Source organism: Lampetra fluviatilis, chromosome 1 (assembly GCF_964198595.1).
Source record: "Lampetra fluviatilis chromosome 1, kcLamFluv1.1, whole genome shotgun sequence".
NCBI classification, from domain to species: Eukaryota; Metazoa; Chordata; class Hyperoartia; order Petromyzontiformes; family Petromyzontidae; genus Lampetra; species Lampetra fluviatilis.
Window position 1 is genome coordinate 14091588 of NC_136275.1, and position 121896 is coordinate 14213483.

Here is a 121896-nt window from a genome sequence, read left to right on the forward strand (position 1 = left end):
CCCTCCGATTAGCACGGTTGGCTACGTACGGTGCGAAAGAAGCCCTCAGCAGTCTTACACGATTATCGGGTAATCTTTCATTTTCCTCTCTTGCAGACGTCAACGCACATACACGAACATGCACAAACACTGCCCCGAAGAGAGCGTTGTCAGGAGGAGTACAATGCTGTTAGCGAGAGCCTATTAAGGTCGGCACGGGCCACGAGAAGGGCGGTGTGGCCAGGAACCACGCCTGGCCGCGTCTTTATCTTACCACAACCTCATCGTGATCGTATTTAAGGTTGTCCGGGGCAATTTCAGAGACAGTACTACCCCCGGTTTTGCGTCGGGGATGCATTCCTGAACGGTGCGACGAAAATCGAAACGACGTAAAGTAAAGCAATTGACAGGGGAAGTTTGAGGCGAAGGCTCGAGGCGGACAATGCTGTCAGCGACGCAAATCAGGTAGCGGTATTAATAACGTGACGACGTATTTGCGAAACGACGTAAATTACTGTACTACCGACTTGTCACTGATGTGTTCCGTGGACACGATTAGAGTTCAGACGGCCGGGCTCGTAGCGCAGTGCGCCAACCGCTGCGCCACCGCTCTCCCCAACAACACAGACGACGCACGCGTGCTGCTCTTTGTGATGTTCGCGCAATGAGCCGCCCTGATTCAACCCCTAAATTAAGCCCTGTATTTCGTTGTCTCAACATACTGTTCGCTGCCTTTCACGTGTGATCTCGGTCAAATGTGCATATTCTCCATTTAGCGGTAAATAGCCTCATGAGTTTAATCCTCTTTTTGGCGACCCTCGTTTGAAATTTGAATAATCTTCGGCTATCCTTTGTTGGATTATAAAGACGCAGTGTAAGTCGTGTTGCTGCATACAAAACATAACTTATCACGGTATTGGATAAACATCCTAACGCAGCACCCTGCTGAGAAACCTTAATTATTGATTCACTGAGGATTTCCATGGGCTTAAAATATACTTGCTTTACTACCCGGCTTCGCCCGGGACTTGTATTATTGTCTTGGATTACCGTACTTTCCCGCATATAGCCCGCATACGCATATAACCCGCAGACGCATATACCCCGCAAATATAGCCTTTTGTGTAAAACAAATTTCAGATAGCCCGCACCTCCATATACCCCGCATGCATTCATACCTTTAACGTCGTTACCGCAGCTTAATTTCATCATATTAATGCAAACTTTACATTTGTAATACATTCCACTATCAATTGTTTACGTTAAAATCATAACGTGCACAAAGAAAACAAACTAACCGGAAACGAGTGAACTTAAAACAGTAAATAAGTAACAAAAGTAAATATCCAATAAATAAGTAACACATAACTGGTAGATAAGTAAGTAAGTGTACTGGTAGGCTTACCAGCATTCGACCTCATCATATTACAGCTACTGGACCGGTAGTTACCTCTGTATAATTTTAGCACTGGTAGATTGCGCACTGCGCAGACAATAGTGGCACTACGGTAACGCCATTGCCTCCTGGCAACAAAGCCATTGGAAGTTTGAAACAAAGCTCATGGTCGCGACTGTATAGTGCTCAGCCAATAGCAGCGGCCCTTCCCATTGTGCAATCCATAGCCTCAGCTGAAACTGTCGCACCCCCCTACAGCCACTGAAAGTATTACGGTAAAGAAAGTGCGCCCACTTCAAACATTGTCTTTTCATTGTACAAACAATTCAAATAATTTTATACGTGATATCACGTGCAATTTTAGTGTGAGTGGTTTATTCAGCAGTGCTTTAGTCAAAGGTAAGTGTTGCATAGTGGATAGTACTTTCCATGAAAAAATTTAACGAGTTATGACATGTCACACGTGTAAAATATTTTTGGGATAGCCCGCACCTCCATATACCCCGCAGGGTCTTGTTTTGTTTGTAAAAAGTGGTATACCCCGCGGGTTATATGCAGGAAAATACGGTAATACACGGCCTACGCCAGCGGTCGGGAAACTATGGCTCGAGAGCCATATATGGCTCTTCCGGTGACGGCATATGGCTCCCAGACAATTTTGAGTAAAACAATAAAATAAAAAAAATCAGTTTGGAACTGATTTTAAAATACTTGTGATATTGCTTAATAAAACTGTGTCATTTTAAAGTAAACAGAAATTAGTTTTGAAGATAAATTTCACGGGTCACGGATCCCGTGACCCGTGGGTCGGGTCGGGAACCAATGGCTCGCGAGCATGTCACGGGTCATTGTAAAGGTGAAGAAATCCATTTGATCAGATAGCCAACTAGTTTATCCGCTTCAACCCTTGTAACGGAAAAGATGGCGAAAAGAAAAAAAGACGATGATTACCGTGCATTCCAGGCTGCGTGGACAGAGGAATTTGCATTTGTGGAGAGAGCAGGATCTGCGGTATGTCTAATATGCAATGATAAAATTGCATCGATGAAACGGTCAAATATAAATCGGCACTTCGATACGCACCATGCTTCATTTGCATCGAAATATCCAGCGGGGGACAGCAGGAAAAAGGCATGCGAAGAGCTACAGCGGAGAGTGCAGACGAGACAGCAGCAACTACGTGTGTGGACCAAGCAAGGTGACGGGAATTCCGCTAGCTTTGCGGGTGCTTTGGCAATAGTAAGGAATGGAAAGCCATTCACAGATGGCGAGTATGCCAAAACATTCATGCTTGATGTGGCCAATTAACTGTTTGATGACTTCCCAAATAAAGACAAGATAATCAAATGAATAAAAGACATGCCTCTGTCAGCAAGAACTGTTCACGATCGTAGCATCATGATGGCAAATCAAGTCGAGGAAACACAAATTAAGGACATAAACGCCGGGACATACTTTTCTCTCGCGTTAGATGAGTCAACAGACGTTAGCCATCTCTCTCAGTTCAGTATAATTGCCAGGTATGCTGCAGGTGACACACTGCATGAGGAAAGCTTGGCTGTTTTGCCAATGAAAGGGACAACAAGAGGAGAGGATGTATTCACGTCTTTCAGGGAGTTTGCTAAAGAAAAGAAACTACCGATGGATAAACGTATTTCTGTCTGTACTGATGGTGCACCCTGTATGTTGGGGAAGAACAAAGGATTTGTAGCGCTTCTCCGTGAACATGAAAAGAGAGCCATCCTAAGTTTCCATTGCATCCTGCACCAGGAGGCACTTTGCGCTCAGACGTGTGGCCAGGAGCTTGGTGAGGTGATGTCGCTGGTCATTCGAGTGGTCAACTTTATTGTTGCCCGAGCTTTAAATGATCGCCAGTTTAAAGCTCTGTTAGAAGAAGTTGGGAATCATTATCCCGGTCTGCTTTTACACAGCAACGTGCGTTGGTTGTCAAGGGGGAAGGTGCTCAGCCGTTTTGCAGCTTGCCTGAGTGAAATCCGGACTTTTCTTGAAATGAAAGGCGTCAAGCATCCTGAACTAGACAACATTGACTGGCTCCTGCAGTTTCACTATCTCGTGGACATAACTGGCCATCTGAACCAGCTCAATGTGAAAATGCAAGGTATTGGAAATACAATGTCATCCCTTCAACCAGCAGTGTTTGCATTTGAAAGCAAGCTGGAAGTCTTTCTCAGGGACATTGAAACAGTTCGTCTTCTGCACTTTGAAAGACTGCGACAATTTAGAGATGCATGCTTAGCAAGTGACTCCACTCAACATTTGGATCTCCAGCAGCTAGCTGGCTTTACGTCCAATCTCCTGCAGTCATTCAAAGCACATTTTGGAGAATTTCGTGCGCGCACTGGTCTTTTCAAGTTCATCACTCATCTACATCAGTGTGCAGTGGACAAAGTCGACCTGACATGCATCCCCGGGGTCTCTATCGGAGACTTTGAGCTGGAAGTTGCTGACCTGAAGGCATCAGACATGTGGATGAGTAAGTTCAAGTCACTTAATCGAGAGTTGGAAAGTCTTGCGCGACAGCGAGCAGAGCTGGCGAGGGAACCCAAGTGGACAGAAATGAAAAATCTTCAACCTGAAGACCAGCTGATTCTTAAAACTTGGAACGAGCTTCCTGTGACATACCACACAATGCAGCGTGTGAGTATTGCCGTATTGACCATGTTTGGCTCTACATATGCATGTGAGCAGTCATTCTCGCATATTAGGAACATTAAGACCAACCTACGCTCACGTTTAACTGATGGAAGTCTCAACGCCTGCATGAAGCTCAACCTCACTACGTATGAACCAGACTACAAGGCCATCAGCAAAACCATGCAGCACCAGAAGTCGCATTAAAAGTAAGACATATTTAATTTATTATACGTTTAAAATACTATATGGCTCTCAATGAAATATATTTAGAAATATTTGGCTTTTATGGCTCTCCCAGTCAAAAAGGTTCCCGACCCCTGGCCTACGCTGAGTGTGGGGGGGGATGCATGACGTCGGCAGGCACACTGCGTGACGCTGCCGCGTGCGGGTAACATCACAGATGTGACGTCACCGCTCACTTGCTGTGCAAAATATATCCATTATTGCGCCCCCCCCCCTCCCCCCAAAAATACAAAAGTCTATTTTTATACTTTTTGCATTGTGTACAGTCTGGAAGCTACCCACATGCCAAATTTCAAGTTTGTTGCATGTTGGGAAGTATGCTAAACATTTCGAACAGACACACATTCACGAATTTCCATTTTATATACAAAGATCCATCCGCGTTTTAACTCGCTGATAGAGGCCTTCCTCCCCAAGCCGTGTCGGTCAAGGCCGTCCGTTTGACGATACTTTAACGCACTGGTCAATACGGGTTTGTGAAGGATATGTATTGACCAAGACAGGACCGGTTTCATAGCGCAGTGATGACTCAGTGCGCTACAGCTCCACAAATCATCCTATCGTTATTATCACTATTATTGTTGACTGCATTGTCACTATACTCCCGGCGGTTCTAATTATGAGAATAACACCGCTGCCATTATACTTTAAATCGTGAATGGGGTGGTGTGATTGGGTTCTCGCACACGCATACACACACACGTCATGCACGCAAACATAAACACAAATCAATATACGATTTGCCAAACGTGTCAATGCAGAACCCTCCAGAAATATAGTTGAGACGCTATCCTCGATATGAATTTGCATCAACGTGTACACAACGAGTAAAAAAAGAGGCTACATACACCTATCGACTCCCCCTCCACCCCACATCTGTGCTGTCCGCTCAATTGAAGAATAACCTCCACGTGCTGCAAGAATGTTGGTGATGAGGCGTGCCCCCCAGGTACAATGCGTGAATCGCATTGTGCTCAGAGCGTTGCATACATCGCGCTTAATAGACCACGATTTCACAGATGAATCAATCACCGCCTCTCCCCCCACCTCCTCCTCCCCCGCAACGGCTGCTTTCCTGACGCGCCTCGCAACACGACCACAGATCGCGGGTATGCAAACATAGAACAGATATAATACATAAGGGAATATGAGTTTGTTTAATATGCCCGGAAGGGTCGTGCCGTTCGATGTTCCTATATCGTGGACAGCACCGTGTGGGTGGCTGTATGTAACACCAGCCCTAGCAGGGCTTGGCGAGCACTGGGATAGTGCGGGCACCACGCACAGCGTGTGGTGGGGGCTCTCCCGAGGGGGTATCAGCCCAGGGGCAGGGTTGCCCCGGGCCGTGGCACTCTGGTTGACCCCGTAGACACGTGATCCGGAATGTCCACACAGGGGGACCCAGGTGGGGGGTTTGGGGGTGATCACGTATCCGGAGAGAGCTCTTGAGAAGGATCGAGGGAACGAGAATGTTCGGCAAGGCGGGCGGGGCCGAGGGCGGAGCGGCCCCGACCGGAGAGGGATATAAGGCAGGTCCCTGACAGAAAAGGGGTCGCTGCATTCTACAAGCTGGAAGCTCAACATCTACAAGCGGGAAGCCCTCCGTCTTACGAGGCAACCACGTGGTCAGAGACCTGAGTGAGGGATCGACCCTTCGTAGCAGTAACTCGCTGTAGTATGGCAAAGGGGCAGTTACCCCTTCGTGTTACGGTGTTACAGTGTTACAAATAAAAGTGTTGCCTCTAAGAGGAACAACGTCTGCGACTCAGTTGGACCCACTACACGTGTACCATGCACTATATAACGACAGTACAGTTGTTATCAATGCAAGTCCTCGGAATCGGTTTAACAAAAATAACAAATGTATTTATTGTGCGAAATTAAAGGAGTAGTTGCTAGCTGGGCAAAGTTTGCGGGGGTGGCGGGGCAATGCCCCCTGTCAAAACTAAGCACCTTTATTATTTTTATCAGCAATTTCCAATTACAGTGGTACCTCGGTATACGTCATTAATTCGTTCCAGAAGGTAGGACTTATACCGAAAATGACGTATACCAAACGAATTTTTCCCATAAGAAATAAAGTGAAAGGAAACAATCCGTTCCAGAGAATAAGAAATTATATTTATATGGGATATTATATATTAATGGGGTTGTATTAAATAATTTAGACACTACGTATTACTAAAATGCATACATACATTTAAATAAATGCATACATAAATTAAAATAAATTGAAATAAACATCTAATTTAACGTCACTTTACCTTGCTGAGAGGAGTTGATAGCCTACGAGGATGGTGGTGAGGAAGGGGAGGAGGAGATGTTATTTTTTGGAAGGAGTCCCCTTCCATTAAAACTTCAGGAAGCTGAAATTCTGGGTTTTTTTCTTTCTCTTTTCTGTTTTTTTTCTTGACTTGGACCTGGTTGAGGCTCACCAGGTTTGAGTTTTACTAAAAAGCTGTCCATTGAAGTTTGTTTTTGCCTTCTTCCAAATGTTCCTAAAGTGTGACATTGTCTGGTCATTCCTCACAATACTGTTACGGCTTGTTAGAGCCGTAACGCGGGTACTGTATGCGGTGCCTCATCCCAACCAATACAAGTTCTAGCAAGCGCGTCGTATCCCAAGCAAGAAGTCGCATCCCAAGACATTTTTTTCTCATCAAAACACGACGTATACCAAATTCTACGTATTCCAAAGCGGTCGTATACCGAGGTATGACTGTAATATGTAAAGAATAAAGTAATTATGTGCACCCGTGATTCCTGTTAGGGAAAAAGCAAACCACTGCTCCCCCCCAAATATAGAAAACTCCACCTATGTATAACATTCATGTGATTATTTTTCACCCTTCGTTATTTTGTTGGTATGTCATACGTTCCGTTTATTTCTCACCGGTATGCATACCGGACCGAACAAAACATTTTAACTTTAACCACAAACTACTACTACTACTACCGCTGCAACTACTACACATTCTCAGAATGATCGTCACCCTCATGAGCTCCTCTTCCATCTTGTCAGCCTTCCCTCCCTCCGTCGCACATATCAGCACATCTTGCACGGGTTATTAAAAAACACACACACACGTAGCAAGAGCCCATGTTAATAAGATGAAGATACCCGCGCCGGGTTGTAACAGTAATACGCCTGTGGCCGTGGAGGTGTGGACGGACGAGTATGCGAGATGAAACTCACATGGCCAAGTTTATACACAAACACACGGACACACGTACCCACAGTCACGCTCTCACATATACAGTATTTACTAATGCAAAGATCCTTCCCCCTATAACCTTAAACTGACTGAAGGGGCACGGCACACGCGGGGGTGGATGGGCCAACACCACGCCCGGCCGCTTTTGTTTCCCCAGTGCTGATGTTTACACACCGCACTAATACTGAAGATACTTAAAGTACGATGTACTTTAAGGCTGAGTTAATCTAAGGGAGGTCCAGGACCGGTATCTCGGCCTCGCTGTGCGCTGCATTGCACCGCTAGTCGAGTAGATAACCTTGCGTTCAATAAACCCTCGGAGCCAGGATGAAGTCCAACTCCAATCATCATTTATTGATTGTAACAAGGTAAAACTGGTGAGAAAACACAGATACAGAATCTGTTATAATCCGGAAACACCAACACAATGAACACCACAGCATCAGAACATTGTCTTAGATAACAATAGACCCTGGACGGACCAGGCCCCTACATTACCACTGAACAACTAGACAAAAGCACAAGCCGGTGCGTTGCATACAGGCCCATCGTGTATTCATCCCACTGCACCCCAAATGTACAGCATTACACATAAAACTAAACTGTGGATGAGATACTTCGTCATCTTTACTCTCAGGATCGCAACATAGGCACAAGTCTGACTCGACCTACTAAATCACAAGTAACATCCACAATAAGGAAAGTCGCAGGCTTCGTTACTAACTAGGCCTCGTATTTACTACATCAACTTAACGGCACCATAAAGGCATTTACATCACTATAACTGTCATTCCAACATTACAACAGCATTGCCAATATTATAGGAATATAAACAAACTTACAGACAATGCTTCTTAAGCTCCCACAATGGACAAGTGCGGCTGTGGTCTCACTAAGATGCGATGCGTGTCGCCATCTTGAATTATGAGTAAGATGGCCCATGCCCGCATGGTTCACTGAAATCTAACATCGTGACTTCCTGGTCACGTGACCAAAATTAGCATAAAAACAGGAACTTCCTGTGAACGTACGCTCCACATCTGCCGTGAGGCAAGACACTCCCCGTCTGGTATCTAGGAGATACCACCATTTATTTCCTATCTCATAAACAAGTGTATAACAACTTCAATGGGTCAACTTATTTGTCCATATCTTTGCGAGAGAGAAGTAGTACTATCTCGACTATGGGCCTGATGAAAGTTCTTGTGACACCTTGCTTCATAATCATAACCTCGTCCTTTCGAACTTTTCCATCGGCACTTGGAATCGACTTGAGGATGCGGCCCATTGGCCACTCATTTCGTTTGGCTTGGTTGTCCTTCAGTAGGACGAGATCACCTTATTGGATGTCTGGTGTGTTAGACTGCCACTTGTTGCGCACTTGGAGTGTCGCAAGGTACTCGTTTTTCCAGCGATGCCAGAACGTGTTGGCAAAGCTCTGCACTTGTCTCCATTGACGTCTGTAGAGGTCTGCAGTGCTGGCCTCCTCGGTAGGTGCTGTGAGCACATCTGTCTTCTGGGTAAGAAGTGTAGCAGGAGTCAAGATGAATGGTGACTCTGGGTCGGTTGAGACGGGGATCAGGGGTCTTGAGTTAATTATGGCTGAGACCTCGGCTATGAGAGTGGTTAAGACCTCGTGAGAGAGCCGTGTGGACCCGACATCACATAGCATGGAGTCGAGAATGCGTCGAGCAATCCCGATCATGCGTTCCCAAGCTCCACCCATATGCGAAGAGTGGGGAGGATTGAAGATCCATGTGCAGCCTTGATCACTAAGGTATTTCCTGACAGAATCATCTTCGATATTCTCCGTTTTGATCTTAAGCTCTTTACATGCTCCTATGAAATTGGTTCCACAATCAGAACGGAGTTGCTTGGCTGGCCCTCTGATGGCGAAGACTCTCCGGAGTGCATTTATAAAGCTCGAAGAGTCCATGGACTCGATGACTTCGATGTGCACTGCTCGTGTACTCATACAGGTGAACAGCACTGCCCAACGTTTGCTGTTCGCGAGCCCTCCTCTGGTGTGGCGGGAGATGACTGTCCATGGTCCGAACACGTCGATCCCTACAGAGGTGAAGGGAGGTTCCACACTGAGTCGATCGGCTGGGAGGTCTGCCATTTTCTGTTCTTCCTGTTTTCCACGTAGCTTACGACACCGGATACACTTGTGGATTGTGCTGGCGATGCACCTCTTTGCTCCAACGATCCACAGCCCTGCAGATCGGATTGCTCCTTCTGTGAAGTGCCGACCTTGGTGCTTGACCTTCTCGTGGTAGTGGCGCACAAGTAAGATTGTGATGTGGCTCTGACTTGGGATTATGAGGGGGTTTCGTTTATTCTCATCTAATTTTGCATTCCCTAGCCGACCACCGATCAGGAGCAAGTCATCTTTATCCATCCTGGGGTTTAGCTTCCTGAGGGTGCTGACCCTAGGAAGGTCTTCTCCCTTGTTGATGGCCTTGATCTCACTTGCATAAGCTGCCTGTTGCACACGGCGGAAGATTGATTTCCTTGCTCTGGAAAGCTCGTCTTCAGTGCGTGGCACTGTGCAGTGATGCCATCCATTGCAGCGACCAGTGGTGCCTCTCATCGGGCGATGGAAGCAGTCTGCGATATGCGTTAAATGTGCTATCGCTCGCACGAGCGTCGTCCATTTCGAGAAATGTTCAAAAATGGTGTGGACTCGGTGGACTTTTTGGTCGCACATTTGTTACGAAAGTTGTCACTTGAGGACGAATCTCCTTGTCTGACTCGGGCTCTATGAGTCCAAAGGTCTCTTTGGTAGTACATGGGCCACCGTCACGTCGTAAAAGGAATGCTGGACCCGTCAGCCAGATGGTTTGCTTCAGCAGAGATGCAGGGACAGACCTAGTTGCGAAATCTGCTGGATTCTGGTCAGTTGCACCGTAATTTCATTACTCCGACTGCGTCGATCTCCTGATGCGTTCCACCCGGTTGCTGATGTAGGTGTATAACCTTCTGGTTTGGTTGTTTATGTAGCCTAGTACGACCTTACTGTCCGTGTAGAATTTGACTGCATTCAGTTTGATGTCCAATTCGTCGAAGATCAGTTCCACCATTTCTGTAGCTAGAACGGTTCCGCACAGCTCGAGCCTTGGGATGGTATGTTCTGGTTGTGGGGCCTTGCCGACAGCTCCGAATTGAGGAACGGAGAGGCCACGGCCGCAGCAACCACTGCCACGACCACCAGCAGAGCGACGAGCAGCGGCTTCGTCTTTGGCTTCCTCTTGTCAGTGAGGACTGGATTGGAGAAACGTGGAGGAACAAAATCCAGCGAAGATGGTGAATGTACGTGCGAAGTTGTGGTCAGCATGGTGGTTTCTTTGTAGGTCTGCACGGTACAGCCTTCACTTCTGTCTCCGAGCTTCTCTTTCAGCGTGAAGTGGTTGGGGCACGGTTTGAAGAGCGACGTGTGTCCATTCACGAGCACACTCGTTCTGAATGTGCTAATGTGGTCTGGTTTGTGTGTTCCATCGAGACAAATGTCACCTACGTTGACCCATCCTAGGTCAAGTCTCTGGGCGTAGGGAGCGTCGTGAGGTCCATTGCGTTGATTGCGAACCTTGTGGACTCTCAGCATGTCCCTGCCGAGCAGAAGTAAAATCTGTGCCGTGTGATCCAATGGCGGGATGAACTCTGCTATGGGTTTCAGGTGTGGGTGGTGACGTGCAACTTCGGGCATGGGAATCTCACTCCTGTCGTCCGGTATCTCGTTGCACTCTGTCACCGTAGGAAGGGCTAGCTTCATGGTGCTATCTATGGCTTCCACCATGAGGCCGCTCGCTCTTCTTCCCGCTGTCTCCATCAGTCCTGAGCATGTTCTGAGCGTGTATGGAAAGGAATTCCCACCTACACTTAGCTGATCAAAGAACTCTGACCTTGCCAAAGACCTGTTGCTCTGGTCGTCCATTATGGCGTACATCCTTACTGCCCTTTCAGGATGTCCTTTGGGATAGACTCGGACGAGGCATATCTTTGAGCAAGATCTTCCTTTGAAGCCTTCTCCACAGACTTCTGTGCATTTGGTTGTGATTGACGAAGTGAGTGCGGCGGTCTCGCCTTGCTCCCCGCCGTGCTCTGCTTCGGGATCGGAAGCCTTAGTGCCACTGGGTTTGGAGTAAAATGTGTGCAGAGCAGTTGCGTGTTTGTCGCTGCCACATTCCTCGCACTTGATATCTGCCTTGCAATTCCTTGCAAGGTGGTTTGTAGAAGCACAGCATTTGAAGCACACTCCAAATTCTTTCAGCATGTTCTTCCGCTCTTCCAATGGCTTCCTCCTGAACTCACGGGATTTCTGGAGGGAGTGAGGTTTATCATGCAATGGGCATTGCTTCTCTGGATCCTCTATCTTTTTCTTTGTGGTGGTTGCCTGGACGGAGTTTGCGAATGTCGCAGGAGAGACCTCAGTCTTGTGTACGGAAATTGGCACTCTCGCTGTTCCTCGTTTCGCCATCGTTCTTTCCATTTTTGGGAGATCTGGACTGGAAATCCCCGTGGTGCCAAACATGAAACTCGGGTCATTTCTAGTCTTAGCCAGGTTGCGGATAAACATTGAGAAAAAAGAGAATGGGGGGAATGCAACCTGATGCTCTGACTTGTAACTTGAACCCGCTGTTCTACATTTTCCTGCACATCAAATGGCAATTTTTCTACGATGGGGTTCACGCCATGGTAAGTATTCAAGAAAATGAGACCTGGTAAGTAGGGATCAGCCTGGGCTGATTCAAGCTCCATCAAAAGATCTCCAAGCTCTCGTAAACCTTTTATTGTCCCTACCAGAGATTTTTGGAAAGTTCTGCAACTTCTTGAAGAGAGCCTTCTCAATAGTTTCTGGGCTACCATAGCACTCCTCGAGCCTCTCCCACACCGCATGCAGGCTTGAGGTGGGGTCGTCAATGTTTGCTGACCGGATCCTCTTTGCGTACTCTGCAGATTCATGTCCTAACCATTTCACCAACAGGTCCAGTTCTTCACTTGCAGAGATGTCTGCATTTCGGATTGCATTCCTGAAGGTAGATCTCCAGGCTCGATAGTTCTCAGAGTGGTCATCAAACTTAACGAGTCCTGTGTTGATTAGTTCGCGGTGAGCCAGGTACCTAGCAAAGTCCCCTAGTCCTGCTGATCCAGGGTGTGTCCATACTGGCGCTTGTGAGGTGGCATTATTGGCTGTATTGCCTTGCATGCCGTCATTCGCGATGGCGTTGGACTGTGGGCCCAAAGGGTTTCGATCACGTTGGTTGGATCCCCTTATGTGACTGTCTGGAATGTGGGTCTGACTTGGTGCATCCACGTCTGACCCCACGTGCGCGACGCTGAGTCGGCGACTAACTCTCAGGGCAGGATATGCATTTCCACCATTCCCGTAGCCAGCATTCATGTTTATTCGGTGTGGAGATGGCGAAGCCTGAACGTCCACCCTTTGTTCAGTATGGTTTGGTGGAGGAACATTGATGCATTGTTCAGACCAGTCCAAAATATTTTTTCTGGTGAGTTGATCACGGTCCTTGACAGGTATCTGCGTGCCAAACTCACTCCAATTCTCTTCCTTATCCAGGTTGGCTACTGCTTCGAGCACCTATGCCTGGGCCCTTGCAGCAGCTGCTTCCCTTTTGAGTTGTAGGGTGCTTAACTTAGCATCCAGCTCAATTTTCTTCCGTGTGTCAGTAGCCACTAATATATTCTCTTGCTCTTCAAGCTCTGCTTTCTTCCGTGCGGCAGTAGCCACTAATTTACTCTCCTGCTCTCGTGCGGCAGCAGTTGCTAATATACTTTCTTGCTCTGCTTTCTTCCGTGTTGCAGCAGTTGCTATGCTTGCTTCTTCTTGTATGCGAGCCTTTTTAACTAGCATGGCTTCCTCTTCAGCCATGTAGGCAATACGGGTGTTTGCTGCTTCTGCTGCTGCACGTGCCTGAGCTGCTGCCATACTAGTAGATGATGTCTTTGAGTGTGCTGAGGCTTTAGATCTTGTGGTGGACCTGGATGAGACAGAGTGCTGAGATCGTGTCTCTCTTAAGCCCTCCACACGGTCCATTGCATCTTGTATCACTGCCTGCACATTATCATCGAGCAGTTCGAGAAAGTGTTCTTGCGTGCGCACTCCCTCAATGCCCTCATCTGTTTTCACCTTCATCAGGAGGGAGATGTATTTATTTGCCAGGAGCTTGTAGCTTGAGCTGCTCACCTTTACACGCTGGATGGCCCGCTGAATTGAGGCCACTGTGTCTGAGGCGTTTGAAGCTTCAGATATATCTACTTCAACCCGTTCCCATGCCCTTTGTATCCTGGCATCAAGGTCCTGCTTCTCAGCATCATAGCTTTCCAAAGCCCGCTGTGTCAGCTTGACCTCTCTTTGGGGCCTTGAACTCCCTTGGTCCTCTTGAGGCAGGATGGGAGGTCTTGGATTGCTTGAATCACCTTCTTCAGCATCTCTCCCTGCTGAACTGTGGCTTTCCATGCTGTGATGCTTGCAACACGATTTTAAGGTAGACTTGCTGCAGAACTGGCTGCAGAGCTGGCTGCAGGGCTGGCTGCAGGGCTGGTTGCAGGGCTGGCTGCAGGGCTGGCTGCAGAGCTGGTTGCAGGGCTGGCTGCAGAGCTGGCTGCAGAGCTGGTTGCAGGGCTGGCTGCAGAGCTGGCTGCAGAGCTGGCTGCAGGGCTGGCTGCAGGGCTGGCTGCAGAGCTAGCTGCAGGGCTAGCTGCAGGGCTGGCTGCAGAGCTGGCTGCAGGGCTGGCTGCAGAGCTGGCTGCAGGGCTGGCTGCAGGGCTGGCTGCAGAGCTGGCTGCAGGGCTGGCTGCAGGGCTGGCTGCAGAGCTGGCTGCAGGGCTGGCTGCAGAGCTGGCTGCAGGGCTAGCTGCAGGGCTGGCTGCAGGGCTGGCTGCAGGGCTGGCTGCAGGGCTGGCTGCAGAGCTGGCTGCAGGGCTGGCTGCAGGGCTGGCTGAAGAGCTGGCTGCAGAGCTGGCTGCAGGGCTGGCTGCAGGGCTGGCTGCAGGGCTGGCTGCAGGGCTGGCTGCAGGGCTGGCTGCAGAGCTGGCTGCAGAGCTGGCTGCAGAGCTGGCTGCAGGGCAGGCTGCAGGGCTGGCTGCAGAGCTAGCTGCAGGGCTGGCTGCAGGGCTGGCTGCAGGGCTGGCTGCAGAGCTAGCTGCAGGGCTGGCTGCAGAGCTGGTTGGAAGCTTCAAGAAGAGTGTATTTTTACTTGCTGCAGGGCTGGCTGCAGCACTGGTTGGGAGCTTCAAGAAGAGTGTCTTTTTACTTGCTGCAGGGCTGGCTGCAGCACTGATTGGGAGCTTCAAGAAGAGTGTCTTTTTACTCGCTGCAGGGCTGGCTGCAGGGCTGGCTGCAGGACTGGCTGCAGGGCTGGTTGGAAGCTTCAAGAAGACTGTCTTTTTACTATCTGCAAGGCTGGCTGCAGCACTGGTTGGGAGCTTTGAGAAGAATGTCTTTTTACTATCTCGGCCTCGCTGTGCGCTGCGTTGCACCGCTAGTCGAGTAGATAACCTTGCGTTCAATAAACCCTCAGAGCCAGGATGAACGTCCAACTCCAATCGTCATTTATTGATTGTAACAAGGTTAAACTGGTGAGAAAACACAGATACAGCATCTGTTATAATCCGGAAACACCAACACAATGAACACCACAGCATCAGAACATTGTCTTAGATAACAATAGATCCTGGACGGACCAGGCCCCTACATTATCACTGAACAACTAGACAAAAGCACAAGCCGGTGCATTGCATACAGGCACATCGTGTATTCATCCCACTGCACCCCAAATGTACAGCATTACACATAACACTAAACTGTGGATGAGATACTTCGTCATCTTTACTCTCAGGATCGCAACATAGGCACAAGTCTGACTCGACCTACTAAATCACAAGTAACATCCACAATAAGGAAAGTCGCAGGCTTCGTTACTAACTAGGCCTCGTATTTACTACAACAACTTAACGGCACCATAAAGGCATTTACATCACTATAACGGTCATTCCAACATTACAACAGCATTGCCAATATTATAGGAATATAAACAAACTTATAGACAATGCTTCTTAAGCTCCCACAATGGACAAGTGCGGCTGTGGTCTCACTAAGATGCGATGCGTGCCGCCATCTTGAATTATGAGTAAGATGGCCCATGCCCGCGTGGTTCACTGAAATCTAACATCGTGACTTCCTGGTCACGTGACCAAAATTAGCATAAAAAAACAGGAACTTCCTGTGAACGTACGCTCCACATCTGCCGTGAGGCAAGACAACCGGTTCAGATACACTTTCGTCGCCGATGTTGGCCGCGATCAGGTATACAATTCTGGCGCCAGGTTCAAAACGCAGCGCCATCACCACTGCACTGCCGTATGTTTGTGACAAAGACAGACACACATTCACACAGACACAATAATGAATCCCCCTTATAACGTTTAAGAGGCCACTGGGGTAAGTGCTGTTTGCGAGCATCTGCTAAAGCCGTCACGGCGCACGAGGTGGTGGTGTGGACAGCATCGCTCCCGGCTGAGCTCGACTCCCTTCAGCTGATGTTTACACACCGAACCAGTTACTCACTTAAGGCTGAGTCAACCTAGAGGAGGCACAAACCGGTTCAGCCATCACTCGTAACTGATGTTAGTTGTGATCGGGAATTGAATTCGGGACGCACACGATGCCAGGCACTAAATGACAAACAGATATACAATTACATCATGGGACCTCCTTTGCCAGTACCAAAACATGAGAATATGTTTTTCCATTTTTTATCCAGCAGTGGATTGGAGCAATGACTGACAGTGGTGACATACATCGTCGATATAGGCATGTAATCCTACAATTAGTCAAATTCATACGAAAAACAGACTTACCGCACCAAAGCAGTTGGTAAGTGTGTCCATATCCACACCCAACTAAAGGAGTCATTATAAAAGCATGTGTGTGTGTGGGAACGGATCAGTGCAAAGATAAATTGTGGGTTGGGTCGAAGCTGCGCACTACTTCAGAGCTGGCTTTCAAATTTTGAGCAGCAGGTGCGTGACGAGAACAGATAATTTCTAAGTATAGGTTGTATAATAACACGTCAGGCAAACGCGCACCCTTCAATTACCTACCGTGTACATGCCTGCCGCGCAGAGCTGGTAAATGTAGAACGAGCATTTCGTAAATCATCTAATGGGCAGGAGACACGGTGGTGGCGTAATGGTTCACACACTGAGCTCTGAACCCGACAACCTGAGTTCAAGTCCCGTCCACGGCTAACATCAGCGGCGAGCGATATCTGAAACTATCCTACTATCCCTCCTCCACCCCCACCACCACCCTCTTAACCAAACTGCATCAGCGTGGTGGTGTGGTAAAAATGCCTCTGACCGACAGTGCACGAAGAGCCGCTCATCCAGAAGTGGACTGACGAAGGACTATGACTTGTGATTTTGCTTGCAGGATCGCCCGTGCAACATCGGATTCGGGCTTCAAGTTTTTTTTTTTGCACGTGCGCAAATAGACACGAACAAATAGCGAATTCTCATCAGACACGTACATTGAAAATAACTTTACCATTATTCTGTGGCCGTAGATATGACGTTATAGCCCACAGACTACTGGAATCGTGATGATATTTTTTTTTTACCCTTCTATCTGGCAACAAAACTGACACCTTTTTTTACAAGGAGTCATGTTTGCATAGACCACAATACCTGCAGCCATAATGCAAACAAAAAACATAACTCTGATAATATATGCACTGTCCTTGAAGTTGATTGGTCCACACCCGAGACAGCTTTCCTTAGAGCCTAGTCTCACATGGGTTGGACCAGATGACGCCAAAAGGCGCACAACTCAAAGACAATGCACCATCAGAGTATGAGAGCTCGGGACAAGCATCTACACTATGGGAACCTCATTTGCCAGTAAAAATATGATAATTGGTTTTTTACCCTTCTATCTGGCAACAAAACTGACACCTTTTTACAAGGAGTCATGTTTGCATAGACCGCAATACCTGCAGTCATAATACAAACAAAAGAACATAACTCTGATAATGTGCACTGTCCTTGAAGTTGATTGGTCCACACCCGAGACAGCTTTCCTTAGAGCCTAGTCTCACATGGGTTGGACCAGATGACGCCAAAAGGCGCACAACTCAAAGACAATGCACAGTATTTGCACTATGGCTGCAGGTATTGTGGTCTATGCAAACATGACTCCTTGTAAAAAAGGTGTCAGTTTTGTTGCCAGATAGAAGGGTAAAAAACCAATTATCATATTTTTTACTGGCAAATGAGGTTCCAATGGTGGAATCGTGATGTTCGGGACATCGTATCATGATAAACCAGGCGTTGGTCTCGCCGTAAAGTGTACGAGCCTAGATTGTATAGTATAGGAACATGTGTGGTGTGCAGGCGGGCAATGTCGGCTCATAAAATGCGACTGATAAGGTGGTCGGGTGCATGGCTCGAGGGACCAATATCGTGTTAGAGTAATTGAGCCGGTACCGATGAGACTGGGTTTTAATCCAAGTTTCAGCCGCCCGTAATTAACCCGGATTCTCAAGCGTATCGACAATGGCGTAGCCATAGAGTTTTCAGGGGGCACAACTGTACTCGGGCCTATGGGCCAAAGGGGCCCAGGTGCCGAGCTTCGAAGACTGGGAGGACATTGGACAGGAGGCCCCATTTCCTACGTTACTCCAGGGGCCCATGCCAACCTCGCTACGCAAAATGACCCCAGGCCATCACCAATGACTGCACAATAAAAGGCTCATTAAATTGGCATTTTCACTTGATTCAGCTTATCCGTTCTCCGAGGATGAAACGAGTCAATATGATTATATTAGGATGCTCAACGCTACAACACGGAATGTGGGATTGTGCAGCTATTTGCCTGTGTGGAAAAAGAGACAACTAAAGGTGTCTCAGAAGTAGCTCTGTGACGTCGTCGCTCTCGAACGCACGGGGGTCAGGTTACTCCTCCCGCTGCCAGAGTTGAGAATGGAACTCCTTCGTCTCGTGCCAATGAAAACCTGACGGCAATACAATTTGAATATAACTGCGACGGGGGCAGCATATATAAGCAAAAGCATTTAAACCAAATAAAACTGGAGAGACAAACGTGAGTACATAAAGCGCGCGTAGCCTATTGTATAGGAACAGCCACACCACGAGGCACTCCTGGCCGCCCCTTATCAGTGCTTCCGCGGCGCCCTTTTAACAATATATTACAATTATTGTTCAGTGCCCAGTAGTTCTAGGGCCGGATGCTTTTACAGCAAAACACGTTAGGGGGGAGGGGGGGGTGTCCAAGTGGCCTTTAGCATTACATTCCTTCAGTCAAGGTTTTGCAGACCCCAGTCCCTCGCTCCCCACCTCTTCTCCACCATAACCAACAGCGCGAGGCGCCCTTGCCATGTCGTTTATTGATGGTCGCGGTTTAAATACAAATTAAGTGGTTATCCGCCGCGAGGTGCAACTTGCACGCACGGTTTGTTTCCATAGGGAGTGCTGGCGCGAGTGCAATGACAGTGCGCCTCTGAAGCGGGGTCCACGCGCGAGCGATCAATGTCACATCTTGGTTGCCTACAACGAATCCGCTTGGCTCATTGCGTGGACGCCTCTGCAACCAAGCTGTGTGGCTTCGTGATTTGTAGCGACGTATTTCTCTCGTTATGGGTTGTTCCGATGCCGAATGCGCTTGTATTATTTACTCGTGCGCAACTTATCTCTCAGATGTGGACAAATACGTTGCAGGTGATTAAGTTGTGGGAGAGTGATTTGGTCGAGCAACTGATAGTTGAGATGTGGACGCAGCTTCATGATGAAGGTCACGAGAGGCTGAGGGGTCAGCACCGCTCCCTCTACCGAGGGTGGAAGTTTATCTCTCTGATATCTGAGATGTAGAGGAATACATGATGCGTCTGTGATGATAGCACGGTGAGCCAACACGCAACGGTAAACACAGTTGCACTGCACGCACACGTATATAGCCACAGGGCCCCACTACCAGGTTAAGCACAATGACACGAATCCCAACATAACGCACACATGCTTATACACACACGGTCACACATACCACGCACATATACACACAATCACACAATTACCCCCCATATAGCACTGTTAGGGCAAGTGCCGCTAGTGACCACCTATGAAGACCGATAAGGCACACGAGGGTTGGTGGCCAGAACCACACCTGGTTGCCTTTGTCTCCCCAATGGTGATATTGAGTCGACTTATAGAAAGGCCACACATTCCTCACCAATGTTGGACGTGAGAGGGAATCGAACTCGGGGCGCCGTGTTCGTAGCACAGTGCACTAACTAATCACTGCACCACTGCTCCCCACACAAACACATAGACCACACACATCACCCACAGATCCTGTGAGCGATAGCGAATCCACATGGGACCCGCTCTGTGCGAAATGGATATGCACGAGGGAGGGAGTGAGGAAGATGCTGAGAGTTTGAGAAAAGTGATAGAGCAGTTCCATTTAAATATACAGTACACAGAATTCCGTTCTGTCTCCACATATACATTTATATGTTAGACTATCAGCCCATTAGCTTTCCCAACCGATATGTTTAAGTAACATTTATTGAAGCAAGCAAACTTTGGACCACTTTCGACCTTCCGAAATTCATCAGCAGTCAGGCATTCGTGTTAAACAAATGCTGCTTGATTACTAGATGTTATTGGCAAAATTCATTCATGTAAACTTTTAGACCACGTTCAAAGCAAAAATAATAAAATCCTACACAAACACGTTATGCGTTGCAACGTGGGACGTGTTTAACAACCATCAAGCGCGTGCAGAGTGCAACGACTAATTGTGCATAGGTAAACTCGGAAACACTTGTATCACGAGGAATGGGTTGGAAATCCCGATATAGACTCATTATTTAGTGATACTGCGTTGGCAGAATAATATACAATAGGCGAAATTTCGGGAAATAACCCTTCTTCATGAAGAATGTATAAAGGTGACGTTTCAGGCAATGGTGCTTCCTTATAGCATATAAAGAATGGTCGAATTTGAAATTAATTAATGTTTCAAGTATGCTGTTACAGACTACAAGGTGCATGAATAAATAGCAACTGCAATATTAACTCTAAAATTTTCTAAGTTTTCCTATATTATTTGATATAAGCTAAAATCGTATAACTAAGCATATGCCAGTATGCATAAACACTAGGCTAATGACGCAGGAAGTAAGTTTTACTTTCAATGCATATGGTAATGTCATTGTCAAATCAATGCAGGCAATGAAAACCCACCGACAAGTGTCACATCTCCCGAAGAGAGAATAGGCGTGTCATCCCTGTTCACGTTTTTGATGGCTTCATCCATGAATAGAATAAAAAAAAGCAGTTTGACTTTTCACTAAAATACAAACTGTGTTATGAATTACCGCAGGGCCCTCTTACATATGTAATGAGCGACTTCCACGACACGTCGTATTGAGGGTACTTTTTTATTTCCCACACTGGACACAACACAGGCCAACACTGGTTCTTCCTGTCACTGAATATAACTCTAGGCAATAACACCTTTACTGGCTACACGCACGGCCGATCACTTGGCATGGTCCCCTCGCCCTCACTCATCTCCGCCGCTGGCTGGCGGCGTGACGATAACGGCGATGGAACCCACGCAAGAGATCTTCCACGTGGCCATACCATGGAGAGAGATGTCGGTGAACAGCGACACAGCCAGGACCCAGGACTCCACTCGAGCCCCGAGCTCCAGGTCCGCTCCCCCTTATATCCCCCCAGGCATGGCTAGGCCTCGCCTCCGGCCACGCCCTCTCGTGGAACCTTCGAGCAGGTTCCCGGAGCATCTTGGCTGACCCCACCTGTTACCTTTGCCCCAGATACGCCTCCTTCCCTGATTGGCTGTTACCTCTGTGCCTGTACCCGTGAATCCCTTCCCAGGCCAGCAGGTGTCACTGTCATGTCAGCAGGTGTAAACATGTCATTACACATATATATAAAAAGTCAAAGTGATGTTCTGCTCAAATTAAGATTTATATGGTGATTATAATAATCAATTATAAAACATGATAATAGGTTTTCCCCTTTTTTCTGGCAACAAAACGGGTGTTAAGTTGTTAAAACACCAAACTGAAACCTTTTACAAGGAATCATGCCTGCATTAACCACAATACTTGTGGTCAGAATGCAAAAAAAACATACTCTGATAATATATGCATTGTCTTTGAAACTGATTGGTCCACACCAGAGACAGCTTTCTTTTGAGCCTCGTCTCAAACGGTGTTCGACCAGAGGATGCCAAAAGGCGTCCTCTGGTCTAACACCATACAATTGTACAATAAGCAACGCAGTGGAATGAAGCACCATGCAGAATTTTAATAACGCCTCACATAAATTAATATTGTATCCATACGCGAGCTAATGATCGCACGCATGTGATTTTCATGCAGGGACAACACAGGGATAGTTTGCATTAATCATACAAACGCCTTCCAACAATTTACTCATTAAACTGGCTAAGGCCAACACGCCAAGCAGACGGCGTATGAAGCCAAAGTGGCCACCATCTCTAGGCCAGTGCAGTAGCTACCGAGTGTGCGGGTGGTGCAACTGCACTGAGGCCAACGGGTCGATGGGGGTCCACGTTGGAGCCAGGTTCAGTCCCTCCAGAAAAACGCGATTATGCGATCGCATGATTCCATGCAAAATCAGCCAAAGTCCGCATATTTATGCGGGGGGCGCGTTTTTTCAAATACGCCGCACTTTCGCCGCATAAATTGCAGATTTCCGCGCGCAAAATATGCGGGCTTGCATGATTTCATAATCCCCGCATTTTCGTTGCAAAAAGTCACATATATCTTAGCAGAAAGTTGAAAAATGTTGCGTTTACTTCACACAAGCGCAGCCATTTCCCCTGTTGCCATTGGAACGTTATGAAGTGACGTCACTCATTACGCGACATCATTGAAAAGCTGCAAACCCCGCGATGCCAATGAAACCATGATGAAGCCCGCAAATCTTTCTCATTTGCCAACAAACATAAGCGCAAAAGACCGCGCAAAGCAGTTTCCCAGTGTGTTACATGACAGTGGGGGCAAATTATTTTGCACTCCGTGCAACTGCGTGTTGGACCACAGGCGGAAGTCGACGCTGGACAGTCACTTTGCAACCGACAAACATTCGAGGATGGTTAAAGCAGCAGCGGAATCAGCCAAGATGAAGCAGCTCACCTACACCGAGGCGTCAACTTCCAAAACAGTTGCTAGGGCTGAAAGAATCAAGGTCAGTAGCCTATTAGATTAAACCTTGTAAAATTATGAAAAGGCTGATAGTTAAATTGAAACAGAGAGAGGTGTGTGTGAATGAGATTTCCAAGTATGTTGTGTGTGGATGTAAGTTAACGTTAGGGTTAGATAGACTAACAGTAGTGTAATTTCCCATGCAAGATGATTGATTTTGGCATGAAAGAATTATGTTTTATTTGCAGAAACACTACTGTTCTGTGAAAGGCTTACTGTAAATGATTCAGTTTTATACAGCAGTTTTCTGTAGGTTACACTGGACTTTGTGTGTGTGTGTAATACAGCCCAATGATACAAAAGTATTTTCTGTTTGTAGATTTGTGAAACCTGGGTTGCCACCTGCACTGCCATCAACATCCCACTGTCTAAGACTGACCACCCTGCACTGAGGAAATTTCTGAATGAGAAAGTCATCAATGGCGGCGCCATTCCAGGGTTTCACCAGCTTCAAGAGATGTACTTGGGAGCAGTATATGAGAAGGAAAGAGAGGAGCTGAAGACACTTCTTGCCAGAAAACCTCTTGCTGTGATATTTGATGAGACTCCAGATGTCGAGGGGAGATGTGTCCTGAATATCCTCCTTGCACCACTTGAGAAGGATCATTCTGGGAGGATCTTGGCCTACCTTGCAGATACTGTTTTCCTTGAGCAATGCAATCATTCCACTGTATCCATGTCTGACGTAAGGTGCCTTCAAGAATACAGCATTAACAACGAGGATGTGATTGTGTTCGACACTGATAATGCAGCCTACATGAAGAACGCATTCACAGCAGCTCTGCAGTCGTTGTTCCCCAACTCGATACACATCACATGCATGGCACACATAATGAATCTCATTGGCAATGCCTTCCGCAAACCTTTTGTTCAGTTGAACAGCGTCATGCTAAGTTTCTCCCAGATGTTCTTCAATGCTGGATCACGCAAGAGAAGATACCTCTGCTTCTTGTCAAACAAGCTGCCTAGAAAAAAGGCGGTCATGCCTCCAAACCCCTGTTCAACACGCTGGAACTCCTGGTTCTCTGCAGTGCAGTACCACGCACAGCACTTTGGACTGTACAAGGAGTTCATAGAGATGGAAATCGAGGTAAAAACTTCCTTCACATAATTCCTCAATACAATTAACACTTCCTTTTCTTCATCAGTTAACCCCCTTTGCACATACAAACATGAATAGTTTAGTAAGATCAAAGTAAAAAAAATAATTGCATTGAACATATTGTATGTTTGACCTAATTCCTTTCTTTCTATTTGTGTTTTTATAGGTGTGTAGCAGAAGTGCTCTACAGTCTGTGGAGAGACTCCACGAGATGCTTCAAGACCAAGACCTAGCTCAGTCCCTGAATGTCCAGATCAACATCATGGCTCACAAGTGCAAACGCTTCCTAAGTCTTCTCGATATCTTCCAGAGCAGACGTCCTGTGACCACAAAGATCTTCACTTATCTGGAGGATCTGCAGGTGGTCTTTGCTGCCAACAAAGAGCTGCAGTATGAGGCGTGTGCCGAATACTTTGAAGGGTTTAACTTACCTTACACCACAAAGACACAGATCCTCTGCACAGTTGGTCAGGCATATGAAAACGCTGAAGAAAAGCTCACCAAGTACATGTCACATGGGCAGCCGGCCATTGAGTTTCTCCAGGAGGTTAGGGTGTTTGACCCTCGCCACATTGCATTCCTAATTTCCTAGATGACTCCGTAGCAAGCTACAAGGCCATTCCAGGTTTCACTGAAGTGCAGGGTGATGAATTTGATTCTTACTTCAAGACTCTTGGTCCAGCAGCACTCAGAGCTGCACCATTCGGCGTGGTGGATTTGGATGTGTTTTGGGATGGCCTACAGGAGAGACTTCCTGTGCTGAGTTCCTTGGCCAAGCGGTACAAAGATGCTGTCTCAAACTCAGCTGATGCTGAACGCAGCAACATCATCTACAAACTAGTGTTGTCTAACCGAAGAAGATCAACTACCAACCAAAACCTCAAAGCCTTGGTCTTCCTTTACCATAACCAACGAGTCCGCAGTGGAGCATTTGAGAGGGAGGAGATGGTGGAGGGGGAGGAGATGGACACTGAGGGAGAGGGGATGGAGGATGGTGAATGATTGGCCAGTGTTAGAGGCTACGTAGTTAGTTTTATTCAGGAGTATGTGCAACTTTACAGTTGTAAGATTGCACTTTTTTGTTAGTAGTATGTAAATTTACATTACTGTAAGACTGTACTGTTACTGTATTGCTTACGTTACTGTGCACTGAAAACACTTATTTTAACAGAAGATGTCTGTTTTGTATAGCTACCTCTGTAAAACAGGAAGCACACATTTTATTTTTTAATATTTTATTTATTCATTTTTACAGAAGTTGTAGCATATTCATTTTGTAAAGCTACAGAACTTGTTCGACTCAATGTTTTGTAAGTTTGAGCCATCTGTTTGTTAAGGTCTGAAATAAAACAAGATGAGAACTTAAATATTCCCAGCACTTTATGTGATGTAGTATGCTTGCTTATCATAGGAAGTAATAAGAAATGACTCTTTACATTAAAGTAGTAGCCTAGTGAATAGGGTGTTGGGGGAATCACTTTTTTTTCTCTTTTTCATCAAACCGCAGTTTTTGCAAGTTCCCGCAATTTTTGCAAGTTCCCGCAATTTAATCGCATAAAATTGCATAAATATCCCGCATATTCCATCGCATTTTTTAAGAAAACGTGCCGCATAATCAACGATTTTTGCCCGCAACAATCACCAAAAAACTCCGCGTTTTTCTGGAGGGACTGCAGGTTACAAACAAAGAGGGGAGGGGAAATTGGACAGGAGGCACTCCCACCAGAGCTCAGGCCAGCCACGCCACGTCACCGTGGAAGCAAAGAAACAGCGCACACTCTTGCACAAGCTGAACACTATTCATGTTCAACGCGTGAACTATCAACGTGTAATGCGGGCGTAAGCGACCTTCCGGATGTGACGTCACGGGGAGGCGGAGCCAGGTGACGTGGGTGAAAAGGTTGGGGTCCTTAAGTGGGTAAACCGGAAGGAGAAGAGAGTCGGGGTGTGAATGGAAAAGAGTGGGGCCGCGCGGGCGAACGTGAGGAGGGGGCACCGTTGGCCAGCGGGAGCCAACCCCGGAGAATAGCAGGGAGCTAAAGGGTGGTGAGAAGCTGCGGAAAGTACAGCCAGGAAGGCTGTGTGTTAGAGGCAGCGGTGTGGCTGCAGAGAGTCGCAGGAGCAGGAAGGCTGTGTGTTAGAGGCAGCGGTGTGGCTGCAGAGAGTCGCAGGAGCAGGAAGGCTGTGTGTCGGAGGCAGCGGTGTGGCTGCAGAGAGTCGCAGGAGCGACGAAGAGAGAGAGAGAGAGACAGCACGAGGCTGTCAGCGCTGCGGAGTAAGCAAGAGGGAGAAGAGCAGCAGCGATTACAGCCAGGGGGGCTGAGAGTGAGTAACAGCAGCGGAGCTGCTGTGGGGGCTACAGGAGCGACAGAGGCCAACAGAGGGGCTGCTGGTGGAGAAGAGAGAGACATCGGAGTCAGCACTGTGGGGACTGAGCAAAGAGGAGACAGCCGTGTGGGTAATACAGTACGGACCAAATAAAGGACACTGAGCCAGAGATCGTGGTCAAGTCTTTTATTACACTGGTGCCAGAAGTGAAACGGCATGTCGAAGCAAGTGAGGAAGAAGATTACTCCGCCGCCAGCATCAGCTTCATCGTCCGACGACGACGAATTCCTTCCGACCATGGATCCTGCTGGGGTGGTGGAGGAGAGCTCTGCTGAAGCGAGCATGGGGACGGGTGTGGAAGATGTCGGCGCGATGGCGGGGCCGTCAACATCATCGGACGCTGATCAGAGATGGCAACAGATGGCGGTGCAACTGGAGGCACTCAAGGACGTCCTGGCGCAGCTATGTCAACTCGTCACGCCGAGGACGACGGAGGAAGCTGAAGGTGCTCCACGGGCCGCCACGTTGCCTGCCCTGCCGCCGCCATTAGCCACGCGGCAAGAAGCCGCCATCTTGCGCGTCCCGCGGCGCCAAACCGCCATCTTGGACACGCCGCGGGCCGACGCCTTTTTGAATTTGCCTCCAGAACAACCAACAATTGAAGAGAACGTGAAGAGGAGTCGGAGTCGCCACCTCACCACAGTTAAGGAATTCTCCATCGGGGGCGATTGGAGCGCTTTCGCCTGCCGATTCTTGGCGGCGGTACGTTCCGCAAGATGGACCGATGCTGAGGCCTTGGAAGTGTTGCCGACTCTACTGGACGATGAATCTGTTCGATTTTTCCGTTCCATAACGGCCGACAAAAAGAAGACCTTATGCGGAGTTATTGAAGAAATGGCCGACGCTTATGAGCCACCTGACGATGCGCATCGCCGATTCGCTCAACGACTGCGAGCACCCGAGGAATCGCCCGTGGCGTTCAGAGGTGCGGTGCTGGAGCTGGCCATGGCAGCTTATCCGGAGACGCCACAGGACCTGCTCGAGCCTCTCATATTAGGCAAAATGCTGGAGCTGTCTCGGGATCTGGGGATCCCCATGCCTGTGTGTGGGCATGAGAAGCTCACTTCCCGAGCGGCAGCAAAGTGTCTGGATGCGCAGTTTAATCTCCGTCGCTGGAAGCAAGTGGCGGCATGGACGGGTGGGCCCGTCAAGGAAGGAGGCGCGATGGGGTGGGACCCCACAAAGGCGGTCTATGTGCCGGATGAGCGGGGTCCTCGGGAGCTGACGGCCGCTTCCTCTCCATGGTCGGGACGCGGAGGCCCTGGTCCGCGCGCTACGCCATCGGAACGGGGCCGCCGGGATGCAAGACCTGCGCTTCGGCGCAACGATGCCGACTGCTTCCGCTGCGGCCGTAGGGGCCATTACGCCAAGGATTGCTGGGCCCGCTTCCCGGGTCCGCCGCAGCAGGAGGTTTCTGTACCGGACAAGACGCCCAAAGACCCTCCGAAACAGGCATGTCGGCACACACCAGATGCCCGGCAAGGCTTTGCACCTCACCCATCACCTTCGTTGCGCGACCCTATTGTTGTTATTCATGATAGGCCATCGACGGGGCCTTGTCGCTCGGTGACGCAGTGGCGCAAATTGGCGCGGAGAGTCGTCGCGGCCGCTACGGGTTCGTCCACTGTACCGGGGTCTATACAAGGGGTGGACGTGCGCATTTTGGTCGACTCTGGAGCGTCTGCGACTATTATATCGGATGTCATTTTCCATCTGTTGGGCATCCCGCCGGGGGCTGTGCGCCCGGTTTATGGGTCGTGCGTCGCTGCGAACGGGGGTAGTATGGGTATCGTGGGCCAGGTGGATGCTAAGATATCTATTGGGGATGTGTCGGCTTCGGGTGTTGTGTTAATATCAAGATCTTTGGCGGTTCCTTGCTTATTAGGCACCGATTTTTTGGCTAGAATGCCCATTTTGATCAAAATCAATGAGAATTGTATTGAATTGCCGGGTGGCCGTCAAATATCGTTTCTGCCGTCGCCCTGGGGGCGACCTGCTTCGGCCGTACAGGTGCAGGCGCTGTCCGTCGCATCTGTGGACATCCCACCTGGTTCACAGATGCTTATACCCTTGCGGTATCGGAAGCCCCTGCCTAATCGTCTGGGAGCAGTAGGGGTCTTGTTGTCGCCATCCGCCACGATAACAACAGGATTGGCGTTAGTTGGGGCACAGACCATTGTCCGGCCGGATCAATTACCGTTTTTACAGGTGCTTAACGCGGGGGTGGAAAACATCCGTGTTCCGGCCGGTACGGTTGTGGCACATGCCACTACGGCGTTTGCGACGCACGATTGTCCGCATAGCCGGGGAGTGGTCGCTGGTGTTTCCGAGCCGAGGGGTTCGGATAATCGTTGGATTGCTAACTTATGTGACGAAAATTCTTCCCTGTCCGTGGAGCAACGTGATGCGCTGCGTAAATTGTTGTTGACATATTCGGATGTGTTCAGCTCCGATGATTTGGATCTGGGCCGCACATCGTTGCTTTCCCATCACATTGAGACGGGCGACGCTGCCCCTATTCGATTAAATTCGCATCGGATGAGTCCTGCGGAGCGAGAACACATTCGGGGGGCAGTAGAAGGCATGTTGGCTGCGGACATCATATCGCCATCTAACAGCCCATGGGGCGCCTGTGGTCTTGGTTAAGAAAAAGGATGGCAACTTGCGATTTTGTGTTGATTTCCGGAAATTGAATAAGATATCGGTGGCAGATGCGTACCCCCTGCCGCGTATGGACGACTCCCTTGACGCATTGTCGGGGGCTAAGTTTTTTTCCACACTGGACCTCTCTTCGGGATTTTGGCAGCTCCCCCTTGACGAGTCCTCACGGGAGAAAACCGCTTTCCGTACGCCGCAGGGGTTATTTCAATTTAACTGCCTCCCGATGGGATTGAATGCGGCCCCTGCCACATTTCAAAGATTGATGGAGCTCGTTTTGACGGGGTTGCAGTGGGAGATGTGTCTTATATATTTGGACGATATCATTGTCTTCAGCCGCACATTTGAGGAACATTTAACACGGCTGGAGACAGTGTTCACGAGGATGCGCTCTGCGAATTTAAAATTTAAACCAAAGAAATGCCACCTACTGCAACGGTCCGTCCGTTATCTGGGGCACATTGTGAGTGCTGAGGGGGTGTCCACGGATCCGGAAAAGACGGCGTGCGTCCGGGATTGGCCGACTCCGGCCACCGTGGGGGATGTTCGGCGGTTTTTGGGATTTGCCTCGTATTATCGAAGATTTGTGCCGGGGTTTGCGACGATTGCGAGGCCCTTGCATCTCCTTACGGGTAAAGGACGGAAGTTTGTTTGGGGACAGCCGGAAGAGGCGGCCTTTCGGAGTCTGCGTGATCTATTGGCAACGGCCCCAACATTGGATTATCCCGATTTTGATCGCCCATTCATTCTTGATACGGACGCGAGTGACACAGGTATTGGGGCGGTGTTATCACAGTCTAAAGGGGGTGTAGAGCGCGTCGTGGCGTATGGTAGCCGAGTCTTGTCTCCTGCGGAAACTCGCTACTGTGTCACTCGTAGAGAACTTTTGGCGGTTGTTTTTTTCCTACGGCAATTTTGACCGTACCTTTACGGTCGTTCCTTTCTTGTGCGAACGGATCATGCGGCCTTGCAATATGCACTTAAAATGGACCAGCCATCCGGACAGTGGGCACGTTGGTTGGACACGCTACAGGAATTTTCCTTCCAAATTCAACATCGGAAGGGGGTGCGCCATGCGAACGCTGACGCACTTTCCAGATTACCGCGGCGAGCCCCTTGCAAATGTGAGTCGGGGACGCATAGGTGTTCGCCGATTCTGAACCCCCCTCAGCCGCTTACGTTGGCCGTCGAGAAGTCGGATACTCCGATGGAACCGGGACCGACTGACGGGGTTTTGAATCTGCCGCGGTCTGTCTGGATTCGGGAACAGATGATGGATGAGTCGTTGTTGTCCATGCGGAAGCGGTCTACGAGGGACAATGGGAGTCCGAGTTCGGCTGTGGGGCCGCGAACCGCTCTCCGAGATGGTCTGCTTATGTGGCGAGAAGGGGTCCAGGAAAGCTGGCGTGTGGTGGTACCGACGTCTTTGCGATTCGAGTTGATTAGGACTCTCCATTGTGAGACACTCTTACATTTAGGGGTGCAGAAGACTTTGTTGACGTTGCAACATCATTATTTTTGGCACGGCATGGCGACAGATGTCGTAGGGCACGTGCGCGCGTGCCCTGAGTGCGCCCGACGTAAGCCGCCTAAACATCCTTACGTGCCGCCTCTCCAGTCGATTCAGGTGTCTCGAGTCAATGAATTGGTGGCACTGGACATATTGGGACCCTTCCCACCATCGGCGAGGGGAAATAAATATTTGCTGGTAGGGGTTGAGTATCTCTCCCGTTGGCCGATGGCCTGGCCGTTGCCCGATCAGTCGGCCGCAGCCATCACCGACGCCTTTTTGTTTGGGTACATTATGGATAAGGGGGCGCCTGAGAGACTCCTCACGGACCAGGGCCGAAATTTCTCTTCTAAATTATTGGCGGAAGTGTGCGCGGGCCTTGGGACTAAGAAAATACGGACATCCCCATACCATCCGCAGACGGATGGTATGGTCGAGCGGCTGAACAGGACATTGTCTGCCATGCTTTGCCATACTGTGAGTGAACAGCAATCAGATTGGGATCTGCACATCCCCGGAGTGCTTTCGGCGTACAGGATGACGCCTCATGCGGCTACAGGGTATTCGCCGTTTTACCTTATGTATGGTCGGGAAAACGTGCCTCCGGTGGATGTGCAATTGGGTACTGGGGTGAAGGGACCTCGTAAACCACTTCCTGAATACATTCAGGACACGGTTCGCCGGGTCACGGAGGCGCGGGAAAATGCCCGCGTAGCTACGGCCAAAGCCCAGGCCCGGAACGAGCGGTATGCTCGGCGGTCCGAGGGGGAGTGCCCCTGGAAGGTTGGAGACCTGGCCTGGCTCCATTGCCCGCAGGTGCGGCCGGGGACCTCTCCTAAATTGCACAAACCTTGGCATGGTCCTGTGCGCCTCATTGAGGTTCCCAATCCACAGTCGGCGCGCGTTCAGATTGGTTCTCGCCGATGGTTTGTTCATACGTCGCGGTTGAAACCATATGTTGCTCCCCTACGTGATGCGTCATCTCCCAATGTTGCCTTGCCGGGGTCTGTTGCCGCCGACTCTCCCCTGCCTGCGTCCACTGATCTTGCTAGAGCGCCTGTCGTACCTGTTCCAGACAGGGCGGCCGTGACACCGAGGGGGACGAGGTGCCCTGCTCGGAGGGAGCCCTGCAGCCCTTCTGACCCCGCCGCAGGCACATTCGAAGGACACGGCCAAGACTGATTCTTCAGGAACACGGGACGTTGGTGGACTTCCAACCGCGACAGGAGAATTACCCCCTGTCATTCATTGAGTTCCATCGCGTTCCCGTTCTGCGAGCGGGCCGCCGACCGTCCGGGACGGTCCGGCGACCCGCACACGCTCTAAATCACTTACGTTTCGTTGATTGTATGTTGTGTTGTTGTTCTTGTTCTTACCCTTGTATTTATTGCATGCTTTCTGTACGTCCGTTGATGTTACTTGTTGTTATTGTTCTGTTGTTATATTGCATGCTTGGTGTCCTTTAGCGCGGAAGGTCGGTTCACCGCATTACGCTTTGGTATTGTTCAGCCGAGGTCGGCTGGGTTTTTTCTACGGGGGAGGGTGGTGTAATGCGGGCGTAAGCGACCTTCCGGATGTGACGTCACGGGGAGGCGGAGCCAGGTGACGTGGGTGAAAAGTTTGGGGTCCTTAAGTGGGTAAACCGGAAGGAGAAGAGAGTCGGGGTGTGAATGGAAAAGAGTGGGGCCGCGCGGGCGAACGTGAGGAGGGGGCACCGTTGGCCAGCGGGAGCCAACCCTGGAGAATAGCAGGGAGCTAAAGGGTGGTGAGAAGCTGCGGAGAGTACAGCCAGGAAGGCTGTGTGTTAGAGGCAGCGGTGTGGCTGCAGAGAGTCGCAGGAGCAGGAAGGCTGTGTGTTAGAGGCAGCGGTGTGGCTGCAGAGAGTCGCAGGAGCAGGAAGGCTGTGTGTCGGAGGCAGCGGTGTGGCTGCAGAGAGTCGCAGGAGCGACGAAGAGAGAGAGAGAGAGAGACAGCACGAGGCTGTCAGCGCTGCGGAGTAAGCAAGAGGGAGAAGAGCAGCAGCGATTACAGCCAGGGGGGCTGAGAGTGAGTAACAGCAGCGGAGCTGCTGTGGGGGCTACAGGAGCGACAGAGGCCAACAGAGGGGCTGCTGGTGGAGAAGAGAGAGACATCGGAGTCAGCACTGTGGGGACTGAGCAAAGAGGAGACAGCCGTGTGGGTAATACAGAACGGACCAAATAAAGGACACTGAGCCAGAGATCGTGGTCAAGTCTTTTATTACAAACGCATTGATCAATCTCCACTTCGTGCGTCAATATCTCTGTGACCTTAAAAAGGAAATATATATACAGTATATAAAATAGGCGACAATTCATATATCACACGCCACTGGAAAACAAAGTGATATTAGCCGTAGCTGGAAATAAAACTCAGATTGCTGGGTTAATGTCGGAGTGAGCTACCAACTTGGCCAATTTGTAACTTCTTGCTCACGCCACTGCTGCCGGGCGGTGCTCCACCAGAGAGAGCTCTTGAGAGGTATGTATGCGAAGCTGTGGTTCGCGGTCCACAAGGTCATGGGAATTAGACGGTGGAATTGTTGCAGACATTACAATTGCAGGAGTTTCCACTTTGATGGTTGACAGTGGTACGCGGGTCGAGAAAGGCTGGGAAATCATTGCTCTTTGGTGGAGGGTATTTTGTCACTCTTCTACGCTGGTCAGACGTCTTGGAAGAGGGATTTGATTTACACTGTACTATATATGTGTAGTGACATCGTTGCATGTCGCCGCGCGATGTACTGCCAGAATGCAGTACCAGCCCCAGGGTAAATGGGGCAAGAAGGGGGACCCACCCGATGACCTCCAGTGGGGGTGCCGAGGGGACCCCGGCCTGGGGGAGGAGCCGATGCGTGGCTCCGTAAAGGAGGCATGGTTGAGGGCGGAGCAAGCCCTGCAGAGGGGGATAAAAAGCCGGTCCCCGGTGGGGATCGGCAGTGAGAATTGCGGTGAAGACGCTACGCCAAAGCCTGAAGAGGAGCGACACATGGGAACTCGGACTCGAGTAGGAGAATAGGGTGGTTACGTCACGGCGTGTGTTCGGTTAGCTAGTTCGGTGGGTTACCACCGTAGCTAACCGGGTAAAGGGGCCGTTACCCCTTTCTTCGTTAATGTTAATAAACGTGTTGCCTCCAGAGCTTGACTGAGTCTCCATTTTACCCACCACATTAGTATCATCATTAACAGCCGCAGTGTAGTGAGCAACTGAAAGAGGCTGCTTATAAACAAAAGCAGGCCCGGCGGGCGGATTTCAAAGGGGGCTTGAAAGTAGAGCCGAGCCCACGGGAGGATCCAGTACAAAGCCGCAGTCGATGTATGCGCCCCTCGCTTGTTCCATCCCAGCTGTTCGTGATTTAAGCTTCGCACTTTTGGCATTCGCTTTCAATGAACACGCGCGCATGCGGGAACGCACAAGAAACAACAAAAGTGCCCAGTATAGCCTTAACAGACTTTTTGGGGCAAGTGCTGTTAGCGAGCACCTATGAAGGCCGGAACGGCAGACGAGGCGGGTGGGTGGCCAGAACCACGCCGGACCGCCTTTGTCTCACCAATGATGTTTACACACGGCACCAGGTAGTCATTGAAGGGTAATATGGAACTCGGGTTACCGCTGTCGTAGCCAGTGCGCTAAGCAATAAGCCACCGCTCCACCGCTTTTACCACACGCAAATACAAAGACCCAGGTATAGCCTTAACAAACACACGATAACTATGAAGTGTACATTAAATAAATATACACTGAAATGCACATTATTTACAGAACATATACGCCACGCATTCATTCAAACTCAATTCGACACCACCCCCACAGCTGACAAACGCGTGGCTTCTACGAGTGGTTCCACTTGTTCAGGTGGTTGTCAACCACGGGAACAGCACAGGTTATAAACTTGCTTACCTCAAGACATTCCTTTTATGCTCAGCCCTTGACGACTGTAGTTCATAAAACATCGTAATCAACCATGATCTATCAAATGCTGGAAGAATGCCTCACCAAGCCGTCGCCAATCCCTCAGAGACTTGCAATGCAACAATACATTTAATCGGGCCAGGAATTATAACTCCACAGTTGCAGTGCAAGCGTTAACCATTTCGCCACAGCCCCAACCCTGGTTGCCTTCATAGTTAATACATTAATATTCCACAAAACGCACTAAAGTATATGTTCTGCCTCGCGGCAGGTATGGGGGTGTGCGTACACAGGAATTTCCTAATATGGTGTTGAGTTTTGTCACGTGACCAGGAAGTTACAATTCTCTAAGCCATGAGGCAGGGTGTCAACCATTACACAGTACAAAATGGAGGCACAAATCGCGTCTCATTGAAGACAGGTGCATCTGTTCATTGTGGGACTTTAAGAAGCATTGCCTTTTTACCTTGTTCAATTCATTAAATACGTTGGAGGCGGATGTTCACCCTGGCTCTGAAAGTTTATTGAACGCTAGGTTAACTACTCGGATAGTGGTGCAATGCAGTGCACAGCGAAGCCGAGACAGTAAAAAATTAACCCGTAAAAACAAAGTTTTTCACTATAAATCCTTTATATGTAAGATCACCTCTTGACATGCCCCGTATATTCCCGAGGGCACTAGCGTTGACCCGTTTTACCACTTTCAAGAACATGGCGGCTTCAATTTAACTGCTCTATGAATAGTCTCCACTGTACAGTGTGGGGGCAGGGATTTCATGCCATGTGGTTAGTCAACATTTGCGTCATCATGAAACGGGTGGCTAGAGTCCTCTCGTCCTCTGGCTTGAGATGGCTGCCACCTATGGGTCAGATGATTTTCTGCCACCATTAAGCAATTGGTAATTAAAAATGATTTTTTTCCCCTAAACAGTGTAAAATTTAGGAAAAAATTTTTTACGAAAATTAATTGTCACGCACAACGAGTCTGTGTGCAAAATGTCAGCTCGATTGGATCATGGGAAGTGGGTTAAAAAACGACCGAAAGATTTGCACGGTCGTAAGCAAGCAAGCACGCAAGCATGCAAGCAAGCAAGCAAGTGAACTTAATATAAAGGATTTAAAAATACATTCTTCTTTGAGCTCTCAACCAAGTAAAATACACTCTTCTTGGAGCTCTCAACCAAGTAAAAAGACTCTTCTTGGAGCTCTCAAGCAGCCAGCTCCTCACACTTGGAGCTCTCAAGCAGGCAGCTCCTCAGGCTTGGAGCTCTCAAGCAGCCAGTTCTGCAGCGAATCTACATTAAACTTGTGTTGCAAGCATCGCAGCATGGAAAGCCACAGTTCAGCAGGGAGAGATGCTGAAGCAAGTGATTTAAGCAATCCAGGACCTCCCATCTTGCCTCAAGAGCATCAAGGGAGTTCAAGGCCCCAAAGAGAGGTCAGGCTGACACAGCAGGACTTGGAAAGCTATGACGCTGAGAAGCAAGACTTTGATGCCATGATACAAAGGGCATGGGACCGGGTTGAAGCAGATATATCTGAAGCTCAAAACGCCTCAGACACAGCGGCCTCAATTCAGTGGGCCATACATCGAGTGAAGGTGAGCAGTTCAAGTTACAAGCTGCTGGAAAATAAAAAGGTTAAAACAGACGAGGGCATCGAGGGAGTGCGCATGCAAGAGCACTTCCTTGAACTGCTCGATGATAATGTGAAGGCAGTGATACAAGATGCAACGGACCGTGTGAGACACGATCTCAGCACTGTCTCATCCAAGTCCACCACAAGATCTAAGGCTCAGCACACTCACAGATATCATCTACCAGTATGGCAGCAGCTCAGTGTGGCACATTAGGAATGGATCACTCTTTTAATTATATCCTTGTGCAGCAAGGGAGTAAAGTGTGGTTCTGTGAAAGTCCTGATGTGCTGTGCAGTGCATCAATGCATGAGTGTACAGCAGCATGTGGTGACTGAGTTGGGCCTGTAGGTGGCTGGCAGGGTTATTGAATAACCGCACTTGGACACCAGCCACATGGTTAATGGCGACTCGGAATAATTGCTGTGTTTGACACACGTGCTGTTGCATTTTACAGGTAAAGGACCCAAAGGTTGTTTTTGATCGTTATATAAATGTTCTAGACTTGTTCTAGACTTGTTCTAGACTTGTTCTAGCCTTGTTCTAGACTTGTTCTAGACTTGTTCTAGACTTGTTCTAGACTTTAAGCTTGGATTTAAATTGTTCGTTTGTTATATGTGCAATTAGAGGGGGTTTAGCACTGTGCATTGTAAAGGATGACACACTGTAATTACCTACTGTCATTGTAATTCTCTAACCCTAATACTGTTTAGTCTATAACCATGCCCATGCTCCCAGAGTATGACTACTTGCAATGCTATTGAGAATATAACACATGTAAAGTAGTAAGTTGTACAATGTTGACAAATACATTACATATACTGTACACATACAGTACAGATAATGGGTGTAAGATATCGAGATTAGTGGATGGTATAGATAGACATACAGCTTGGGATTAAAGGAATATTCGAATAGTGATGCGCAAATATTATTGTCAAAGACAAAGATGGTTTATCAGTAGTAGAATTGGGTATAAGAGAAAACTGTTATTGAATAACCGCACTTGGACACCAGCCACATGGTTAATGGCGACTCGGAAGAATTGCTGTGTGTGACACACGTGCTGTTGCATTTTACAGAGTGACAGTGCTGTTCTTCACAAGATTGCTATTAACCACAATAAATGTGTCTGCCCTCGATTTGGAGCACCTTCCCACGTCCTTCTTTTCGAGTGTACAACATCAGGCACGTGCAGCAGCAGAAGCAGCAAATGCTCGTGTCTCCTACATGGCTGAAGAGGAAGACATACTGATTGAAAAGGCCCGCATACAAGAAGAAGCAAGCATAGCAACTGCTGCCGCACAGAAGAAAGCAGAGCAAGAGAGTATATTAGCAACTGCTGCCGCACGGGAGCAAGAGAGTATACTAGTGGCTACTGCCACACGGAAGAAATTTGAGCTGGATGCTAAGTTAAACACCCTATAAGTAAAAAAAGAAGCAGCTGCTGAAAAAGCCCAGGCAGAGGTGCTCCAATCAGCAGCCAATCTGGATAAGGAAGAGAATTGGAGTGAGTTTGGTACTCAGATGCGTGTCAAGGACCGTGATCAACTTACCAGAAAAAATATTTTGTACTGGTCTCCATGCCGAGTGAACACGAATGCTGTCTATGGAAATGGTGAAAATGCATCCCCTGCCCTGGCAGTCAATCGCCGACTCAGAGCCGCACACGTGGGGTCAGACAAGGATGCATCAAGTCAGACCCACATTGTAGACCGTTACATAAAGGGATCAGACCAACGTGATCGAAACCTTTTGGGCCCACAATCCAACGCCATCGCGAGTGACGGCATGCAAGGCAATATTGCCAATAATGGCACCTCACAAGCGCCAGTATGGACACACCCTGGATCAGCAGGCATAGGGGACTTTGCTAGGTACCTGGCTCACCGCGAACTAATCAACACAGGACTCGTAAAGTTTGATGACCACTCCGAGAACTATTGAGCCTGGAGATCTACCTTCAGGAATGCAATCAGAAAATCAGGCATCTCTACAAGTGAAGAACTCGACTTTTTGGTGAAATGGTTAGGAAACGAATCTGCAGAGTACGCAAAGAGGATCCGGTTGGCAAACATAGACGACCCTGCCTCAAGCCTGCATGCGATGAGAGCTTATTGGTATACACTATTCTCAGGTTTTTTCGGTAAAGTCACGTAGGTAAAAACATTAAAATTAATGAAAGTAAAATAAAACAAAACAAAATAAAATTCACGAAGTTTCGGAGGCAACACAAGTCTCCGTCATCAGGTGGGACCGTCACAGCCGAATTAGCTGCATCAAGTGAAGCAATGATTCAAGATGTAATCCCTTATAAGCAAGTTGAAGGGAGGTGGAGAGGGGGGGAAGGGAGAGCTTATCAGGCTGTGGTAGCCAATGAATGGAAACGTATCGGGAGGGAGGAGGAGCGGTGATCAAAGACTGCACGCAGTGCTCAACACAATGAATGGAGACGTGTCGGGACGGAGGGCGAGCGGCGATCAAAGACTGCACGCAGTGCTCAACACAATGAATGGAGACGCGCCGGGACGGAGGGCGAGCGGTGATCAAAGACATCACGTAGTGCTCAACACAATGAATGGAAACGTGGCGAGCGGTGATCAAAGAACAATGAAGAGATTACTGTTAAACACTGTGGATGTTAACACTCGGTGAAGTAAATTAAAATAGTGCCTGTCAGATAAGATGGTCCAAAAAGTGTAATTAAGTCTTTTTTGCGTGGTTAATAACATCTTTCCAGTGATTACTGAGTTTGTACCCATCATCACGGTTGAAATTATGTCTGTGTTTGTATATTTGTATGGCTTCGTGTACAAACCTTTGATGGTAGCCCGGAGGTTTGCAGAGAACCTTGGTCTCGGAAAAGACAATTTCATGAGAGCCCGCCGAGTTGTAGCAATGATCGGCAACGGCCGAAGAATCAGTTCTGCCGTGTTTCAGATCTGACTTGTGCTCGCGGACACGATCAGCAACATGACGTTTTGTTTCTCCAATGTAGCAATCACCACAAATGCAACTCAATTTGTAGACTCCAGGATACTGTAAGTCAGGAACGACATCCTTCACAGATGGAATCAGATCACGGATTTTATGCACTGTACTGAATCGGACTTGGATCTTATGTTTGTTTAGAATTTTGGAGATCTTTTTGGTCACGCCTGCTATGTATGGTAACGTGATAGTTTTGGTCAGAGTTTCATGTGGTTGTTTCTGTGTGGTGGGAGAGACAACGATTGTGCACCAAGACACGGCTACACGTGCACACACAAACGCCAACGCACACATGCACGTGTGCACACAAACACACGTGCACGATCACACACCAACGCAAGGATACACAAACACTCGTGGGGAGATGGGGAGTGAAGAATAAAAACTCCACAAATTCTGAGACAAAAAAGGCTTCGTTTAATATGTGAGGCTCTGGCCACAACACAGGCAAAAACACTCCGATTCAACATCAATCTTTCAAACAATCTAATTAACACACAACTTTGGCAACATTACATCAAGGCTCTGCGAACTCTGTGAACACCAAACCCGAAAGTGAACTAAAAATGAAAAGGACATCTTAGGAAGTGCTGGAGGTAGGGTCTGGGGATTCGATAGTGGGAGGACTCGTACTAGTGGCTGGTTGGCTGGTCAATCAGGGTCAGTGTGAGGATGAGTCCTTGTGGCTGGTTGGCTACTTGGTTACGTTAGGTCTAGAATTTGATTGGCTAGTGGGCTCCACTTGCAGACTGCTTGGTACTCCTCCACATTTCAACGTGTGACCCTTTTCAGTTCTTTGCCACTTTTTGACGCTGGTGTTCACAGCTCAGCAGTGTGTGGTGCTGAAAGGAGGCATTTGGAGTGGTCAGGGTTGAATGGAACAGAGAGGGGTTACATCACACTCAATTAGGATTAATAGAGAATCATGAGGATCATAGACAGCCAGCTGAAAAATCACACGCATCGACACTGCTACCCTGTGTATTGTCACATGAACGCTTAACCACGATCACCAATACACGGCTAAACGTGCACACACAGCCAAAGCACACACGCACGTGTGTACACAAACACACGTGCACGTTCACACACACAAATACACGTGCACGTTCACACACAAACGCACGGATACACAAACACTCGTGGGGAGATGGGGAATGAATAAACATAAACTATACAAACTCTGAGATAAAGTTGGCTTCGTTCAATACAGGGTGCTTCAAAACAATGCTAAAACTTATATGGGACTATCGTTTTTAATGGAAAAAGAATGGATAATGCACTGTAACATGACAACAAATGTATGTTAATAGCTTCAAAAGTCAAAGAGTCTACACTTGTTCGCCATCGTTGTCAACCCATGCCTGGAATCTTCTCAAGGTGGTCTCGAGAGGCTGAAGGCACATTTCTCGTGGTTTTGTTGCAAATTCTCAGAAGTGTTAAAACATTTTTAAGCACCCTGTATATAAGGCTCTGGCCACAACACAGGCAAAAACACTCCGATTCAATATCAAAAAATCTAATTAACACAACATTTGTTTAATATGTGAGGCTCTGGCCACAACACAGGCAAAAACACTCCGATTCAACATCAAAAAATCGAATTAACACACAACATTCGTTTAATATGTGAGGCTCTGGCCACAACACAGGCAAAAACACTCCGATTCAACATCAATCTTTAAAACAATCTAATTAACACACAACTTTGGCAACATTACATCAAGGCTCTGCGAACTCTGTGAACACCAAACCCGAAAGTGAACTAAAAATGAAAAGGACATCTTAGGAAGTTCTGGGGGTAGGGTTTGGGGATTCGATAGTGGGAGGACTCGTACTAGTGGCTGGTTGGCTGGTCAGTCAGGGTCGGTGTGAGGATGAGTCCTCGTGGCTGGTTGGCTACTTGGTTACGTTAGGTCTAGAATTTGATTGGTTAGTGGGCTCCACTTGCAGACTGCTTGGTACTCCTCCACAATTCAACGTGTGAACCTTTTCAGTTATTTGCCACTTTTGTACGCTGGTGTACACAGCCCAGCAGTGTGTGGTGCTGAAAGGAGGCATTTGGAGTGGTCAGGGTTGAATTAGGATTAACAGAGAATCATAGGGACCATAGACGGCCAGCTGAAATCACACACATCGACACTGCTACCCAGTGTATTGTCACATGAACGCTTAACCACGATCAACTCCACGTCTCGAGTTGCCCGCATAAACGGACACCGGAATTGGCACCGTATGTGAATATAATAGCCCACAACTCCCTAGGTTAAACTTACCTGCTCACCCACTGCCCGTATAAGCCATTGTTGCACTTACCACCTTCCCACTCGGCTCACTAATACACCTGTTTAAACAGTCACCACGATATTAGTGCACGCAGTGTGGAGCAAGTATTGCGACTCCACTGCCTAATCATATCGAGTGTCGCCTCATGCATTCCTGTCCTAGAGGGATATGTGTGTGATCGTATTTTGGAGCTCCCGCCGTCGAACTAAGTGGGGTTTCGAGTGACGTCCTGGGCTGAGACGTTGAACGTTAGGGACTGGGTTTGGGGGGGTGTAAGCACATCACACGTGCAGATAATTAATGACGAGCGGTATCTCAGATGCATGCAGAATGTACACGCATCACCTACGCATAGCAGCTAAAGACGAACACAAACACTAAGAGACACGAGAGACGTTTCAGGAAAATTGTTGGCAGTAATTTTCCACTGAAAATAGTTGCTGCGCCATTTTATATCGCGAACAAAAAAAATGTCGAGTTGACCAGAGCTGGGACAACGTTGATCGCTGCTCTTCTTAGTCGGAACTCGGTGGGCAAATTCCAATCAGATCACAGAGAGAGGTCACATGGCAACCTGAGGTTGTGCGCTCTGCCGACCAATAACAAAACGCACTACACCATAGTTTATCGTCGTAAAAGCTTTGCCAGTGACAGTTGCCCTCAACTAGCCTGAGTGTATCATGACCTTTGCAGTGTGTGTGGCGACATGACTCAAACAAACGGCCTAGCTGACACAACGATGTTTCCAATCGTTTCAGTTGCGACCTCCAAACGCAATTGACTTTGCGCCGCGACATTCGATACATTTTGTGCAAAATATTCCAACTACTGTACTTGGCAATTTGCATTGTTAATGGTACTTTTTTAATTATGTTTTTATTTATGCAAGAAACGTTTAATTATACATCGGCCTGCTTCGCATGAGAGGAGCAGGCTTTCTCCAATTTACTACCACATATAGCCATGCAGACCACGGGAGGCAAACCACTTCACTGAGTCACGGGGACCGTACACGTTTAAGCATTGAGCACGACATATGATACAACCTAGAACTCATCCTGTCCTACGAGTAAGACCAATAAACTTCCGGGCCACTATATTTGTGACAACTTTCAGATTTGTAAGGCTTCTAGAACACCATTAGAATTGAAAACTAGTTGATTTAGGACTGCTTTTTGTGGTTGATTAGCATGGTTGACAACGTACGGTGCGAAATAAATTCAACATACAGACAACTTGTTCCACGATTACCTACGTGTATTACATACGGAAGTTCAGTCATGTCTTGATAAGTTGCTGTTTGACATTCGTAATTACGACCTCACTGGCAGATGTACTCTACATAAATTATTATGACTAATGTCCATTATCGTTAAACTGCCCAAAGACTTCGATAAAAGGACAATAAGTTGCTTTCCTAAATCTATTTTTGCAGTTTAAGTCAACACGATATTAGCCGTGTACAACAGAAGGAAACCCATCCCTAATATTGATCAACCGCAGCGCTACCCAAATACCACAGCCGTGACCTTAAACCCCCTCCCCCCGTTCGTGTTTGATTGAAGCGCAATAATTATTGATGTAAAAAATTCAGTGCGTGGTAGTAGTAATAGAATAATTGATAGCAATTGAGTTGAGAAAGCGAATGTCTAATGAGACCTCGGCAAGCATCACCAGCGGGCGCGGTATTGAGTTCTGAGGCTGGCGGTCAGCGCAAGAGAGTGAAGAGAGTGCAAACAATATACCCCCTCATGCATATACAAGATGGATGAATTGATTCAATGGGCCACTTTTATGTCAGTGTGTGATATTAACTGAACAACATCTCTCGGGGGGGCGGTCTCTTCAACCCACTTTCTTGATGCGTGCCGAGTAAACTATACAAATTAGACATTGCCGCATTTACCATTATGAGACTCTAACTGGGCGTATTCTGGTCAGGCAAACAAAGGGTCTAAATATGAGTGTTGATTGACAATCGCCCGCAGAAAACATTTGCCAACAGCTAAATCTAGCAGCAAGATTTTATCCTGTACGGGAGATCAGATCATCAACCTCCACGTTCCTTCCCTCAACCCTTAACCTCCCTCCTTAGTCCTTCGGATACTGCGCAGCACTAGCCACGAGGGTACAGATGACCATTACGCCTCAGATTATATTTTTTAAAAGCCGGTTTAAGCTGAGTGCCAGATGTCCGAGAGAAAGGCGAGGTGGGTGGGTTGGCGAGGGGGGGGGGTAAATCAGCACTTGGAATCTCAGCACAGCAGCTCTCAATTACAGAACGGACCACCCGTATGACGGACGGGTCGTGTCACTCGGCTGACTCGTGAACACAATGCATTGGGTGTGCGTACTAGAAAGATAATGGACAATAATGATTCACCAAAACAGCCGCCAGCGATTATTGTTTAGCTCCTTTTTACCGTCTCCGTTTGTGCTGTATTATTTATTTGTAGTTTCATACTAAAACGTAACATTGGCACACTCTTTGCACAGATCAAAGAACGGACCTTTACACGCACAATTCGATGCATATTGCGAGTGAAACAATACATTTCAATGAATGCATCGATACATCATGAGACATATCACCGTAACTGCTGTTAGCGATATCTACTGCGTCATAGAATAAAACGTTTGGAATTTACAGTAATTGTTGCTTGGATTCTAATTTCTGACGATTGCGCAATGTTTAATTACATTGGTGTTGCATTTCCGAGTTTTGGTTAAGTTTTAGTTATTGATTTTGCGGCTAAATGCTGTCCCCGTTAATGTTCCACCTTTGTGTTTTATTTTAGCTCTCGTTTTTATAAAAGTATTTCCTTTGTTTAAAGCTGTGCGACAGCCCATTGAGACTAAGAGTATCTTTGTCCGGGGAGAACTGGGTTTAAAATAACTAAATAAATTATCCGCCGATTATTATTTTTATTAAAAACAATTACAGTACAGCAGACATAAGCGTAATAAATAAGATACAAAGTATTTTTTTCTTCCAAAAATTATGCTAAATTAAAAATAATCTAACTCAACTTTAAAAATCAGTAACTGAAACGTTAAACGCCAGAATTAAATTAGTCCAGAATTTGATTATTGTAACTTTTTGTCGACTTTTCTCTCGGTGGGCTTCGTGCCCACTCCTGGGTTGCTTCTTGCTGATTAACTGATATGGTTCAGATTTTCATACTCGCCAATCAATAGTATATGTAGGCCGTGCCATTATCCTGATTTACATACAAATGTGGAATACCTGCATTGGCAATCATGAGAAAGATGAACCGTCGCGAGGTATTGAGTTCCTGCAGCAGAGCTGAATAACCAGGTCAGCCGCTGCAAGCTACTTCAATTAACCTTTAATAATGCCATTATGTGAGCAAGCAGGGCATCACCCACACTTGTGAATGCTAATCTGCTGGTCGGGAGGAGAGGCATATGGCTCCCGAGAGGCATATAGATTGGGGGGGGCGTCAGTAGTGGAGTTTGAGAAACACTGAGTTAAACTATTTCAATTTAAAATAAATAATACATATTTTTAAACCATGATGTGTTTCAAACATTAACATGGCCAGGCTGTCACACATCCACGTTGACCGAGGACATCATCACTGGTTCTGGGGTCACGATTGGTTGTAGGTGCTTGATTGGTTCTAGTGTCGACGTAGCTATAAGCACGTGCAGCATTAGTCAGTGAGGCAGCCTAGGGGCCAGAGATCCTATGGGATCTGTTTCGGCCTAGTACGGCATTGAGCCAGTGTGGTTTCCCCAAGCTGTGGAAACGCGGCAGGGAACTCCGTACCTTTGGATCGGTCTCGTTGATGGAAGAGGACGCTGCCCCCGCGACCTGCTGCATCCGCTCAACGTAAATGTTTTACGCGAGTCGGGGGGGTACAAAACCGGCACGCGGTTCCTGCTGCGTTCACCAGACGCACGTCGGCAGGTGCAGTGCTTCTGATGAGGGGAGGTGCGGGGCTGGGTGGGGAGGGCTGTGGGTGAGAGTAACGGGATAGGAGGGCTTGCCGGCGAAAGTGTGGGCCGTTGAAACATGCACTCTGTTCAAACCAGGATGAGCAAAAGCACCAATGTCCGAGAATTCACGATTACATCAGTGTACATCAGGAACGTAACAATTAACAACCGTAATGATTTGATGAATTTTCACGACTTTGGGGTCGCGATTAGTTTCGAGGCATCGATACATTTGTGTCTCATTTTGACTGTCATGTTTGTAGCCTGTAGTTGTTTTTCCTCTTTTTTAAGGTTTGTTGGCCATGAGCCTAAACATGAACATATCATCGGAATGTAATTACCATAATTTATCAATTTATTTACGTACAATGGAATACATATATCATTACTGTAGAAAACGATTTGCATCGATAAAACAATGCATCGTCACGTGCCTCATCTACACATGCTGACCCACTAAGTGGCTGTTCCAGTAAAAACTAAATTCGTTTAACATGCAAATCTGCACACGCTGATATCCGTGCATTACGGTATTTCTTCACAGCACACTTAAGCACATTTTGGTCAATGGTTTATTGTTTGAAAATGGGTACTGCTCCATAGAAGTCATGGCGAAATTAAATAGAAAAATTCAATGGCTTTCGATTTAAAGCTTTCGTGACTGCAGGGATTCATATTCTTGGATCTTTCGGTAAAGTCCCATAGAAGGGAAATAATAAAATAATAAAAGTTAAACATTAGAAAATTCTCACGACGTTTCGGCCACAACACAAGCAGCCGTCCTCAGGTGAAGAACAGAGCTGTCTGAAAGACAGCGTCCTAATGAACACTGCTAAGCTTGGCAGCGTATTATAAGCTGGGTGGGAGGAGCAGAGTGCCTTGACAAAGGTGTTTACATATCAACAGAGGAATGTAGCATATTGACGCTAAATAACTGCTTCTACCCTACTACCATACAATAAACCGATGTGAAAAAACTAGGCATAAACTACATCAATATAATCAATGTACTCAATATACTCTCCAATAAGCTGAGCTATTAACACTAAGTAACTGGGTATACACTACACTATATAATGACTATCATATAGTGAACTCAGCTTATTGTGTAAACATATCAATATGTAAACTCGGCTTATTGTGTAAACTATATGTAAACTCAGCTTATTGGAGAGTATATTGAGTATATTGATTATATTGATGTAGTTTATATATTAGTTTTTGATCGGTTCACTATATGGTAGTCATTATATAGTGTAGTGTATACCCAGTTACTTAATGTTAATAGCTCAGCTTATTGGAGAGTATATTGAGTACATTGATTATATTGATGTAGTATATATCTAGTTTTTTCACATCCGTTTATTGTATGGTAGTAGGGTAGAAGCAGTTCTTTAGCGTCAATATGCTAAATTCCTCTGTTGATATGTAAACTCCTTTGTCGAGGCGCTCTGCTCCTCCCACCCAGCTTAAAATACGCTGCCAAGCTTAGCAGTGTTCATTAGGATGCTGTCTTTCCGACAGCTCTGTTCTTCACCTGAGGACGGCTGCTTGTGTTGTGGCCGAAACGTCGTGAGAATTTTATGTTTTATGTTTATTATTTTATTATTTCCCTTCTATGGGACTTTACCGAAAGATCCAAGAATATAATTCAATGGCTATACGTAAATCGTGTATAAATAGGACTTCAAATTTCTCACTTGTGTATACTTATAAGAAATATTGGTGGACAACTTCATGGCATTAAACCCCACGATAATGTTGGAAAATGCAATTTATCGGGTACTTTAATGGCATGGTACAGTCAAAGGTTTCATTAGGACACACGTCAAGATTAATAGTGGCTTTTGGTGTAGGTTTGATATGATTATTAATTCACAATATTGCTTTTTACTGGAAAAGTAAGCATTTGCAACATTGGAGATTTTTCTAAAAAAAGCACCCATCTGCTCCTTCCTCAACTATCCCACATGGCACAAAGTGCTGCTTACAAGAAGAATAAACCATTATTGACATCACCAGCCAGCACCACGTTTTGTACCCAACATCCACTCCTCTCAATCTTCTCCCAATCTCGAGCCGAGGCACAAAACCTCAACCCAACTGCATGACAGAGATCTTAGGCCTCTTTCCCAACGTTCCCTGCAATCTAAATCAGAACCATTTGTTAAACATTCAAAAGTGCATCGTAATCACACACACAAGAAAAAAAGGCAATAATTTTTTCATAAATACTAGGCATTAAATTACGAAAAGTCGTCATTTGATCAGTAAGGCAAGCTGTGAGCTCAATTTTGATTAGAAATTTTCGTGACTCCTCAAAGTTCTAGAGGGAAATTTTGTGTTAGGACATTGGTGCAATGCAGACGGAGTTTATCCGCATCACCAGGAAACCATGCGCAAGAAACTCAGTCACAGCACAGTTTATTCTTGCTGTAAAAATATTCTCAATGGAGAATAAAAAATTAAAATAATGAAAATAAAGCCGCCCAATATGTGGCTAGAGTTCCTTTGGTCCAAGGCCGCAAAAGTCCATAAGGAATTCAGCAAGTCCATTCACGTGCCACGACATTCCTCGATTGTTTTCATTTCGTTTCCTTTCTTCGCAAGAGTTTTTCCCCTCCCAAGAGGACAGTATGTCCGGCACAAAGCCCGGCGGCCCGTAACACTACTCCATGCGTCCTAACGAAGCCTCGCGCGTGCGTCCATGATTGCGTGTGTGAAGTGGTCACTCAGAACAAAACAACAGGTGGTGCGGGATACCGTAGGTGATATAAGTTTACTCCCACAATGCACTAAATCAAACTACGTTTTGACTGTTTAAGAACAACCCAACAATTCACGTCATTTTTTTTTTATTGTTTGGCAGTCTAAATGGCTACTGCCTGAATTTTCAGAGCATCTATATAATACGTTTTTGGCTATATTCACAGAATATTAAAGCTGTCACAAAATATTTCAACTGTCCCAAAATTGCCTGAAGAATTTCCGGTGATTTGGCAGATTTTTGTTTATTTATTTCAGAGCATATGGCTTTGGCCTCTCGCCAATTTTCTGGAAACAGAATTCTAGAGAGACTCTTCTCAACATGTATGGCGCTCCGGGCAGTGAAGGCCTTGGGGATCAAGAAGACTAGCGAAGAAAATACGACGTTTTCAAAGTGTGACCGTTTATAAAATGGTCGAATTTCAAGTTAACATTCGGTGCTTGGCAACTTGAATAGGGAATGTGGGGCAACGTGTTTTCTCGGGAATGGCTTGTGTCCAAGAATGCCAGTGACTCTACAAAGCGTCAGGCTAGCTATCGGTGCAAAGCTATAGCAAATATTCTTCGCAACCAGATCGGGAGCGAGATGAGATTTAAACCGAGCCAAAAGTTACCTCTGCTGGGGCATTGCCAGTTGACTTCAAAACAAAGCTGTTCACTACGAGGGAAGTGGGGCCAGGGTGGACAAATCTAAACAGTTTGTTCCACGCTTGAGACACTTTTGCAAGCGTTTGTGAACTAATGGATTTAATATTACAATCGTTTACATATGACCAACAGTTATGATGTCACAACAAGTTATAATTTGGAAAGGTTACACTTTTAATTACTCAGTGAGTCACGAGGTAGAGTAACTTAAAGTGGAAAAAGTGTTTTTTTATTCCCAAAATGACATACTGTGTCCTCATAAAGCTGGGCATCTTTATAGTTCTGAATATGAATGATCCTTACGAAGATGTGTGCGCATGTACGCATGTCCTTATGTTTAATTGTGCACAACCCTAGGCACGCGCAACCACGCGCACAGAAAACTATTTACACGTGTCTATTATGTGCGCCTGCTTTTTACAAATTTTTTATTATATTAAGAATTAAATAACGCTTAGATTTTATTAAAACTTGATTGCTATTTCAGTTCTTATTTGCACACATCCCATCAGGGTCACAATTTTTTGTACTTGAATTTTTTTTATTAATTAAGGCTGCAGTGCAATTAAATTAGAATTGTCTCCTTAACGCGACCACCGTGACTTTCTTCTCAAAGTCACACAAGGTCACGAGAGGTTATGCAAAGGTCATTTGTCTCCACAGTAGGAGCATTTTGGCGGTGGGCGTCACATGGTACACCCGTGGTCAGGCGAGCGAGGAGTCCTTCCGAGAGATGAACTTCTCCATGTATGGGTTTCCGCCACCTCCCACTCTGTTGACATTGCTGTGGGTCATGGTGGCGGCCCCTGTGGTGGCAGTGCCTGTGGTGGCGGCTGTGTCCCGCGCGTGCCGCATCTCGTGCGCCTCCAGCACGGCCGAGAGGCTCGGGTGGTGGTGCATGCCGGGGATGGACAGGCCCAGGCGCGAGCACGTGCAGTAGAGCAGCAGCCCCGCGCACGCGGTGCCCAGCAGCACGCCGAGCGTGCTCAGTGTGATCACGGTGATCAGGAATGGGTCGAGGCTCTGCAGGACGTCGTCCGCTTTGTCGTCGCCAGCAGCCCAGGGGTCCGTCGGGGGTGGCGTGGCAGAGTTAAAGGCGGAGGGGTTGGCGGTTTCGGCTCCTCGTCTCCCGACAACCCAGCCGCTCTGGGTCACCTTGCCCGGATTACCTGGGAGGAGCACAGTGCAGCGGACACTGGAATTGGACACTGGATGCTGAAAACTGGACACCTCAACCGCTCGTCATTGTCATCGTTATTATCATTGCTATTGGCTTGTGTAAAATAGGCATCAGCCAGTGAATTAACAACTTGGTGGAATGTCAATGTCTTCCCCTCCAATCTATGCTGTCAACTACCCTTTCCTTGTTCAAATCGAGGCTCAGGATCTTCTGTCGTTCCTCTGCCTAGGACTATGCAGTAACTATGCCCACTGAGATCCAGTCACATTCAGATCATACGGGAACAAAAATTGCACTGTAATGTATTATCACACAGAGACCTTTGGAGCATGGAATTTCCACCACCAGTTTAAGATCCAGATTAACACTGCCCTCCTCTCGTATGATCAAGATAAACGAGTTCACGCTAACCGGACGAACAGTGCGCAAACATTTTCGAGCAATGCTCTACAAGTGGCGTGTGTGACGTGGTGGAACATGCAAGGGTGCTCAATCGGGAGTGCACGATGGATCTCACTCGTGATAGAAGATGGACTTTGCTGCTCCTCATCATCATCACCATTGCCTCTCAAATCTTTTGCGCCTGCCGTGTCACGCGAAGGAGAAAGACCTTATGTTAGCAGTGGGCAGCATGCAATTAACCATTCATGACTTGATTAAATTCGATTCTCACGTGCACTATGTATGCATCGAATAATACATGCGATAATTGAGTTCTTTGTAATTCGAGCAAAATATATGTAAATGATATGCCAATGGTACATATAAACACATTAGGAGTGAACGAAACTGTACGACGAAGACAAACAAGAATACAAATGAAATTGGAAAAACTAGACAAAAAAAAGTATCGATTATTAAATTGAATTATGGTCCTGCATTGTGACTCCCACATCTTGACCTTTCTCATCTCTCAAATCCAAATTCTAAGCCAAATATAACCCAAGGTGTCAACAACGTTTGAATCTCGAAGGTCACTATCAAAGTATTTTGCCAAAGTCCACTCTCTCTGGTAATTCTGAGGTCACAGAGTGTCTTAGACAGACCCTCATTTGTCGAACGTTCACAGGAAAATGACATTGTGTGCCAGTGCTTGTACTTCCCTGAGAACCAAACAAAATGATCTCTAGTTTATAATTTATTTCTACTTGAAAATTACGCCGGGCATGAAATCACAGACTGCACGAATAAACCGAATAGTGGGAATTGGACACTTTTTTCTCCCATGTAGGCATCAGCATGCGTGACCTCCGCGACCCCTCCACCCACCCATCCTCCACTCCCCCCCCGCCCCCCTCCGACCACCCTGACCCAGTTCCACTGCAGCATCAGCAGCTGACTTATGCGCGCGGCAATTCAATTGTGCTGCTTAATTTGATGGAAAAATTGTACGTTTAGTTAGCTGATTTAATAAACCTCGTTATCTTAGAGAATCGGCCACCTGCTGTCCGCTTTGGGATTATGGGGCAGCGAGCGCTGGCGTTGAGAGTGTCTGCCAACTGGGATCAGCGGTTTGGACGGACTCCGCTTGGACGTGCTCGCTCTGAACCAGCCACGGGGGGGGGGGGGGGGGGAGCGGGGGACAGCTGGTTCTGTTGCGGCTGGCTGGTGGCACACGGCCATTGCAGCACCAACGTTTTGGAACAACGTTGTTTCTTCCCTTAAGATCGTAAATCTTCCTTCCAAAAAAATATCCTGAAGTGGAAGATTCGTGCTGGATATGCAGCTGCATTTGTAAATGTCATTGTAACTTTCATCTACGACTCATGTATCGATAGTTAAATTTTAATGTGCAATTTTATTGAGGGACTGTGTATTGTCTTGGTGTGGTCTGTGACTGTTTTTTTTCTGGGGAATTTATGTACTTATGCAATTTGAGCTTATATACTTAATCTATTTTATGTATTTATTTTCAGTGATTTTCTTACCTTTCCTATACGTTGCACTCCTATCGTTGTTTGTACTGCTTGTTGTTGTAACTTTATGACCTGCCCCTACTGACATCTGTGAAAAAGAGCTTCATAGCTCATCAGAATTCTCCAGGATAAATAATAATTATAATTCTGATATCTCATTAGTCACTTGGTCGGTCCCTTTCCCATCTGTTGACTGATTGATGTTACTTGCTTATGCCGGTAAAAAACAATCAGCTTCAAGCTGATTTGCAAGAATGACTCACGGAGGACCTTGTGAACAAAAAGGAAGCTACAGCAATGTATAAACATTGCAGACACTGAGTAGCAAACACATTGGAGGAAAACAACATTCAAGTTATGCACCATTCAAGTAACACTAGCAGGTAAGAAAGATACATTTTGTCAAAGCATGCGCAGTTCGCTTACCGCACGTGCAGGAAAAGGGATTTCTTAATTTAAGGAAGGACTTTTAAAACGCCAGGGAAGGGAGGAGGAGGGATTAAGCCAAAACCACAGTGGGAGCTCATTCCAAAAGTGAGGGGCGGAAATGCTAAATCTCATCCTCATGTTCACATTTCTCCTCCTCTTTCTATTATTTATGTTGTTTTTCACTCGAAATGTTGGGCTATCACGCAAAAATGTAATGCACCGGCCATCCCTTGCCCAACCAGATAGCGACTGCAAAAGAGACCCGCCATCCTCATGGGTTCTCACCAAGTAAAATATGTTTACTACTACTACTGGACGATCGCCATGCACAAGCAGGTTGTTATAGGATGCTGCGGGATTATTTGTTTTGCAGCAGAGGACAATGAAGCAACGTCCATTGTGGCACACTATTAAACGCTCCCATATCTAAATTGGCGGCCTTCACCACACCACACTGACCAGCATGGTGAAGTATGGTCAAATATAACTTCCACGACCTGCATGGGATGGGGAGGGTCCTCATCCAGCAGTGGATTTACCAAGGTCTGCACAAATTACACCCGTAACTTAATCAAACGTCCCAGGGGAGCAATTATTTTTGTCGTAGAGACATGTGTGACTGCCATTGGGAGGGTGGACAGCTGTAGCTACCTGTATGGCTGGAGCTGTTGCCGAGAGAGGGTCTCTTTGTGGGGCAATCTGAAACGGAAGACACGGCAGGGGTTCAGCAAGCACACTCTCCCAAGTGGACAGCAGCCAGCGGCGTACGCAGTCTCGTTTGTGCGAGCAGCCTACTTACAAACCAACAACACTGTAACAGGCCAAAGTGCGGGTCAGCTAAAAACAGAAAACCGCCTGTGGAGGCGTAGTAGCGTAAAAGGCATTGCCTCAGATCTTGGCTTACGATTAGAAATTGATTCTTGTTTTTTTTCTTCCAAGTTGCACTTATTCATTTTCCCAACTAAAGTGTATTCCGGTTGTGATTATCGACATCATTCCACGCTGCGATGAGGAGATATCCACTCGGATCTCTCGTAGAAAGCAGCGTTACATCATCCGGTGTGAAGAGAACAGCTCCTGGAAGGTGACATCACACAACTAGTTCTGAAATGACTTAAATTGCTTCTTAACCACACTTTGTGGTGGAACACTTTCACCCACTGCTGGATGAAGTCTTCTCCATGCGAGTTGTTGACCATGCTTCACCACGCTGGCCAGTGCAGGTCAGTGAAGGGGTTCTGCACATGACCGGTTTAAATATCACGCGCCACTGACATGAGCTTTGGCCAGGAATCGAGTTCAGTTCGCTCGCACCATAACTCAGAGCGCTAACCACTGCACAATTTATTTGTTTGCTGTTAAAGCTCCTAGTGATGAGGAGGGGTGGGGGGTTACCGGGACAGGGTGAGGAGTGCAGGCTGGGATCCTGGGCTGCAGAGACTGGGCTCACTCCTTGAACGTGGCCTTGAAGTTGGTCGGCGTGCCGGTTGGGGTAGGGATTAGGGTTACAGGAAGGGGGGGGGGAGAAATGGAAACAGACGATTGGACGCTCATTTACGTGCTTAGTTGTCCTGTGCCCAGAAGGACAGCTGCCACTGAGGATTCCCTATAAATTGTTCGAATTGAGATGTGATGAATGTCACTTATTGCACACGTAAAGCGTTCCGAGATGCTCTGGAATAAAGGGCACTGTAGCGAACACAAATTATTATTATTACATACCGCAGGTTGTAAACAATCACTGAAGTGACACTTTCTCGGAATGGTCACCAATATGTTGTAATAATGAAATGTGTTTAAAACTCAAATTGGCCTCTGAAGCAGGAGGTGAATATTACCATTTTTGCTAAATACATTATAATCTAATAAATGCAAAGAATAAATTGAAAATAAAGTACAATGTAACCCTCATTTTGCAAACGTAATCCACAATACCAGATGGCACTAACTCAAACCACACAAAGCATGTGCAGCCACACCATACATCACCACTGCCCTACAAATCACCTCACTATCGCGCAGAAAAGCACCACATACCACAACATCATATACCTAAACACCACCACAACACCACGTTACCATCACACCACATATTATTATACAATACAACACCAGACAACTAAAACCACCAACATACCACCACATCACACACCACCCACATCATCACCACATGACAACAAAGTATCATCAATCCATCACTTCCACAACACTTACACACCATCACACAAATCACCAAGACAAGAATCCCACATATTGCCTTAACAGACGTTTTGGGGCAAGTACTGTTAGTAAGCACCAATGAAGTCTGACATGGCACATGAGAGGGGGTGGTGGGTTGTCAGCACCACACCCGACTGCCATTGTCTCTCTCATGATAATGTTTACACACTGCACCAGGTCCTCATTTGAGGCCGATTCAACCTACGAGAGGCCCAGGACCAGTTTGGATAATCGTCATTGGTGTTGGCCGTGAGCGGGAATCGAACTCGGGTCGCCGGGTTTGTAGTGTTTTAAAGCCCACCGTCAGAGCACATGAAGGGCCATTTCCAAAAAACTCGCCTATTATATATTTTATTTCTTTCAAGGCGACATTGCTCTTGACAAATGCGTTGAGTTCTTTTGTTAACGGTTCTTGTGCACCACTGCCAATGCAGCAGCATCACCAAACAATGTGTATCATTATGAGCGCAATACATTCCTGCGCACCAACAAGAGATGCATGTAAACACAGTCGTCGGATTATCTGGTCTGGCGCCAGCTGGCTCCAGATCTGAGCACGATGCTCGGCTCCGCGAGTGCCAATTGGGTTTCCCGTCTCACGGGAATACAGACTCCGAAGCAGGGCCCATCGTGTGCATTGTGTCAACAATGCAACTTCTGCTCGTGTATTCATTCGATGACGGTACATTTAATTGATTTGCTTTATTACCTTTCTTGTACTCGTGTTTATTTTTTATGAGACCAGACGGCATCAGGGACTGGCGAGCCATGGTGCACATGGGATTATGCGGTGCTCTTTGGTGCATGCGGCTAAGAGATAATAATAATAATAAGAAGAAGAAGAACAACAAGAAGCCGGCACAGCTGAGGCCAGCAGATTCACTCTGTCAGCCGAAGAACAGAGGACATCTCCTTTCTTATCGCAGACTACAGAAGAGTGCGAGGAGTTTCCACAGAAATGCTCCTAAGAATGTGCGATGCTCGTTTAAAATGCAATTAGTTTGCGCATGGCAATTTTTTTTTTGGTAAAACTAGATCTACGTTAAATGGGGAGTGGTGCAGTGGTTAGCCTACTGTGCTACGAACCTGGCAATCTGACTTCAATTCCCAGCCACGGCTACCATCAGTGGCGAGCGATATTAGAACTGGTTCTGTGCCCTCACTTTCATCAACCCAGACTCATAGATATGGTACAGAGAGGAACATATAAGTCAGCAAATTAATAGATACCTTCATCAATCAATTGAATTCAATAATTATACCATCGATTATGCCACTGCAATCGCATTATTAATCCACCCGCACAAACGAGCGTGGTGAAGTATGGTCAAACAACCTCCCCCCCGCCCGATGACTGGCACAGCTGAGGGAGGCCTTCATCCAACAGCAGATTGACAAAGGGTTGTTTGATATTACCTACCTCGCCTGGTATACAAAAGGTCGTGGCTTCGATCCCAACCCTGATGCCTGTATATTTGGAGTTTGCCTGTTCTCCCTGTGGTCGTGTGGATTTTTCTCCGGGTCCTCCGGTTTTTCCCTCCACATTTAAAAACGTGTGTTGAGAGTATTTGGCTGCTATACATTTCCGCGTGATAAGCCCCTTCGTTGAGCTATCATTTGTGGCCAGGGCGCTTCTGAAAAAAGGCTGCATAGCTCAGTAGGTCTTATCTGGTAAAATAAAAAAATAGTTTAGTTTTATTCATATCCACATCGCCTTTGCATCATTGCCCAATACATCCTTTTGCAGGAGGTAAGAATGTATTCATCATGACCAAAAGATATAATCACGTGATATGCCTCCCTCATATATCCGTACCTCCACATACATAAATACATCTTCTATATACAAGCCATCGGCCACCACGTACTTCTAGGAGTGCATAATTCCAGCAGCAGCAGCATTGACTCGAGCAAATTCTGGACCGATTTTTGACATACGGCGTCTCATTCGCATAATGATTACTTTGTGTTTGTATCATGGTTGGCCCATGAGTGGATTTTCTCCGGGTGCTCTGGTTTCCTCCCACATGTATAAACACTCACGAATGGGCTAAAAATAGGTTAATATAGAGAGAACTGCAGAGCAATAGTTAGCGCTGGCTCACCGCCCAGCAGCCTTCAAGCTTGTCTGTGGTTCCTGAGCGATTGTGAGATGCAATTCGCATGCACGAAGCTATATGAGATTAATCATTATCAGTTTTTTTTCGAATGTGCGAAATCATTAAAAGTATTCTTATTATTATACAAGAAGAAGATTTCAGCATTAGAAGCCCCATACCTCCTGTGTGATGGAGCCGCGCCAACGGCGCTGCGAAGTGCGAGCGACGTGCGAGCGACGTGAGGGCGACGTGAGAGCGACATGAGAGCGACATGAGAGCAGTACATACCGGACGCAGGGCAGCCCAGCAGCTCGAGTCTCAGGCCAATGCCCGTCTGGGACCACTTCTCGGGATAGAGCCGCACAAAGCGCGCCTGCACGGGCCGCACCTGACGCAGCTCCGGCTTGTCCGCATTCGCATTTCCCACGAAGTACTGCGCCATCACGGAACAATGTGGGGATGGGGTGGGGGGGCAAAAATGTATGGCGTCAGGAGGAGGTGCGTCGCTGGGTTAACGATGCTTCGATTAAAATGTATTTTTGGGTACAAGCAGTGGCGTAGTAATCGAGTGTGCAGACAGAGCTGGATGGACCCAAGTGCTGGGCTATGGCATTCCATACACCAGGGTCCCAGCCAACCACGCAAGACCACGTGGGAAAAAATCAGGGAAAATGTTTTGATTGCTTACGCTTTACGCAAATTATATGAAAATTATGTCGTTACATTTAGTCCAGTGGACAGAACAAACGTGTACAATACAAGACAGAAAACTCGAAACAAGATGAACACGATGTTATAAACGCGACAAAAAACAAAGAGTTTTTTTTATTGAATCACTAACTCATAGTGGAGAGGAGTGAATTGTCACATGCCTGGAGACAGGGTAAACACCGACACAACCAACAACCCGATCACCATGCACAGCAGGCCTTGAGGGCTGCCAGTAGCCTCGTCTCTCTACATGGAGTGATTTTTCCAAAAGTTTTCCAAGCGAAAAATTGTGTTGTCTCCATTTACTGCCTAGTTAGGAGGCATTTTGTCCACATTTTTGCGCAAGCAGTAATACATTCTTCAGCAGACAGTTTAAACAGATAACAGTAAACACACACACACATGCACACCAAAGATATAATTACAATGAAGTCATATAAATTAACATTTAAAATAATTAAGAGACTACACTGGCAGTTCTGCACAAGTACTCATTAAAAATAACATCAACTTCATAAAAAACAATCTGGATTTGTAAAACATGGCCTTTCTACGGAAAATAACTGAACTCCAGATATATGAAAATGGGATATTGCCTACAATGTCTATATCAATCATCTGTGCTCAAACGCCTTGGTAAGCACTCTTCTTCTGGCAGTCATATCAAACATCGAACAAGCAAATTTTAGGTTTTAGTTCACAAAATACTAGAACACATTACAGCAATAGACACATACTAGGCACGTAATAATCGGGCAATTAAAGGAGATTATTATGCTCGTGATATGTGCATATAATCACATGTATAAAATCTATGATTTGCAAGTCACACAAAAATATGCATATTTTTGTTCCTTTAGGCTAAAGTTCAGAAAGAGACTAAACAAACAAGGCCGATAGTTTAAACAAGACGTAACAAGGCTGTACGGACAGTACAGACAGGACAAACAAGATAGTCAGCACAGACAAGACAGCAGTACAAAAAACATTGATAGTTTAATTGATTCTCAAGCCACAAATTGTGTTCATGAATTGAATCATGAGGTGGTGGTGGCGGATGGTAAATCATTACTTTGCCTAGAACTCAAATGGAAACTGCAAATGACAACTTCGAGCGGGGAGGGAAACATTCGACGATTCGCGAGCTCCATCAATCAACATCAATCGCGAAAGGCCTCTTCAACCGAGAGTTATCTTGAATGTTGCTCCAGCCCAGATGAAAACACACAGGGCCTGCCCACGACCCTGACCGCCCCGCAGGGCGGGTTAAAGGTCGTGCCTCTCTCAACATGGACGGTGTTGACATCTGCGCGCGATGCTCTCTCTTAACGTGCTCTGAAATCCTTCAATGAGGGTCCCCACACTGTTGCTCATAGCTAATTATGACTATGCGTGTGTTGTAAGTTTCTTTTAAGCACAATTCTAATTCTTATTTACATATAAGCATTTAATAATAACGATGATTATTCCGTCTACTTCTTCTCCTTGTTAAATGACACCGCATCTCAAAGCGCTGTGTGGTAATTTGCACGCAAAGGCTTTTCATTGTCTCTTACTTTTTTTTTACTTTTGATGTAAATATGCCGTACGCGTGTGTATAGCAGAACAAACATGTTACGGATAATTAGCATTGTTAATACACCATCGTAAGTAGAGTAGGAAACGGCTGTTTTTTTAAATGTTTCAAGTGTTGTAAATACGAGGCATTCTTTTCTCAAGCACATTCCAACAGAAATAGCTCACTGCCAACGGCCATGCTCATAAAGTGGGCTTCAGTCCTGTATTTACGCTAAGCCTAGTTCATCCAGCCCTGACAGGGGGTACACTGAATCGAGGCTACAATTAGTCCAGTTTACCAGTTTACATTGGGGCTACACTGATTCTAACGCAAATGGAGAACAGCGGGTCGAGTTGATGTCAACCAATGACCTCATCCTCATCCACAACTCGAAGCGATGGGTAGAACGCAAGGACATGTAGAAAGAACGCGGTCCACCGTGACCAGGTGAACGCTGCTGTTAATCCTAACCGAGCAACGCTGCTCAACTAAATAATCCCCTAATGTACGCATGTAAGTGTAGTGTCGTCTGTGCGTGCAGGTCGCATGCGTCGCACACACAGTCAGCTGGAGATGAGGTGGTCGCAGGTGGCACCGCTCTGCCCTTGTTATTGTTGTTGCCGAGCTCACGCCACCACTCGGGCCCCCTCTCTCTCTCTCTCACATACGACCCCGCTGCCGCATGACCTGTCCCAGACACGACCCTGTCCGCGTTGCAACGATGGCATCGACTGGGACAGTCAATTACTGTCCGGTCGCGGAATGATCGTGCGAAGGCGGCGGCGACGACGAGACGAGTCCAATCCCAGAACCGGCAGCCCAGAGCTCTCGCTCTCCGTTGCTTATATTCCCCTCGGGGGACTTGGCTCCGCCCTAGCCGCGCCTCCCTTCTCGAACCCTCTAGTGGGTTCCAGGGGCTTCCACACGAGGTCTACCGTGACCCTTGCCCCAGTTCCTCCGCCCTGTCAGCACACACGTGTATATGCTCAGCGGTATGTGCGCTAAGTGTCCACCTGCAGTTGCTGCTGCTGTCCAACAGTCAGCGCTATGTCACTACATCAGTATAACATTGTTTCTGCTCTCTTTCGTTTTATCAATAGAGAAACAACTGCGAGCGGGGAAGGTGGTTGTGAGCAGGGCGTTTAGGTGCGCACGTAAAAATTAAGAGCTATAGCCCAGTTTATTGTACAGCGGTTGCCTGACTGTCGTATATGGACCAATAACAATGCCCACCGGGTAGTGGGGCTGGCTGTAAGCGGTAAGTTGTTCATTTAATACGATAAAAATGTTCTGCACTGGAATAGAGTTCATATGTGATGGAGACAGAATGTGTCATGTAAATAAATTATTTGTGTTTAATACGACATATTTAAAAACATAATAGGGCATAAAAACACAGAAAACTCCTTTATGTATCCAGTTACATAACTTTCCACGGCAATAGTGCATTACTTAACTTGAATCTGGGCCACGTAAGTGTTTGTAATTATTATTACAAATACTCAAGGTCAAAAATTAAGGTCGGTCATCACGGCCAATACGGTTGATGCCGCCACAAATTTCCCTCACCTTCTGCCTACCACTGTACATCTCGTAGTTGGTGAGCAACTCCTGCCAGTTTATCCGAACTTGTGTAACGGTGTCGCAGTGATCCTGATGCTTAGTGAAGCATATGTGCAGTTGCTACTTCACCTCTGATTAGCACGGTTGGCTACGTACGGTGTGAAAGAAGTTCAAACAGACACACAGAATGGGTTCTCACCTGGTTGCACAGCAAAGCATCTGTATGTCTCGCCTAATTGTTTGTGGTATCATTGGCTGCTAGATGCTCATCTGCCTTTGGTAGTTGTGCTGTACTAGGGGCCCCACAACCCGAGACCAGAGCTCTTTCAGTCACCACTTTCAGACGATGTTAGGATGTTAATTATTCTCGACATGACTTCAGTTTCTAAGGGCAGGTTCCTTGCTTCCCTTCATCTTATCTGATCTGGTACTTTCCTGCTCATTTGGGCATCTGTGTGAAGTGTTGAGCATTCTCCACTCGTGTGCATTATGGGTTTTCTCCGGGGACTCAATTTTACTCCCACATACTGTACCAAATGCTCATAAATTGAATTGGCCAAATATCCAAATGTAAGGCCCTCCTAAGACAGAGACAGCACTTTACTGGAAGAATAAAGGGCATTATTTATCGAACTAGTAGACAGGGAGAACTCAGAAGACGATGTCCCTCCACAGAGAAAATTTTTCACCCAACAACACTAAAAATTTGAGTGCTGAGTGTTGTGTAAACGCGAGCAAGAAGTCCTACTTTGCAGAAATAAAGGCGGGCAGTAAACAAACATTTTCCTCGCGGCAAGGACTTTTTCCACACAACCATCTCCGGTGTGATAACATAACAGGGTCTTATAAAACTGAGAGCATGGACACACACACGCATAAACAAAGACCCACGTATAGCGTGAACAGACTGTTGGGGGCAAGTACTGTTAGCAAGCACCTATGAAGGCCGATACGGCACACGAGGGGGTGGGTGACCAACACTACGTCCGGCCGCCTTTGTCTCCCTCATGGTGATGTTTTACACACCGCACCAGGTACTGATTTGAGGCTGAGTCAAACTAGGGGAAGCCCAGGACCGGTTCAGATAATTGTCACTGGTGTTGGCCGTGAGCGGGAATCCAACTCGGGTCGCCGGGTTCATAGCGCAGCACGTGAACCCCTACACTACCGCTCCCCACACACACGCATAGACACACACATACAGACAACTGCACATAGACACACAAGTACGCACTGTCCGTTTTGTAAACATCTTATAAAAAGTCACACAAACAGGAAAAGAATATAGCTACGCTCCAAAAGATTAATTAAGATAAGATATGAGCACGGCTCTAAAAAATACTGTTGGCCATTCCTCTGGGAGATAAACAGAATATCAACAGAAAATCTAACATCTGAGGTCTAGTCACACAACCTAATGTGCCAATTATTGTTCTGGACTGGTTAGGCTAACTTTTTCATGTTTGCGAGTTACTTAACCAGGGTGCATGATGGAGCTGAGGTGTAATGACGTACCAAATTATATAGATTTTTGAGCTAAGAATATGGATAGAATCGCCCATGCAATATTCCGTATCCACTGCCTATGGTGTATGTAATGAGTTTGTAAGGCACCTGCAACCACTAGAGGTCGCCTAAATTCAATCAAATCGTGAGACTGAATCGAAGGAATCATTACACCTCAAATGGAGAAGTTAGCTTAGGCTTGGACGATGGCTCTAAGTCTAACTTGGCTAATGAACAACATTGAACAAGATAATTGTTTTTTTACCCTTCTATCTGGCAACAAAACTGACACCTTTTTTACAAGGAGTCATGTTTGCATAGACCACGATACCTGCAGTCATAATGCAAACAAAAAACATAACTCTGATAATGTATGCACTGTCCTTGAAGTTGATTGGTCCACACCCGAGACAGCTTTCCTTAGAGCCTAGTCTCACATGGGTTGGACCAGATGACGCCAAAAGGCGCACAACTCAAAGACAACGCACCATCAGAGTATGAGAGCTCGGGGTAAGCATTTACATCATTGGAACCTCATTTTCCAGTAAAAAATATGATAATTGTTTTTTTACCCTTCTATCTGGCAACAAAACTGACACCTTTTTTTTACAAGGAGTCATGTTTGCATAGACCACAATACCTGCAGTCATAATGCAAACAAAAAACATAACTCATATTTTTTACTGGCAAATGAGGTTCCAATGATGTAAATGCTTACCCCGAGCTCTCATACTCTGATGGTGCATTGTCTTTGAGTTGTGCGCCTTTTGGCGTCATCTGGTCCAACCCATGTGAGACTAGGCTCTAAGGAAAGCTGTCTCGGGTGTGGACCAATCAACTTCAAGGACAGTGCATACATTATCAGAGTTATGTTTTTTGCTTGCATTTTGACTGCAGGTATTGTGGTCTATGCAAACATGACTCCTTGTAAAAAAAGGTGTTTCAGTTTTGTTGCCAGATAGAAGGGTAAAAAACCAATCATCATATTTTTTACTGGCAAATGAGGTTCCAATGAAACATTGAACAACGTTTGCCAAAATATCTCAGCATTCTCATGAGCATGAAAACAGAGCACCAGGTTTATTCTTGAGAGTTACAACACAATATGCTTGTTACATGAATATTTTTAAAAGTCACAGCGTGTATATTTTGCTTAAAATTGGACGTACCGTATATCGTAAGCATTTACATTTAGCAATTGCAGTAGAGTACGTTAGTTTCCAAATTGACTATATAAAATGCACAAACTATTCTCGATTTTATGGATTTCAGCGCAAATTATTTAACCAGGCACAGACATTAATTCCATTTCGCAAGGATGATATGGCAATTTACGAGTTACAAATGATTAGGTATTGATTAATCTTTACAAATTAATCATTGGTCAATTTTACAGATTAAAGAATTGGTATTAACGCTGGTGTGCAATGCAGATAGATGAATGCTACCACGGAGTCTTTAACGTTTCACTTAACAAGATGGAATGCTTCGGTAATTATCTCCAAAAATCATTAGAGGGCTGAGGGATTAAAACTACCAAGCGATTGCACTTGCTTGATAAGCTGTGCAGTGGTCTCATTCTTTATCATCAACATCATCATCATTCTTAATTTTGGAGCTTTCGTGACTGCAGGAATTATTCTTTGGTTCTTTCGGTAAAGTCACGTATAAAGATAAATTAATAAATTAAAAAATAGCATACTACGACGTTTCGATTGCAACACAAGCAATCATCATCAGGTATAAAAGAAATAGCAACAAAAATCTAACCAGAAAACTATGGACAGACATATAAGCAGACAGATATCACAAAGATACACAGAGAGAGAACACGTATCGGCACAAAGAGAAAGATCGTCTCTGTGACGAGGCCTTAAATATAGAGAGGGGGCGGGGGCGGAGAGAGGGAGGGGGCAGAGAAAAAATTAGCATGTCAATGAGTGGACGACGACGTGGTACGGTACGCAAGCTTGAAAATTAGGAGAAAGACACACTAAAATTAAATAACCTAGCAAAATATCGAAATGTAATGTAATGCAACACAGAGAGTCGGTCAACACACAAGTAACACACAGCCTGGTTGATTACGTATTTCAAAGATTGCTAAGTTAGAATTTAAGTGTGAAAATTCCAAAGAGAGGACACAGGCAGAGAGAGAAAACAAAAAACCAGAGAGAGAGAAAAAAGGTAAGCTTAAAACTTCCCCGTAGAAGTGGTTCAATCTTAATTTTGGAGCTTTCGTGACTGCAGGAATTATTATTGGGTTATTTTGGTAAAGTCACGTATAAAGATAAAATAATAAATTAAATAATAGCATACTACGACGTTTCGATTGCAACACAAGCAATGATCATCAGGTATAAAAGAAATAGCAACAACAATCTAACCAGAAAACTATAGACAGACATATAAGCAGACAGATATCACAAAGATACACAGAGAGAGAACACGTATCGGCACAAAGAGAAAGATCGTCTCTGTATCTTTATACGTGACTTTACCGAAAGAACCAAAGAATCATCATCATTATCAGCTGTGCTCTATCCACTATTGGATGACGGGCTCCCCCTGCAATCTCCATCTCGCATCATCTTGTGATATCACTAAATCAGCAAATAGATACAGCACATGCAATGTTCAAAGTATACGCATTGAATAGCGTGTGCCATAATGGTTTGTTCACGGCATATGCAAATTATTGGATGGGCAAAAAAGCGAGTAAAGCAAATAATACCTCGAGGTTAAGCAAGTGATTAAGATATAGTGAACAACATAGAGATATGACAGACAATATTAACTAAACTAAAAACTAATCTATTTTAATTTTACCAGGTAAGGTAAGGCCCACTGAGCTTTATAGATATTTTTCAGAAGCGATCTGGCCTCAAATTGATAGCTTAATGAGGTGACTTATTACGTGGAAAATTATAGCAGCCAAATACTCTAAATGCATGTTGATTTTAATTTTGGAGAAAAAAACTGGACGATCCGGCTAAATATCTACACGACCATGAGGAAAACATGCAAAATCCAAATATACAGGCATCAAGAGTTGGGATGAAATCCATGACCGCCTGTATACCAGGCAAGGTAGTTAACATCCCGCCACCGTGGTGCCCCTTAACTCAGACAGTATAAAATAAACACGGGGGGCGACTTACGTAGCTGTACATGTGGCATAATTCAAATTACACCTTAAGAAACAACAACAGAAACACGTCAATTTCATCCTCGTGACATGCATGTCCCCGTCCTTTCTGCACAGCATCTTGTAGATGCAGTTGCACGCCAGATGAATCCAAATTGTAGTGCATTCTACAGGAACAGCCTTGGCCTGTCCCACAGCCTGCGAGTTTAACGCCCAATTTTACCATGCGCAGACATCGTTCAGTCTCCCATAAAGACCTCTGGCTGCAAGCACGAGGCCCTATGCTTCCACCCCGTCCACCATGTCCCAGGCATGTATCCTCCACCGGCCCTGGGGGGGGGGGGGGGGGGGGGCTCACCTTGTAGATTCCGTCCAATGTGCGAGAGTGAGTCCATGTCACGCCGTCCATGCTATGCGCCAGGCGGAACCGCCGCACGAAGGCCTTGATGTCCCGGGGGCCGTGGCCATGGCTCGCGATGCCAACAGGCGGCGAGTGGTGCCCGACAAGGACCCCCTTGGCCCCCTGCAGCATGACCCCCGTCACCGTGCGTGGCTGTCCCAGGTCCACCTTGAAGATTGGGAGCATGATTGATTATTGTTGTTATTATTCTTATTATACAAATTTTGAAAATGGCAGCCTTTTAAAAACATTCGAGCTTTATCCCAGGTGGGTGTAATTCAATTGTATGTTGACTTCATAATGTGAGACGAATTGTCTGTTTTAAACTCTCACAGAAAAGAGCATCACCCTACGTGTTTAAAGAAATACCCTATACAAGCAGACTGCATAAAACTATTCCTAAGATCCTCTCAAGTGAACTTATTTTCTTTATTAACCTCGTGGTGGGTGTGGGTGGTAAGCGGTGGATGCAGTTGGTGAACAGTCAAGCAGTAGGTGTAGGTGGTGACCAGTGGGTGTAGGTGGTGAGCAGTGGGAGTGGGTGATGAGTGGTGGGTGGGGTTGGTGGGTGGAAGCGGTGGGAGCCATTGGTGAGCAGTGGATGATGGTTGGTGAGTGCAGCAGCATTGTGCAACAGGGTTAGCTCTGTCTGGTGGAGGGTGAATTTGGAGTATGGACCTGCAGCCACTGCCCATGCGCGTTGGGATTCGCCGGCGCCCAACCGTAGCGCCCCCCCAGTAGGCGAGCGCTGGCTGCGCCCCAGCGCATGTCCAGGCTGGAGGAGGCCGTGAGCTGCCCGTCTGGGATCAGCCCTGACGTGAGCCCCAGCAACTCCGAGCATGGCCCGTCTGTCGTGAGGATGGACGGACGTTAGGGTCAGAGGTTAAGCTGTTTTGCGTCAAAATTATGGCGGTTTACCAAACAACACTTTCAGGTCCGGCACGTCTGTGCCCTTCTTCAAGGAAAGGTGTACAACCCACCGCTGCCATGACGCCCAATGACGTCTCTTTTAAGAAGCCATCATCAGGAGTGCTGCTACACGTAGACCTTTGAAATTCTTTGAAACAATTAATCGATACGATTATCACATTGTCTCATTTTAGACTGCATTGTGATTACAATGAAAAGATTCAATGATCGATAACTGCAATGTACCCAACAAATGTGAAATGTAAAAAATATATACTTTTAAATTGAAAAACGTTTAAATCGGTCAGTGATGCAAATTATTAAAGCGTTCGTCAGATGTCCAGCCTCAGCATCTATACGATCATAAGACACAAACAGGGGGATCCTGCTTCTCTGCCTCCCATCACGGACACGGGGACACGACGGGGCCCATCCTTCTCGAGGCCTGGCCTAGCCAAACCCACGGCAGAATGCCAGCCACCAGCCGGAATTATTAGATCTGCTTCCCCTGTTTTCAGTGATAATAGCATTACACTTCGTAACAATCGCTCGTCCTAACACAATCAAGGATTCGTAAATCCTTTAATCGTGTCCTCGTGACTCCTGCTTTTTGATAACGGGTGACATCCCTGGCAATAAATCTCCACGTGACAGCAGATGAGAGTGCTCGGGAGTTGGGTATGTCGCCAAGCCCCCGGGCCAGCGAGACAAAATTGTCGCCTGCGGGCGAACGCGCATCTCGCACGCGTGGGGGCTCCCGCACAGGCTCCGCGCAAATTCGGCTCCAACGCAAATGAAATGCGACAGATCGCAAATTTCAGTTTGTTCGGCTGCCCTTTTTTTTCCCTCTAAGTGCAGTATAAAATGAATTTCTAGATGATCAAAGTGCCCTATTATGTTGTACAAAATAAGGGCCAATCACGTGTAATAATTTATCCGCTTGCAAATCACATTGATGTAAACCGAGAGCCTTAATGTATTTCACTTCATGTAAAAGCAGCATGATAATCCTATAAAGAAGCATTCCGCATGTAACCTATTTCCTAATTCTGCCACACAGGCGTCATCTTGGCAGCGAGCCGTTCACCCTAATTAATACATTTTATTGTTGTAAATGTGCAGTTAAATAGAGCATCTCATTTAGAATGTGCTCTAGGTGATGGCACGTGTCCCACCGGCAACTGTGAACACATGCACACACACCCTATGCAGCAGCAGTTACACATCCCGCAGTGTACACACACTGCTTTGACATCACCTGTCAAACGTGAGCCCTTCCCTTCGCAAATAACATGCCTCGTCCAAAAACTAATTACTCGAGCATAAATATACATTAAATAACAGGTCAATTAAAACTATTTTTTTAATTTACTGTAACTAATAGAGAGACATTTCAGGAGACTGGCCATTTTCAAGCTTGCAAAAGAGCAAATTTCGATTTAAAGCTTTCGTGACTGCAGGGATTCAGTTTCTTGGATCTTTCGGTAAAGTCAAGTAGAAGGGAAATAAAACAAATATATAAACATTTTGTTATATTTTATTATTTCCCTTCTACGTGACTTTACCGAAAGATCCAAGAATATGCAAAAGAGCACTTAAATAATTCACCAATTTCTGGCACGTAGACCGTACGTATATACTTCTGTATTTATCAGTTGCAGAAAAACACGGTCTCCCGGTGGGTTTAAGCACGAACTTAGTTGTTCATTATAGTGCACGCACACACCCCAAACTGCCAGCCCCACACCACCCACCCCCACACCCCCAAAAAAAGAAAAAAATCCCTCGTCTGCAAATTCTGCGATTGCATACTCTTTGGTTCTATCGGTAAAGTCACGTAGTTAGATATAAAATATAACAAATCACGACGTTTCGATCGCAACACAAGCAATCGTCATCAGGTGGGACAACCATAGCAAGAAACAACTTCTGAAGAAGGCGAGAGAGCTGCCGTGGCACGAGGTTATATAGACTATATAGGTAGGGTACATGGGCGGGGCTAGAGATGGGGGGGGGGGGCAGAGTAAGGTCTGCTGAGGTGACGGGAGAGCTAGGGGGAGAGAAAGGTGGAGGGTTGCCAATGCAGCAACAATGCCAAACGCTGGGGATGCGGGGAGAAATTAACTCGGAAAAACAGACAAGCACCCGGCAGATATGATGGAACAACCATAAACAGTTAAGGTTTTATATTCTTAGGTTTTTTCGGTAAAGTCACGTAGGTAAAACATCAAAATTAATGAAAATAAAATAAAATAAAAACAAAAATCACGACGTTTCGGAGGCAACACAAGTCTCCGTCATCAGGTGGGACCGTCACAGCCGAATTAGCTGCATCAAGTGAGGCAATGATTCAAGAAGTAATCCCTTATAAGCAAGTTGAAGGGGGGAGGAGAGGGGGGGGCTCATCAGAATGTGGTAGCCAATGAATGGAACGTATCGGGAGGGAGGGGTCGGGGCTCAAAGACAGCACGGAGTGCTAAGTACAACGCATCGGGAGGGGGAGGGGGGGGGAGCGGGGCCAAAACAATGGACGACGGCTTGGACGCGGTTGCTGCTGCACACGCCAACACAATGGACAGAGAGGGGGGAGGGGAGGTCTGATACACATGATAGACAAAAGAACGAAAATGCCCATGTTTATACCCATGCTGGCTGAACAATGAAGAGAGCACTGCCAAAAAATAACTGGGGATGTTAACACTCGGTAAAGTAAAGTAAAATAGTGCCTGTCAGATAAGATGGTCCAAAAAAGTGTAATTAAGTCTTTTTTTGCGTGGTTGATAACATCTTTCCAATGATTACTAAGTTTGTACCCATCATCACGGTTGAAATTATGTCTGTGTTTGTATATTTGTATGGCTTCGTGTACAAACCTTTGATGGTAGCCGGGAGGTTTGCAGAGAACCTTGGTCTCGGAAAAGACAATTTCATGAGAGCCCACCGAGTTGTAGCAATGATCGGCAATGGCAGAAGAATCAGTTCTGCCGTGTTTCAGATCTGACTTGTGCTCGCGGACACGATCAGAAACATGACGTTTCGTTTCTCCAATGTAGCAATCACCACAAATGCAACTCAATTTGTAGACTCCAGGATACTGTAAGTCAGGAACGACATCCTTCACAGATGGAATCAGATCACGGATTTTATGCACTGTACTGAATCGGACTTGGATCTTATGTTTGTTTAGAATTTTGGAGATCTTTTTGGTCACGCCTGCTATGTATGGTAACGTGATGGTTTTGGTCGGAGCTTCAAGTGGCTGTTTCTGTGTGGTGGGAGAGACAGCTTGGCGGATAGTACGGTCAGAGTATCCGTTCATCCTGAGGGCCCGATGTACATGTCTTAATTCACCGGTCAGGTGGTGTTTGTCAGAAATGCCATGGGCTCTGTGGTATAGCGTTTTGATGAGAGAATTCTTTTGAGATGGGTGGTGGTGGGAATCCGGTTTCAAGTAGGAATCTGTGTGGGTGGCTTTCCTGTAGACAGAATGTCCCAAGGATCCGTCAGGCCTCCTCTCAAACAGAATATCCAAGAATGGTAGTTTACCGTCTTTCTCCACTTCCATGTTGAATCTGATGGATGGGTGTCTAGAATTGACGGTAAACTACCATTCTTGGATATTCTGTTTGAGAGGAGGCCTGACGGATCATTGGGACATTCTGTCTACAGGAAAGCCACCCACACAGATTCCTACTTGAAACCGGATTCCCACCACCACCCATCTCAACAGAATTCTCTCATCAAAACGCTATACCACAGAGCCCATGGCATTTCTGACAAACACCACCTGACCGGTGAATTAAGACATGTACATCGGGCCCTCAGGATGAACGGATACTCTGACCGTACTATCCGCCAAGCTGTCTCTCCCACCACACAGAAACAGCCACTTGAAACTCCGACCAAAACCATCACGTTACCATACATAGCAGGCGTGACCAAAAAGATCTCCAAAATTCTAAACAAACATAAGATCCAAGTCCGATTCAGTACAGTGCATAAAATCCGTGATCTGATTCCATCTGTGAAGGATGTCGTTCCTGACTTACAGTATCCTGGAGTCTACAAATTGAGTTGCATTTGTGGTGATTGCTACATTGGAGAAACGAAACGTCATGTTTCTGATCGTGTCCGCGAGCACAAGTCAGATCTGAAACACGGCAGAACTGATTCTTCTGCCGTTGCCGATCATTGCTACAACTCGGTGGGCTCTCATGAAATTGTCTTTTCCGAGACCAAGGTTCTCTGCAAACCTCCCGGCTACCATCAAAGGTTTGTACACGAAGCCATACAAATATACAAACACAGACATAATTTCAACCGTGATGATGGGTACAAACTTAGTAATCATTGGAAAGATGTTATCAACCACGCAAAAAAGACTTAATTACACTTTTTTGGACCATCTTATCTGACAGGCACTATTTTACTTTACTTTACCGAGTGTTAACATCCCCAGTTATTTTTTGGCAGTGCTCTCTTCATTGTTCAGCCAGCATTGGTATAAACATGGGCATTTTCGTTCTTTTGTCTATCATGTGTATCAGACCTCCCTCTCCCCCCTCTCTGTCCATTGTGTTGGCGTGTGCAGCAGCAACCGCGTCCAAGCCGTCGTCCATTGTTTTGGCCCCGCGCCCCCCCCCCTCCCGATGCGTTGTACTTAGCACTCCGTGCTGTCTTTGAGCCCCGCCCCCCTCCCTCCTGATACGTTCCATTCATTGGCTACCACATTCTGATGAGCCCCCCCCCCCCTCTCCTCCCCCCTTCAACTTGCTTATAAGGGATTACTTCTTGAATCATTGCCTCACTTGATGCAGCTAATTCGGCTGTGACGGTCCCACCTGATGACGGAGACTTGTGTTGCCTCCGAAACGTCGTGATTTTTGTTTTTATTTTATTTTATTTTCATAAATTTTGATGTTTTACCTACGTGACTTTACCGAAAAAACCTAAGAATATGATTCCTTGCAGTCACGAAAGCTTCAAATCTAGAGTTAAGGTTTTACCTGGTTAATAACATCCTTCTAATGATTGCTCAATTTGTGTCTGCGATTGCACTTAATTCGGTCGAGCTCAGCGGTTTGAGTACAAACAGCAGAAGCTTAAGCCACGCTTGGTTGCCCATGTCTGGTAACCGCAAAACCCCATGTGTGTGTCAGTGGATCGACTCCCCGCCATTCCACCCCTCTGCTAGCAACTAATCTTCTTCTTGTTCGTCCATCAAAGTTGATGATGACCATGGCACGTTTGTCATTTTGTTGGGTTTTGATGAGTGCGCAGATGGCTGAAGAGGCCAATCCGAGCCAGGAATTCCCTGTGGCACACTGGACAGGTCAGGGAGGATGTAGAGCTCTGAGGTGCAGCCACACGTCCTTCCCTTGGTAGATTTGCGCTGCTGCCTCTTCAAGATAGCACAGGAGCGTCTCCTACTCTCACCGAGGACTGCACCGTCCTGTACTTTTCTTCTCCAGGCAGGTCGGTCCTGTGCTAGGGATTCCCAGCTTTTCAGGTCGAATCCAAAGCTCTTCAAGGAAGCTTTAAGGGTGTCCTTGTAGCGCTTTTTGGGGCCACCAGCAACTAATCACTATTTAATTGAAAACGGGACGGGCAATCAGAGGAGGCTGGCTAGCCCGGTGGCCAAGCGTGCTCACCACCCAGCTGGTTTACGCGGATGGAGTCAACAGTTCAATTTATACAGTGCCTCTCTGATGCCACTTCTTTATTTTCATATTTTACCGAAAGCCTGCCATCTGCTATACAGCATCAGTTCAATGCCATGTGCAAGTCTTCACAGGCCAGATAAAATATTGTGGTGAAACGGCCGAAACGCATCTCCTTGGCTCTCCGGTGTGTTTTCGATTCGGTTTCTGAAAAACCTCCCGGCACATAAAGCAAAACGTCGGACACATGCCGAAACTGCAAACACCTTAACAATACGATATGCCCGATTGCTGTTGAATAATGAGATCCTCCTCCACGTATGCAGGAGCGATGCGATCAGCATGAGTGCAGGCGGGAAATGGATTGTGGCGTCACGGGGCCGTGAGGGATGGTGAAGATTTGAGGAGTGGCCTTCATCCAGCAGTGGATAAGCCATAGCTGATGATGACAATGGCGACGACATTCATGAGTGAACTGGGCCCAATAATTATGAGTAGTCACGCACGAGGACCTTATATGATGGAGGAGCAGTGGCACAATTTTTAGCGTACTGCGGTAATGAACACCAGTGACGAGCGATATCTGAACCGGTCCTTGCAGACAAAGTATGGTTAAACAACTCCCGTGGCTGCGATAGCCTTCATCCCAGCCAGAGTAATGTAATGGGATAACCTTCATCCAAGAGTGTATTTACAAAGGGCCGTAAAAAAAGAAAAAAAATCAATAAAAAACATACCCTTAACTTATGACAAATTAGCCATTACAGTGCTTTGCCTGTACGAATTATCTGGGGTGTCCCTAGCAAGGGGGATATTCCATCTCAATAGACTCAGATTTAATTAGAAGCTAATTGGTTAATTGAAAGACTGAGTGAGCGACACGCTACATGGGGTGAGCTCTGGCTGAGCACGGCATTTCACGGGCTCGTGGATGTGTGGAATGGATGAGCGGGCTAGGCGAGGAACATCGATTCAACCTCCCGCCGCGTTGGCACACGCGTGCAATTGCAGTCGACAGGTTTGGGGATTGCAATGCGTAGGCACCACATTCCAGCGCTGGCTTCTGTCTCGCCAGTTCTCCCCTGCCTTCTCACCACGCTCATCAGGTATTGAGGCCACAAAGTAAAACCTGCTAACCACTTCCAATTATTATAATTCGACAAACCACCCACTTCTGATAACCACTATGATCACCAACCAATATTATGCTTTTTCAATCTCCAAATCGGCCTGATTATACCCGATCTCATCGAATCTCAGAAGCTTCGCAGGGGTTTAGCCTGGTTAGTGTTTCAACGGGAGACTTCATGGGAATTGTGAGGCTTGGGCTTTGAAGTTGCTTGGAGATGACAGCAGAGCAATTAATTCTTTAACCTGTGCAGGGCTTTGTTACCCCGTCGTATGCATGGTTGATTTTCTTCCCACATACCAAACCACTCGTTAACCAAATTAGCGAAAACATCCCAATGCAGGATGCTCATTAAAGAGTTTTGAGCTCAGTGAGGATGTGTGCCCTCTCCTAGCATCCACACAGCGCTCCCTCCCCCCCCTCTCTCTCCCCCCTTGCCCCTCCCCCCTTTCTTACCTATATAACCTCTTACCACGGCAGCTCTGTCTCCCACTTCAGCAAAAAAAAAATATTGCTGTGGTTTTCCCACCTTATGATAATTGATTGTGTTGCAATTGAAACGTCGTGATTTATTTTATTTTATACCTACGTGACTTTACCGACAGAACCAAAGAGTATGGATTCCTGCAGTCATGAAAGCTTCAAATCTAGCTCGTGTTGCTGGTGAAGAAGATCCACATCGGATAAAAGAAGCCTCTAGCCACGCGGTCCGGGACCCAGCTTATGATCCGGACCGGGATAGCGAACCGTGTCTAGTTCTGCCGTAGTGTGGCTCGATGGGCATTCAACACCCAAGTGTAGGTTGTGTTATGTAGAGTTGGTGAAATAAATAGTGTTGCTCCCAAGACAACGTCTGCGACTTAGTTGGACTCACTACACAAGTATTAACTTACAAAATGTCAATGCATGTTATTGTGAGGATAGGAAATTTGTCTCAGGAGTCGATATCGCGGAACAACCGTGATGGAGGTGACAAGTGTGCAGGCTGCGGCAGGCAAAAACATGACCGGGACCGCGGCGGGGAGCGGTGGCGCTTTGCAGGCTCACCTGTGACCTGGCAGCCGTAGAGCTCGAAGCGGAGCGCGATGCCCCCCACCCACTGCAGGGGCTTAATGCGCACGTAGCGCGCGATCACCACCTCCGCCAGGCGGTTCAGCACCACCGAGTTTGCATCCTGGTTGCCCACAAACTCCTGCTCCGACGCACGCAAGCATGCACGCATTCACTTTAAGCACGCAAGCACGCACACGCACTAAAATGCATTACTACATAACATGTGCAAACGTACGCACGTGCAGAAGCACAGAGATATTTAGGCAAAGGTGCGTGTTTGTGTACGACAGCTACAACAACAGCTGCAAATTTACAATTGCTACAACAACAGCCGTTGTTCACCGCTAAGTGACGGCGACATCACCGCGGCAGTTGTGCGAGGCTAGGTGCACGTTGAGGACGTCATGTGGAGTGTGGAAGGCTCGTCGGGCAGGAAGTCACGGGACAGACCCAGGTACAGTGAGGGAAAAAAGTATTTGATCCCCTGCTGATTTTGTACGTTTGCCCACTGACAAAGAAATGATCAGTCTATAATTTTAATGGTAGGTTTATTTGAACAGAGACAGAATAACAACAGAAATATCCAGAAAAACGCATGTCAAAAATGTTATAAATTGATTTGTATTTTAATGAGGGAAATAAGTATTTGACCCCTCTGCAAAACATGACTTAGTACTTGGTGGCAAAACTCTTGTTGGCAATCACAGAGGTCAGACGTTTCTTGTAGTTGGCCACCAGATTTGCACACATCTCAGGAGGGATTTTGTCCCACTCCTCTTTGCAGATCTTCTCCAAGTCATTAAGGTTTCGAGGCTGACGTTTGGCAACTCGAACCTTCAGCTCCCTCTACATATTTTCTATGGGATTAAGGTCGGGAGACTGGCTAGGCCACACCAGGACCTTAATGTGCTTCTTCTTGAGCCACTCCTTTGTTGCCTTGGCCGTGTGTTTTGGGTCATTGTCATGCTGGAATACCCATCCACGACCCATTTTCAATGCCCTGGCTGAGGGAAGGAGGTTCTCACCCAAGAGTTGACGGTACATGGCCCCGTCCATTGTCCCTTTGATGCGGTGAAGTTGTCCTGTCCTCTTAGCAGAAAAACACCCCCAAAGCATAATGTTTCCACCTCCATGTTTGACGGTGGGGATGGTGTTATTGGGGTCATAGGCAGCATTCCTCCTCCGCCAAACACGGCGCGTTGAGTTGATGCCAAAGAGCTCCATTTTGGTCTCATCTGACCACAACCCTTTCACCCAGTTGTCCTCTGAATCATTCAGATGTTCATTGGCATACTTCAGACGGGCATGTATATCTGCTTTCTTGAGCAGGGGGACCTTGCGGGCGCTGCAGGATTTCAGTCCTTCACGGCGTAGTGTGTTACCAACTGTTTTCTTGGTGACGATGGTCCCAGCTGCCTTAAGATCATTGACAAGATCCTCCCGTGTAGTTCTGGGCTGATTCCTCACCGTTCTCATGATCATTGCAACTCCACGAGGTGAGATATTGCATGGAGCCCCAGGCCGAGGGAGATTGACAATTCTTTTGTGTTTCTTCCATTTGCGAATAATCGCACCAACTGTTGTCACCTTCTCACCAAGCTGCTTGGTGATGGTCTTGTAGCCCATTCCAGCCTTGTGTATGTCTTCAATCTTGTCCCTGACATCCTTGGAGAGCTCTTTGGCCTTGGCCATGGTGGAGAGTTTGGAATCTGATTGATTGATTGCTTCTGAACAGGTGTCTTTTATACAGGTAACAAACTGAGATTAGGAGCACTCCCTTTAAGAGTGTGCTCCTAATCTCAGCTCGTTACCTGTATAAAAGACACCTGGGAGCCAGAAATCTTTCTGATTGAGAGGGGGTCAAATTCTTATTTCCCTCATTAAAATGCAAATCAATTTATAACATTTTTGACATGCGTTTTTCTGGATTTTGTTGTTGTTATTCTGTCTCTCACTGTTCAAATAAACCTACCATTAAAATTCTAAATTTATCATTTCTTTGTCAGTGGGCAAACGTACAAAATCAGCAGGGGATCAAATACTATTTTTCCTCACTGTATTATGTATGGGTTGACCGCCTAACTGAGAAGATTTGTGCACACATGTGTGCATAATACAGCATGCAAATGTATGGTTTCTTTTTTTGTTCTGTACAATTTCTACATATCACATGTGTACATACATTGATTAGATCAGCCCAAATATAACGCGAGATATGATTTTGCGTAAAATTTGCGTACATCCTAAATGACCGGTTCTCAGACGCACAATTTGAAGCATGCTTTTTGAGTGCAAGAGTCAGTATGAGCCGGTGAATCGTTTTGTGCCTCCTGAGTAATATGTTATGCGAGTTACATGTGCCACGCTATGCATTTGAGAATGATAATTCCGTCACTTATTCTCCTCTGCTGGCCGCCCAGTCTGGAACTCCCTTCGCCCAGCAATCCTTGCAATCCTTGCTGGGTGAATCCCTGCCCCTATCTCGAGTCCAGGCTCAAGAGCTTCCTCTCTTTCCTCTGCCTATGACATAGTCTCCCCCTATAAAATAAATAGCCCATGGCTTCTAAATGGTACCTTTAGATATATGCTTTATAAATGCAAATTGTGGTGGTGTTGTTGCTGCTGCTGTGCTAACACGTGGGATTAGGGTTATCCTTTTGAATGAATGATATAGATAATGTAAAAGCTAAGCTCAAAGTACAATTATAACTGCTGTATTCATTCAAGTTTTGAACATAGGACACTGGGATTCTAACCGTATGAAACGACCAACAAATATTTTTTTGTGCACAATGACTTGTGATTATCATTGCAGATTACACGCTAGTGCCTTTAATAAATACCGATTGAGGTCAGCAAGGCATACAAAGAAGTGTGGCCGGCACCATGCCTCGCTGACTATGTCTCCCCAGATCTATTCTGGATACACCACACCAAGTAATTATTTAAGGCTGAGTCAACCTAGGCAAGGCCCAGAACCACTTTAGATACCACCGGCTACTGATTTATTCGTGGGCAAGTATTGAATAGAGATCGTCACTGGGTTTGAACAGTGGTGCGCGAACTAACATGTTATCATCTTTCCCTAGACAAAACACAATTCCCCCCTTGAGACTACATGGAATGTTGGGGCAAGTGCTGTTGGCGGGCACCTATGAAGGCAGGAACAGCACACGACAGGGAGGTGTGGACGACTGCACCACGCCCAGCCATGTCTCCCCAAAGCTCATATTTATACACAGCACCAGGTACTCATTAAAGACCGAGTCGATCTATGGGAGAGGCCCAGGACGGGTTTGGACATCACTCGCCACTGATGTTTGCAATGGTAGGCAACTGAACCGAGGTCGACAGGCTCGTATCCCCAGTGCACTAACCGCTGCGCTGCCACTTCCCCGCACACTTGTACATTCTCACAGACGCGTTTACGCAACATGCACACCGTCCAAAAATCCACATGAAAGGAGAATATGACCACATAATAGACAAAGCGTGTGTCCGCCGGCATTCAATATGTCAGATGCAGTGGTCCCGTTCTTTGTCGCTCAGTGCCAGTGTGTGCTTGCGTGCGTGTGTGTGCTTGAGTGCGTGTGTGCGCGCGCGTGCGTGTGTGCATGCGAAGCCCAGACGTACACAGCAATGGCACTTTAAATCTTGATGTAAAGTTTTTGTGACTGCAGGAATTCATATTATTGGATCTTTCGGTAAAGTCACATAGATAGGATCAAAGAAAATAAGAAAAGTGTTCCGATCGAAACGTCGTTGTTTTTTGGTTGCTTTTGTTTTTTTCTTTGATCCTATCCACGTGACTTTACTGAAAGACCCAAGAAAATGGCACTTTAATCGCATAATGAACTGCATGCAGGCTCAGCATCAAAACAACATCTGCGAACATCGTTTCTTGACAAGTGAAATATACAGTTCTATTACAGATTTGACATCACATTTAACCGATGCGGGAGAGAAAAGTCTGCAAGGGTTTTGAGTGACAGTCACCAGGCAGACCAACAAGAGATTAGTGTTGTATTTGCCCTACAAGTCTGGACTACAATTTTGCACAGTCTTAGGTCATCCCCACTGTCTATCTCTGTGCATTCCAAGGATCCTCAAACAAGCAGTACTTTATTTGCCAGCGACGCTGGCCAGCAATAATGGCCCTTCGTTGAATTTGATAAATTACTCCCCTGACCGTGTTTAATCGTCGTTATAGATATGTTTCATCCTCATGAAGTTTCCATCATGCTGTATGCTCTGTAATAGTAAAGACTTGATGTTTACACAATTGTAGAGCAACATTTAAGGATAAGCGATCGTAATAATAATAGTAATAATGCTGCCGTTAAATTACTTGTTGCCAGTATCATTATAAAAATAGTAATACTAAGTATTATATCAGATTTTATAGCCCTTTGTCAATGCATTGCTGAATGAAGGCCATCTCATGATGCTGTGTCAGTTGTGGATCTTGCTTAAGCATACTTCACCACACTCGTCAGTAAGGCTTGATGAAAGTGAGAGGCCATGCCCAGGACTGGTTAGAACTTCGCTCGCCACTGATATTAGCTGTGGCTGGGAATTGAACTTAGGTGAGCGGATTCATAGGGCTGTACACTGCATCATTACGACTGTAGTGGTTTTGGTGGCTCATGATTGATGTGGTTTGCCACTGCTTATCTCACATTTTGTTTATTTCGATTTAAAGCTTTCGTGACTGCAGGGATTCATCTTCTTGGTTCTTTCGGTAAAGTCACGTAGAAGGGAAGTAATAAAATAATAAAATTAAAGTCACGTAGAAGGGAAGTAATAAAATAATAAAATTGTTTTATTATGTTTTAATTTTATTATTTTATTACTTCCCTTCTACGTGACTTTACCGAAAGAACCAAGAAGATTTTGTTTATTATTAAAATGTTTCCATTTATTTTTCATATTTTCGGTTGATCTTACGCAGATAACTATGGGGAGGATTGTTTTTGTTATTCAGACCCTATATAAATTTAAATAATGGCTATTAAATTTCATCACTCAATGCTATAATTGGAAATAATTGTTTAATTAATTGATTCATGTATAGGCTGCTGTCAAACAGCTCTTCAAAGTGACTGTAAAATATGACTCGTCGACTAACAGAATGATAAATATAATCTGTCCTTGTTGAGAATTTTTTTAAACTTTGAATAAAATTAAATTTCCGTTAAAAACTGTACCGTACTAAATATGGAGTATGGTTCCGATGACAACATTAACTACTATAGAACCGCTATAAGCAGAGGACGAATGAGGCCTCTTGGCAGCAGGGGGTCTTTAAACAGTGGCACCCAACGGACCAGCATGGCCACCTCGCTTGTTTACTAAATTAAGCAAATGGGATTTTAATGGGATTTTACTCCATGCAAAACAGCTTTATTAAGTGGGTACTTATAATTGGAATCCATTTATGCGAACGCAGCACCTACGAGTTTATGGAGCATTTCGCGAATGGCCAAACCGAGAAACGTCCTCTAATTTGCCTACGGCCAGCAACGCCTTTCTCTGATATTCCAAACGCTTCGTTTCTAAGACTCCTGCCTGCGGGCCACGGTTTTATCCGGGAGCTTACTTATGAACACGCGTGTGGTTTATGGGAAAGTCAGACTCGTGCTATGAGAGATGGCGTCTGTACGCCACTCTCTGCCACACTGCGCTAAACGCCTCTGTGTGATTGAGGAGTAAACTGTGGCGCTTCATGCAGATGGGGGCCAATCGCACACACACGAGTGCGAGCTCGTAAACACTTCTGAAATCACGCAATGCCATCATCACAAAAACGAGTCGCACTTCTCCTCTACAGAATACAGTTTTGGTTCACGACAAATAAAGGTGAAGAACAGTTGGGAGTGAGCTATTGAACGACTGCTCTGTGTATTTGTTCACGTACATCCCTGTTTCACTCTACGTACGGGTCGTAGGAGTTGCTTGATCATAGTTGACCACACTGGTCAATGCAGGGTTGTGGAAGTAGGGAACATAGACACGGGAGCATTGTAGTATACTACAACAATGGATTTTGCTGCACACCACACTGCCCCTGAAGTCTACTTTACCAGATGTATGGATTTGTTGTAATAGCCAGGGCGCAGTGTTGTCATGAACCACACACTTGTATCGCTGCAGGTTAAGAGATCAAGGCAGCGGTTGTGCAGTGCATGTGAAAATGTCCTCTGCGGAACAAAAAACTGCACACCCAACGATGGATTGGGAGTTCCAGAGTCAATACATAATTTGATATATATAAAACGAGATTCTTGCCAAAAGAGTGCAGTGTGCGTCGTCACTCAATTGCAATATTATTGCTGAGAAAAACGAGACGATAAATGAAGTTTCCAGCTGGCACACAGCAGGCCTGATGCAGTGGCAGAACTGGTGAAACGACTGGCCCATGACATAATAGAGGTCTTTTGGGTTAGATCGCGTAAATATATAATAAATGTGTCGTTAAAACCCGCCACCACCCGACACAGCCGACTACTAAGGGTTGTCACATAAACAGAACATGCCAATTCGTCACTAGTATAGCACACCGGTGTGTTGGAGAGCCAAGCCACAACATTTACAAACTAACTCAAAATACCTCTATTATGGATGATATTGGTCGTGAAAGCCTACGTGCAAATCTTTTTTTGTCTGTCATTGAAATAAAGTCTGAAAACATTTGGGGGACAAAAATATTGGATTGTGGAAAGGAGGCATCCAGCGTGTATGATGCAGTGAGTGCCACGATGAACAAGGGAAGCCACTTGGGCAAGGATCACATCCAGAAAACAGAGTCTGCTTGTGAACTAAGCCGGACTGCAGCCCCGAGTGACAAAATCATCTCCCCATAATTCCATAAACATCCCCCTCACCAGCCCCTCCCCCCCAGCCTCTCGGGCCTCCTACTCTGCTGCCGCTCCTGACTGGCACAGCGTTCAGGATGCATCTGCATTCCATGCCACGAGTTCAAAGCAGGGCGACCGACTGCTGGTCTATATACGATGCATTGCCGCAGCAGAAGATCGCGCGGACATTCACGACGGCGGGTGCCCCTTGCGGGTGGCGAGTCAAGGACCACTCTGAGGGTCAGAATGATTCACACTGCAGCCAAATTAATATATTATCTCGGTGAAGAAAAATGTCCTATAATCGATAAAAATGGCCCAGCCAGTGCTTATCGCTCCACACTTATCAATGCTCAGCCCGCCAGTGTAGCCGACATCATCAGAAGGAATCGTAATAGCGTCTTGAGCGTCACAGGCTGGACCCCATGGAAATTCCTACGGCTCAACGGCTCGTTGCACCAAAGCAACTGTGTGCATGTGTGCATGTGTGTGGGGGGGGGGTTAGCATGCTGCATTATGAACTCGACTACCCAAGTTCGATTCCCACTCACAGCCAACACTCGTAATAATTCTCAGAACCAGCCCTGGGCATCCTTGAGATCAACTCAGCCGCAAATGAGTAATTGGTGCAATGTGTAAAACATTTCCACTGAAGGGCAATAAAGGCGGCCGGGCGTGGTGCTGGTCACCCACCCCCTCGTGTGCCGCCCCCAACCTGCATAGGTGCTGGCTAATAGCACTTGCTGCAAGAGCCTTTGTTTTTGTGGATATTTGTGCACGTGTACGTTTCGGTGTGTGTACGTAGGTGTGCATGTGTATACATGTGTGCGTTTGCTTTCCTTATTTTCCTGTATGTCAAGTGACACACAGTGCTGTGACCTGGCCCGTGACTCGAAAAGAACTCATTTAATAATCGGATTCTGGATGCTCCTGCAACCCGTGATCCACCATTTATTCACACATGTGCCCCAGGTAATCCATCACAGCTGGAAATACACAATATCAATGACAGCAGCAAAATCCACGCGCATTTGTCTACATGAAAAAGATACAGGACGTGTCAAGCATAAATTTACAACACTTGCCGTGTGTCCTATTCCAGTTTTTTTGGTTATTTAAATAATATATATTTACAAAGACCGACACATTTATCAATAGCACTGTGACTTTATAAATATATAAGTGGTGATGTTGCAAGCAATGACCATTGGCCAGAACATCTCATATTGTATATTTTTATTTTAAAACAGTATTTTTGACAAATGTGTTAAGTTTCCTTGTAAACTTTGCTTGTGCACCACTGCTGACACAGCATCACCAAATAATTTATATTTAAATAGAATAAAACTTTCCTGGATATTGACACGGATGGATACAAATATCCGGTATATGCCCTTCCAAGAAACCTATCCTACTCGCGAGCAGAATAATAACGCATGCCCTTTATATTTCGTTCAAATAAATGGATAACATAAGATGCGGTGAATGAGTTGGAAATAAGGTACATGTAACCGATTCCATCCAATCACAGACAGCTGTTAAAATCAAGCCAAAATTGTAAAGACAAAGTGTAAATCACATCACTATGACTATAATTTGGCTGTGAACAGAAACAATTCAATATTTCTTCATAGAGGCCAGGCTACTGTCTTTCAAGCTTGAAATAACGCAAATCAGTTAATGTATAGAACTATTTCACAGAATCTTTGACCAATTTAAGCTGACAGAAGTGCTGAGGTACAAAACCTGTTCACTGATCCGAGAGGAGGAATATTATTCATGTTTATTAAAATATCTCTTTGCTGTTCTTTGTTGAATGCTCTATAATGTAACAATGTCTCTTCATTAAAGAACATGGTTATCAACAGACATTATAATCGACACAATTACAATATGGACACCACTGACTGGAGATCATAATGAAGGCGAACGCACAGTGAACAATCTTTTCCATCATCATAATGCTGCTTTCATTGTCACATTAATACAACGTATGCAACAAGTTACTGCTATTTTACCCATTCACTCAATAATGACATATTTCAACGCCCCCAATCTGATATTTTGTTCATTGTTCTTGATTTAAAAAAAACTGCCAAATGCTCTAACCTTGCACGAAAGAAAAATAAGTAGAATATTAACAGCTGATTAAATAATGATGCTGCTCCTTCTATACCGGTGATTACTATGGTAATTCTGCTGATGCGTGTGTGTATGTGTATATTTAAATGAGTGAGTATGCATGTGAGTGACATGGCCTTCTTTGCTAATTAAGAGTAGGTGAGCAACAGGTGTGTGACGACCAGAGGAATCAGATTGGCGAGTCGGTACGTTTATAATCAGGCAAGTGTCGGCACAAAGTCAGCTGGTGGGTAGGTAAGTTGATGCGTGGGTGAATGAGTTATGAGTGAGTAAGTGACTGCGTTTCAAGATTATTGTTTTAAGTTCATTTTGTTGAACCAGGTGAGAACTCACTATGAGATCTCTTTTACCAGTGGCAAAATATAATGGTAGGTTTTTACCCTTTTAACTGGTACAAAACTGACACCTTTATTCAAGGAATCATGTTTGCAATGACCACAACACAAGTAGTCAATAAAGCAAACAAAAAGAAGCAACTCTGATAAGGATAATAATATGCACTGTCCTTGAAGTTGATTGGCCCACACCCGAGACGGCTTTCTTTAGAGCCTAGTCCCCATTGGTGTAGGGCCAGATGACACCAGAAGGCGTCAGGTGAGAACTCATTAGACAAGAGTGACCTGGATCAGTGGAATTATGAGCGGGTGGATGAATGATTAAACTGGAGGGTGAGTGGACAAGTGAATGGGTTGGTGGGTAGATAAGTGAGTGAGCATGTGAGTTTGTGTATGAATATGTGAGTGAGTGGGTAGGTAGGTGGGTGAGTGAATATTTCAGCGGGTGTGTAAGTGAGCTGGCAAGCAGGCAAATGAGCAACCACTAGAGTGAAGCAGACAAGCGTGCGCCAGGGTGAAGGAGTCGGCGGATGCTTGGGGCGGCAGCACGACTCACCTTGCTCTTCTTGTCGTCGCGGTACACGGTCCAGTCGTCCCCTGAGGTGCTGTACTCCAGGCGGTACGACGTCACGTAATACGGCCGCCCCGTGGCGTTGGAGATAACGCCCTGCGTGGCCACCCCGCTCAGCACGCGCACGAAGCGCAGGTCCACCTGGCATGAGCAGCCGGGGCAGGGTTGTCGGGGAGGGGGGGCGTAATGATTGGATGCCAACAAGGGGCGCATAAAGGCACACATGAGTCTAGGATGCTCTCTCCCAGGGAAAGTTGATTTTCGCGTTGAAAATCGATTTAACACGTAGGCTTTTACGACCAATATAATCCATAATACAAGTTTTTTGGGTTAGATCGCGTAAATATAAATGTGTCGTTAATACTCGCCACCACCCAACACAGCCAATTAGTAAGGTTTGGCTGTTCGCCTTATGATGCTAGTTGTAATTACTGGCGAAATGTTGTACTCACATTGCAAATGTTGTGGATTTGCTCTCCAACACACCGGTGTGCTGTACGAGTAACGAATTGGCACGTTCTGTTTTTGTGACAAACCTTACTAATTGGCTGTCGGGCTGTGGCGGGTTAAACGACACATTTATATTTACGCGATCTAACAAAAAAAACGTGTATTATGGATGAAAATCGATTGTTACGCTCACGATTTATGCATCGAATTGTCCGTGGTAATCGATTACTTTTGGTTTGTGGAACTGCTGGATAATTTTTTCTGCCTGAGGACGACCGTTTGTGTTGCGATCGAAACATCGTGATATATTATTATCATTTTGTTTTATTTTTCTACCTACGTGACTTTACCGAAAGAACCAAAGAGTATGGATTCCTGCAGTCACGAAAGCTTCAAATCAAGATTGAACTCTAAACGCATGTTTCTAAATGTGGAGGGAAAAAGCGGAGGACTCGGAGAGAAATCCGTGCGACTAGGTGGCGAGAGACATGCAAACTCAAAATATACAGGCGTTAGGATCGGAAACGAAACCCACATCTTCCTGTATACCAGGAGAGGTAGTTAACAGCTCGCCAAACTGAAAACGTGTTCATAATGTTATTGCTCTTATATTAAAGTATTGCTGATGTTTTGTCGCAGTTGTTGTTCCCTTTAAATTCAATGGATTAGTTTTTATCTTGTTTTGACCGACTCGTTTATGCAAACGTGTATTATTTGTGCGAGTTGATTGATTCTTACATATGCATGATTGGATGTGCTGTGAGGTATTACGAATGTAACGATTCGCACCTCTCGTGATTTTAATGAATTTGTGAAAACATGCAGTCTGCAAATTGAAGGCTTAGCTACTTAACCTGGTGATTTTATGAATGATCAAGATTCAGGAGGGACTCAAGTCGATAAAAAAAAATCAGCTATGGTTCATGTAGTGGCCTCTAGTTGTGAGTGGCAGGAGGGATAGGTCATATTACACATACAAATCAACAAAACATCGATTCTTAAATACGCATCACAAGCTGTTCGAATTGCTTCTATCCTGTGAACTAATGCATCGTTCCACCCCAAAAGGCACTCTTCCACCAAACCGCTCTGACGAGCATGATGAAGTATGGTCAAACAAACGCCACCGTCAACACGGCTGTCCGTGGGGAGGCCTTCGTCCAGCATAGGAATGGGAGTGCTATGAAAAAAAAGTATATATCCTCCAGAAATCATCGATTTAAATCTAAGTATTGGCACGCCGTTACATGCTGAACAGTCGAGGCTCAGATTGTATTCAGCTGCCTCCTGGCTATTGCTTCGCTGCAGCCGCCTCACTGCAACCACCGCCCAGACTCAAGGTTTCCTGGAGCCCTCCTGCCCCCCCCTGCAGCCGCCATCCCTCCCCTGCCCCCCACCCACCTTAGTAAAACAAACGAAGTTCTATGTGTTGGAATGCTCACAGAAGATCCGATGTTGGAGGAAGTGTAATGCTAACTGCGCGGTGTCTGTGCAAAGCATGTGCGCTACATTGAATATTACACAACATTTCCTTGGCAAGCTACCCAGGGTCTTAAAATATGAATGTTGCATTTTACAGAGGATGCGCCTGAAATTAAAAACATAAGATCACATGCGCCCACACTGGTAAAACCCTCAAGAGAAGAGTACACATTCCAGTCAACAACACTTCACATATCCTCACTAACTTACCTTGTTTAGTAAACATTAAATAATGTGATAGCCTCCTTGCCAATTCTACTATTGGATGAATGACTTCTCATGTCACTGTCGATCATTGGGGTTCTTTGACCATACTTCCCCGTGTAGGAGAAGGGGGTTGAAGGAATGGTTCAGATATCACTCGCCACTGATGTTAGTCATTACCAAGTTTAGTGCAGTCCGCAAATCGCTGAGCCCCCCCACTTTACTCCCTTCGAAGAAAAACAGCCCAATTCAATATTTAAAATAAACCCTGCATTAATTTCCAGCAAGGCAGCATGTACCACATACTCTACATTATATAAAAGCAATTGCCATGTCTTTTTGCCAATTTAAATAAAACACGAACGTTACTCGAGCTTTCAGCAAAACTAAAACACGCGCTCTCCCATCAGGTTGTGACTGATGAAGACGCTAAATTATGACGATGATGAATGAACAATGATGATGGATGCAGAATGATGATGATGTTGATGCTAATGTCCATTATGATGAGGTTGCCTCCCCCACACAAGGGGGCGTGGTGCTCATTCTTACACACGAGAGGGACGCAGCCCCATATCCACGCGCCATCACTCTCCTCATCTGCAATGTTATCATTTTTATTTTGAGATTGGGGGGGGGGGTGCGCACACAAGGGGTAAAACGAGGCGGCGCGTGAAGGAAACGAACGCGTGGCCCAAGGCACCGGCAGGGCACGCGTTCCGCTTTGGTGCGCGAATCAGGGGTCAACGCAGGGAAATTTAATTAGCCGTGCGATTTATTCACGAGCAGCGAGCGTCGTGAAAACACAATGCGGCATTGCAGATAGAGGGGGGGGGAGACGTGCCACAATGGTGTTGCTCGCCAGAGGAATGTGAAGCGGTTTCACTGCCCGTACGGTTTCACATTATCGCCGTTTATTTCCCGCCGTCGAGTGTAATTCACGTGGTGGCTGTTTTTCCTTCACGCGAATGTGTCGCTGATTTGTAATAGCAATAATTGCCCGCGGCAGCGCTGCTGGTGGCTTCTTAACAAATTACTTCAAGCAGCCGAGTCGGATCTGCAATGCACGAGCGTAACATTTGCGCGATTTTGCGCGTGCAATCGCGCACAAATCGAAATCCGCGTGGACCAAAGGGCACTGAGTACACCCTGCAGTTCCATGCATAATAATGTTGAGCGCTAGACGATTAAGAACACGTCTACACCATCGACGCTCTGTGATAAACAAAGACAAGTAATACATAATGGCTCCTGGTCACGAGCCATCTCTCACAACACCACACAGTCTCAGCATCGCCGGCTCTGCATCATCCGCTTCCCGGTTTCGCTCTCATTCAGGCATTTCCTCATCTGCTGTCCCACCGACAAACGTACACACACACGCAAAGACAAAGATCCCCCATGTAGCTGCACAGACCGTTGGAGCATGTGCTGCAAGTGAACACCTCTGAACGCTATCATGGCGAGTGATGTGGCCAGCACCAAGCCATACCACTTTTGTCTTCACAGTTTATGTTTACACACTGCACCAAGTTCTCATTTAAGATTGAATCCACCTAAGCAGAGCCCAGGAGATATTCCCTGTTGATATTGGATGTGACCAATATCCAACAAAGATCTCCCGTATGGCCTTAACCGACTGTTGGGGAAAATGCTGTTTGCAAACACCTCTGAAGGTCAGCACGGTACACGAGGGAGTGGGTGGCCAACAACATGTCCGACCGCCTTTGTCTCCCCAGTGGCGATGTTTTTACACATTGAACTGGTTCAGTCACTGCGATCTCTACATTGGGTCAAACTTAACATCTCTTAATGATCGACGGCTTGTGCATCAGATATTATTTATTCACGATATGCTTACAAAGAAATCATCAGACTACCTGCTGGATCTCTTCACTGTTTCTAAGAACAAATGCTTCACATACCTTATTGCCGTACAAATACTGGAGGAAGGTCATTTGCTGTTGATGCCCCCAGGGTCTGGAATGCTATCGCCAATAAACTGCAACTTGGATCACTACCTGTGAGATCTGCACTCAAAACTGCTCTTGAGGAGCTGTACACCCCCCGCTGCCACTGCTATTCAGAGTGGCCTGAAATCAAATGCATCGCTCCGTATGTCCGCTGCAAAGAATGATCTTTAGTTTTGATTATAATGTGCTGATCTTTAAAAGTGCATTGAAAATTGTTATACTCCTGCTGATACTCCTGCTGTTGTGGAGTGACTCATGCTGCCAGCTATGGCTGCAAAGTTTGGTCGTACATGTTATGTATATCGTTTATTGTTCAATTTTAATCACAGTTCCTATGATCACTGTTACATTGTTTTTATAACTTTATTTTAGTGATTTCGAAAACGTATGGTTAAGCCATGTTTGTTTGTTAAAGTATGGAGTTAGCCTGATAACTTTCATATAAATTGTCTTATGGTTGTTATTGTTTGACTTGCATCCCACAGGGATATTGCACACAGCGTTGATATACGGTGCTTTTTTCTGGAAGATTTTGCTGGTTTTTCCTGGATGTTTCTGTTGCGCGTTGTCACTTTAAGATGTTCTTTGTTCATGTTTTTGTTTGTTGCGGTTGTACCCGAGTCAAGAGCCGCATGGCTCACAGGGCTATACCTAATAAATTAAACTGAAACTGATACATCGCACCAGGTAATTATTTGAGGCTGAGTTGACCTAGGAGAGGCCCAGGACCAATTCAAATAATGGTCACTGGTGTTGGTCATGAGTAGGAACCCACTCTCCAACACATACACACACACACGTGCACACACACATGTGCACGTGTGCATACAAAACAAAGATACAAAGATCCCCCGTTTCGCCTTAACAGACTGTTGGGGCAAGTGTTGTTAGCGAGCACCTATGAAGGCCGGAATGGCACACAAGGGGGTGGGTGGCCCGCACCACGCCCGGCCGCCTTTGTCTCCCTAGTGCCGCACCAGGTACTCATTTAAGGCTGAGTCAACCTAGGGGAGGAAGCCCAGGACCGGTTCAGATAATCGTCACTGGTGTTGGCCGTGAGCGGGAATCGAACTCGGGTCGTCGGGTTCGTAGCGCAGCACGCTAACCACTACACTACCGCTCCCCATACACACACGTGCACACACACGAATGGAAATATTGAACACAATTGCATCTCAAGTTACTAGTTGCAATGTCAGCACAAATGAGGAGAACAAACATCACGTGAAAACATGACAAAGAACGTGAAGTAAATTTGTACATAAGTACAATCGAATGGAAAAAAATGGGATGGAGCGGTGGTGCAGTGGTTAACGCACTGTGCTATGACCCTGGTGAACAAAAATAATCACAAAGTTAGATAACACAGGTATCAACGAGAAGCGGCTGTAATTTCACAACAACAGAGACAATTCCACGAGCACGTTTATGTGGCTGCGATCTTATTCTCAACTCGAGGCTACGAGCCAACAAACGCATTGACTTGCTCAGCCACCGTCACCCCAGACATAGGCTGCCCATGCAATATCCCTCTCTCTCCCCGCCGCCACTAACTCCCACCACTGCGATCCCCACTCTCTCCCATAAATCCCCTCCCGGGTGTATTGTGTCGGTGTGACTATAGCATTCACAAATAAGCCCTGCTGGGGACATCATTAAAACTCCACAAGATCAGAGCCCGTGGGAAGAGTTCAGAGTGACAGCATAACGACTGAACCAGCAGTTTAGCCCTAATTACCCAAACAGCCCCGCGGTGCCACCTCTGACCCTCTGCTGGCTCTACCCGTTGCTTTTGAAAGGGGCCCACGCGCCTTCCTGTGCTCACTTCACGACGAATGTTGAGAGGCGCTGGGACCCTCCCACGGCGGCCAGGGCCAAGAGGTCTCACGGCGGGCTCTCGGATCTATTTCGACAGCGCACGCATGGCTGGGCGAGGTACTACGCCCACGGTGTCACACCGGGAATAAAAAATAACTCGCCGGTGAATGGATGACAAATGTCTAGGTTTCTCAAAGCTGACCTACATTTGTATACACTGGGAGGGGGGTGGGGGGGGTGGTTGGAAGAGAGCAGTGGCACAGTGGTTAGCGTGCTGTGCTACGAACCAGGCGAGTTTAGATTGCGTGGAATGAAATCTGCACTGATTCTCGGTTCACAAAAGGGGAGGGGGGAAAGGTGGTACGACCCTTCAGTCTGGTCCTGCAAAGAAAACCAAACAGCCCATGGTGTACAGTGGTTGGATTTAAATCCCCCATAACCCAAGTCTGTCTTCTCAGCAAACAATCTCCAGCTATTCTCTCAATGTAAAATAAAAATGTCTCGAGAAAAGCCAATTCATTCATTCGTTTATTTTATTTATGACCATGTGGGAACAGATCGACACCGCTACTTTGTCAACGCAGAACTGAATCAGACAAACCAATACATCGAACGTGTGATACGGAGCGATGAACTCGGCTCGTGTGACGGACTTTTTACATTGCATGACTGTGAGAAAATTTTGAACGGCTTGGTGAGGTCTTCATCCAGCAGTGGATAGGCAATGGCCAATGGTGATGTTGGTGATTATGAAAAGGTCAACAACAATGTCATTAGCAGCAGCGTACGAGCCGACTGCAGATAAGGTGGCCAACATCAGCACGCCGACACTCCCCCACACACAGTTGCTCTTCTCACAGCGTCGCTGCATGACGAGGGTGGGTAGACGACGGCTGGGATTGCAACCACAGGAGAGAGGGAGAGGAGGGGAAAGGGGGACAGGGGGAGAGAGGTCGGTGGATTCGGGGACAAATTGGCCGAAGGCTGCCAAAGGCTGCTTTCCGCAGGAAAAGGTGCAGTAATTGCCGGTGGCGTTGCTCTTACAGTTAAACAAAATAAAGGAAGCGCCTGTGCCGATTGATTAGTCTGTGCCATCGCCAATCTGGTGCCGTTACTACCGCTGCTTCTGCTGCTGCTCGGGTTTCCACCTGTCCTGGATTTCTCAAAATCATCCTTTTATTTTTAAGGTCCTGGGAAATCAGCAAGTTTTCCCAGGACATTAAAAGTCCTGTTTTTTTTTGTTAAGTTGTGCAATGAGGCACCACTCAAGGCAATACATTCACACGCAGTTTTCCCATGCTTCTAGTATTCTTGTGAGACGATCTTTGGCCCAAGATGGGCTCCGGTTCATCGTACCTCAAGAGGTTGTCACCCTAGCTGCTGCCTCTGCCCTCACCACCGACAAGTGCGGCTGCTCATTCCGCAGCTGAATTGTGTTTCTTGTCTGCCCCATTCACAGCCGATGTCTACGGCAACTCACTCGCTAGGCACCACTACACCGTGCACCAAGTCAATTAGTGTGCCATCGAAATACCAGGCTAATTCAGTGGTACGGTGTCTCAGTATATCCATTCTGTTAGCAAAAAAACCCACATTATTTTCACACACACCATATTGAAGGCTATTTAGCCAGCTTGTAATGTTATAATTTGCTTTCGTATGATAACAAATAATATGAAAATGATAATTTCAAAAAGGATCAGAATTGCCAGTGGAACCATTGAAATCCACAATAAATCATGATGCGCAAATGAATGCCTTTGTAGTTGCTGTACAGTGTAGTAGAGTGCTGGACTAGGACTGCCTGACGCATGCATTTTATGTGCAGTGTGGAGACGCAGCTCACGGTCAGCATTTCTCACGTTTTGAGCATCGTTGAGTGCAGTTTTTCCATTTATTTTACATTTCCAGGGATCGACCATACAAAAAAAGAACCTCTATTATATGCAGGCCATGGTTCATCTGCTCACATTACGTATCAGACAAACTCTGTATTTGTGTGTGTGTAATAATCCTTCCAGAGACGGCTTCGGAATCGGTCCTTTTATTTCCACTCCACAATACCCTTTGCTCACTCACTCTCCGTTGCTGGCAGACAACGGAGAGAGGACAGACTACGCACTAAGTCCCCACCGCGCACGTGGCAACCCCAGCCCCCGTCCGCGCGTGACCCTGCTCTTCTCAGTTTCCGTCTGCTCCCGATCGTTCCCCTCCACTCGCTCTTAATACCTTCGTCACGTGGTTCCCCCAGCCAATCGTACATGGACAGCTTTGACCATTCTCGATGGTTCCCTGTCAATCCCGGGACCACGCCCCTCATCCGGCTCCCCATTGGCTGGGGCCCCGAATGGCTAGGCCAATCACTCCTGATGACCTGTCGTGATGACGCATGGGCCATGGTCCCGATCTCAACCCTTATTGGCTACAAGCAGGACCGGCAAGCCAATCCCCACGTGAACCCTCTATGGCTGTTATTACATGTGTGTGTGTGCACACGTGTCTGCATGAAAGTGGGGTGACTAACCTAACGAAGTTACGGTACGCGCCACAGCACCGGATAACCACAATGTTTAACAAAACACGTGCATCCATCACCTGGCTATGTGTAGTTTCTGAATGTTCTTGCACAGCTGGCTGGTACGATGCATAAAACAGCCCAATTAATTGTCATGACAACGCACTACCGTGAATGGATTTTAACTTGTGTGAATGTGTACTTATGTTTGTATATATGCATTTGGTTACGTGTCCATTATGTTATTCTCACAGACGGAAACTTCAGGTAAACCCCTGGAGATGAAAGATCTCGATTCTCAGCCAGCCGTGATACACACGGACACATGCATAAATATTTAGACTGCATTTGCTGTGCACCCATGCATTTATACATCGCGGCAATAAACGCTGTGAATGTCCGCATTAGGGGTGCGCCATGGTGGCGAGATGTTAACTACCTCGCCTGGTATACAGGAGGTCGTGGGTTCGATCCCGACCCTGACGCCTGCATATTTGGAGTTTGCACGTTCTCCCCACGGTCACGTGGATGTTTCTCCGGCTCCTCTGGTTTTTCCCTCCACATTTAGAAACGTACACTTAGAGCATTTGGCTGCTATAGGTTTCCACATGATAAGCCACTTTGTTGAGCTGTCATTTGTGGCCAGATCACTCTTGATAAAGAGCTGCATAGCTCACTGGGCCTTACCTGGTGGTAAAAAAAAAACTTTAGCGCGGTCATCGTAATTGCGCTCTCACGTGGGAGAACTGTATACTTAAAGTGAGTTGGATCCTACGGCATCCGTCACCACAAATGCACTGCGGATGCCGACTACGCGTCACTGGCGTTCTGACTGGTCGTATTTACTCTCCGAGGTACACGTACCACGGCAGCAGGGAGGAGCGCTAACAGTGAGGATTCCCATGCGAGAGGATAAAAAAAAGCCAAGCACAGAAATAACCCATCATTAAAACAGACTACGGCGCCTGAGCACATGGGAAATGGAATGGGTCGCGCAGCCGGCCACATGGACCTGGCCACTTACGAAGAACGTCTCATTCATTCATGTCCATACAAAAAAAACCTATCCACGCACAGGAACTGGAAAATAAATCCGAAAATAAATTGATCTTGGCGAAGAAGCATACGCACACATGTATGTAATTAATTCTCAGTTCAGATGCCCTAAATGTTAAGTTCCATAATACTGATTTTCACTGTATTTAATGTCATTTTTAAGTAGCATAGCAAACAATTATTATACAATCCGTAAAATAATATCGTTGCTTTTCTCTGTTCGAGTTGGAGTTAATGCGTATACATGCACATGTGTGCGTGTGCGCGTCAATGTGTTTAATGCCCATTCCGTCATGCTAAAGAACCCATTTGCGAAAACACAGTCAGCAGAAATGTATGCTAACAGTGCTAATCGTGATCCCGAGAGGGTATTTCTTAAATGCACACATATATTACGTTCCTGTTGCCCAATAGAGTACGTGCCTCCCATACCAAGCCCCTTCGTCCCCCCCCCCACCCAAAATGCGAGCAAGCGAGCGAGCAAGCGATGGAGTGAGCGACCGAGCGGGTGAGCGGAAAGTGAGCGGGTGCTGGAATGTGTCTGTAGTAATTTACTGGAAGGAAACTGTGCATGTACCGAATCGTGCCCTGCAGCTGCCCAGGACCCGAATTTGTAGCATACATGCACACACGTGCATACTCGAGCACACACACACACCGATGCACGTGTACGTTCTAGCCCAAGTAAACAGGTACCACCCAGAGCTGGTGCTGCGTGGAATTCCAGGCCAGCGCTGTTTTTAAAAGAGGCATAAAATTTGGATGTGGCGGTGGCCGGAGTTAATTGCTTTTGCATGCCGCAGCGGAAACGGTGTGCCGGCCAGTTTGGGCAACCGTGGTGGTGGTGAGCACGTGTAAACCGTGCTTGGGGTGGGGTGAAGGGATGCCGATTGACGTGCTATGTGTCTCCCGCACGTGCTCGCTGAATGATCTCAGCTGAATTATTGTGCGATTTGAGACAGTTCCTTTCGAGCAGGTGCCTGCCTATCAGTGTGCCGACAATTGCGTACCACACCGAGCTTGCACGCGTGTGTATTACGCTTATGTGTAACTCCGCCGCGTGGACACACGGACACACGCACACATGGTGATGACAACACGTTTTTCACAGAACTCCCCTGGCGGCGCAAAAGTAGCAAACGCACGAAAAAAAGTGTTCATAAAACCTGCATTTAACACAATAAAGGAAGTCATCAAAAGGCAAAATTAAATAACCTGACATTCTACTGCTCAAAGCGTTTAATTTTAAAATTCCTGCTTCCCGAGAGCATGCCTGCATTTAGGCCGCATTTGGGTGAGTATCGCAAACGTGCTGGTGCGTGTGTGGATGATTTCATTTAAAGGGGCACCTGTATCCACTCGCGTGAGAGGTCGGAAGAGGGCGTCCAGCCGTTGTACTGGTTGTAGAGACGAGCCAGTTCGGGGCCCCAGTGGTCCGAGACGAAAGAGGAGGAGGCCATGATCTGCTCATCCTCGATTTCTCCCGATTCCATTCCAAGCGGCTGAAAGCATTCATACCCTGCGAGCAAAACAATCGTGGTTGGGATACGTGTAAATAAGCGTGCGTGCTGTAGATGGGTGGATCTGTCTTGTATTTCATGTTGTGCTCAATTCGGCGTCGATGAGAAAATGGCTTGTTATTGTTCCGAATAAATGACGTGAATGGTTTGCAAGATGAGTAGTCGAATATAATGTGACTGATATTTAAGATGGCATTGCGTATTGTATGGCTTCTTGAAATGCCTCTTTCATGGACAACTGATCATGATTATAGGTTGAGTCAACTCAGTTTGGGATGTGAATACAATCTCATGACTCGGAACGCTGCTCCTGTGCCGATGAGCTTCATCTTGCCAACCTCATGGTCAAGAGGTCACGATGGCCAATGGCATTGATAACATAGTACCTCACCATGACTTCCGAATGTCAGAATTCTGAAAAAAACTACAGTAAAACCTTGGATTGCGAGTAACTTGGTCTGCGAGTGTTTTACAAGACGAGCAACATTTTTTGATACATTTTTACTTGATAAACGTGATCACAACTGAGCCGATGGTTCTTCTCTCTCTCGCTGCGGGATTGTAGGTAATCGTCTCCCATGCTTGGTCTCAGTCGGCGTGCCTCACTCATATAGTCAACATCCGTGTGAGCGTATACTGTTTACTATAGTGTTGTGACCACGTGTGTGTGCGTAAAGCATTTTTTTATTTTGTGTCCAAGTGTAGTGACTGTTCTTTAGTAACTGTACTGCAACAATGGCCCCCTCCTCCTCTCCTCTCTCTCGTCTCCCTCACACCAGCCACGATTAAATGTAATTAATAAATTTGATTACTTTACATTACATTTTAATAATAAAAATATAAAAAGGTATTTTGTATTAATCATTTTTACGTGAATATTTTTGGGTTGTGGAACGAATCATCTGAGTTTCCATTATTTCTTATGGAGAAATTCGCTTTGATATACGAGTGCTTTGGATTACAAGCACGTTTCCGGAACGAATTATTCTCGCAATCCAAGGTTTAATTTTGACGTAAAAATTACGTCAAAAAACAAATGTGTAATGTAATGGGTTTTTTTTTGTGTTATTGTCATTGTGACAAGGTTGAGACCATTACCCTACTACAATTGAGAAGATCGTTTAATCACTGTTGAATGAAACCAGGACTTGCCCTCAGTGGAGCCAGCTCATTGCTCTGACCTATCTGGTTCCCTTGTTTACTTTAACACCTGGATGCAGCCTTGTGTCCAAGGTACCCGGTGTGTTGCCCTTGGAAAGACCTTATTCAAGCCATTTAAAATCCTATTACATTAAAGGATCAATCAGTCATATGTCATGAGTGAACGTATATTGTACGGGTCTTTCAGATCCGACCACTGGAACGGTGTAAAGTATTTCAGGACTGCTTTGTCAGGGTAACCATCATGGTAAGTTCGGGCACATCATGGAGAACCCACCCCCTAAAGAACAGTAAACTACTTCATCTCCTGCCAGCGGCCGAGAGCCTTCGGGCACACGCACCCTTGGTCAGGTTCTTTGGCATCGTGGTGTAGTTGGCGGAGAATCCGTCGCGTGCCACGGCGGCATCGGTGAAGAAGCGCAGCGAGAGCACGCCCGTGGAGGAGCGCAGCACCCAGGGCGCACGCCGTCCGCAGTAGTGCCCAATCAGGGGGCCCACTGCACACACAGAGCACCGTGAGCAGCGCGCCGTCACGTTACAAGTGGCAGAGATAAACGGCACCGTGGACAGTGCCATCAGGGGGTAGGGGGCGATGACTCCAGCGCAACGATGGGATGGGGGGCAGGTGGAGGGCTCTGGGATTCGTGGAGGCCAGGGGGCATGCGACGTGGGCAATGCCACGAATGTTAAGCAGAAAAACTAAATCGGCACGTACTGTGGAGGCACTATTGCCGAGGGCACAATCACACAAGACCCACCCCTCTCAGCTGCAGTGCCTCTTATCACTAAATAAAAAATGTATATATTTTTTCTAGAATTGACTTTTGACTCTACATTTGAAGCATGAAAAGTATATGTTAATAGTAACGTACGCATTTAAAAATTTGTATAAAACTGTTAAAATTGAGCCCATCGGATGAATCCACGCCATCAACTATGATTTTTAGTGGAGGGGGCAAAATTCTTTTTGCACGTCCGCCAAAGTCTGCAAGGTCTGGGACAACAGCCTGTGCCACGCATGGCACACGTCCACATAGTGAGCTGTATGTACATGAGGTGTGGGAGAACATGAGCTTCATGATGAGACAAGCCACTCATCCAGTCCGTATCAGTTGTATGCAGCTAAACTGCTGACATGTCTCCTTCGGTGTTCACAGGAATTCGATCTCTTCAAATTAGTTTTCTTCTCCACACATATGTAACACAGCATATATGATGTGGTGTGTTACCCAAGAAAAACTCAGCGTCCAGTCAAATGTCTGCCAGCTCAAGTGAATTTGATGAGAAACTCTCTACTGGACAGCCTCAGCATAGGACATTTGGGTTGGCTCTAAATGTGACACTTTTAGGGGAACTCATCAACATCATTAGAATTTACACCAGTCCCTCACACCCGGCTATGTGTATTCGATGAGTTCCTTACATTATGCACCGCTCTGCATAAACTACCTACCAATAAAGATCTTCCCAAGCTTCCTTATAAAATCCAAGCTCAGCCTCTAGACAATTTTAATACCTAGGAGTGGACATGTGCATTTTGTCCAAGCACGGATTCCCTATCTGTTCCACCACGACCCAACCCGCAGAGCCTCTCTTCCACCCTGGCCCTCAACGGCTCTCCTATTTATACAAAGAACACGGCCAACAGCCAATGGATTCTGCACATTGAGGTCGAGTTCAAGAGCCGTTTGGCTCTTGGATTGGGTGCAACCGCACAAGATATTCCCCACCACAAACCACTTTGCAAAAAACAACCAAGACATCACAAGGCTGCGCTGTGTTTAGCATGAACGTGGTTCTGGCTTGATTTATTAAATAAAGTTCATAACCTCTGTTCTTTTCAGGTTGCATTCCAATTACCAAACCGCAACAAATAAACTACACGACCCAATTTAATGTCCACCATCACCACCTTCCTGCCCATTGATCTCCATGCTGTAAAAGCAGTCAAGCATGATTGCACTGGGGAGACAGTGCTATCTGCCAATATGTCAAATCACTCATTAGACGCAAACCACATCCGCCAATCATTGTTCAGAAACCGTGTGAGCAAGGTGACAATGCATACCTGTGATTCAGCACTTTAGAAGGAAGGGTTGGTGGATTTTGCAGATATATGAGATTCCCAAACCCACTCGCTGGGTTGCGAGATGGCCAGGATGGTAGTACGGCAATTGGGTTTACGAGTCCACTTGCTCGTGGGGACCTATAAATGTGACCCTTAAACTGCATGGTGGGTTTTTCTACCAGGTCATTCCAGTTTCCTCCCACGTGATTTCTGTGATCTAACTCCACAGAGCAGCAAACAGCAGCACCTTTAGTTGGCCTAGTTATCAGGGCAGCAATGGATTCTTGATTATATATGCACATGTGCACAGCGGGGGATTATCGTTAGAATGTAACTGGCTTCTCTCTCGCTCAACCATTCATCGCCACTAATATTCCCGCTGAGCAGGACACCCGTCAACCCACATCACCTATCCACCCACCCATCGGCCTGTACAGTATGTATGTCCACTCACTCGCACACTCAGCCCACCCACCTGCCCAACGCGTCCACTCACCGTTCGACAGGCCGTCCCACACCTCCAGACGGTCGTAGGGGCAGTCGGCCACTCCCCCAGCCAGGTGGGGGTTGTGCCCCGCTCCAGGGGGGCCTCTGCTGACTCCCTCAACATGAAAGTGTGTGAATCGGAGCACGAGGTCGCGCCATGGCCCCGCCCACACTGTGTAGGTGCACTCCAGGTAGTGCGAGTACTTGTCCGGGAAGCCGGGCGACGAGAGAACCCCGGAGGGTGCCGTGAAGTTCCACGAGCAGTCGTCGGAACCAGAAACTGGTACAACGACAATCAAGCTTTAGTCAGAGTGCTGCCACTTCTGCTGCTGCTGATTGTTAACACCTAATGAGTAGGCATGTGCCGATTCACTGCCTCTACCTGCACCCCATTTCACGATTTGGGTGACAATTTGATGCGAGGAAACATAACTCTCTGTCTCTACCAAATCTGCCTGCACAGCTCCCAGCGGGCCCGCATGCACTCACCCGACTTGTGGATCTCATAGTGGAGCGAGAAGCCGGCGCCCTGGTGCGCATAGTCCGACTCGAAGCGCACGAAGAGCGCGGAGCCGGACGACACGAGCAGGCCTGGTGCCACCATGCCGCAGTAGCGACCGATGATGTCAGCCGAGGGCCCATCACCGTCCCGCAGCTCCACATAGTCAAACCTGCACGCCCCACCGCAAACATCGCCACTGATACTGGGGTCTCCCAAAAAACTGCACTGCGAGCACTACCAATGCTGTCATGTGACCTTGCATAAAGGAAGTGCACAACACATTCGATGTGGAACAAACTTGAAACAAATGTAAAATGCTGAACAGAACGAGTGATGATACTATCTGCTCTTGCATGTGTCATGCGTTCTGCTATAGTTCTCACTCTCACTGTGTTAAGGCTCTGATGGCCCAATGCTTACGGTAAAAAAGGTGTTCAATATTGCACCAATATTTCTTGACGTGACCTACGAATTTAGCATCGGGGCTAAGCACATTGTGACCTGACTCTGTGTTGCAAGAGAGATTGTGGGTGTAAGATTAGACAATTCAATTCATAAAACAACACCAACAACAACAAAAAGTCAGCAGCAGGGTAAAGTCATGACAAATAAGATTTAGCGGAATCTATGAAGGGTTTAATCTGCTAGGCAGAACAAATCACCCTGAATGCGCCCACTTTCATTGAATCTCAGTAGCTGAGCAGGGTTGAGCCCGGTTAGAGACTGGGATGGGACACTGTCTGGGAATACCAGGCATTGCTAACCATGGGTTACATTACCAACATTGAGTTTATTGCCCATGATCCGGTAGAACAACACTGGGGAGTTTTAATGTGTGGCCTGTATGTTTTTTGGGTGATATTTTGAATGCACGCAGAGATTACAATTAATTAAGTGAAAGGCAACCCTTCACCCAAAAAAATATTGCAAAGCCCACCCGTCATTGTTTGCTCTGAGCCAGGAACAGAAATTCCACAGTTATATGGAAGAGCCATTTGACTATGTGATGCATCTTACTGAAGCACGACGCATTTCAGCTCAGTACTTATATTTCCCATCTTAAGTAGTTTGATTAAGAGATGCACTGCTTTACATATACAGAATGCTGCATTGAATTAATGATTTTGTATTGTTCGGAAGCCACTGTTTGCGGTGCTGTAAAGCCAGCACTGTAAAGCTGCTATCAGTCAGCACTTGAAGAGGCCAGATTTAATCATTCAATCTCCTTTATTTAGCAGTTTAACAAGCAGCGGCAGTATTGATTTGTAGTAATCTGAATTCATGATTACACTCATCAGCCTGCCAACAACAAATATTGGCGACTCTTGCGGACTGAGATTCTTATCCGAACTAAAAGCAATTTACCGGCTTTTCACCGAAACACCACCAACTCTTCCTAAGAACTTACTGTAGTGCCTTGTGTTTTGCTCCCAACCCAGTGTACGCTGCCCTTCAGCAAAATTAGTTATCGCCGCAAAAATCCGGAAGTTAAGTGTTTTTTCACGCAGTGAATTTGAAGCACTATCTCAACGGCTAGATCTCGAGCGAGCGGACACGAGGATGAGCGAGCACACAAAACACGCGCCATAGCATCTCAGAGAAATGAATGCATGGCGGCACAAACATAATCACGCCAGGAACTCATTACCCAGACCAGAGATGAGGGTTTGTTTACAAAGAGATTACGCAAAATTCTTGCCCCGGTGATTTCCTAGTCGAAGAGTCTCGCTTGAAAAATGTGTGGTTAACGGTGGTGGGGGGGTAGGGGGGTGACGCAGGCTACCGGTGGCACTCGCCGCTCATTGTAGAGGTTTGTGGTTCGAATCCAGTGGCTGCCCCCGCTTATTGCTGCAGGTGTATTCACAATAACACCACACGCTGTTGTCTGCTTCACAGTGGACATTAAAGATCCCGTGACGTTATTCGCAAGTGTAGGTCATCATGTGCTGGTGCCATGCTCAACATTTTCCAAATTAGAAAAATTACCACACAAATTTGCTCAATTGTATTATACATCGCGGTGGTTCCCCCTCCCTGCCAAAGAAAAAAAAACGCCATTGACGCATTCCATGATCAAACAAGCATAATAATGATAATGATGAACGAAGTGAGCCCCACAGCGATCCCTGTGTGCCAAAGGGGAGTCCAATGGTCCACACATTCAGAGACACTCTAAAGGGGCAGTTCCACTAATTCAACTGTATATTGCATACACTCTCAATTGGTGGGTATTCATCAGCACAATACCTCCAAAACATTGAAGAGTCAAATAAATAATGTACGCTTCATGGCAGATGTGCCCACTACCTCTCAAGTAGAAATTCACAGAAAACCACTGTCCGCACTCCGAAAATTCAATGGAGACATCGAAGAAATCAACTGCAGCCACATCCTGGCAAAGCAAAATTTGGACATATTTTTCTAAGTTGTCATTTATCCAACCATATGCAGAGAGAGATTGGCAATTTTAGGGACTGGAAGTCAATCAATTAGGATTGTAGTTCAAATGTACTTCTAAAGACTCGTATCATCCCATACTCTTATATAAGCGCACAACTTTATCTATCTGTGATGAATGCTGCACTTTCCGTCGTTTTCATGCAGGGGCGCTGCAAACCTACGCGCCCCCTGCATGAACGACGGAGGCGCAGGGACAGACGTTCGATTACGTTAAAATCGATCTGCAGACGGTGGTTTTCTCGCATGGCCAGCAGCTCTATGTCGCCCTATCTCGATCCCGCAATCCCAAACAGGTGAAAGTCCGCATCGAACCAAACCCCCAGCAAGGCTTAACGACGAGAGGAAATTCACACGAAATGTCGTTTTCAATTAAGTCTTCCAGATGTAAAATGATATAAGCTTTTAATGAAGATTTTTTTTCATCTAATTGAAACATAATACAATTCAAAATATGATTGATTTAAAAACTTCAAAACGGACCATCGGGTGCTTGCGTGAATGCGTCGTTCGTGTGCAATTTTTTTCGTGACTTTCCTGGCCGAAGGCCGTAATGGTTGTGAGGGGCACCTGTGTCGCCCCCGAACAACCCCTAGTATATTATAATTAGTCATTGCGATTCTTTATTAATGGTCAGTAACACAACTTTGAATGTACATTTCAGACACGTTAAAGGTGTGGCTGAACCACAAGTATAATATTTAGCCCCACACCTCCAATTCCCACATATGGCTACGTGTGGTGCGAAAGAAGTCATATTTACAAGTAGCCACAGTATGTTGACCAATCAGGATTGTAATTCAGATAGAAATTATTTGTCCGTATTTCTTGCTTAGGGAGACATCACAGTGTTGGCTGAACTCAGACAAACTGACTCTTTCATCCACGCTGTGCTGGTGATTATGGCGCGTTCAGTTTGGAGCATGTGAAAGAATCATTCAATTAAAAAAGCCATGCACTAAAACTCTATAGCGAATCATCTTTAAAATTACACTTCACATGTGCTGTTAAAATCCTTTGACGTCTTAACTGAGGTTGCCTACTTTGTGGCACTCCCCTAATTGAGTACAAATACGATATTAATGACTGACTGATGTGACTCTAATCATGTTCAGCTGAAATATAATTGAGTATTTTTTTTCCATCAAGAAAAAAATAAAAAATTTAATTTTCAAATTTGGGCCCCATAAAAATTAGTGCCTAGACTTTAATTGGTTTCACTCATAGGGTAGAATTGACCTAAAACACTAAATTGCTTTAATTCTGGTGCTGAACAATAAGATATATAGAATCCCCATCACCAATTGACCAAGTAATTTTCCTCCAAGCAATATGCAAACCCTGATCCTAATTCGTATTCAAGCAAGAAACCAGCTCCGCGATAATTTATTCTGAGGTTTCGTGCAGCAGAAATTGTTGACATACAGAAATGTGTGTTTATTTTGTATAAAAGCCACTGCACTATAACAACAAAACTCCTCAACCTGCATTATATATATAAAATAATGTACCATATCCAGGAATGCCTCACTGAGGTATTGGGATGTTTGGCCAACTCCATCAATGAGTGTTTAGCTTCATGTCGGAGGAAACTGGACTACTTGGAGTAAACCTGAAAATATTATGGAGCAACATTCCAAAATGCACATAAATAGATTCACACACACACAGCTCCAGCAGCACAAACTTACATAACCTGGTATCTCCAGGCAGCCTCGCATGCAAGTACTAACCAGGCTCCAGATTGTTTTATTTTCTCACGTCTGATTAGATGGGGCACATTTTAGGGTGAATTTGGCAGCAGGCAAGCTATACACTATCCACAGTGTCTCCCTTGTAAGAGTACAAGCGTCTCAATGAGCTTGTCACCTGGCCGTAAAGTCCATCGATTGATATTGAGGTACTGTACACGTGATACCGTCGACGGGAGGCATGTGTTTGTCTTGTTCACTCGTGGCAGACCACCCCGATCGTCCGTTGTTTATCCCATCGCGCTCGCGTGTGCGGGTGCCGCGTCGAAACAGGGAGTCGCCTCTCGCCCACGCACGTGGTTTTGTTGCGGTGAACGATAACCGTGGGTGGGTGCACGTTGCATGTCCACACACACATCCACATGTACATTCTATATGTGTGCATAAACATGTGTGCATTCCCTTGTTTACCCACACGTGTCCACGTGCTCATGTTTGAATTCAATTGTTCACACACACGTGTGTGATGGATAACACATATTTATTCTTCTTGTGAATGAGACTCTTTCACCTGCAGGGCTATGAGGTGCCCTGCCTAAGATAGTACAGCAAGTAGGTTGCTGTACAGATGATTTCAGTGTTATCTCCCTGACCGTGTTGGCTACAGTGGTTTAGTGTGGTTGGCAGGGCACTTGCCAAATTCCCCCCCTCCTAACCGCCTCTTCAATAGCATGGGCCCCTTTGGCGTGTGGGCTCTGGTGCAATAGCACTGCCTGCACACTTCATAGGCGAAGCCACTCTGTTGGCTAATTTCCGTAAACACTCTGGTATCTCGCCCGCATGCAAAGATCCTGAACAGAGAACTGGCCAAACATCCTAAAACAGGACTGTCCAGAAAAAAAAAGTCCTGAGCGTCCGTTGAGACTTCCCTACGCAAACATAAAACATGTATTTCTTGCCTGTGGTCCGTTCCATCGCCCATAGAAGTCACAAATCTGACCGGCTCGTACAATTCTCGCCTTGATGCGTTAAACGTGCAAAATGAAGGATGTGGCTGTCGGTATCACACAGACCGTGGTGGACGGCACGATCGCCTCGCTGTTGAGAAGCCCGGTTTCATTCCCATTCAAGGTGCTTGAAACTTAGACAATTACTTTATCGATTGTATTCAATCGTATCCTCTCTAAAAACTATACAACTAGACTATGTTTTATTTTACCAGCTAAGGCCCACTGAGCGATAAAGCTCTTTTTCAGAAGCGACCTGGCCACAACGGATAGCCCAACGAAGTGGCTTACAATGTGGAAATGCATTGCAGCCAAATACTCTCAACGCACGTTCATTCTAAATGTGGTGGGAAAAACCAAAGGACCCAGAGAAAAATCTACAGGCGTCAAGGTCGGGATCAAACCCACAGCCTCCTGTACAGCAGACGAGGTAGTAAATATATCGCTACCATCGCATCTCATTATGATGAACGATGAAGTTCTCTCACTGTGATACCAAGTCGACTGCAAATCGCCTGGGGTGGTGGGGTAAAGCGTGGTTACATCACTGTCCGTTGCTGTCTTTTTTTACAAACATTTTAGTTGTTGTTGTTACACCTGTGTGTGATCCACGCAGCATGAGCGTGCCAATCAACTGCTTTTGAGTGGAGACAGTGCAATGGCCAGTGCATACGATGCACGTACTTTATATGCAATGCGTCTGTACACATCTTATTGTGTGCAATGTTTCTTATTGCGTCCAGTTATTAGTGGGTGCAATCCTGCGCAGGCGGAAATGGGCTGCGCTTAATTGCGTTCCAACATCACACGGTAAAGTCGCCCAATTGTGAACGAGCCGAGAGCGCTGACCGTTACACAGGAGCTACGAACGCTACACGCCAAGCAGTTGCTGAGGCTATCGAATGGATCAACAGACTCAATGCACAGCCATAATAGAGTATTGCCAGTTGCTTTTCAAATGCCATACGCAAGAAGAAATGTGTACATTGTAAGGTGCATACACAATGCCTCAAGGATCCTGTACTCATTCTCCCCAGTTTTAATGTTTTTGTTGTTCCTGCGCTCACGAAACACGAATCTCTCTTGAAAAATAGCTAGGAAACTGGCTGAACAGGATCACCTGTGTAGCAAATAAATTAAACTCAAGCGCTTATTATATACAATTCCTATTGTGTGCAATTCTTATTGTGTACAACATGTACTCTTTGGTTCTTTCGGTAAAGTCACGTAGGTATAAAATAAAATAAATCACGACGTTTCGGGCGCAACACAAGCGTCCGTCATCAGGTGGGATTTGAAGCTTTTGTGACTGCAGAAATCCATACGCTTTGTACAACATGTGTTGTGTGCAGTGTGTACAGTACTGCGTGTGAGGTGTGCACGTGTGGCGTTGCTATTGAGTGTGCAGGCGGCGCAACTGCAACGGTGGTGAGGGGGTGGAAATTGAACAGAGGGCACCCATTTCATTCCTTCGCACCGGGGCCCATGACAATTATGCCACGCCACTGCTGAGCATGCACAGTGCACGCGGTGTGAGCAGGACTCATGCTTTGCCGGGGGATTGCTGGGATTACTGAGATTCCCATATGGGGCTTTAGCGGAGACGCTGCGGGCTCATGAGCATGTGTAGATATCGGAGATGGCTGGAGATAACGGTCAGAGACTTCCGGAGATTAGAGCAGGCATCTGTGGGTTGATCCTGCCTAGATCTTTACAGTGTCTCAACTCCCACAACCTTACACTAATTTTTGTTTAAATGCTCCGACATTTTTTTTTACCGATAACAAACACACGTTTTGAGATTTAAAGATATGCTCAAAATAGAAGAGAATTTAGAGATGGATGCGATAAGCATACAATCGCCGCTTTTAATCGGTAAGCACGTTTTTTGTATGTGTATGTTCTATGTGATGGAATCATTTGACGCCTCCAGCCATGAGACTGCTGCATTCGCTACTATATTTAAATAAATATTTGACTCTCGAATCATGACAATTCACCGAATCTTGAGGAGGGAGGGAAAAATAGTTATATCCCCTGCCTTCAGCATCCCGCCTGAAAAAGTGGCGTGCATGACTCATGATGCAATTGTGGATAAGTTCTATATACAAGTACGACATTTCTTTAGCCAGCAAAGTTCTTCATTGGATTGACAATAACCTTAGCCAAGCACAATTTATACAAAGCTAGGAGGACATCTAGTTAATTAAACATGTTGTAGAATGTGGATTGTGCATTTGTGGTTTGTACCATCGCCAGCTGAATTAACACTCGTACTCAAATATCGTCCATCCAAAATTTTAAGTAAGCCAAATAATAAATTTCACAATAAATTGGCCTCAACAATTCATTGAGGGATTCCGATTTTGTTCATTATTATTCCCTCCTGCAAATTACACACAACGCTGCGAAATCAACTGAGGTCAGTCCATTTTTGGGAACACCGATGGCACTGTGGGTGCATTTATGGTTGATATAAATTACCTTTCACCACCACTTTATGTACACAACATTGAGACGGAGTCTAAGTATTACGCGACCCAGGTATGAAAGATTCATGAGCTGACACGAGCCTTTAGCTTCAAGTGAAGGGGCACCTGCCCACCTCCTCTCCCCGGTTGCAGCTTTATCTCAAAGTAAAATCGCGGTGTGTGAATAATTTACAGCCCCTTGTCAAATCAACTACTGGATGAATGTCTGCCCATGCTGCATGGGTCACGGCGTTTGACCATACTTCCCTATGCTGGTCAGTGTGAGCCAGGGAAGGGGAGGGGGGGGGACCCAGGGCTAATGTTCGGTATGGCCTGAAATCAAACTCGGGGCGATGGGGTTCATAGCGCAGTATCCTAACCACTGCGCCATCACTCCACGGTGCGCGTGTATATTGTGTCCATGTCTACATTATTTGTCTCCTAACTTGAAACACACTCAATGAATTTCACTGACGAAGTCATCTTTTTAAACTCAACCACGAGCAGCATAACTCTACCATTACATACTATGGTGACTCATTAAAAGCAGATAAATTCGAGCTCAGTTTGTCAGGAGCCAGTGTTGTTTCCGAATTGTTTTTTTGGAACCCAAGGCAAGTGTGGGCAGTGTCATTTCAGGCGGATCTGTCTGGGTCAGTGAGACGGAAAATAGTTCTGCACATGGCACACCACATCCATCATATAACCCACGCTATGGTTGTGGCTAATCTCCACGCGCCGAACTTCAGTATACCAGTGTGCTGGAAACTATTCGGTGATAAATGACGCCATGGGTGTGGCCAGCTTGATTCAAGTGAAAAGAACGGTTTTACTGGTAGGAACCTCCTGGTTACACCAGCCCACAGGGGATTATTGTGTCCGTCCGTCCGTCGTGCAGGGAGGGGCTGGGTGGGGAGGGAGGGGCTGGGTGGGGAGGGAGGGGCTGGGTGGGGAGGTTGGGGCTGGGTGGGGAGGGGAGGGTGGGGAGGGTGGGGAGGGTGGGGCTGGGTGAGGGGTGGGGAGGGTGGGGCTGGGTGGGGGGTGGGAGGGGTGGGGCTGGGTGGGGTGGGGAGAGGCTGGTCACCCCGTGGTGCCCTTATAAAACTCAACGTTTAACCTACTCACGCCGGCTTGTGCCCGCCCTCACAGTCGGGCATATTTGCGGAATACACCACGCCGCCGTTGACCCTGGCCATTGACTGAGCAACCCAACGTTCCTACCAGCTCCCTCCGCAGGAATGTGTTCTTCCCTCATTGGTTCCAATGAATCATTAATAAAATGTAGAGCTGACAGAACTGGCTCCTCGATTTGTACCAATTCTCCCCTGCTAATTGTCATCGTAGTAATAATTACAACCTCAAAGTCAACATATCTACATCGTTATAACATGACGCATGGGATCTTATTTTGAAGTTAATATCATTAGCTTTAGGAAATTATCGCTTATTTGTGGCTTGACACGTACATGAAACTAAACATATCATCACCACCCTGGCGTGGATGAAAGTCAGTTTGTCTGAGTATGGTCAAAACCTCAATATTTTATGCGTATTTCACCCTTATCAAGAAAGACGGACAAATGATTTCTATCTGAATTACAGTCCTAATTGGTTCACATACTTTGCTGAGTAAACGCCACTTCATGATTACACTAATGATTACCCACATCTTAAAAGTGTCTGGAATGCACATCCAAAAATGTAGAACTACCCATTTATAATCAGTGTGCTCCCTGAGCCAAACGTGAAACATGTACGGAATGATACGAGTCTATAACAGTCTCTCAAAAATGCCATACAAGGCAATCACACAAACAGTGCATGCCAATCTACTGCTGGAGGGCCTAGCAAATCATTGTGGATTGTGCAGGCTATTGGATCATACTTTGCCAAGCTGGTTAGCGGGGGTTGTGACGACGGAGCTCATACTTACAACAAAGTGTTTTGCTTTACCGACTCCTACCGTAGTCGCCCGCAGTCACCTATGACACCTTGGCGTGCGTGGTGGTCACCCATCTAAACAATATCCATGCTCCACCTGAGCACAAAACGAAATGTCTCGGAGAGCAGATCCCCCTCTTGGCAGCTGTTCCCGTGCGGCACAAGGCAACTCAGCGCCTGGCTCGGCGGTGGGCATTTGTCAATCAATTAATGTGTGTGCAATATCTTTGAGTTGTCAAGTGGCACAATTGTTTTTGGTCGGATTTATATGTTCTTCATGATCGTACGTTATATTATTGGCTTTGCTTTTATAATGATGGTGACCCAGGCGACTCTTGAAAATAAGACAGACTATCCTGGTCTCTTGAGTTATCACCTGCGTAATAAACTTGAAACAATCACCGGGACAAGGATTTCAGAGCAGCAGCACCACCAGCAGCAGGAGCAGCAGGAGCGTGCTTTAATAAACGTGGGTGTTGGAGTCACCTGCAGTTGTGTCCTTCCAGGTCGAAGTGAGGGTTGAAGATGACGGAGAGGCGCTGATCGGGGCCCGGGGCCCGCAGGACCCACTCGCAGTGTTGCCGAGGGAGGTACTCATTGGGGAAACCAGGGGACGAGATGTTGCCCGGTCCCAACACGGTGACTGGGCCCCCGCACGTCGTCAAATCTGAGAACGCACGCGCGAGAGGAGTCAAACTTCGTAGGCGTCGGGTAAAAATATTCTCGGGAAGATTGAAATATACTTATTTAGTGGGTTCCCACGGAGACCGGAGACATCGCTTAGAGACAACACGGTCTCGTAGATGTGCTGCTATAAATCACAGGTAACCACGTTGTCTCTGCTTGCACGTTACTGGGCAACGCGCGGGTCCCGACGAGTGATAAACATGACCAAACTTTAAACGCAGCTCTGGAGCGTATCCCTGCCTAGCCCCTGTGCTCCGCGCTGAGAATAGCACAGCAATGCGCAGTTGGGTGCCAAAATCCATCGCAAGCAAGCGCCTATCAAAGGTCGCGGCGGCAAGCGAGGAGGGTGATGTGAGATAGCACCACTACTCTTTGTCTCTTGCCGGGTGCTCCCGCTCTTTACACACCGCGCCAGCGATCCACATTTAAGGGCGAATCGAACTCGGGGAGGCCCGCAACGAGTGGTGGATATCACTGCTCACGAAAGCGCCGTGCGCTAACCATTATGCCTTCACAACCCCATACAAAAATCCCCCGTATACCCTTAATAGTTGGGGGAAAGTGCTGTGAGCGAGCACGGCACGGAACACGAGAGGGTGGGGTGGCCAGCACCACGCCTGGCTGCCTTTGTATCCCAAGTCGCGATGTTTACGCACTGCACCAGGTACTCGTTTGAGGCTGAGTCGACCTAGGGAAGGCCCACGACCAGTTCAGATAATCGTCACTGGTGTTGGTGGCCGTGAGCGGGATTCGAACTCGGGGAAATCCGGGTTCGTAGCGCAGCGCGACGCTGCCCCACTCACACCGACACGCACCGTGCGCGTCGTCGGCGCACGTAGTGGCACCGCGCACGTATAACGACAGACTGAGCTGTGATCAACCCCACCCCACTCCAATCTCTGCGATCTACCTGCCTCTCCTCTCCACCCGTCCAAACTGTGGATGGTAGTTGGTTCATTCCAATTAATCAATTCGAGTGTGCAGGCGGTGCAACTGCAAAGGGGCTCAGGCGCCGTTTCACGCTACGCCACTCCCTACCAGCAGCAATTCGACGCGTTGTCAATTGTTTATGTTCACGATTTGATTCACAAATCGATACTCTGCATGACGCGTGAAGAAGACACCTGTATTTCATGACCGGGAATTGAATCCAGGTGGCCCAGATCGTAGCGCCATCGCTTCCCGCACAGACACTGCGGGGGGGGGGAGAGGGGGGCGTTGAAATGCGTCGATTCACGCGTTGTAATCGATCCTTAGATATCTGCTTTGCAACAGACGCGCAGGAATAGACTGTTTATGGTTTGTGCAAACGATATGCATATGCTACGATTGATCCTCGTGGAGGCGAACAAGCCTGCATAAAGAGGAAATGAAAAAAATACATGAGTTCGACAAAAGCGAAAAGGAATCGGTTTTTGGAGAGATATTCGTGACAATTCACCGAATCTCTGGGGATGTGCGTGGAGGGAGTGAATCGTTACGCGGCTAATCATGACCCTCTGACATCAGCTATTGACCGTGCCGCGTGTTAGACGGGATGTAGACACTATCCAGTAATTACCTTTGCTGTCTCAGAGTGGCCAAATGCTGCGCAATGCATTCACAAAAGCTGCCTTGTTCGATGTTACTCAAAGTGATAAAAAAGATATAATGCTGTACATTCCTTTGTAAATGATATGACTCCCTATGCCGTGCCGATCATGGGGGTTATTTGATCATACTCCACCACGCTGGTCATTGTGGTTTTGGTGAAACAGAGTGATTGGTGGGGGAGTTGCAGAAACAGTTCAGAAATCACTCGCCACTGATTTTAGTCGTGGCCGGGAATCGAACGGAGCTCGCGAGTTCATGCAATGCGCGCTAAACACCCCACTATGGGTGTTGATACAAGGACATAATAATGACTTTGGCCGGGAAATGGATCTTTCCGTAACAATAACTCGTAAAGGCCTTGTTTTCTTAAATGGCGACTACTTGGAGAGGCCTTCATCCAGCAGTGGATAAATCAAGGCTGATAATGAACTGCGGTAGCATTGCCAATTGCAGTGTTTATCGCAAGATTGTCCGATAAAGCGCAACATACTTTGTGATTTTAACAAAAAAGTTTTATAAGCCTTCACAGAATGCAGCCAAATGTGAAGGCACGTGGTGGAAGCAGTTGCCAAATGTCTGCGCTCACACGAAGACAACAGATCTGATACAGCCATGCAAACTATGTTGGATTGGGATTTGTGCTGATAGTGAGCGCCTATTAAAGCCGGTACGGGCTTGTGGACAGCACCACCACGGCCGGCCGCTGTTGTATTCCCAATGCTGATGTTTACGTAACGTACAATGTCCTCATATAAAGGCTGAGTCGACCTAGGAGAGGCGCAGGGAAATGTCTGCGTCCAGCTCTTACAATTCGGATGGAACACAAGTCGCTCGTTTCGTAGCGCAGAACGTGAACCACTGCGCCACCGTTCCCGCGCGCATAATAACCAGACACACGTTCGTACCTCACGACACACGGCCACAAGCTCACACAGTCACGCTCCGCAACCCGAGGGTGCCTTTGTCCTGCAGACATTTATTTATTTCAATTACATTTCCCGTCACCGTTCAGCATTCTGACTCATTCGTGAACAATGACGCGGGATCTGCCACGCACAATTTAGTGTCAGGAAGCAAAAGTAGGCATTAAGCCATCCGTGTGAGACAGACGAAGCGGGCACTCATCACCGTCGTAATCGTCACCCAGTGTCCCGCACGTGTTGCTCGGATGGGACTGACTGCGCGCTTCGTCCTCGTTGTGACATTAAACGGCATCCAGTGACGGTGGCGTCACCTGATAAAAGCGGCGTGCGGTGATGTAGTAAAGAGGAGGGGGGGGGGAAACGAGTTCGGATCGGATGGAAGGAGCTTGAACCATGGACCTGTCCTGAGGAAGACAACTTAATAAGATGAGAGCTGCTGTTCTTTAAAATTTAAAGAATGTTGAGTGTTTGATTTCAACGTGGACACGAATATAAATCGCACGTGAGTTTATTTACACGTGACGCGATCGAATCTCGCACACGTTCGGTAATGTACTGTAGTTGCTATTTTAACCGGGCTTTTAACAATAACATATGTTCCGACCCGTAAACCGTGGTTAGTGTTAGATGGTGGCAGAGTCAACGTGTGGATTGGAGTGGTTAGCGAACTGCGCTGTACTCCGGGCGGCTGCTGACATAAGTGGCAAGTGAGATTTGAACTGGTCCTGGAAGGGGGGCCCCAACTCGATGGCTCAACACTTCTCCAAGCCACACTGACCAGCGTGGTGAAGTATGGCCAAACACACACCCCCCCCCCCCCCCATAACTGATAGAGAATTTAACCAGGCATGGATTAACAACTGGTTGTCCAAAAAACCCATGCAACGCACCGATGACCGCCGTCAACACGGATTGGCTCGCATTACCATTAGCAAAGCGTGACTAAGTGGGGGGAGATCGCGTCTGTCTGCTCCGTGTTTAGTCTGTAACCTGCGCAAGGTGCGGCTCGTTTAAGGAGATTAGGGACTAAACACGGACGCTCGTCGTTGATGCGTGCTGTGAGTCACCGTGCAGCTGCTATACAATCACCCCGCCAATACGAAGCAGACAGCATTGTCCCCGTTGCTCAGGATTAGTTAATTGTGATCCGGCAAGGTATTAGCGACACATCCATTTTAAAACCACTCTCACGCTTAATCTGACTGAGTCGGGGAAAACAGAAGCGTCAGGTGAGGTGGAGAGATACTTTCGCACGTGCACGCCAGGTAACGCAATCTCGTTTTTATCAATCATGAGGCTCACGCTGCGTGTGGAATTACCCGCAGTTTGTTCGGAATAAAAAAAACTGTTTCAGGGAGTGGTGGAGGAGCGGATTGGCTGCATTAAACTAATGCTCTTCAATTGCCCAGGAAATTACCATAATGTTTCTCAAGACTTTACAAGAGGAACCTGCCACAATGGGATGGATATTTGGGTGACCCATCGCGTACGAGGTAAACCGGAGTAACCACAGAAAACCCACCAATAACACGAAAGAGAGAACACGTCCCAAAGCCCACCCGCACAAAATCCACGGCTATATTTGCCATCTTCTGACACATCCTCGCAACCAAACAGGCAGGTGCCACCCCAAAAGTTGTCCCCCTCCCTCCCTCCCAGATTCACGCGAAAAATATTTTACCCACTTCATGTATCTCCCCACTGCCGCCACGAGTTCACTTGGTCTGAGGTGAGAGCTGTGCGACCATTGACGATGATGCCCTTAAATTGCCCTCATTCCGTGCAAGGATCCATCATCCCATCCCCTTTTCGCTCCCTCCATGTGGGGCCACGTGAGCCAGCCGTTCGCTCGGTTCTTTGTAACCTGAGCCGCTATAATCACGCACACAGGCACGCTCATTACGCCGCTCTCGTTATATCTACAAGACAACGGCACCCAGCCACGTCTGGATGAAATATTGATGCATTCATTTTTCTGATAGCGCTGTTGTTTTGTTATTATACGCACGCACACACCAAGAACGCTGCAAGACTCACAATTAGAAGGAGTTAAAGTAAGTATACGCGAGTGATGTGCTCTGGTCTGGTCGAGAGGCTTGCAGAGAATGATTGCCGGGAGTGCGTGCGTGTACGTGAGTGTGTGGGGAACGGTGGGCCAGCGTTTCGCGCGCTGCGCACCGAACCCGGCGACGCGAGTTCATTTCCCGCTCACGGCACCACGATACCACCAGTGACGATTATCTGAACCGGAACTTCCCCCTACCCCCACCCCCTCCTAGGTAGACTCAGCCTCAAATGAGTACCTGGTACGGTGTGCAATAATCACCACTAGGGAGACAAAGGCGGCCAGGCGTTTGCCGCGCCGCGGTTTCATCGGTGTACTTGTGAACAGCACTTTCCCCAAAAGTCTGTTAAAGACGATAAGGGGGATCTTTGTCTTTGCACGTCTCTCTGCACGTCTTGCGTGTGCCGTGAGCTAATGCGGTTTATATTTGAACGGGGGGTTTTAGCGCAAAACAATTTATCTAATTCCCCAAGCACATGTTTGAGTATGCGCAGCGTACACGCACGCTCCGTAAACGTATTTCTGTTGAGAGTCCGTGTGTGTGTGCATGCTTGTGTGTGTCCGCATGTGTGCACGTACGCGTGAATGAGCGATCGAATGTCTGCGGGGTTGCTTCATGCATGCGCGTGTTTGTGTTGTGTTCGTACGTGCGTTTGTGGATATGTGTGTATGTGTGTGTATATAGGTACGCGTGTCTGTTCGCGTGGCTATATGTGTACGTGTGTGTATGTGTGTTCGTGTGTGTATATGCATGTACACATGCAGTAGTGTAGTGTAGCGGTTAGCGCGCTGCGCTATGAACTTGGCGACCCGGATTCGATTCCCGCTCACGACCAACACCAGTGACGATTATCTGAACCGGTGCTGGGCCTCCCCTAGGTCGACTCAGCCTGAAATGAGTACCTGGTGCGGTGTGTAAACATCGCCACTGGGGAGACAAAGGCGGTCGGGCGTGGTGCTGGCCACCCACCCCTCATGTACCGTTCCGGCCTTCATAGGTGCTCGCTAACAGCACTTGCCCCTATAGTCTGTTAAGGCTATACGGGGGATCTTTGATCTTTGTATATGCTTGTGTGAGTACGTCGTATCCTTCATGCATGTGTGTTTGTGTATACAGGATGTATATTGGCTCACGTACACTAACTAGTATAGGGTAGCGGTAAGCGCGCTCCCCTACAAACCCAGCGACCCGAGTTCGATTCCCGCTCACGGCCAACACCATTCACGATAATCTGAACCTGTCCTGGGCCTCCCCTAGATCGATTCAGCCTTAATTAAGTACTCGGTGTGATGTGTAAACATCGCCGCTAGGGATACAAAGGCCGCCGGGTGTGGTGCTGGCCACCCAGCCCCTCGTGTGCCGTGCCGGCCTTCAAAGGTACTCACTGACGGTACATAACACAAAAGTCTTCTAAGGCTATAGGGTGGATCTTTGTTCGTCTTTATTGATTGTTTGCATGTCTCTACATACGAACATAACAGTACGTGTGCTTATGTTCGTATGTATTCGTGTATGTTTGCTTCATATCTGTCTCCGTGTGTATATGTGCATGCGCATTCCTATGGACACGTGGTTTCGCACATGTGCCCAGCGAGAAGTGGCGGCGCAGTGATTAGCACACCGCGCTATACACCCAGGCATTCTAAGTTCAAACAGTCGCAACTGTTATCCAAACCTCCCCTACACTTCCAGGGTGGATCTTTGTTCGTCTTTGAGGCAAAGACGGTCGCCGGGCGTGCGCAGTGCACACTCGCCCCCAAGGGGCTAGAAAGGTGGTGGAGATTTCAGGCTACACGCTAAATGTGCCGGTGCGTGCGAGCGTGCGTGTGCCGGTGTGAATGAGCGAGTGCGTGTGCTTCACTCACCGCTCCTCGCTGCCCCAGCCGCTGTCAGGAAGATCACAACGAGAGCGACACACGCGATGACCTCCATGGCACAAGCGGCGTCTCTGAAGCAGCCGCGCCGTGGGGTCCTCCGGGAGACGTTGGGAGGCGACGTAAGGGCGGAGAGAGAGGGAGATGAGGGGGAGAGATGGAGGGAGGAGTGCGAGGCAGGCGGCACGCAGAGCGTTTGCGGGTTCCAGTCAATACGGAAAGAGCTCCCAGTCGCGCAGTGTCCGCAACAGATTCACCGCCCCGCTGGTACACGCGGGGCTTACTGCACACTGAGTGAGTAATGTTGTAAAGTCCAGGTGCTGCGCTAAAATTAGAGCGAAATGCGTTGGATAATAACGGCGGTGGTGCTGATGAAGGGTTTGGCGCGCGTCGATTTCGTCCTGTCTTTTCCCACTTCACCGAGTGATCCGCTCCACGCGAGCAAAAGCGCTTCTGCTCGCTCGTCCCCTCGTGCTTGCGTTTTCCGTATTGGATGCGGTTACTTTCTTGTATTATTCTGCCTGGTTGAATTAGAGGGGGACTGGCAGGAGTGACTGGCTAAATTGGTCGGCTGCGCTGAATTGTGAATTCCAGCAACGCTACTGTCTACACAATGGCAGAGCTTCGGAAAAGTTGAGCCACGAAATTTGTTAAACCAAAAGAACAACAAAAACGAATCAAAAAGTTGAAATTCTGTAGCCGTTCAACGCTGCACGCAGAGATGCGAGCCTCAATCCCACGTGCGCGCCCGCGATGAAGCCAAATTCAAAGTTTCTTTGCTTTTATTCTGGCAAAGACAACGTGGGCGTGGAGCGGGGTGTGGAAGTGGGCGGTAGAGAGGGGCCGGTTGGGTGGTGGTGGTGGGCAGGGGTGTGAGACGGGAGGGAGGATGGGATGGGGGTAGAGGAGGGTGGAGGTGACCCCTGGTGATTCCGAAGCGTCACGAGCGCGCCGTGGTGATGATGGCGGTGGTGATGCCGTTGGCGAAGAGACGCCGCCGTGATGTGGATAAGCCTGGCTGAAGCTCGCGTCGACCCCCCCCTCCCGCCGGAGAGAATGGGCTGATCCCTGGATGTGGGGGAGCGGCTCTGGCGCCCAACCCCATCCCGGCGCAAGGGATCACGTCACAAGGGGTGGGGGGGTCTCCCACTCCCTCCCTTTTCTCTCTCTCCCACCGTGTCCCTCACTGGCTCCAGCCTCCCACGAACCCACACAGACACAACCCGAGCAGTGAACAGCTATCCCGGCCGCCACCCTCCACGACGCACGATGTGATTCATTGCCACGATGAGGGGTTGCGGTATCATTCAGGAGTCCATGATTGTTTGTCGCAGCTTGTTTTGACTGTCGCGTTTGTATTTTCTCCCTCCTTTGTCCAGCCTCGTTTGCTTTGACTGTCTCGTTTGTGGTCTCTTCTCGAATTAACATCCACTTTGTATACAAGCACTTCCCCCTTCCCTCTCTAAAGCTCTCCTCGTCTTCTAGTGCCGACACACCAATTACTCTGACTCTACCAGCGACACTCCATGACCGAAAGAGAATAAGAACCAAATAAAACACACACGGGGACAATAATAACGTCCTAAATGTATCCAGGTAAAGCCTCACCGAGTCTCAAAACTACTTTGCAAGAGGGTCCTAAAATCGCAGGCATGTCTGGGCATGTTTTGACTTATTCCATCAATGAGTAACATAGATTAACAGACAACACAAGGATGTTTGTCCGGATTAAAACTAAAAAAATGTGTTTAACACATCAGCTTATGTGTCTTCCGGAACCATGTTTCACAGTAGCAATCGCTCCACCTGAGCAGGAAAACTATGGAACGGTTTAATTCATTATGCAGGCACGATTGCTGCTGATGAGACCCAATGATTTCAAAACCTGTATTGGGTTTGACGACTTTAAATATTGTTACAGTACAGTATGAAACATTGGTCCGAAAATCTGTGGACTGATATTTATTTTCTTGGTTCTTTCGGTAAAGTCACGTAGAAGGGAAGTAATAAAAGAATAAAAATAAAACACAATAAAATTATTCTCACGACGTTTCGGCCGCAACGCAAGCAGCCGTCTTCAGGTGAAAACCAGGTCCGTCGAGGCGACAGAGTCTGATATTTATTTCTGTTATCGCAGAGAGATATTACGACTGCCTCATAAACGGACAACACAACAGCGCACTCAAAAATTGTAAACGTTGTGGATTCACTCTTCAACACACCGGTGGGCTAAAGTAGTGAACTTTTTGTCTTTTGTCAACGTGACACTTTTTTGCTGATTGGCCGTGTCGGGTTATGACACATTTATAAATAACGCGATCTAACCCAAACACTTTATTATGAATGAGGAACTTATTTTGCATGAAATTAATCCAAGTTCAATGGCTGTAAATTGTAGCCCACCCAGGAACCCAGCAATTGTCTTCTTCCTTTGAATGGCCAATGATGAGCACCAATTAGGAATTCAGAAGTAAAATATCAATTTTATAGCATTGTTTGAGAGTTCTTACGCAAGCTGTCACTAATAAATACCCATGCACCACTGTTTGGGTAACTTCAGGCCTTGCAAGCCAGAGACGGTCTTATTTTCCTGCAATCAGATAAGAAAATGCGGACCATGATTAATTCCCTTTGTTAATGCCTCATCATCAGCATCATCATCGGCCATTATTTAGCTACTGCTAAGATGACAGCTTCACCTGATCACGCTATCGCCAGCCTTCACGGTCCTGTGCTGCCACCATCACTTCGCACTCCTGCACGTGAACTGATCTCTTCGCTCCATCTCCACGGTGCTCGTCCTCTTGTGAATGTGTGGATATCATGAAATAGTGAACAATGAGAATGAATTGTATACAGCGCACAAAGGCTATGTCCGTCGCACGCAAAGCATATCACGATGTCCACGACATTATTTAAAGCAAAGTGGCAGGCAGCCCGTCAGCTCTTTGAAGTCTTTCCCAGATAATTTACAATGCAGAAAACTAAGCAGAACTCGCTGATTATAAATGTAACACGATTTTTGTTCCCGGGTAGTAAGTGTTATTTCCTAATTGTTTCTGCCTCAAAAGTACAGAAAATGGCTATTATTCCCCACAAACTTTGCTTTTGTGACCAGGACTTTATGTGAAGGAATGACGTAAATGCACACGTTTTCTCAGTGAAAATAGGTACATTTAAAAATATCAATGTCCTGGTCGTAAAAGCAATGTTTGTGGGGAATAATAGCCATTTTCTGTACTTTTGCGGCATAACCAATTAGGAAATAACACTTACTACCCGGGATCAAAAATAAATAAATGTGTTACACAGTATTATTAATAGAGTGGATTACACTGGTCAACACACTTTTTCTGGCATAAGGTCTTCCAACGGGTTTAATGTAATTTTGGGGTGCCGATTCCAAATCTGGCATCAGTTTTTGTCTATCACATCAGGTTTTTGAGATATCAAATATTGCATTTTAAAAAAAACAGCAAATTTATGCTCATATACGAATAGCTAAACAGACATCCATAGAAGAATAAGATAAGATACAATATACAATAATAATGAAACAAACATTTAATGAGCCGTAGCACAAAGTTGTGAGAGTGACTGCATATCAATGTGAGTGAATGCATATTACCATGTAAGAATTCAATTGTGAAGATAAGAAAAATATGTACAAAAAGGTAATTCACAATAGTGATGTTACATCTGCATAAACGACATCTTATTTGACGATCTCCGATGTACAGCTTGTGGAATGTCTCTCATCAAGGACCAGCAGTAATCTGCTGGTCCTTGATGCAAATCAATTTATACAAATTTTTAAATGCGTTTTTCTGGATTTTGTTGTTGTTATTCTGTCTCTCACTGTTCAAGTAAACCTACCATTAAAATTATAGACTGATCATTTCTTTGTCAGTGGGCAAACGTACAAAATCAGCAGCGGATCAAATACTTGTTTCCCTCACTGTATATTCCCCTGGAGAGAACGTCACTTTGCGTGGCTATCCGTTCAGTCACATCAGATCCCTCCCCCGCACATTAGCACACGGGACTGCTCGGGCACAAGCTGTTAGCACGCGCTCCTATAAAGGTCTGAACGGCGCAAGAAGTGAGGGGTGGATGGCCAGACCACGCCCTGCCGCCTTTATCTCCCCCACAGCACAGCACGGTACTAAACTACAGGAGGCTACCCGACCCACCGCGATGAGCAGCGAGGAGTGTGTCATTAACTCACACTCCGTTGTACTGCACCTCCTAAATACAAATGACATCGTGTCACGCTGCACTTGTTTAATACAGTACTGTGCATAAACCGATTAGGCAAAGGCGAATTGTGGGGGATCGTGTGGACCGTATTCTTGGAACACAGCATGAGGAACTCAGTTTAACACGTAGGACGGCTGCTTGCGTTGTGGCCGAAACGTCGTGAGAATTGTATCTTATTAGGTTTAATGTTTATTATTTTATTATTTCCCTTCTACGTGACTTTACCGAAAGAACCAAGAATATGAATCCATACAATCACGAAAGCTTTAAATCGAAATTTAACACGTAGGCTTTCGCGACCAATATTATTCATAATAAACGTTTTTGGGTTAGATCGCGTTATTTATAAATGTGTCGCAACCCTCCACCACCCGACACGGCCAATCAGAAAACAAGTGCCACGTTGACGAAATACAAATAGTTCACTACTTTAGCCCACCGGTGTGTTGAAGAGTGAATCCACAACATTTACAATTTTTGAGTACGACGTTTCGCTGGAGAATTGCCCGATGATGCTGGATGTAATTACCAGCGAAACGTCGTACTCAAAAATTGTAAATGTTGTGAATTCACTCTTCAACACACCGGTGGGCTAAAGTAGTGAACTATTTGTCTTTTTCAACGTGACACTTTTTTGCTGATTGGCCGTGTCGGGTTATGACAGATTTATAAATAACGCGATCTAACCCAAAAACTTTATTATGAATGAGGAACTTATTTTGCATTAAATTAATCAAAATTCAATGGCTGTAAATTGTAGCCCACCCAGGAACCCAGCAATTGTCTTCTTCCTTTGAATGGCCAATGGTGAGCACCAATTAGGAATTCAGAAGTAAAATATCCATTTTATAGCATTGTTTGAGAGTTCTTACGCAAGCTGTCACTAATAAATACCCATGCACCACTGTTTGGGTAACTTCAGGCCTTGCAAGCCAGAGACGGTCTTGATTTTCCTGAAATCAGATAAGGAAATGCGGACCATGATTAACTTCCCTTTGTTAATGCGTCATCAACAGCATCATCATCGGCCATTATTTAGCTACTGCTAAGATGACAGCTTCACATGATCACGCTATCGCCAGCCCTCACGGTCCTGTGCTGCCACCATCACTTCGCACTCCTGCACGTGAACTGATCTCTTCGCTCCATCTCCACGGTGCGCGTCATCTTGTGAATGTGTGGATATCATGAAATAGTGAACAATGAGAATGAATTGTATACAGCGCACAAAGGCTATAGCTTGTCCATCGCACGCAAAGCATATCACGATGTCCACGACATTAATTAAAGCAAAGTGGCAGGCAAGCCCGTCAGCTCTGTGGAAGTCTTTCCCAGATAATTTACAATGCAGAAAACTAAGCAGAACTCGCTGATTATAAATGTAACACGATTTTTGTTCCTGGGTAGTAAGTGTTATTTCCTTATTGCTTCTGCCTCAACAGTACAGAAAATGGCTATTATTCCCCACAAACGTTGCTTTTGTGACCAGGACTTTACGTGAAGGAATGACGTAAATGCACTCGTTTTCTCAGTGAAAATAGGTACATTTAAAATATCACTGTCCTGGTCGTAAAAGAAACGTTTGTGGGGAATAATAGCCATTTTCTGTACTTTTGAGGCATAACCAATTAGGAAATAAC

The 121896-nt window shown here is 46.6% G+C and overlaps 1 protein-coding gene across 3 annotated transcripts; it reads right to left on the minus strand.

Moving 5' to 3' along the window:
* Nucleotides 1-46793: 46793 nt before the first annotated feature.
* LOC144932872 (neuropilin-2-like) lies at nucleotides 46794-116737 on the minus strand. Of its 3 annotated transcripts, none has more exons than XM_078857269.1 (15): nucleotides 115988-116737; nucleotides 109340-109520; nucleotides 99274-99455; nucleotides 98795-99064; nucleotides 96572-96727; nucleotides 94899-95068; nucleotides 84037-84192; nucleotides 74141-74285; nucleotides 66074-66243; nucleotides 65354-65563; nucleotides 56798-56942; nucleotides 53586-53654; nucleotides 52842-52889; nucleotides 50363-50428; nucleotides 46795-49834 (listed from the first exon to the last, which is right to left on the minus strand). In XM_078857269.1, exons 1-15 carry the CDS (start codon nucleotides 116052-116054, stop codon nucleotides 49371-49373), a joined length of 2499 nt encoding a protein of 832 aa, XP_078713395.1. In that variant the 5' UTR covers nucleotides 116055-116737; the 3' UTR covers nucleotides 46795-49370. The 3 variants fall into 3 exon arrangements, with proteins under 3 accessions (XP_078713406.1, XP_078713395.1, XP_078713398.1); XM_078857272.1 differs by lacking the exon at nucleotides 115988-116737 and adding an exon at nucleotides 110665-110734; XM_078857280.1 differs by lacking the exons at nucleotides 109340-109520; nucleotides 115988-116737 and adding an exon at nucleotides 108846-108935 and having other exon boundaries at nucleotides 46794-49834.
* Between the last annotated feature and the right edge of the window lie 5159 nt (nucleotides 116738-121896).

Excerpts from the sequence above, each read along its gene's own strand:
- LOC144932872 (XM_078857269.1), bottom strand. The coding sequence starts at position 116,054 with ATGGAGGTCATCGCGTGTGTCGCTCTCGTTGTGATCTTCCTGACAGCG. Across the intron at positions 99,456-109,339 it reads CTGGAAGGACACAACTGCAG|GTTTGACTATGTGGAGCTGC; the intron begins GTGACTCCAACA and ends TGGGGCGTGCAG. Across the intron at positions 99,065-99,273 it reads CTATGAGATCCACAAGTCGG|TTTCTGGTTCCGACGACTGC; the intron begins GTGAGTGCATGC and ends TCGTTGTACCAG.